The 130992-nt window shown below is 30.4% G+C and overlaps 4 protein-coding genes and 1 pseudogene across 4 annotated transcripts; 4 read left to right on the top strand and 1 right to left on the bottom strand.

Annotated features, from left to right (window-relative positions):
- The first annotated feature begins 5798 nt into the window (after nt 1-5798).
- On the top strand, nt 5799-8018 carry LOC136971481 (uncharacterized). The gene has a single exon (XM_067265939.1). The coding sequence runs from the start codon at nt 5799-5801 to the stop codon at nt 8016-8018; it is 2220 nt and encodes a 739-aa protein (XP_067122040.1).
- Nucleotides 8019-11421: 3403 nt separating this feature from the next.
- LOC136971491 (glutamate receptor-like) lies at nt 11422-12774 on the top strand. Its single transcript, XM_067265951.1, has 5 exons — nt 11422-11543; nt 11753-11911; nt 12001-12148; nt 12224-12453; nt 12517-12774. Exons 2-5 carry the CDS (start codon nt 11762-11764, stop codon nt 12772-12774), a joined length of 786 nt encoding a protein of 261 aa, XP_067122052.1. The 5' UTR covers nt 11422-11543; nt 11753-11761.
- A 6866-nt stretch (nt 12775-19640) lies between these two features.
- LOC136971492 (nucleosome assembly protein 1-like 1) lies at nt 19641-20516 on the top strand (annotated as a pseudogene).
- A 9897-nt stretch (nt 20517-30413) lies between these two features.
- Ubr3 (Ubr3 ubiquitin ligase) lies at nt 30414-103339 on the top strand. Its single transcript, XM_067265949.1, has 36 exons — nt 30414-30653; nt 53546-53759; nt 57981-58117; nt 61670-61813; nt 62436-62546; nt 64964-65097; nt 65168-65396; nt 74839-75018; nt 81286-81419; nt 82098-82190; nt 84844-84999; nt 91165-91346; nt 91428-91561; nt 91677-91822; nt 91896-92062; nt 92135-92282; nt 92358-92456; nt 92526-92772; nt 95131-95232; nt 95331-95895; nt 95976-96064; nt 96523-96672; nt 96760-96902; nt 96976-97086; nt 97157-97363; nt 97427-97557; nt 97637-97709; nt 97790-97899; nt 97978-98075; nt 101214-101338; nt 101407-101505; nt 101581-101703; nt 101827-102009; nt 102083-102292; nt 102367-102506; nt 102584-103339. Exons 1-36 carry the CDS (start codon nt 30443-30445, stop codon nt 102699-102701), a joined length of 5643 nt encoding a protein of 1880 aa, XP_067122050.1. The 5' UTR covers nt 30414-30442; the 3' UTR covers nt 102702-103339.
- Nucleotides 103340-109248: 5909 nt separating this feature from the next.
- LOC136971490 (sugar transporter SWEET1-like) lies at nt 109249-115229 on the bottom strand. Its single transcript, XM_067265950.1, has 6 exons — nt 115044-115229; nt 114904-114981; nt 114712-114835; nt 109862-110023; nt 109677-109796; nt 109249-109607 (listed from the first exon to the last, which is right to left on the bottom strand). Exons 1-6 carry the CDS (start codon nt 115121-115123, stop codon nt 109515-109517), a joined length of 657 nt encoding a protein of 218 aa, XP_067122051.1. The 5' UTR covers nt 115124-115229; the 3' UTR covers nt 109249-109514.
- Nucleotides 115230-130992: the final 15763 nt, after the last annotated feature.

Raw genomic sequence — 130992 nt, 5'->3', positions numbered from 1 at the left:
CATGGGCCTTACCACGTCGGCTAACGGCCTGTATTTTAAAAAAAAACTTTTAAAAAATTTAATTTGTATTTCTCAAGTGAAATATAATGTATATTAAAATAAAGAATGGCTACCAAGCAAACGGCCAACAGGAAAATTCCCGATTTCCGGATGGGACCGTCCACCACTGGTATTTATTCTCTATATTTATCATTTGTAGTTGTAAAGCATTGCTTAACCGATACTTTGTATTTTATAAACTTTCAATTTAATCAGTTTATTACCTTAGATACCTTATTTATTTGAATCGATGACATGTTTTCAATTTTAACGTTGCGTGTTCTTAAATTACCCCACATTGTTTATACCAAAATACTTGACCTATTTTCTATTCCTAGATAAAATAAAATACTAGAATAATTCAAACAACAATCATTCGTGATTTACGTCTAGTTTTAAATTCACTATCCAACTGTAGCGAAAAGTTGTCAATAACTTTACGTTCAATCCCATGAGCGTTAACAGACATTAAATTAATGTTTGCGTGTAGAATTTTAAATTATTTATGAAAACGTAAAACTTTCTTTAATTAAAATTAAAATATATATCAACGTATTATTAAAGAAAATTCTCTTTTACGCACAGAGATTTGAACTTATTCTGTATATTACAAGAATGACTGAACCTATTTACTTTAATTAAATGTCTTTTTTGGTACATTTAGTATGTGTATGTATATTGACACTATAATCATCATATTTTACTTTCTCCACTCTGGGGCAATTAAGGTCACGGGCATATTTCTATGCTCATCGCGGAGTCTTTATAAGAGGGACACGTGATAAAGGACAAAGCCTAAGGAATCCAAGTCATTCATCTATAAAAATTTTTGGACTCGAACGCGAATCTTTTGAGCAACGAACTAATACTTTATCGTTTTGATCATCCGGTCATTTGCAAATACATAAATGAATATCAAATTGTTCTTTCATTAATAAACTGGCAGATAGACACGGTGTTGCCCGAGTTAAAAAGCAAGTAAACTCTTAATATGGTTACACATTGGTTAATATTGACACAGTAATTTTCGTAAAATCGCCTATCGTATATTTAAAAACTAAATACCATAAAGAGACCGTCTGAATAAAGAGTCGCATTACGACGATCATTTCATATACACGAAGCTTCAACCATTTCCGACCTTTTTTGTAGGTTTCTAGAAGGATGACGTGGCTGCCTTGCCATATATGCACATCGCATAGGCCTACGTTAAGAACAAAATACTTCTCTTTTATAAAATATGTATGTCTTGCGTTGCTGTTAATATTTACATGAGTGCGTCTAATTTGCATCAGGAACGCGATTCGTCAAAGAGGAAGTATTATACAGTATACATTCAAAGCGATGATAGAAATTTCTATTCTTGATTTGAATTTAGTGAAAAGAATTTCCTAAATAAAATTAGAAAAAAACGGAAGTTGAGTTGAACTATCACATTCCTTGATTTTGACAAGGAACATATTAAAACTACTTTTTACTATAAATAACAATCAAACTCTTTTGATTATGAGTATGATTATAAGTATCAATTGGGTATGGGGAAGCACGATTTTGTTCATCCACTTGAAGTTTAATAACTCATGCCTTTTGTCAAAAATTTCCGAAGCTTTGCAGGGAGGTTTGTGCTTTAGGGGATTGATGCTATTAAATTTTGGTGGTAAAATGTCAAGAGGATAAGAAGATACAGGGTGTCGTGTGTCGTATCTGGAGCGAGGTCAGGCTTAATAAAGATTTTACTAATTATTAGCATTTTCAATCTTTTCTTTCTTTTTTTTTATAAAACTCATTCCTACTTCAATATTAAGGCTTTTGCCATTTTTGCAATAATTTATAATATAAAAAATTTTTAAATAAAATCTCATAACAGCATCACACAGTTTGACAGGAAAAGTTACGCAACTAGTTGCTGGATTTTTTTAAACTACATATCAGCGGATGAAAGCACGCATTTAAAACTAAATTCGAACACATTAAACGTTTTTAAAAAATGGATAAATAGTATTTCAAACATAGGCCTACTTTTTCGAATAAATATGTTTACGTTACTGATCCAAAAACAGTTAGACTATTTTATTTGTTTATTTGATTACTAGTCAAGCCGTACATTTATATTGATCAAACATTTGAAATAAGTTAATGTTATTCGAGCTGTACACTGAAAATAGAATTGATAGAGATAAACATTATTTAAAGATGGTTTCTCTACTTAAGTGTTTCTGTATATTTTCTAGTTTGATTATAGAAGGAAAAGGTAGGTTTGAACTGAATAATTCCTAGGGGTGTTCAATATTATAAAATCTGAAATCGGAATAAACAATAATGATATTGTTAGGTGATCAATAACGGGCAATCGATATTGTCAAAACATCGATTATTAATCGATAAAATTCTATATCAATAACAATTACAACAAATTATTTGAATAGCTTTATTTTAATATTTTAATCCGAGTTATTTTAATTCCAACTATTTTTTTTTTCTTTCATTTTCATCTCCTTTTGCGGTGTGAGTACGAAAAGGTTTGTTTTGATTATTCCCTTTGTGGGTATGGCTAGACTCACGTGAGGAACAGTAGAATGGTGAGCAACGGAACTTACGTATTCGGAACAGATAGTTCATGAAAAATTCCTGGGGAGTTCCTCGCCCGGATTCGATCCTAGGCACCCCAAAGCGGTAGGCTGATACCTTAACCGCTTCGGCCATCTAGCTAACTTATCTTAATTATCAAGGGAAGAAAAAAATATCTTCAAGTTTATTTGTAAAAAGCAGGTTTTCTTCCGTTCGTTACTTTTTCAAGTTTGTGTTTTTTCATACTGTGTTCGGAATTTATTACTCTGAAAATGGTAAATTCTATTTTAAATAGCTTGTAATTGCTAATTGAAAATATCGGTAAGTTTCAATGTAAAATAATATATAATTTCGGTAATTTTCGATGTTAGAATCATCGAACGTTGATAACTATATTAGACCCACTAATCGCCGTGTATTCGAATACAGTAGAGAACCGAAAATCGGAATTAATTGGGGACTGGGGTTGTTCAGATTAGTGATTTGTTCCGATTACCGATTATGTACGAATAAATATATTAACCTGTCCGATGTTCAAATTTTTCTCCATTGCGTGTCGCTTCGTGTTGAATTTTCGTCGATTTTAAGCCTAACAAAAATTTTTATAATAATCATCGAGGCTATCGTATCGTTAAAAATTATTTCTGCATTTTGTACAAACAAAATAAATATATTAAAGAATATAAAAAACATGAAAATTATACTTTAGAAGTAAATTTAGTATCAAAAACATTCGATTCAGCACGACACAGTCCGACTGAAAATCGTTCCACTTTCCGGCCATTCCACTTACCGACGTTCCACTCATCGACGCTCTACTGTATTAAACATGCATGTTATCAATCCACGTTTTCACTTATTATCTGAAAAATCTGGAAATCAATATTATCCTAATGAATTAACTGACATTGAGATTTCTGTAATTAGAGAAATGCATTTCATTAATATGCCTAAGCAAAATAAACCAAGGTGAAGCTCATCTTTATAGTCAGCAAGCAGAAGAATTCACTATGTGTTAACTCATTGTTTTGTTAATTCAGTAAGGATTCTATGGCAAATTGACATGATAAATGTTAATGTAAATTGTCGAAACTTACTTCCAAGCAGTAAGTAACGTCGCGTGTTTAATAATAAAATGACAAAATGATATAAAAACAATTTATTTAAACTGAGGCGTGTTTAAAATATTAAAATACACAATTTTAATATTTAATATTAAAATAATCCTTTTAAGCAAAAATAAAGTTTAATGTATCAAAAGCAAGAATATCTAATTCAATTCTTAATCGTTCAAAATTGAAGTCATCTTTTATATTGTAGTCCAAATTGGAATTCTTAAAAACTTATTAGGCTGCAATTTGAAAAAAAATTGTAGACCTATAAATTTCCACTGTCGTTGTCTACCCGGCTTTCTTTAATCTCGAGAATGGTGTTGGATAAATTAAATTCAAGACCAGATATGGAAATCTTAGGTACTGTACATGAGGCCCTAATTAACTTTATAAGAACCACTAGTTTATTCCGGAAATCATGTTTGTTAATTCAAAACTTTCCTCCAGATAACTCTATTGCTAACAGGAAAAGTATGATGTTTAGAGGCAAGACACTACTAATTTGAGGTAGAGAGCATATATTTTAAATTAAATTAATTAAAAATATAATTAAATATTGCAAATATTTGCTCGTTAGAATGATATAAAGATTTAACTTTATCTATCTAGAAACACAGTTTAAACGGTATAATAAAAACATGTTTCATTTTTCGTTTTATGTTACTTTATCTATATATATAATCGAGACGAGCTGATAATAATAATAATCAGTGCAGAGCCGAAACGGTTAGGAGTTGAAAGTTGAAATTTGGTACACAGTTAGGGTACGTCACGAGAACGCACACTAAGAAGGGATTTTTCGAAATACCTCCTCATGAGGGAGAGGGACAAGATTAAGGCTTAACACTTCCATCAACAATGGAAGTGTTAAGTAAGAATGGAAATGTCAAGTAACAATGGAAGTGTTAAGTAAGAATGGAAATGTCAAGTAACAATGGAAGTGTTAAGTAACAATGACAATGTCAACAATGGAAGTGTCAACAATGGAAGTGTTACGTAACAATGGAAGTGTCAACAATGGAAGTGTTACGTAACAATGGAATTGTTAAGAGAAAGCGACGTGCAAGACGCAGATGCAGTTTTTTTTCGTTTTTGCGGGAAATCGAACATATTTTTAGACCCATCTAAAAATTCTGTAATTAGTCTGGAAACAGGGAGGACCCAATTCTTGCATTCTGAGAAAACGGGTAAGGTTGACTGTAACGTAATAATCTTCATTTTCGCTAAAACGGTTAGGAGTTGAAAGTTGAAATTTGGTACACAGTTTGGGTACCAAATTTAAGTACCAAAGTGTTAAGTAACAATGGAAGTGTTAAGTAACAATTGAGAACAAGCGAAAGCGACGTGCAAGATTTACGGGCTCTGGAAAAAAAGAAAAAAGAAAAAAGTAATATGTAACGTAAACAAAATCTAACACCTTATCTTCGCTGAGAAAGTTTAATTAAAAACAAACGTTTTCGACCTATTCTATAGGCCATCATCAGGCTAAATAAATCGAATAGTTCCGTTCCATAAGAACGAATACAAATATTTAAATTTAAAAATTAACAACGGATTAATACAAATATTAAATTTAAAAATTAACAACGGATTAAAAGATGATACATAATAAACTAATATCGTATAAAATTAAAAAACAAAATAAAAAACAAAATAAAAATCAAAAATAAACTCAGAAAAACTTCTAAATACAAACATCAACTAAAGCTAATGTAGAACCATAAAATAAACATGTAAATTAAGAGTTCCTTGCAGAGTTTTTAACCATATACTTCCAGGCCGATGGAAGGCCCTCAGCGTCCCTCGCATTTATACACGCTCCTTCCAGTTTGCTCTTGTAAATCTCTATCTTCTCAGCGGTCCTTGCCAAGTTTTTCTGAGTTTATTTTTGATTTTTATTTTGTTTTTATTTTGTTTTTTAATTTTATACGATATTAGTTTATTATGTATCATCTTTTAATCCGTTGTTAATTTTTAAATTTAATATTTGTATTAATCCGTTGTTAATTTTTAAATTTAAATATTTGTATTCGTAAATTGGAGTTTTTAAGGGAATGTTTGAAAAATAATGTTTTTCCCATGTCAATTTATAGAATCAGCGTCCCAAAAGAATGCCTTTCACTGAAGGTGAGGTTTTGTCTAGCATGCCTTCGAAAGTCTATCAGGATAGCGAAAAACAGGAAATATGGACTTTTGCGTGAGATTATCGACTTTGAAAATAGTATATATAATGATGATCCGGAAGAGTTAATAGAAATTAACAAAGGAGTTGTTGGACTAACGGACAAGTTTCATAAGAATTTGACGAAAAAGTATATTAAGAAAATGAAATGGATTATCGCTAAGCAAGCAATAAGAAAGAATAAGAAAAATCTTGCAACATTTGTTGTGTGGGACCAGGTAGAGGTACCAGAGAAGATTAGGGAAGTTCTAGAAAAAGGCCCGAACTTCGTCCCTGAGAATCCAAGAAATTGGGAAACCTCGATTCAAGAGATTGAAAGAGGAATCGTTGGGCTAGATTCGTTAGAAAAAGATTATTTTAGGTGGAAAACGGTCATTAAAAACCAAGAACGTTGGAAGCTAGGAGAGCTTAGGAATAACGATATTCGGGTTACTAAGCGTTGGCTGGATGTAAACGATTTACTGGTAACAAGAGCGGACAAAACTAAACATTTGGTGATCATGAAAAGAGAAACTTACAAAAAGGCGATAGAAGATTACATCGAAAAAACGGAATGTGAAAAGGTTAACGTTAATATTATTGAGAGCATTGATAGACGGGTCAAGAAGCTAGAAGGGACAAAGCTTTCTACTGTTTTACCTTTTATTAAGAAGTGCCGGAACCCAAGGCCTGCTATTCCAAGGTTGTTTGCATTCGCTAAAACTCACAAGGAGGGTAAACAAATTAGGCCGATAGTAGAAAAGTGCAGAGGACCGACTTTTGTCTTAGAAAAAAGATTACACAAGTTTATCTCCTCCCAACTTGAAAGCAACGCACTAGTGGCAGAGGATCCTGGAACTGTGGTTAAGGAAATTCAACACATATCGTTAATGGAAAAGGAAGTAGGAACGGTATTAGATTATGAGAGCTTATATCCGTCCATAAGAATTCTATCATGCAAGGAAGCACTACTCGAATTATTGTTCAGCAGAATCCCTGAATTGTTACATTACAACAACGAAGTAGTAGAACTGGCTAACCTGATATGCTACGAATCTATCTTCAGCTATGATGGACAAGCATATAGACAGAAAAGAGGGGTTCCAATGGGAAGTCCGATCTCAGGAATTCTTTGTGAGTTGGTTGTGAGAAAACTGGAGAAAAGAGTTTTGTTTGACTTCCGTAAGGATATAGTATATTTTAAAAGATATGTAGACGACATCTTTATATTATGGAAGAATAACCGTAAGATTAATGAGTTCATTGAAGGCATCAATCGTAATAACGATGGCCTAAAACTGAAATTAGAACAGAAAAGTTCCGTAACAATTCATTTTTTAGACATCAACATCCAGTTCAAGAACGGGCATTTATCTACCAGTGTTTACGTTAAACCAACGCACAGTCCGCTTTATATCCCTTCGCAATCAAATGATCCGTATCATTATAAGATGGCGGCATTCCGGGCTCTAATCCGAAGGGCCTTTCTATATTGTGACAACGTTATGGACAGAGCAAAGGAAATTAACAGAATTCTACAGGTAGCCGAAACCTTAGGATACAGGAAAAGCGCAATAACAGGAATGGTTAAAAGGTACGAGAAGAACGTAGCAAGAGGCTCTAAACAACGTCCCGCTAAGATCACTAAATTCACTTATAACAGATATGCCAAAAGCATTATGAAAGAAATTGCGAACCGCAATGAGACATCAATAATTCTGAAAAGAGCCCCGAACCTTTATAAGATTTTAAGGAATGACAAGGATAGCATTAGGAAGGAAGAAAAAGCAGGTGTGTATAGGATACCATACGAGAACGCACAGCTGGGAATTAAGAAAGATTATATCGGCGTTACGACAAGGAGTTTGAGTGTAAGACTCAAGGAGCACAAGTATAACATCAGAAAAAGCTCCAACGCCACGGTACTATCCCAAATGGCTCAGACCGAAAGCTCGATAGTTAAATGGGATGAAGCGGACATTATAAAACCCGTGAGCTCCCCAACGTTGGCAAGGACCGCTGAGAAGATAGAGATTTACAAGAGCAAACTGGAAGGGGCGTGTATAAATGCGAGGGACGCTGAGGGCCTTCCATCGGCCTGGAAGTATATGGTTAAAAACTCTGCAAGGAACTCTTAATTTACATGTTTATTTTATGGTTCTACATTAGCTTTAGTTGATGTTTGTATTTAAAAGTTTTTCTGAGTTTATTTTTGATTTTTATTTTGTTTTTTATTTTGTTTTTTAATTTTATACGATATTAGTTTATTATGTATTATCTTTTAATCCGTTGTTAATTTTTAAATTTAATATTTGTATTAATCCGTTGTTAATTTTTAAATTTAAATATTTGTATTCGTTCTTATGGAACGGAACTATTCGATTTATTTAGCCTGATAATGGCCTATAGATAGGTCGAAAACGTTTGTTTTTAATTAAACTTTCTCAGCGAAGATAAGGTGTTAGATTTTGTTTATATAATTTTTTGCTGAGCACGTTCTATTTAATGTTAGAACATATTCGATTTTCAAATTTAAACAGATTAGTTCGGTTTTTCTCGACCTTTCTTCTTTAGAATATTCTATGAAAATCGAACGATATAATCAGAACACGTCGTGAAATTCGAACAATATTAGAACATTCGATTTTCAAATTCGACCTTTCTTTAGAAATACTTAGTTTGTTGATAAAATTACTGTTTTTCTTTTGTAACTAACTTAATAATCTTAATTATCGCTATCGTTACTTTTGCCCGAGCAACGCCGGGCTTACCTGCTAGTAGTAATATAAAATAGGAAATGAAATAGGTATTAATAGTGAGTATCTTCATAGTGAGTATTTCTTTTAAATATGTAATCGTTAAATTACATCCATATGTTAATCTAATATATACTTTATTTAAAAAAAAACAATTAACGTTGTCTTAATGCTACTGTCCAATTGGAATTGCCTTCATATTACTGCTAAACAGATAAAAACGATGTTAATATCCTACAGAATTCTTAACATGAGAACTGAAATGTAACTTTAATAAACGGTTTTCATAATTTCACTTTATATAATAAAAATCTACTTCAGTTAAAGTGTATAAATAATTAATCTAACTGGCACAGTACATACAAAACATTTATGATGACCCAAATAACTTCTATATATAAAAGACTGTAGAACTTGTAGTTTACATTGTATGTTTGTAATGAGAGATTACTGTTATAAAAACAATATAAAGATCATATAATAGGAAAGGTCGACATTTTACATTACATCCATTCAAACACACACATATTTGTATGTATGGGGTAAAGTGTATAATACTGTTTCACTCGGAACCGAACACTTACTTTGTTCAATACTGCATGATCGAACAGCCATATTTGAATAGAGTTGCCGTACGTCCTGATATTTGGGTTTTTTCCTTTATCCATTTACCAGAAATACACAATCGATAACAATCTGTATAACAAAACTATTAATGATTAGGCATTATAAATGACAATAAACTTATATTTCAGTCATATACAGTAGTGTCTCGTACTTCGAATTTAATTCATTCTAGGAGAAGAACTCAGAAGAGGACAAATCGAAATGTTCCGATTTGTCCACTTCTAATCGAAACATATTACGATTTATATTTTAAAAAAGTCAAATAAGAATTGTAGGCATTAGGTGTCTGCAGGTGTCGCGCATGCATGTGCCACCTGTCCTCATGGGAGAACGCCTTTAGTAATCTGTGATGCAAGCTTCGTCTTCTGTTTGCCCTGTGTAGTGCTATGCGATGGCATCGATAGTTTCGTGCATCATCGACATTGGATCAATGGTTACGAATGGCCATGCTACTTCACAATGTCCCTATTTCTTGTGTTGAACTTATAGCATCCCTACATTTGAGTAACATGTAATGTATAGCCTAGGCGCAGGAAGAGAGGGCTGGGAGCTATGACCTTACCAACCATAGTGCACTGAGAGAGACCCGACTCCGGTTTTTATAACAGGAATATGACTTATAGAGAGTATAGAATGTGTTTTTATTTAAATATGGATCATTGCTTTAATTTACTTATTTTGTCCAGTCGGATATCAGGGGTCATTTTGACCCCAGACACTTTTTAGAGTGCTATAACATTAAAAAAAATTTCCAAGTTTACCGCTTTGTGTGTTTATTTTCTTTTGCCACTTTAAAATATATACTAATAAAAAGAGACTTATTTTGCTTTATTAAAGATATTTGACGGTTTTTATACGTTTGGGGTTATTTAGTGTACATAGTATTTTGCAATATGAAACTGATTACAATTTTGCTTTGATATGACTTAGTTTTGTTTCTATCGTATGATTTTTACACTTGATGAATGGATCCACGTCAGTGTAGTGTTTTAACAGCAAGTTTATTTTCAAAAATGTAGCCTATATAAATGCTGTTTTATTCATAAAATTAAACGCTGTAAAAATTCGCGATTACTTACTTGTTTCGTACAAAAATGACAAAAAATAAAAACTAAATTCATTATCTAAATCAAAATTTATTTTTATAGTAGGCCTACTGTTTATACATTTCTTTGTTTAATCCCATATAGGTCAGTCAAGCAACACATCTAAGCAAAAATGGATAATCGCAGCTCTTGCAGTAAGCTTAAATTCTTTAAATTTCGAATGCAATTACGTTAATTATTTTGTAGAATAACATTTTTAAGTGAAATTATTTATTACAGAATGATAAATATGCAATTTTCGACGATTCAAGAACACAAATTATAGGAGGAGCATATTATCATGTTTTCCAATCAATCAAGGAAAAATTAAACTTTAAGTAAATTTTAAAGCATTTTATGCAATTATTAACTGTGTAATTAACTATAATTGTTGAAATATATACATATACATATATAATACAGATACCGTATAAAAAATTAGTCGTATCCGTCACTGACACTTACCCATCCGTCTTTCCTACTAGAAAATGTCACATAATATTGAATATTTATATTTTGACTTCATAAATTTTGCATTTTTAAGTAAGAAATTAGAATTTAAATATTTAAAAATTAAACCTTGTTTACAATATGAATGCATATACTACTTGATATATAAATATCTTAAGACGGGATAATTCTACTCTCTTTTCGACTTAAAGAATGCATCTAACTCTTGAATTAATTTTCTTGTGAATTTATTAGGTTTTTATATCTATTTATAGAATAAATAGATATAAAAAAGTTATTGTAATTATTCATTAACTAATATTAACCCTCGACTGATTTTATGATAATAAAAATATAATTGTTTTAAATCGACAATTGCATGAAAAATGAGATTTTTTACTTCTTAAAAGATGTAAATACTTCTTAAAGTAAATACTGTACATAATTTTATAATTTAAAAACACGAAGGTGCTTTTAATTTTTATAATTATACGATTTCAAATTGCTTTAGAAATTTAAAAATTATTAAAGTAAAAACTGATTTTAAACGAAAACAAAATCTAATATTATTCCTATTATTCACTTTTAATCGAAAATAATTTAATATGACATATGTTTTCTGTAAATTTTTAATATTTGATATAATTTTCTCAGTTACACCTTAGCATCTCCTATAGAAAAATGGTATGGAGGAAGATCTGAAAATGGTTCATGGAATGGTTTGATTGGTCAAGTTGGAAGCAAAGTACCTAACACTGTTTTGTATCATATTAAAATTTTTAAATACACGTCATGAGCAAGTTAACTTAAATATATCAGTTAGAATTAATAATTGTTTGTGATTACTTGTCCAACTCTATAAGAGCTAATTACTATACTATATTTGTAGAAACAGTAAGACAAAATGTTAAAAATTAAAAAAATTTATATATATATATATATATTTCAATATAGAAAGCGGACATGTCTTTTCTTCCTATATTTATAACTTATGATCGATTTCCCTATATGGATTACACCTTTCCAGTAACTTTCTTTCCGATAATATTCGTTACAAGAGCTCCAAACTATATTCCAGACTGGACGTCTCTCACAAGACCTTTTACTATACAAGTAAGTTGTTTTTAAAATGTTTTATAATTTTAAAAAACCCGTTACTTTAATACGAGTAATAACTGTTAATTGCATTAACATAAATGTAGATTTGGATTGCGATCATTTCATCGATGTTTATATTTGGACTAATTCTACATCAAATAATCCAAAAAGATTTTAGTTTTGAAAATAATGACATACGTTGGTCGAGATCAAAAATTTGTTGGTATCTGTTTGCAAGTTTTACTTATCAAGGTAATTGTAATCTTAATGTATTACTTATGAATGAAAATTATCCACAAAATTTAAGAGTTTGCAATGTTCTTTCAGGATTTGATATAAATCCTATCAGAAGATTTCCATCTAGATTATTAGTCGGAGTTTGGTGGCTGTCGATAGTTGTTTTAGTTTCCAGTTACAGTGGAACTCTAAAATCGTTCTTAACATATCCTGTAGCTGAACGTGTACCTACAAATTTTGATGAATTGAAAACAGCTGTACAGGACGGATACTATTCTTGCGGTTCAATTAAAGATGATGGAGTATCATTCTTTATTTTGGTAGGCTTTTCATTTTAGAATATTAAAAATTTATTTAAAATTTATTATGGTTAAATGTTGCAGCAATCAAAATCTGGAAATGCTAAATTTCTCGGTGATCATATGAGATCGACTAATAATTTAATATCTGTAAATCAAGTAACGGAACGATTGATGAAAGGACGTTTTGCTTTTATTTATATTGGATATCTTATAGATCAAATAATTAAAAGTAACGAACCCAACACTTTCATAACTTCATCAGATTCTCTTGAAACATTTGCATCAGCATATCCAATAAGAAAAGGATTTCTTTATAGAAAGGATATAAGTAAAATGTAAAATATACATTTTTTTTTCTTGTTTTGTATACAAATTATTCCAAGAATTGACCTTACTTCTTATTTGTACTTATAGAGTTATGCGTTTATATGAAGCTGGCATTAATGAAAAGGTTAAGAGTAATGTCATTAACTCCGTCAAGACATCAGAATATCAAGCTTTAACTTTAAACGATCTCTTCAGTCCATTCTTACTTTTAATTTTTGGTTATAGTATATCTATTATTTTCTTTTGTCTAGAAATATTTACTATGAAGAGATTGAACAGAATTACATTCAAATGAAGAAAAAAAATCTAACCTCAACGAATGGCTAATTATTTGCACATATACAAAGCACATGTTTAAATTAAATTTAGACGAATTATTCAAATTGAGTAATGCTTTATTAAACGCTCGAACACAAGTAGACGTTACTTTCCCTGCTGTTATATATAACAGAGAGAAAGTATGGCGATCGAAAATGACTCCCACCAAGATTTCTACATTTTTTGGCTCAGGACACCTGCAACGTCGAGAAATGCAAAAAATCCGGGATTTTTCTATATGTATGAATGCTTGTGTGATGTGAGTAGATTTTGTTCGTTCGCCGTTTTTAAAGCTTAACTCCTGTGCTTTTTGTCGATAATTTCTGAAATTTTGAAGCGAGATTTCTTTGTTAGGGGATTGATGCTATTAAATTTTGTGATTAAAAGTCGAGGGGTGGGAAGATAAAGAGAGTCGTTTGTATCTCCAATACAGTCGGATTTAATGACGATTTTACTCGTTATTAACATTTACAATCTTTTATAAAATCAATCCTTACTCTCAAAATTAAGTTTTTCTTCCATTTATAATAATTAATAATATAAAAAGTTTTTCAAATAAAATATAACAACATGGCCCCACCAAATGTTGCCGGGAAAGTTAAGCAACTCGTTGCTGGATAATTATTTTTTGATAATTATTAATAGAATATCCTGCGAATAATTACTACTAATAAGTAATATGATATCTTATTAATTCTGTTAGTTAGCACATTTAGCACATTAATGTTATTTGGACAGTTGCCATGCACCAAACATGTAATGGGTTTTTTTTTCTATAGGGTGTCCCACCTATAATCTACCAGATTGTAATGAGGAAACATTAGTGGTTTAAATTGTATAGGGCATTTTCGAGAAACATTAATAAAATAAGGGATTCATTTGTATCGTTTTCAGTGAGTAGGGCCGATTTTATGTGGAACACGCTGTATTTAACTTTTTGTGTTCTGTCGATACTGAGTAGATCATTTTTATGCATATCTTGAGTACAGACAGCTGGTCATCTCAATTTCTGAGCCAATCAGGAATTTTGAAGCTCTAGGTTAGTGTCTTTACCGAAATAGAATCTACCAATATGAATGAGATAAGAGAAACGGTATATCAGATATATCAAATCTGTATTATCAATGATGAATTATAAGGATTCGGGTCGGATCAAAACTAAACTACTGGAAATATTAGGCTGTAATTAGACAGTAAATAGTTCAGCTTTTTTTTCTATTATCGTAAGTTATTCTCTGTGTTTTAGAATTTACCCTCTAATTTTGCAATTTGCGTGTCGCTTAATAAATCTTTTATTTAAATTTTGAAAGTCTTGTGCTATTATGAAATGTTTCTATTATTTTTTCTAATGCATTTGTCAAACAATGACGAAAATATAATGAACAATGCATTCAATGCATTTCGATAATTTTTAATAATCTTTAAAGTTTCTAAAAGCATTTAAAAAAAAATACATAATAAAATACTATTCATAAAAGCTATCGATACACGTGAAAAATAGTCTTCAATGAAACCATTGAAGACTTTATTTTTCCTGCGTATCAATGGTAAGCGGATGTAAGGATGCTCTTTCATTTTAATATATGAAATTATATAAAAATGTCTCATTTCAGAGTAAATTTCCTTTATTTCTCTCAAGAACATACTAAGAAAGCATTTAAAATGTCGAACTTTTTATAGTTATTTGGAGAATGAATATAAAAAGTATGAAAATCTATTGGATTAGAGAACGATTGTATCGTTTGGATGAAAATTTAAGTTTCAAAAATCTCATTATTTTTATAGTTTGTCTTTTGTTAATATTTTTCAAAATATAATGTCTATTAATGAAATACGAAAAAGGAAGCTTCAGATAAACTAGTGTCTAGAGCCATTCGTCTAAAAAAATATATATTAGATTGTTAAAACGCTTTGAAAATGCTTACTTTTTTGATTCTCTTCTTAATGTATTTCTTATTAGAGATTTGTAATATAATACTCTGTTTTCTAATCATGAACATAGCTAGATCGTGATAACCACACGTCACAAACTTACAATAATAATTTTCAGGAAATTTTTACAAAATATAAATATTAAAAAATAAAAAAAAACATTTCAAATTGATAGAAATGGTAATTTTCAACCATAAACTACTTCAAATTGCTAAAAATATATAATAATATTTTAAACTTTTGAATTCAAATTTCACTTCCACTAACTCACTTTAAAAAGTTTTAAAGTCAAATTAATAATCAATGAAATATTCCGATGAGAATTTTTCAGTTTTTCCTATTTAACATTTACATCGTTATGAAAACTTTCAAATTACTCTCAATCCGATACTATTTGTATTAGGTTCTGCAAAAAAAACAAACAAAATTTTATTTTATTTTTAAATCACTTTGACAAAGTTTTTATATTTTTATTTATAATCATTCTTTATTATAGCCTATGTATAAAGATATATTTGAATTTTAAAATAATTCGAATAAATTACGTTTAAACTGTAATAATTTCTACAACTCTGTGAACGTTAACATCTATAAAAAAAGCTAATATAGTTTATTTAAATGTACCTGTGTAAAATTTAAAGCATGAGGCTACAGTATATTAAATAAATAGCACGTTAATTCGTTGCTTATTTAAAATATTTGGATTCAACTATAGAATTATAAAGCTGATTCAATAATGTGATTCCATGGGGTAAATCGATGTCAGGATTGTAATAAAAAATATATTTTTTATTTAATTCAATAATCTAGTTTTAAAAGTTAAGTGTAAGATTATAAATTGTTCTTATGCGCTGTTCACAATAGGTATTTTTTTAAATTAAAATCTGGGTTAATGTTACCTATGGTTCCAAAATGGAGGCTCGTCTCTAATTCCAGCAAATAGAAGAAAGGAAACAGTGTGGACGCACGTTTTAACCTAACATAACCTATTCTAAGAAATTACCATAATTATTACCAACAAAATTATTAGAGTAGGTTAGGTTAGGTTAGAACGTGCATCCCATTGTTTCCTTTTTTTCTATTTGCTGGAATCAGAGACGAGCCTCCATTTTGGAACCATAGGTAACATTAACCAAAATCTGTTTTAAGTGCTCAATTTATGTTAATTACTTTTAATTAGTTGATAATCAATGTTATATTAATATCGGTATTATTAAATCAAGAATGGTTCCGTATTATTAAAATCAAAACTTTTGTAAATCAGTTTACTGTACTTTAATTAGAAAATAAAAACGATAAAAGCATTTATGCAATTAGTAATTTTTTTATTTTTAATATAATTTAAGTAATAATATTGATAATGAAAAGGTTTAGTTTTATTTGATTTTTTTCTTTGAAATTATTTAAACTGTAAATTTTTCATTCATTAGCATAATTCAAAGCTTTACATTATTAACCAGAACAATTTCATTCATGTAGAGTATTATTATTATGTAATTTCAATCATCACTCCGTTTCTTACAAACTTTTTAGGTATAAACTTAATATTAAAAACACAATAGAACATAAATCGCAACATCACGAAGCCAGTGGCGCACCCACAAGGGCCAAGGGTCTGGCACACTCCAAAGAAAATCAAACAAGAAAAGATTTTTAATTACCAGAAAATTTTCCAAAATTCATTTTTTATTTATACTGTGTTGTATCTATTTCTATACTACTTAAATATAATTTTAAAGAACAAATTATCTTTAAATTACAATAAAATAAAGGTAAGATAATTGCTATAAATTATTGTATTTATTGTTTTGAAATTTAAAATTACCTTGTACGCTTGAAAAACACTATTTTAAAACATAAATTAAAGAAGACAATAGCCCTTGGCTTTCTTTCTTTCTTTTTTTTTCAATTGTTCCGCTATATCCTCAATCATTGAAGTCAGACAATTTATTATTTTCCACGATAATTTATCTCCAATAATTTTTGTTTGACATAAAGTTATAATTATTCTAAGTTGAATAATATAAGACAAAGAATTTTTTTATCATAAGAAATGCAGCTTCGGTGACCTATACTTTTTAAAAATACAGCAAGACCCCGCTTAACGCTGCCTCGATTAACGCTGATTCGATATAACGCGGACTGTTTGAAGCCTAAAAAAAAAATGCTCAAAATTTACGCCGATTTAAATTAACGCAGCATTTCATTAATTCGTATATAATACGATTATACCCGAACACGAACCAATCAGCAAAAGGTGGCAATTCGTCGTAGCGCTGTACTTTACTTAAATCTTTATTTGTTTGGTGTCATTTTGGAAAATATATAACATCATGGATGCCATAAGAAATATATCGACTTCGCTTGGCAAGAATTAACTGATAAATGCATGAACGGAGTTATGGCTGAAGGTCTATCGCTGCATCGTTAGGTTGATAAAATTGTCAACTTAATCGATGCAGGAGATGTAGACGAGCAGGATATTGGGAAGTTACTGCAGAATTCTGGTGAGAGCCTCACCAACGACGACCTTCAAGAACTAGCAGAACAAGGAATTCGTGTGGAACTGGAAAATAGAGATTCTGAAAACAAAGAATCCAAAGAACTTGCTACAGATTTCCTTAGTAAAAGTTTGCTAACGATAACCAAAATTGTTGATCAAATTGTAGCGAATGATCCAGATTTTGAAAGGAGTGCAAAAGCAAAACGAGGCGTTTTGGATGCGATCCGCTGCTATCAACATTTGCTTAAGGAAAGAAAAAGAAAGCGACCAATGAAACTACACGACTTTATCACAAAAAAATCAAGAATTTCAGAAAAGCCAGGACCTTCATTGCAAAAAATGAACTTTACATTTCTGTGTGCATATGTTTATCTGTTATATAAATGTATAACACTTCCCCCGTGGGGGGAATTTCAAAAAATCCCTTCTCAGTGTACATTCTCTTGACGTACCCTATTAAAACGCAATCAAAAACGCATCTAAAATAGTATAATAAAAGCCGAGTTCTTCACAGTAAGCCTTAATCCCGTCACTTTTCCCGGAATATCGAAAAATCCCTTTTTAGTGTATATTCTGTTGACGCAATTAAAAACGCAAAAAAACCGCATGTAAAATAGTATAATAGAAGCCGAGTTCTTCACGGAAAGCCTTAATTCCGTCCATCTCCCCCCACTGGGGGGAATTTCGACATGTATATTATATAAAAACACGTGCGTATTCGAATGCAACGTAGTGTCAAAATTTCAAAGGAATCGGTAGGAACAAACGAACGTTATATTTTATTTATATAGATAGATAGAAAATGATCTGCTTCAGTCCATTCTCACAGAAAAGCAAACTTAGGTCGTCGAAGTAGCGCCATCTGTTGGACATAAAAGCCTTAATCCATATATAAATATATTTTTGAAAGGGGGGAAATGGTTTAGGGGTATGAAAAATAGATAGTAGCCGATTCTCAGACCTACTGAATATGCATATGAAATTTGGTAGAAATCGGTAAAGCCGTTTCGGAGGAGTACGGTAACAAAAATTGTGACACGACAATTTTATATATGAGATGCAAATTAATATAAAAATAACTTAAAATTAAAGTAAAATCTGTTTATTTTTGGTCGCGTTTCCCTTTCCCTATTTACTCTGTGTTAAAAAGACCTCGTTTAACGCTGTTTCATTTAGCGCTTTGTCTTCTAGAGACGTATCCTCCCGCGTTAAGCGGGGTTTAACTGTACTTATATCAAAATAGCATTTTATTTAATTACGTTGCTTGTTTAAAAAATGCTTAGAGACTTTTGACTTATTATATATTAGAGAAAGTAGTCGAAAAGAGCGGCGTGCCAAAACGAAAAAATATTTTTAAAGTTGCGTAGCATTTAAGATAAAAATTAAATTATCATAAAAAATTGCGTTTCTGAAGATCTGTTGTATTTAAGTTTAAGATGTTCTTGATCTTTTCATCTATTAATACTTTCGACATGATCTCAAACCTGTTTATAAAACAAACTTCGGTAAAAAGTCATTATTAATTCTTTCCATTTGATTTGTTATAATTTAACGTTAACCATTATATTGTCTACTTTTAGTTTCCTTTAATATTCGAATTATTGTTATAATTTAAAAATGCCTAGTAGCCTAATAATCTAAAAAATCTCATATTAGCAGCTTCCAAATTATAACCATTTTTAGTTAGAAAATCACTAATTATGAGATTTCATTAAAATTTCTTTTCATACTATAAAAAAAGCAAAGGGTTTATTTTTATAAGATAGAAATAAGTTTTTTTTTAAACTAAGTGATATTAACGAATAAAATTTTCATTAAGTCTGACCCCCACTCAAGAAATGACAGATAACCCCTCTGTGTCGCTCCATCCCTGAATTTTGTAAGAGGTTATAGGTTATATATATATAGAAAATTTGAGTGCCAAAACATCCAGAAATAAAAAAGAAAAAAAGGAACGGATCAAAAAGTTGACGGATTACTACAGTTTTCCGTACTGTATATTCTTTTAATATAACAGAAAAGTAAAAATAAAGGCGTGATCGGGGCGCCACTAGCGGAAATAGATCGAGAAACGTTAATATATCATTATTGGATTTTTATTAATATCAAGTTTATTAAAATACAAGCCTATATATAAATAATGCATTTTATTTTAAAAGTATTTATAAACACAACTTTTTAACAATTTATTACCGAGGTTAAACGCCGGTTTCGAGATTATTTTCATTAAGGTTCGGGTACGTTTAAATTTCAAACGGCAATTCTTTTCGAAGTCGAAAGAAGCGTAGAAGAAATTTACAAGTCAACGATGAGCGAGGAAAATTGTACTCGTGTCGACGATATTTCGACGATTAGCAAGGAAATGGAGCTGGATGCCATTGCTGTACAAGCATCGGATAAGAAGGTAAAGGATAAAAGCGTTGGCGGTTATTTGTCTAACATTCTTCGGGATGCAACACCCGACGTGGAGAGTCGCATCCAGAAACTACTAGATCTGCAACTGTCATACTTAAATATTAAAGTGAATTATTATAAGGAGCTTTACCAGTTGAAGATGAAGTACGCGGATATTTATAAACCATTATTCGAAATCAGGTTCGAAATTATCAACGGACAACCGTCTTTGGACGTCAAAGAAGAAATGGGAGAAGAAAAGTTAGACATGGAATCGAACAAAAATAAAAGAGACGAACGCCAAGAAAACCTGGAAATTCCGGATTTTTGATTGACGGTGTTTCTGAATTCTAGTGTCTTGTCTCCCATGATAAACAAGCGGGACAAACTCGTTTTGAAACACCTCAAAGACGTAACCGTCAAGTACGTTTTGGACAATCGGATGGATTTCGTCTTAGAATTCCACTTCAAACCTAACGAATGTTTTAGTAATTCCGTACTGACGAAAGAATATCGCATTAAATGCGAAGTAGATCCGGAAGAACCTTTCCATTTCGTCGGACCCGAAATCGTGGAATGCAAAGGATGCGATATCGACTGGAAATAAGGGAAACAAATTGAAAAATCCAAAGAAGGCATATTTACGAACTGTCTCGGATGTTCTTTCGGTTTCGTTAAAAAGAATAACGAAACCGAAAGAACATCCGAGACAGTTCGTAAACATGCCTTCTTTGGATTTTTCAATTTGTTGAAGCAGAAAAACAATTTGAAAAGAAAAAAAATGTTGAAAGATCACTTGGAGATTGGCCGATATATTAAAGAGAAAATCATTCCTCGTGCTATATTTTATTATATCAAAGAAATCGAAGAGTGAGATTCAGACCAGGATTCAATTCTTCCGGCGGAATAATTTCAATTGTTTAATTATTTTAATAGAACAAGAAATTTTGAAAAACGAGTTTTAAGTTCAAAATATTTTTACTACATTAAAGTGAAAAAGTATATGGTACATTTGATGTATTTCATTAGTAATTTTTTTTATGTTTTGATGTTCTTCATTCAAACGTTTAATTTGTTTTAAAATGTAAAACAGTTTTAAGTTAAATAAATTATACATTTGTAAAATTATCTCTACAGAGACTTAATCACTTTACTAAAAGTTTAACTGCATTTAATCTTATATAAATTTCTGTTTAGTTGTTTTAAACATTTTAAAAATCGAAATTTGACATGGTACTGTACATTGTGAGTAATGATGCTATTAAATTTTGGTGGTTGAAGGTCAAAGAATGAAAAGATACAGGACGTCGTATGTTATATTTCGTGTGGGATTTGAACTTAATGAACATGTTATTAGTATATATATGTTACAGTCAAAACCCATTTTTAGTTAAAACGCGTTTTAACTAGTTGAAACTAGTTTATACTGGATGTCTTTGTTAAAACCAGTTTTGTCTAGTTAAAACTAGTTGTAACTCAAATTCATTTTTGACTAGCAGTAAATTCTAGTTTTAACTAGACAAAACGGGTTTTGTCTAGTTAATTTACTGCTGTACATGTTTTGATTTGAGATAAAACTAGTTTTAACTTTTAACATTAGTTAAAACTAATTTTACCTACATAAATATGTTTGGGGGAAATAAAGTTATGTATAGTGATTCGGGGGAAGATGCCTAACATTATGCTTATGAAGGAAATTATAGCGATAATTTGAGTTTTGGAGGCCTCTAACGAAAATATCATATTCTTGAGCATGTTTTTCAAATAAAACTTTGGAGTATATGAAAAATAATTGTATATTGTGTTTGCAATGACGACTTTTTTACTGTCTGACATTTTAGGCATCTCACCCTAAGTATCCGAGTGAGATGCCAAATGCCATTAGGGTAAGATAACAAATAAAATTGCATAAAATTAATTTTCGAATATCTTAACCAAATTTAATTTATTGCATATGTAGTACGAAGTACTTCATAGTAAGTATAACAGCGCAGTATAAGTATTGTTAAGTTTCCGCCCGTTCTAACGTGCACTATAGCTAGCTGGAAGCTTTTTTCAGTCCAAAACCTTTTTGAGAAGTCCTTATATAATTTCTATGCATATCCTGCAATAAAACGAGAAAACTTTATTAAATAATTTATTAAAAACTAGCAGGTAGGCCCGGCGTTGCTCGGGGAAAAGTAACGATAGCGAAGATTATGATTATTACGTTATAGTCACAGAAGAAAAAAAGTAATTTCATCAATAAACTAAATGTTTCTAAAGAAAGGTCGAATTTGAAAATCGAATATTGTAATATTGTTCGATTTTCACGACGTGTTCTGATTATATCGTTCGATTTTCATCGAATGTTCTAAAGAAGAAAGGTCGAGAAAAACCGAACTAATCTGTTTAAATTTGAAAATCGAATATGTTCTAACATATTACTCATTTTTTTTTTTTTTCCTCCAGCGCCTTGCAGTCGCTTTCTCTTGTTCTCCATTGTTACTTAACACTTCCATTGGTACTTAACACTTTGGTACTTAAATTTGATACCCTGTGTACCGAATTTCAACTCTCAACTCCTAACCGTTTTAGCGAAAATGAAGATTATTACGTTACAGTCAACCTTACCCGTTTTCACAGAATGCAAGACTTCGGACTCCTGTTTCCAGACTAATTAGAGAACTTTTAGATGGGTCTAAAAATATGTTCGATTTCCCACAAAAACGAAAAAACTGCATATGCGTCTTGCACGTCGCTTTCTCTTAACACTTCCATTGTTACTTAACACTTCCATTGTTACTTAACACTCCCATTGTTGATGGAAGTGTTAAGTAACAATGGAAGTGTTAAGACTTAATCCTGTCTCTCTTCCCGTGGAGAGGAATTTCGAAAAATCCCTTCTTAGTGTGCATTTTCGTAACGTACCCTAACTATGTACCAAATTTCAACTTTCAACTCCTAACCGTTTAGGCTCTTAACATTTCCATTGTTACGTAACACTTTCATTGTTGACTCTTCTATTCTTATCGCTTTCATTGTTGACACTTCCATTGTTACTTAACACTTTCATTGTTACTTAACTCTTACTTTGTTGATGGAAGTGTTAAGACTTAATCCTGTCCCTCTCCCCGGTGAGGAAAAATTTCGAAAAATCCATTCTTAGTGTGCGTCCTCGTGACGTACCTAACTGTGTACCAAATTTCAACTTTCGACTCTTAACCGTTTAGACACGTCTCGATAATGTACATAGAAGGTTTAATCCTGTCCCTCTCCCCCGTGGGGAGGAATTTCAAAAAATTCCTTCTTAGTGTGCATTCGCGTGACGTACCCTAACTGTGTACCAAAGTTCAACTTTCAACTCCTAACCGTTTGAGTTCTGCACTGATTATTATTATTATTATTATTATTATCAACTCGTCTCGATTATGTATATAGATAGGCATATTGAAATTCAATTAACAAAAATTAGGCATGTTACTCCATGAAAAATGTGGCATCTTCTCCATTTGTCAGGGTAAGATACCTACGTTGTACGTGTTCTAGCATGTCTGATCGGGATCGGCAGTAGCTCACAATAGAAACTTTAGAACCTTAACTACATCTCACATTAATTCCGCAATTTTTAATAAATTCTATTTTAACTTTTAGTTTTAAAATGATTCTAGAAACATTTCACAACAAAAACTTCGTTCTTATCTTGCTTTTATTCTTCTCAGATGTAGAAAATGAGGTAACGGTAGCCAACTACAGCTTTCCGCACTCAATATTGGCCCAACGATTCATCATACAAACACATGACAATATCTGACGTCACCGTTTGAAAATATCAAAAAGTAAGCATCTTCCCCCGCTTACCATCTTACCCCGAATCACTCTATATGTTACAGTCAAAACCAGTTTTTAGTTAGGATGCGTTTTCACTAGTTGAAACTAGTTTATACTGGATGTCTTTGTTAAAACCCGTTTTGTCTAGTTAAAACTGAAATTTACTGCTAGTCAAAATGAATTTGAGTTAGAACTAGTTTTAACTAGACAAAACGGGTTTTATCAAAGACATCCAGTATAAACTAGTTTCAACTAGTAAAAACGCATTCTAACTAAAAACGGGTTTTGACTGTAACATATATACGTTATTACTTGTACGTACATATGTTAGTGTTATTTACGATCTGTAATATAGCACTCCCAACTTGTATTCCTCTATGACATTCTTGTGATTGTTATTGTATTTTCTACTGATCATTTCCTTATAAAACACCGTCGCGGGACGCCCATGGATCCAACCCTTATTTCATCCCTTTCCTTTTTCACCCCACCCCTTCTTCCCCACTCCCCATAACACAAGTTGTACTGTACCAAAGAGTGATACCTGTCTTACTACTACTACCACCAAATGAAGTAAACACCGAATACGTTTTGTAAGTAGTTACAAATCATAAATAAACGAAACAACTATTTTTTCATGCATATGAATTTAATGGTTACACGCGACAATAGCCAACTACGATTATCGCTTTCTCTGCTAGATAATATGTGAACAAATAAATATAACCTCGGACGGTTTTGATAGCTCTCTCGCCTTTTCTTCATATACCGTGGTGCAGATGCGACCCCATAGGCCTAACTATATAGTACAGATATGTCGGCCTCACTACCTGGCCGCCACATTGTGGGCCTGGCTGAACTCATAATGAGTTTGCTAAAAGAGGCCCTCTTAGTGTCCACAGCGCGGAAAGAGTTTTTAAAAAAACTACCGCAGATAAGACGATAGTTGAATCATTAAAAAGGCTCTCAAAATCCGGGGTCATCTTATAGGACAGATACAAAAAAATTAGATTGAAATTTATATAAATTAAAACCATTATAAAAACGGATAAACCGTAATTATTTACTAGTAGAGAGTAGGGCGTGTCCACAAAATAGAATAACCCATACGACGTTTTTGTGAATAGTCTAGGTCAGTGTTTCTCAAACTTTTTTGTCTGGTGGCACACTGAAATTATTAAATAAAATTTACGGCACCCCTATTATTATTATTATTTGCTTTTTTACGATTAGTAAAGATATGAAGGATGAAAAGTCTTTGAAAAAAAATAATAGTTTTTTAAAGTAAGTAGGTTTTATTTCCAAACAACACAAAAATATTCAAAACAAAAGTTATTATTATAAAGGCATCTGGTGATAAAATGAGCTCTGAATTTTTGATGATTTATTAGTGCTAATTGATTCCTTAGCTTTGCTACCAGTAACCACTTCTTGATCATTAGAATCTTCACGTTTTCTTTCTTTAATGAAAAAAATTATTCATGATATTGAACGACATAATTAACTTCAATATTTTATTATAAAATTTAATTACAAGTTAATAATTTATTTGTTCTTGTTGTAAAGAAGAAAAATATTTGTATATGATGCTTTCTCGTTATTGTCTCAACATATAACAATAACAAAAACAACTACTTACTGCATTCAACGCATTTATATTGCACTTCTACTTGCTGCAGGACCAGAAGAACAGACAACTAGTAACTAGTTCATTTTTTTAAAATAGTATTTACGTATCGCCAATTACCGAGTCATTGAGACAAGTGGCGATGTAACAAGATTAGTAGAAAAAACCAATATTCATTTTTTATAATTGTTTTAATTATTTATTTAATTTAATACTTTAATTCCATTATTTTAAGTAATTTTAATTTAATTATTTAAAAATTTCGCGGTACCCTTGTGGCGTACTTGCGGCACTCTAAGGTGCCGAGGCACCCGCTTTGAGAACCACTGGTCTAGGTCATTACCCGAATGCCCGAATCAGTGCGAACGTTTGCAACAATAGCAAGACAGAAAATAAAATTTGTTCATTCAAAAAATTACGAATAGGACATAATTCCGTATACGCTATACAGTATTTATCCAGATGATGATCGCTCATCTAAACTAAATTCATAGGCCGTTGATAGTTTGGGGATCGTCTTATAGGACAGATATATGCTAAAACTATAAAACTGTGACGAAAATTTATACCTCGTTTTATCTGCGGAAATATACGGTATATAGTACACTTAAGCGACAACATTTTCCTTCTTTTAACGCTTACAGGTTGCTTTTGTTTAATGACCTCAAAGGGGTACACAGAATAAAACACAAAATAACCTATTTATAATACAGGTATACCTCGTCTTACGTCGGTAATTGGTTCCAGAAGAGGCGACGTAAGTCGAATTTACTTGTGTAGTTACGACGTAAGTCGTGGTTTCGACTTACTAAACGCCAATAATGGAGGAAACGCCAATAATGAGCACTTAAAGACCACTAAATAAGACGACAACACAGAAACACAGATGTTTTCATGTTTTGTTCTCTAGGATCTATGATGATTATATTATGTGAATTTTCTACTTACTGTTTGTTTTTTCGTGAAGTTTATCTTCAAACGTTTTTAACTGTTACTTCTGTGGTTGGTGAAAAATGGATTAAAATATAGACTTGAAAATGTGAATAATTTTCTTCATTGTCTAAACTTCGAAAATAGAAGATATCCAGAGTTATGTAACGACATGTAAATGAAATTGGAATACTCAGAACCACCACTAGAGGGCCAGACCAGTTATAAATATGTTAAGGACTTGACGGTATGGTAAGAAGATTATACTTCCGTTTTTAATGTAAAAACGTCAGATCCTCCATAGAAAGGCTGACGTTGATATCGTTTTAATCATGTGAATTTTCTACTTACTGTTTGTTTTTTCGTGAAGTTTATCTTCAAACGTTTTTAACTGTTACTTCTGTGGTTGGTGAAAAATGGATTAAAATATAGACTTGAAAATGTGAATAATTTTCTTCATTGTCTAAACTTCGAAAATGATTATATTAATTATATTTACTGTAAATGTACTGTACATATTTTAATATGATTTTATGTGCTTTCAACGCTTTTCTAGTGATATTACGACTTCAATGTTTGTGGCGGACGGATTTAAAGTCGAATAAACTGACTTAAACTTGATTTTTATTTTTCCATATCATTTTTTGACAAACGACGTATAATCGGGAACGACGTAACTCGAGGTATACCTGTACAGACAAATTCAAGTTTTACTTTTAGAACTTTCTAAAGGTTTTCCCGAATATTTTTCATCCTTGATGATTAAATCCGCGGATATGGTGGGCCAACTGTATATAAATTGTAATTTTACAGAAAAAAAAAAAAGACTATTAGCAGTCGAAAGCAAAGTAGTTGATATCTGGTGGCCAGCTTGGGAACCTTAGCAAGTGAGATAAAAGCGAGGTTGTGGCTAAAGTGTTAACACTTCGGCCTCAACCTCGCTAAAGTCGCGCTACTTTTTGCATAATTTAAATTTGTGCTCGACCAGCGCCATCTAGGAGTACTCTTAGGAACTAATGACTAAATATTAAAGGTAAGACTGGTAACTCGATTTCTTTAATTTGGATATCTCAATTACATATTTTAAACATATAATAAACATATAAAGTATAAACATAATAAAAGAATAACGGAATAACTACCACCATCTAGTCGGCGCCCGGATTTACCCTCGCAGCCGGAGACATCAGGTTCCTATCCGATTCATCCTTTCTCTCCAATCTTCAATTCGAGACTGTGCCACACGCCCCGGGGCTTCCACCGAAACGTACTGTACGTCGACGTGGGACCGAGTGAGCCTTCAACCGAACGCGGGACATTCCATCAAAAAGAAACTTTTTATTCTCTCTCAGAATTGGGTTTGTGTCCAAGCTTTGAGGAGAATTGTAAGAACGTACTATTTTTATTAAACGTTTTTTTGATGGTAACCTGTCTTAGTGAATTTTTCCACTCCCATACGACCGTTTGACCGCTCGATTGTTAATTGTTAAAAAAAGACATTATTACAGTTGTTCTATATATTTTCCTCATACGATATTCTAAATACTGCACAAATTTTAAGAAATACTATAAACAATTAGAAATATAGTAAAAACTGCTTAGGCGACCACTGCATTCGACGGGCACCTGTCAAAACGGACAAAAATTTCTGGCACGGAATAGTTTATACATAGAGTCTTCGTATAAATTACTTGTATTAAACGACAACCTGTGTAACGCTACCGCGGACATCGACTTTTGGTCCGAAATAACATACAACAACTGTAATAAGCGATCACTTCCGCGTTTATTTATTTATTTTTTTTTTAGCTCTTTCCGCCCTGTGGGCACTAAGAGGGCCTCATATAGTAGGCCCATTATGGGTTCGGCCAGACCCACAATGAAGCGACCGGGTGGTGTGGGACGGAGCCCGACATATCCGAACGGACCATCCCCCGAAAAATTCCTGGGAATTATTCGACCCGTTCGGATTCAATCCCGGTTCCCCCAGAGCGGTAGGCTGCCACCTTGACCGCTCGGCCATCCGGCCGTCCGCGTCTAACTATCGTTCGAACCCATCTCAACAACGTTTCTCCCTCCTAATATAATGAATTAGTTTAAACAGTGATTCCCAAACTTTTTCGATCCACCGCCCCCTTTGTTCCATAAAGTTATACCCAACGCCCCCTAGCTCATTTTCTCTTGTGTGAGAAAGGATTGGAAATATTCTTAGGAAAACTTTTCTATGAATCTCACACTTTGTGCCCTTACCGTACATTGTTCTCAACATCTGAAAACCATTAAACGCAATGTTTCCTCTTATCCGTTTAACAGAGGAAAGGGAACGGCTGTCGGTGACCCCAACTTTTGCCTTTGGTCACTGTTCAGTACCTTGCCTCCAGCGCCCCCTAGACTTATCATTGCCCACAAGGGGGCGTTATCGCCCACTTTGAGAAACGCTGGTCTAAACTCTTGTTCGAACCCTCCTCGGGCACATCTCCCACCCTTGAAATTAGGTGCAGGTATTAATGAATTAGTCTAGCAACAAAGGAAAGTCATTTCAGTTTGTTCGAAATTGTCCGAAAAACGAAAGGAATGCAAAGTGCTGTCGTTAAAAGTTCGGGTTAAAATTATCAGAGAAAGTGAAAATGGTTTATCACAACGGCAATTAGCCGCGAAGTTTAACTGTGGGAAAACGAAATTTATTTTACCGTAGACATATTTAGGGGTATAAAATATTGCATACATGATACAATTAATCGGCTGATCTCCTCGTTTGATGAAATTTATTTTATTTTTTTGAAGCTCATATACAGTACATGCGCAATAAATAGTTTCTGTATCAACCTATCTTATTTCCGCGATATTTTTAGAAAAAACAATATTCTAGTAATTTTCGCACGTAAACAATAATATAAACGCATTAACACAAAATCAGTTTTACAGGCAATCTTTCTTTTTCGATTCCGCTATTGTCATTGATGTAATGAAATCGTATGATGAGAAGAAATAATAGAATCGTTTTATTATTAATTAACAATTTTTTATTGTACCGAAGAAAATATTAAATATTTTAAATTACAGTATTTTTAAAGTTATAATAAGATTAAACTAACTAAAACCAAAACCGAAGTGGTGGAGAGATACCATGCGCTTTTATATCGATAACGTAATACACGTAACTGAGGAGCAAACGAAGAGAACCAACTTGAATTAATTTTCTCGGAAAAAAGAAAATGTGCATTATAATCGAGAAAATGCGAATACTGTATTAATCTTTAAAATACTGGTATTAAATCTGTCTTATAAAATCACGACGACTTCTGTTAATCGAGTTGTCGGATAAGAATAAAATACAGTACCAATATAGTTCTTTCGTTGAAAAAATTCGCTTATTTTTGCTCATCTCAAGTTTTGCTTAGTATATATGGCTTTTAGCTATATCTGTGGGCAAATTACTTACGGAAATACGATATTACAGCACCACCTGTCTAAAAGACCACTTTTTGAAGGAACCGTGGGTGGTCGCCATAGACAGATTTTACTGTATTCAAAATTATAGGCATTAAATATAATTTATCTACGACTTCTATAACATTTTATACTTTTGTATAGCACGTAAAACCCAAAAGTTGGCACACAATTTTATCTAAATTACCTGGTAGTTTTAGAAACGCTCGAATGGCCTAGGCGGGCTACCACTGTAGAGGACCAGAATCAAATCCGAGCATGCGGCCCCAGGAATTTTTCGACGTAGTCTCTCGGTTTTCCTGATATATTGGGCCTCGTTTCTCATCACCTGGCCGCTTCTACTGTGGGTCTGGCCAAACCCCCAATGGGCTTGGAAAAAGGGCTCTTTTAGTGGCAAAAAGTCGGAATGAATCGAAAATAAAAAAGAGAAAAATTACGGAAATGAAAATTTTCAACTACATTCATCGTCAAACGATAGAAATTCTACACACACACACACACACACACACACACACACACATATATATATATATATATATATATATATATATATATATATAACTAAATTAATTATAATTACGCCTTAATATATCTGTAAAACATAATTATTATCAATTTAAAAAATAAATTATGAATTATAAATTATATTTGTTTATCGAAGTCGATAAGATGCAGTGCCATCTGGTAGAGAATACAATAGAAGTTTAGTTTCAAAAATGGCTGCCGAAATGTTAAAGAATAAGGGCAAGAGAGGAGCTGCTGCTTCTGTTAAGTTGAGATGTTCTAAGGTTAATGATACAAAAGGATTAAATGAATTGTTGGATATGTTATTAGATCCTAAAAAAAGAATAGACGAATGGGATACGATTGATTGGTGCCGATGGTTGATGGCTGGGGGCAAATCACCAGATGAATTCGGACAAACAGGTTTCTCTTCGTTTTTAAATTTAAATTTTATATCTTATTTTTAAATGGATATTAGTAAATAAACATTTCCTTAAATTGCATTCGTTTCAGTTGCACCTTTAAAAATAATTCGGTAATATCTCATTTAAAAAGGAATAGAATGCAGATCTGACTCATTCTAGGATAAGTAATTTTCAACCATTTATAGTTTGATTGTTTTATTAACAGTTGAATTGTTTTTCCAAAATTTCATGGCTAATCAATAATGAATATTAAGAAAACGTAGTGACAACACTACAAATTACTGATAGATTTATCATCAGCTGATTGCTAATGATAGGAAATGTAATGCAATATGAAATGTTTGTTAACATTATTTAGGATCTTTGAATATGTTATTGGCTATTGTCATTTACAATATATTTAAATTTCATATTAACATTATGTGTTTCTTAACTGTGATGTTGCATATCGCAAATAAACAAATTGACATTTTTAATTATCATAATTTTAATACTAGCGTCGTCGTGATTAATTAGTATAATCAAATACAGATTTGCCACATAAGAAGTGAAATATCTCTATATTAATGTATACTGAAGTCGTCTTCTTGAAGTTAAAATCGTTGATTGCAATGACAATATGAAGTGTATTTTTTGTTATCATTTTTTAATAATAAAAAATTTTGTATAGTTTTTTTGATACACATTTATAATTTTATTTGGATACAATTCGTATTGTATACTCATTTACTGTAGCAGAAGTGTATAAGCTTGTGCTGTAATCAATAAATATTATTCGTACATTGCCCTTACAAAAAGTATGTGTTTTTTAAGGAATGTTTAATTTTTGTTTCATTAAGTAAAATCATTTTCTGTATTGCTGTTTTTAGTTTTTTTTAATTAAATATATTTTAAATTGCTTTCATGACATATAATTATTTTTTAAATCAGGATTTCGTTTCATTGGTGATTGGATAAAATCAGAATAAATTTGAAATAAATAGAATCCTTAAAATTTGCTTTACATATAACAATTATGATTAAATAGATGAAAGCATTAATAAATAAATATAAACTTGTTATTTGAATGTTTAAATAAATAAATATATATCTAAACTATCATCATCAAGAAACTTTCTTGTCATAAATTTCGATATTTATTATAAAATTTTCTTTTACCAGGGAAAAAACAGAATAGATGTTAAAGAAATGTTAAATTCAGATTCTAAAAGTTTTTGTAATATATGTATACAATATATATATTACTGTAAATGCTCAAACTATGGTAAATCCTAAGAGCTTCCAGTAAAACCTAAGATTTACCAACTGTTTGTGGTAAAAGTCCAAAATGTTCTGTGATCATCGTTAATTTCAAACTTTTACCAGCATTCACTCGGTATATCTTAGGTTTTACCTCAGAGACATGGTAAATGTTGAAAAAATAGTCCCCGCTACTTGCACCGCACTGCGCCGCCGCCTTCTATCGTTTGACACGTTAGAATGTGCACATTAATTGTAATCCTGCTTGAGATTTCGCTTTCTAAAAGTTATTTATGAATCAAGATGAGTGTGAAATGGTGATTTTATGAAATAATGGACGAGCTCATGGCAAGCAAGAAAGATAATAACTTTTATCTCAATAGGGAAAATACGCAAAGTATTTGTAGAAAGTAAACGCTGTTAAGAACATGAAAAAGAAACTAGCTGTTCATTATAGGTGTATAAAGCATTACGACATTTTGACTATAGGCGGCGAAGAAAAACTAATCGCGCTTATGAAAGAGAAGAATGGAGAAATAAGGTATTACATTTGTTACACGGACTTATTCAACATTCTCGAAGAAATGCATGTTGCTGTTGGTCACAGTGGAAAGACACGGATGGTTATGGAGTGTAACCTCAAGTATAAAAATGTAACTGTTGAGGCTACTATGACATATTTGAAGTTATGTCAACCTTGCCAAAAGAAACAAGACTTTGAAAAAGGGCATTGTTATCAGACCTATACTTCACAGTGAAATGAACTCATGCTGTCAGGTTGATCTAATAGATCTACAGACCACCCCAGATGGAAATTATAAATTCATTTTAGTTTACCAAGACCATCTTACCAAATTTGTGATTCTTCTTGCTCTTCAAACTAAACGCGCCGTAGAAGTTGCATATCATCTTTTGGATAATTTCACCACTTTTGGAGTGCCGGGCATCCTTTATGGATAATGGTCGAGAATTCTCTAACCATGTTACTGAGAGTTTACGCTCCATGTGGCTGGATGTAAAAATTGTACATGGAAAGGCCAGACATAGCCAAACTCAAGGATCAGTTGAGCATGGTAATCAAGACAGAAAATATGTTGAGCACGTGGATGGAAACCAATCAGTTATCAAAGTGGTCAGAGGGTTTAAGATTCATCCAGGTGATGAAAAATAGAGCATATCACGAGGGAATCAAATGTTCCCTCTACAAAGCAATGTTTGGTTGTCCAATGAAAATGGGCCTTGCAACTTCAGCAATTTCTAGTAATATGATTAGAGTTATAAGATCTGAAGAAGATTTAGAGAAGTTGTTGCATTCGCATGTCAATATGGAACAAAATAATGACGTCGAAAATGCAATCGAACAGGACAAGGAAGAACGCATTATTGAAAATGAGTCAGAAGGGGATATAGACAATAGCACTGTCAACATAAAACACAGAAGATGAAATGATTATTACTGAGATGAAGGCGAAGCAAATAACTGATGAGTCTCAGGATGTTCTTGTAACTATAGAGCCAATACCAAACAAGATAGAATCTGTAGTGACTATAAGAAACAATGCAAAATTGAGTTTGGAGAAACAAGCTGAAAAAATGAAAGCCACGTCTGTTGATAAATATCCAAATGTGAAAATTGGCCAAAATGTAAGACTGAAAGTGCCTGAAATTGACAAAGCTAAAACCGATTCCGAAAGCATTATTGCAGTTGTAGTAGATGTAAAGGACAACAAATTTTACCAACTAGGTACCAAAATTGGAGTACTAAAGAAGCTTTATAAACAAAACCAATTTATCTCATGCCCTGAAAGACTATCAAGATAGAAGTTGTTAAAGATAAAGAAGTGAGTCTTTGAGAAGTTGTCACAAAATTGTCTTTGACCAGAGGTAGCCAACGTAGGCTATTATATTATTTTTGACAAGATAATTTAATTCTTGTTGTGTTAAAAAAGTATTTTTAAACTGTTTCACTAGTTATTAATAAATAGGACTTAGTAAGTTGACTGTTTATAATAACTGCAATAAATGATTATTAAAATACTCATAGTTTTAGTTCCAAAACCAACATTTACTAACCGTCTTTAGTAAAACCTAGCATGTACCAAATTCTAATGGTAAAAGCCCGGAAAATCGTCTCACTTTATAAAAATCCTTACATTTACCAACTCATGTTGGTAAGTCCAAAGATTTACATGTAAAATATAGGATTTACCAATATATGGGCTTTTACAGTAACATGTATAATATATATGGGGTCAGTCCATAAGTTCATGTGCATTTTTATGACCTTGAGAAAAATCTTGTTTTGCTGTTAAAAATGCCAGTCTAATGTGATAATTTTTACACTGAAGTGTTAAATTGGATCTCATTCATATTCATACTGTTCAGAATTGTGAACATTTCAGTTGTTTATTTTTGTTAAAATGGAAGTAACCGATGAATATAAAAGACATGTTTTATACTTTTTATTTTTAAGTGGTGAGAATGCTACAAATGCAGCCAAAAAAATAAATACTGTACATAATCAAATTGTAATTAGTGCAAGGACTGTGCAGAAGTGGTTTGAAAGATTTAGAAACAATGATTTTAGTATGGAGGATAAGGCTCATACTGGAAGACCCGTTGACTTTGATGATGATGCTCTCTCTGCATTAGTTGAAGCAGAACCATCTTTAACAGTTAATGAAATTGTGGAATGTTTAAATTCATCCCATGGAACTGTTCATAGACACCTACAACAAATCGGAAAAGTTTCAAAGCTAGGAAAATGGATACCACATGAACTGTCAATAGCTAACCGACAACAACGTGTAAACATTTGCACGTCTCTTTTATCCCATATTGCTTTAGAACCTTTTCTTGGTAAGCTGGTTACTGGAGACTGAAAAATGGATCCTCTATAATAATGTGAGGAGAAAAAGACAATGGATGGATCGCGACAAGCAGCCAAAACCGACTGCATCCAAAAAAATTCCATTGCATCCAAAAAAAATTCTTTTGTCTGTTTGGTGGGATATGTCAGGTGTAATTCACTTTGAGCTGTTAGAACCTAATCAAACAATTACAGCTCAAATGTATTGTGAGCAATTAGAGCATTTAAATGAAAAATTGAAAAAAAATCGATTGTTGTTAGTGAACAGAAAGCAGGTTCTCTTGCAGCATAACAATGCCAGACCACACGCTGCAAAAATAACTATACAGAAACTTGAAAGCTACGACTGGGAAATTTTACCTCATCCACCATGCTCGCCAGATATTGCTCCCAGTGATTATCATCTTTTTTGCAGTTTGCAGAATTTTTTAAAAGGAAAAACTTTTGAGGATGAGAACAATGTAAAAAAGGCTATTTCTGAATATTTTGATTCAAAACCAAAATCATTTTATGAAGACGGGATTAAAAAGCTACTATCAAGATGGCAAGAAATTGTACAAAATAATGGTGAATACATTATAGATTGAAATAAAATTTAATTAAAATTTTTTGCTCCTTTTTTTGTAGATAAAAATACGCATGAACTTATGGACTGATCTGATATATATTAGACAGAAATTTTGTGTCAGAGTACAACCCATATTCCATTAATATTTGCTCTCCCTCTATATTTAAACACAAATTTTAAAATTTATTCTTCAATAAATGAGGACGTTTTATCATACTTACAAAACTGTATTTTATAATATATTAAAAATTTAAATGACTGAAACTTTTCAAATATGCTTTTATCAGATCATTTGTGTATTTCAAATGTTTTGTAGTTTGTAGTACTTCAAAATCAAATCAAAATACATTTTAAAATAGATTTATATTAATAAAACTTTGTTTTATATTCAATATATGAAATTCTATAAGGAATTATTAGTACAACTTATATTTTCATAAAATTATGATTGACTTTAACTTTTCAAGGAAAATTTTTTAAATTTCAATGATAGGCTTACCTTATAAATAAAACCAAGATTTTGAGGTATATCCCCATTTGTCTTTAGTTTTCCTTAAAATAACTGATTTGCCTCCAAATGTCCCAAGTTCCCAAATAAAGTGAAGTATATCTCAGTCATCTTAATCTTTTGTGTCACTGATCATACTGATTGATTCCATTGCATGCACATTCTAAGACTTAGACAAAGTTGTTATAATATAATTAGAATTTTTTAATTTACAAATTTTTGATTGATTTATAATATGAAAATAGATATTGATATGATAAGTACTTTTTCTATGATGTCACAAGCACAAGTGATTGTTTCCCATACTTCAAGTCTTATACTTAATATTTTGAAAATACATCTGAATGCTTTTCAGTCTTTAATCTAATAAGAGATTTTATTTTCCTGAAGATGGACTTGCTTAACTTGAAGAGAAAATGCAGGAAATGGGAATCACATGGTATCCATATAGATGAAGCCCGTCTCATTACCCAAGCATATTGTACAGTAAGTGCATATTCCATTTGAATAACAAAGAAAAGCAAGACAACAACTGACTTTAATAAAAGCTAATATGTCATGTTAATGGAGAAAATCACAGAAAACAATACAACTTTCATTAGTGACTATCATAAAACAACAAATGAATGAATTACAGACAAAAAGCATTTAATTGGTGTCTGGCAGAAACATTGATAAAGTGTAGTATCATAATAGACAAGTTGTATCATTCTGCCATAAAAGAATTTCTGAGTTTACAGAATTTGAAGCTTTCTATTGTACACCTTTAAAGCAAAACTATGTTGATCCACTCTATTTAAAACAACTCTTAGATTATTCAGTTCAAATATAAATTTATGAAACATATGACAATAATAGATAAAAAGTAGTAAATGTGCTTGCATCACCTCTTGCAGGAAACTGTTTTTCTCCCATGCGTATTCGTATGGGGTTTGTTGAATCAACAAATCATTCAAATATTAAACAGCAGTTTAAGCTAGCCATTAGTAAGATATGGTCAGCAATGCCATTTAACAAATTATATATATCAATAACAGATAAGCCCAATATATGCTGAAACTATTTAAGCAGTTAAGAAAAGGAATCTTTCCTAATTTATATCACATTACTTATATTGCTTGCAGTTCATTACAGTGCATGATAAACATCCTGAAGTTAATTATCTTTTTCACAAATATGAAGGGAACTTTAGACAAAATTAGCCTACATAAGTACATGGAAATATTTATCATGAAAGTAGAAGACTTAGGAATTCGTCAAATTCAGTTATTATTTGATGGGAAACATTTTTAGTTACATATCAGTTATGTCTTTAGTTGCATTACAATCTTTGAAAATTTTTAAAAAGCCGTCGAGTTTGTATTTCTGTGAGAGACGATTCAGTATCTACCTAGAACCTGAAGAGACAGATTTATTCTGAAGATCTTAGTAAAGAATTGGGAGGTATAACACACTACTAAAGTGATTTCTGTTAATGTGGAACACACATTTTCAATGTACAAGAATTTCCTTTCAGATCACATGAAGGTTTTGCTTTTAATACCATTGAAAAATATCTCATTATTAAAGTGAACACATCCAGTGGCATAACTATCATTTTCTGCAATTTGTGCCCAAAGTCATTAGGACCAGCATTAGCATAGTTGTTTTATTATATAAGAGAATTTTTCCTGCAGTGGTATATGATTGATTAATATTAGGAGTGGAGCCCTTAAAGGAGAGAGAGAATTGTGCCAGTAAGCAGTTCAAAGAACTTCAACAGAAAAGAAAGTGCATTTTTATTGATTGCCATAATAAAAGACACGTACAGTGCCATGTCAGATTGCAGCAGCCTCCATGTGATTGAAATAATAATAATAATAATAATTTCAATGTCAGATGTGGTAGCTGTAACTATGTAATGTGAATGAATGTCTCTTTAATCCGAATAAATAAATCTGGTAAACTTCCTCACAGCTATCAGGTTAGGTACTCCTTTATTGGAAATTACAAATGCATTTCAGGCCTATTTAGCATTTAAGCCCCTCCTCAGTGTAATGCTTTGAAGGCAGAGGAGTGCCTTTCAGATTTTTAAGATACAAACATGGGTGTGTGTCGGTTGACAATAATAATAATGATAGGGGAGAAAGCAGCTGATGTGAACTTTCATGACTTTGAATTTCTTATTTGTTTTGTTGCTGTTTTTTATAGTAAAATATAAATATTATATTTTTTTAGTAGGTACAGTACATTTATATGGAAATCATTTTTCAGTAATTTGTATATTAGTTTTGAATGATTTAATAGAAAATACTTTTTATTATAAGAGGTTTGAAAAATAATAAATGTAGTTAATTTATTGTTGAAACAAACAAAAACTGTAGATTAAAACACTCTTATTGAAAGTAAGATTTACATCAACAGTTTTATAAACAAGATTTGAAAATATTATATTTTATCAAAATATCAGATGGTTTTGATATATTCAGTTTCCAGGATATTTTTGTGTTCAATGACCAGATAGAGACTAAGTGGTTTAGCATTACTTTTTATTAAAAATTCATATGCAAGGAAACTGGACTTGTCTAAGTCAGAGGAACTTTATTTGTTGCAATTAAGTTTACTATCCAAAGTTTACTATTTTTAAAATGAACTTAACTAAATGAACTATAATAAATGAAATTTCTTATCATTTTATAATTTTATGTACAGTAGTGAACCGAAAATCAGAATCAATTGGGGACTGGGGTTGTTCAGATTAGGGATTTGTACCGATTACGGTTTATGTACGAAAAAATATATTAACCGGTCCGATGTTCAAATTTTTCTCCGTTGCGTGTCGCTTTGTGTTGAATTTTCATCGATTTTAAGCCTAACGAAAATTTTTATAATAATCGAAGCTATCGTATCGTTAAAAATTATTTCTGCATTTTGTATAAACAAAATAAATATATTGAAGAATATAAAAACATGAAAATTATATTTTAGAAGTAAATTTAGTATCAAAAACGTTCGATTCAGCACAACACAGTCCGACTGAAAATCATGCCAGATTCCGATTACCAGGGTTCCGATTTACGAGTCTCTACTGTATATTAGGTTGTCATAAAAAGAAACTACAAATAGCTCATGGGGAGCTATTTCGGAAATATTACCAATTCATATGTAGTTATGCCACTTAATATATCTTAGAGTAGTACAGAACAATTTTATACAGTAGGTGATTGGTTAACGAACAGTTCGAACTGTGAACAAATCAGACAACGAACACTTTCATGAAAGATTTCAATGTTAGGATAATGAACACTTCACGGAACAAACACAAAAAGAAGAAACATAAAATAATGAATATCGGTTAATTTTCCCTTGTCTCCAGGTAACAATTCAAAACCTTTCAGAGCGTGGGAAACATCGACATCAATGCTCAACCCAGTACCAATCGGATAGTATTCTTCTGAACTTTCAAAACTCTCCATTGTAATTCCAGCTTTCTGACAAATAATTTTTTATAGTCTTTGCGAGACTGTCAGGCACTCTTTAAGTTTTGTGTTGGTTTTTATTTTCAGAAGATGAGAATTTAATTAACTGTTATATCAGATATTCGTTAACATTTTAACACCAAAATTTCAAATTTCATTCAGGCCTCACATTTACATAATTCTTTCATGTGCTAGTTGATTTCTGTTCTCTGAATTTTTCTTAGTGCTTTTCTGAACTTTTTATTTCAAAAATAAATTGATAATATTATGGAGTCTAAAAAGAGTGGAGTGTCAAGAACCATTCTCGACATAGAAACCAAGCAAGATATAATAGCCAAGATAGAGAATGGACAGAAGCTGTCTGATGTTGCTAGGCAGTATGCTTGAACAGGTCTACAGTAGACACAGTCTTAGCTATGAAAGATATAAACAAGAAGACTCAAGCAGCTAAAGGAGTAACGAAAATCACATATGAGAAACAAAAATGTGCCATTCATGAAAAAATGGAGAGATTGTTTTTAATTTGTATAAAATAAAGGGAAATGGAAAGAGGTGTAACTAGTATGACCATCATTCAAGAGAAAACTAGAGAAATTTTTGAAGAACTGAAGAAACAAACTCCACATTCATCACATGAGGAGATAGAATTCAAAACTACCACTGGATGGTTTGCAAACTTTAGAAGGAGATCTGGCATTAAACATGTGGCAATTTATGGTGAGTCTGCTAGTGCAGATAAAGAAAGCTGAGAAGTTTTGTCTCAAATTTGAAGAATTCATAAAAGATGGATATTGTCCACAACAAATTTTTAATTGTGATGAAACTGGTTTGTTTTGGAAGCGCATGCCAAACTGTACCTACATCACAAAAGACGAAAAAATATTCCTGGGCATAAACCTATGATAAAACTAATTGATGTTACTTTTGGGAGCTAATGCTAGTGGTGATATGAAGCGTATCCCACTTCTTCTCTATCACTTCTGAGAACCCTAGAACATTCAAAAATAATATACCATAATTAAAGAAAGACTGCCAGTGATGTGGAGATCGAATAAAATGGTTACATAAGCTCTTTTCAAAGAATGGCTGTTTGAAGTTTGTGCTCCAAGCATCAAATATTACCTTCAGACCAATGAATTGCCATTGAAAGCATTGTTGCTATTTTACCAGGACACCCAAAATACGTTGAAGATAATTTGCTGGAAGACTTCCTGGCTGACAGTTCAGTTTCTGCTTCTGAATACCACTTTGTTGATTCAACCAATGGATCAAGAGGTTATTTTAGGTTTCAAGAAATTGTACATTTGAGCACTGTTTCATTGGTATTTTGAACCATGTCAACTGTCCTCAACGATGACATTAAAAACGTTTTGGAAAGAAAAATTTGATATTCTTGAAGCTGTACAGCTCATGGTCAGAAGTCACTCAACAACAGTTGAATTCTGCTTGGCAAAAGCTGTCTCTCTTGCATTCAGGGAGATGGAGATGAGTCCCTGAAATTATGGATGAAATTGTGACAACTGCTAGAGATCTGGAATTAGAAGTGAATGAAGATGATATTGAAGAGCTCATAATGGGACCCGAAACTGATCTGACGACAGAAGAACTCCAAGAACTCTTGAATGAAGAACACCGATAAACTCAGCGAGATGTATTTTCTTCTGAAAAAGAGGATTAATGCTGACATCTGCTATTAGAGATCTTTTGAAGAAGTGGGAGGATGTCAGAACAAGTCTTAGAATGGCATCTAAACCAGGTTGAGGTTAATAGGCTCGGGGATCTCTACGACGACAATGTTATTAATTATTTCCAAAAAATCCTGAAGAGAGAAAAGCAATTGACAATGGACAGATTCTTTGACATCCCACAAACAGAAAAACAACATGACTGATAAAAATGAAAGACTGTGTATATATGTTCGTGGGTTGTGGGCGTGCCTCCAGTTGATTATTTTTTAATTCACTTGGAGGCGTTGTGTCTGCAGAAACCTCTTGAGTAACCTACTTCAATCCATTTGTTGATATCTTGTTTTGGTGATTAGTTATGGCTGTTTCTGTGAAGGGATGTTTGTGGGGTTCGGTGAAAAATTGGATCCGTGGAAATGAGCGCTTTGAAGGAGCAGTGTTGTTCTGTGAAATTTGAGAAATTTTTCATGGAAATTTTTGAGTTGATTACCAAAGCTTATGGTGAGGGTGAGTGAAACATCCCCACCCCAAAAAAGCTTGACAAGTTTGCTCAAATGTTAAGGTGATGTTGATTGTTTTTTTTTTTTTTTTTGATGCAAAGGGAATTGTGCATCATGAATAACTACCTACAGGACAGACAGTCAACACAGAGTATACCTGGGGGTTATGAAACACCTAAGAAACAGAATTAGGTGAAAACAGCCTGAACTTTGGAGGAATGGTGAGTGGTTTTTTCACCTTGACAACGTGCTGGCTCATTCGTCCTTCAGAACTCTTGAGTTTTTGGCCAAAAGCAAGATCGCTGGTGCTTCCCCCACCCCCCCTACTCACCTGACCTGGCCCCATGTGACTTTTTCCTGTTCCCCAAACTAAATTGCAGTAGGTAATTTAGTTTGGGGAACAGGAATACAGGAACATTTCTAATACTGTAAGAATAGAGATTGGTATATTATTGCAGTAGGTAAAGAAGTAGGTATATTAGAATCTCTTTTTAATAAATCATAGAATACTTCTTACATAATTTTTGAAATCAAAACTTCTAGAGCAGTGGTTCTCAAAGTTCATCAATCTGTGGACCAATTGAACTGAATTACAGATGAACTGCAGACCACCTTATATTCTCATCTACTTCTTATCCTGTAAACATGACCTTGGATAAAGATAGACAAAATATTTTGGTACAAAATCTATCTGGTAATTTACCATGAGATATGTGACATATGAAAATGCTTTTTTCTTTTGCTAAACAGCATAGAATTGCAGTTTGGAAAAATGACTAGGTCATTCTGTGGACTACATGGCACATGCTCCTAAACCCACTGGTGATCTGTCATACTTTGAGAATCACTATTCTAGAGGAATGTCAATAACAATAAAAAGAAAAAATATTTTTTTTTTATTAACTTCTTCATTTTTATTGAAAAATTTTATTACTAAAATTGTTAATATAAAGAAATACAAACATTTTCACAAATCTAATTTCCCAAATATACACAATAGTTATTGAAACTAAGGGTAAGTTTGTAAAATCGAATGAGTTAAACAAGATTGACATCATCATTATTCATACTTTCGTTAGACATTTTGACTGATCCATTTATAACAAAATGGCTGTTGGTAAAATTGAAGATACAAATGTTGCCAGTGCAGTCTTATCCAAAATATTTTTTTAGATTGCTTCGGATGGACAGTTATTTCTATCGTTTCACCTTTTAATCCACAATTTAAACACTCGAGTAGAATTAGAAACAACGATATTGCCGGGTGCCATTTCCTTAACAAAGTAAACTAACTCTTTCCTTCGTGAGTTTTGTTTGAAATGTCACCAACATCAAGCCATGTGCACTGAATGGAATTTGTACTTTATGACTGACTCATTAGTAACGTGTTTAACTCGTTCGACTTTATGAATGTACTGTACCTTAAATTTCATTCATTGGTTTCTTTTACAGTATATTTGTAGACTAAGCAAGAAGTTATGAATTTTCTGTTGTTTGTTGATAATGGTATTTGGGTACCCCCTTAAATGATCTTTGGTCGGTAACAGGGATGCTAAGAGAGGTGACAAAGAGATTTTTATCCCACACCACCTACCATATAAAAGACTAGTGAAATCTGACAATAAGATAAAAATAGATACCTTTTTGAAAAACAGAAGAATTGAAAATAAGAATTATTTCAATATGAGAATACATTGTATTGAAAATATAATAAATACAACACTATTGGGCAGCAATTTGAAAAAAATTGTAGACCTATAAATTCCCACTGTTGTCCATTTGTCTGTTCATTTGTCTGTCTTTCCTTAATCTCAAGAAAGGAGTTAGATATATGAAAGATTAGACCAGATATGGAAACCTTAGCGGCAGAAGGCCCGATTAACTATATAAGAACTTCCGATGTAAACCAGAAGTCAGGTTATTTTAATTCAAAACTTATCCTTTGAAAGCTGTTAATAGATGACTGGCACAACTCTATTATTAAAGGAAAAGTATGATGTATAGGGCAGGAGACTACAGTACTAATTTGAGGTGAAGAGCATATATACTAAAAGTATGACTAAAAATTGCAGCTTGGCATTGTGACTATGTCACAATAAATAATTGCTCGTTAAGTAGTAATTTTAGTTTAAAAAGTTTTTAATAGGTAAAAATTGTGTTAAAGTATTTTCTTTATCAATGCACATTGAAAAATTTTTATTTAGTATCTTACTAATTTAAGTATCTAATTTTTGTGTTCATCAGAAAATTTTGAGTATATTTTTTTTAAATCAAAATATTGTTAAGAAGAAATTTTTCAACCAGACTGTTTTAAAAGATAAGTCTGACCTTGTAAAATGATTAAATAATAGAATAATAATAAAATTATTATAGTTAATAATAATAGCTTTATGTGGATACAGACAAGACAAACTATTGTTCAATGCTAAGTCCAAATATTTTTCTTGATGACCATGATTAGCAACATACTGTATTTATACATTATTAAAATATCATTTGACTCTAAAACATTGCATAAGCATATTGATATTATGGGGATTAAAGTCTCTTTTCAATTAATTTTTAATCTTCCAAGTATAATCAAAAATAAATTTTGAAAGTAGTACAACTTAATTTTATACCATTATATAATTACACTGTTCATTTAAGTTTAATGAGTTTAATTTTTTATTAAAATAAAATTTTTACAAATTCTAAAAATTATTGCAATTTGCTTTGTTAAATCATTAAATTGCTTAATTAGTGAGGTCATAACCCGGAATAATTTCTGAAATTTAAATTTCATAAATTTTTGACAATTAACTTCAAGATTAATAAGACATATTTAATAAATTCTAGAATTTATTAAATCTAGCATAATTTCAGCTAGTTTTGTTTCTCCAACACCTTTGATATGTACTGTTGTGCAGACTGAAGATGGTCTGGAAAGCTCAAAAGTGTTTGGATGGAATTTGTTTTAATCTTCAAAAAGCAAAGAATTGTAGATGTTAATGTAATTTAAATAAAGTTGAAATTTGTATTTATATTTGTTTAAAGAAGAAATTTATCTGTCAATTTTGAATAAAAACCTAGTACTATAATTTATTCACTAATTAAAGCTTTATTTCTTATATTTAAAGGTTTCTTACATTTATAATTCAATTTTAAAAATTTTACATTAAAGTTCTATAAGTAAATTTATAATTTCAATTTATATAGATAATTTTTTAAAATACAGTATTTGAAATTAAGTTGTTGAGAAATTATTATCTTAATAGTTGATATTGTAATATCTGTTTAAATTACACAGGTCTGCAGTGGAAAAACTGTTTGACTTTTTTTATGTGATCCTTATATGCTTTTTTATGCTGAATTCAAAAATGTTACTAGTTTTTCTCTATCATGTAAGATTTTTCTACAAAACCATTTTTATTGGATAAATAGATGCTTTCTTTGCATATTTTATGCCCATATTAGTGACACGTTTCAGTAGCTGAAATTTATTTAATTATGTTGTTAAAAAAGCAATGGCCACCTAGAAAACGATTACAACCTGGCATGAAGAATATTGTGAGGAGCAGCTTGGTGAGCTCAGAGAAAAGACTACATAGGTAAACTGGAATTAATGAAACAGTTCATAAAAGCCAAAGGATGTAGACTGTTTTTTGTATTTATGAAAAAAGTTTCCAGCCTTGTCTGAAGCAAAACTAAAAGAAGTTGTATTTACAGGACTTGATATAAAGAAATCAATATGGCTACACTGCCCTAAATATGCCTTAGCCCGCAAGGACCTAGGCAACACGATGACTCTAAACATGTCTCTGGTGCGCACGCTGATGCCTATCTACTGGCCGCCAGCCTCCATCACTCCTAGTCACCACGTGGTGGCACTGGAGCGCTACATTAGCCTCACTGGTCGTTTCGCCTAACAACTGGCAACGTCGGTCGGAGAAAGAGCCGCAAAGGCTATAATCTCCATATCAAACAAGCGAAACGAAAGGATATCAGACACAGAACTTCTTTCTGCAATGAACGGAAAGGCCTGGATTGCATTTAAGGCAATAGTTCCAAAGTTTCTAGGAAACAATACAGATTCTGATTATAAAGAAATAGTAGAGAACTTGTTAATTAAGTACCGTGAACTGGGCTGCAATATGAGCCTAAACTTTCTGAACTTGCACTTGGATTACTTTTCTGAAAATCTAGGGGCTGTAAGTGAAGAACAAGATGAAAGATTCCATCAGGACATTAAAGAGACGGAAAGAAGCTAGCAGAGACAGTAAGATGTCAGTATGATGGCAGATTACTGTTGGATGATGCATAGGGACATTCCAGATGCAGAACATAAGAGAAGGTCTGCGAAACACAGTTTTAGGGCAAACTGATAAGTACCAAAGCTAATTAGTGGTTTATGTTGTATTTTTGTACCCATACATGTTAATAATAAACTGAAATTGGTAATTTTTTTCTGCATTATAATAAATTAAAACTCTATTATTTATATTTATATAATATGCTTTTATAAATTTTTGACAAAACTTTGTAAAGCCTTTGTATCAAAATGTTTTGTGATGGAAACATTTAAGAGATCGTTTTTAGTTGTATCGATAGTTGTTAGTAAAAATCACATATCAGAATCTAAACAGTTTTTTATTAGTTGAAATTTGCAGACCTGTATTATTAGTTAATCTTAAATAATTATTTTTTAAATTTAAATTGACCAGTTTAAAATGCTTTTTTTAATTACTATAATTAATAATCTTTTTATGAAATGTACTGTACATAATTACATTTTTTTAATTTAAACATTGCATTAAGGAAAAGGTTAAATTAAAAGTGATTTCCTTAACTATAAAATTTTTTATATTCTGATTTTAATTTTAATACAGATGATAGTTTGTAGATGATATTAAAATACTTTTATAATATTTTTTAAAGTTTTGATATTCTATAATTAAGTTTCTAATAAACTTAAATTAAAACTTAAACATTTTTTACATCAGCAAATTTTTGGCATATTTATTGTTTTACGTTATTGTTTTTGATATGATAAAAGTTTAAATAATTTTGAAATTTTATAAACAATGTAAACTTTAAACTTTTCTTAATCTTCTCACAAGCTACATTTGATTATTTTTATACTTTGTGCTATTTTGTATTGTTATTATTATTTAACTTGTCTACACGAATCATTTTTATTGTTCATTCTTGTATTCTATTCAATTATGGTTACATAGTTGGAGGAAGTATCTAGCCATAATTGGCATGGATTTTTTTCTAGTTATTGCAACAGTTGTTATTTAGTAGAACTGAATATTACTCTACATGGCAAATGTAATGGTCTAAATTAAAGACATACAAATCTGAAAAATATTTATGTATAAACATGTTTTTATTTTTAAAATATATTTTGTAAGATTCGTTTATTTTTTATAATATAAATCTTATTTTACATAAACAAAATATAATTCATATAAGTAAAGTATAAAGTAATAATGTTTGTTTGTTAAAAATTGTAAAGTTTATTGACTATATAACTTTCTACATTTTAATATTTATTTTTTGTTTTAAAATCAGGGCTGTGGAGTCGGAGTCGTGGAGTTTTGGTGTTTTAGTCGGAGTTGTCAAAAAACTCCCCGACTTTGACTCCTTTTTACTTTCCCATCTTGTTATGTATATAAAACAGAAAAGTATTGGCATTGTGTCAAATTTGACCCTCCAAGTGTTTTTGCAAATTTACATGTTTGGAGACCTCCTGAACCCAAAAAATGTCAAATAAAGGAGAGAAATTTGTGTACATACGCATGTGTGTTGGAATTGAATTTGTTTAATTTCTTTATTCTCTGTTCTGAAATATTAAACAATATCTCAGGATGGGTAAAGTTTAAGAAATGAAATTGGCACTGTAGCTTGTGTATAAAGGGGCATTAATGCTATTAAATTTTGGTTCTTAATTAAAGGTCAACAGGGTGGAGACATAGAAGGGGTCATGTGTCATATTTCCAGTGTGGTCGGACTTAATGAACAGTTTACTCATTATTAGCGTTCACAGTTTTTTATAAAATGCATTTCTCCCTTCAAAATTAAGCTCTTTGTCATATTATAATAGTACAGCAAAACTTGGTTAAGTTGTTTTTGCTTGAGATGTTTCTTCTCCTAAGTCGTTCAAATTTTGCAGTATCATCATTGTGTCTATAAGCAATGGTGGCAAAAGATGTCTCTGGCCCAGGGGGAAAATGTACATGGGTCTCGGGAATGATTGAAAGAAAGTTGTGGAATGAAGTTCGGTTGCTGTGAATCTGGGGCCCGGTAAATTTTACTCCATCATCCCACTCTCTCATCAGTCCTTCCTATAAGACTCTTGTTAAAAATTCCCTCATAAGATGTTACAAAGTATTGATTTCATGAAACAATTTTTACCTGCTTAAAACGATCACGTCAGTGACCAATAGTGTTTTCCTCAGAAAATGCATGCACAGAAATCCTGTAGTCTTGATAGAAGGGCAGCGCAACGTTTGATATTACTGATATTGGGAGTTAATACCAAAATTTATGAAGTTAATTTAACAATCCAATGCTAAGAAACTTTAAAATTTCAAAATTTAGATTACAAATGAAATTCATTACGGTTGATTCCTGTATTGACAATTAAATGATTTCTAACCGACTTCCTTGAATTCCTGCCCATTTAATGTTCGGAAATTGAAATCATGTTTTTGATTGGCTGACAAATTTCAACTATAAAAGAATTTTGTATTTGAATTTGAAAATTACTGCTGACCAAAATTTTAATTTTTTTGCTATGATTGGCTAGAAAAAAAAAAGTTAGTTGACTAACAGTAGTTTTAAAAACAGTATAAATAGGCAGTCTTCGTTTGGAATCTTTACTTATCAACGACGTTCTTCCCTTTTTATCATACTGTAAGTGTATATATATATATATATATATTTATTTATTTATATTTATATATACTGTATTGGTCCAAATATTATGTGATGTTTTTCCTAGACTGTTACATGCTAATTAGAAGCTTGCACTAAAAACTAAACTAGTAGGCTACTTTAAAAAATTATACTTAATATATTTTATTGTACTTCTTCTGTAATCAAACATCTGGATTATAAAAAGTGTTTTTGTTACTCCTGCCAAAGATGTTTTTCTGCTTAACTTGTTTTTTTTTGAGCCGGTTCCTTCAAAAATGTTTTAAGAGGGTTTTACTATAATATAAAAATCTTTTAGTAAAATCTAATAAAAGATGATGCCACACACAACTTTAACTTTACCTAAAAAGTTAGGCAACTCCAGTAGCACGTTATAGCTTCATAGGACCCAGGCAAATTTGAATTAGGGTCCCCATACAATGTTGAATCCAAACATTTATTAGGAGAAACTGACGCCTGTGCCACACCAGCAATTTAGGGTCCCCAGATATGGCATCTAATTTAAATATAGATTTTCTTATTACAATAAAGAGTTTATAAAAGAGTAATTTGGTGCCTGCAGTTTGTAAGAACCTTAGGAAATTGCCATTCTGCCCATAGGATAATGTGCAACTTGTTGTTAGCTTTTATTATTATTTTGCTTTAATTTTAAATAAAAATTTTTTTCTTAAAAACTAGATGTATGTGCCCAGCTTTCTTTGAGTTTTTGAGGAATGGAGAACTGACCAGGTTGAGTTAGGGGAGGATGATAAAAACAACATTCTTAGTAACTAAAATTTATTGTCCCAAAATGAGAATACCTGAGCTGTTAGATATAGAAAACCAAGTATTTATATAGTTTGTCACTGTTTATATTATTGTTGCAGAAATTAATTGAAAACAATATTCATTTTTTTCTAAATTATATCTTTTTGTATGAATTATTAGGCTGCAATTTTCAAATTGCAGACCTTTGCATTAGTAGTGTCATCTGTTTGCCTGTCTAATTTCAAAAACGGAGAGAAATAGATGAAAATTGAGAGATATGGAAAGTTTTGGAGCTGGAGGCCTCAAATAACTATATATGAACTTTTGATAGGGACTGGCAGATCGCCCTCATGTTGAGTTGCCATAATACAACTAACCAAACCAAATCGAATGAAAGCTGAAATTATTTAACATATAAAAATTAAATCAATATTTTGGGATGGTATTACAACAATATCTTAAATAATGTTAGAGGTACAGTATGATAACATAACTGCCATGTTGCAGGCCAATCAGTCAAACGGTCTAGAAGTGAATGAACAAACAAGCATCTTTATTTATATATATTAAAAAATATATCAGATTTAAATATTTTTTCTAGTGAAAATAAAAAGTGAACACAAACCTTGTCTACGATGAATCAGAACTCAAAGAAAAAATCCTCAATTTATGAATATTTCACAATAAGTGAGGACAAATTATTTTTCGTATGTCATGTGAAGGATGATGATAGTGAAATTTGTGGTTAAAAGCTTTCTGCTTACTTGGGAAAAGGAATGCGCCAAGTAGAGTATCAAACATGAAACGACATATACAACGCCATCATCCTAATTTGCTACAGATCATCACCGACAAAGATAACAGCAGAAGTAACAGAAGTGATAGCTGTAAATTACCAGAAGAAAGAAAAGTGGCAACTATAAGTAATTATTTTGCAAGTAATAAAGTTACTGTCTATGACCGCTGAAAAATTTAGTAGCTGCATTAGTGAAATGGTTTATAAAAATTCTGTGCCTCTCACTTTTTTTCCCAGTTCAGCTTTTATTAGACTGAATGGAGAAATGACTGATAAACTTGGAGTATCATTGGAAAGAAGCAGTGTTCAGAATCTAGTACTGGAGGATGCTAATAAAGAGAAAACTATACTGAAAAATCTCTTACATGGAAAATTTATTTTTCTGAAAATAGATGCCTGTATGTGCCACCAAATAAATTACTTAGCTATTAATGTTCAATTTATAGATAATCAAAAGGATGTCATCATACACATGTTGGCAATAAAAGACACTAAATCCCAACACACGAGCAACAGTATTAAAAAACTAATGCTGGATATTTCGGAGGAATGCAATATTAAAATAGAACAAATTGTAGCAATTGTGACAGACAACGCTCATAATATGGTGAGTACTGTCGAAAAAATAAATTTTATGAAGGCAGTAGATGATATTGATAAATTGGATTATAGCAGTATTAATAATTCTTCAGAGTTTGACAATGCTACTTTTGGGCTTTTTATGGCCATAGTCTCATTAAATGTTTAAATGAGCACCATTGTATAATTTTTTAATGACAGAATTATCTTCTATAACTCAAAATATATAAAGTTATATTTGTTATTTAATTTGTATTTTGTATCATCATAAACAACAATACAAAAGGTTGATTAAATGTACAGTATTTGCAAAAAACTATTGCAGCTCTTTTTTTATTTTCTTTGGATTTTTTATATAGAAGTTTGTCTCCAATCTAGGAGTTGGGCTTATTTTAACTTACTTTTATGACTGAGGGATTTAATCATTTTCAAGTTCCTTTGTGAAAGCAATCTTACAAGTTAGATATCCTATCTATTAAAATTTGTGATGTTGCACATTTAAAATTCTGATAAACTTCTAACTTTTTATTTTATACAGATAATGAGGAGCTTGAAATAGCAGAATGTGATACACATTGCAATCAGATAATATAAATTTGAACCTAAAGATAAGCAAAATGCTTATCCACTACAGTTATATGGATCATTCTCTTGGCATTTAAATATCTTATATCATAAGTAACTAGGGTGCTGTGTAGAAAACTTTTTCACTTATTGAATATGCACTTGATGATATGTCTGCTTCTTACTACTAACTTGAATTAACTTATTTTTCTCAAATGTTTATAGTTGACTAAATGGAGAAAAAAATATATATATAAATATCTTTAAATATCACAGAAGAAAATTTTATAAATAACAAAAATTTTACTTTATATATATATATATATATATATATACTAGTTGTGTCTGTGTGAATTATTTGAACTTATATAAAACAGAATATTGAATACAAAAATAAATTATTACTGTATTTGGGAAATTATTGTGACTGGAAACTGGGACAGAGAATTGTTAGGATGGAATCTTTGAGATTAGGTTCATCATGAATATAAACTGTTTTTGTGGTTCTCACTTTTTACGAGAGTTTATTTTTATTTTTTAGTTTTTGATTAGATTGATGAAATAAGGCAACTGAAAACCTTAATAATCTATCAAGAGGATGCAATGCCTCTTGGAAGGGCTGTCAAGGAAAATGGCTCGTTTTTAAATCTTTGACACATGAAGGAAACCTGGAAAAGTTTACAGTCAACCCATTGGTCATATGGAAACTCATGACCAACAATCAGTTTTCAGTAGTTTTATCCATTTGCTTTATTTTTAATTATTAATATTTTTTATTTATTTAGCATTAATAGTTAACAATTGCTTTTCAGTAAAGTTTCTAAGAGTATATTACTATGTATGTATATATATATATATATAGCAATTGACATTATCATTTTTGCAAAACATTTTTTTGAGAAGATTTAATAAAAATTAAAGGTCAAGGCCAGAATCCTAAATTAAATGCGTTGTAGATATTTGTAAATTGTAAAGATCAGTATGGTAATTTATTAGATCCAAGGAACATTACATTACTGTATTTACATACTGTACATAATTGCTTTACTATTGTAATTATTTAGCCTCTGTATTAAATTTGTTAATATTTTCTAATGCTTAGTTTTTAGTATGTATTAGGATTATGTATGATTTGAAATTCTAATAGAAAGTAGTATTAATTTGAGATTAATCAAAATTTAAATTTTTAATCATACAAACAATTATAAATATATTCCAAATTAAAGAGTTATCTATTCAGTTTATTATATTTATTATATCTTTTGTTTATAAATTTATATTATTTCATAATTTATTGATAAAACAGTTTTATTTTTTTAATTGAGTTTCCAAAATATAAGCAATTGGAAAAGTGCAAAGCTCATCAAAAAAGTTGTATTTTCTTCTTCTTTTCTTTATCTGGCACTGCAGATGCTCCTAGAGGAAAACAACTGGGTATAGAAAACTCAAATTTTAAACTAAGTCTCTTTTGTTATCAGTGAGGTGCTCACAAAACTTTCAAATTGATAGTTCAAAGTTTACAGGGATTCCCCAAATAGTTATTTTACCTTTATCACTTAATTTTATACTTGTAAGAATAACATTGCATTGAAACAAATGATTTTTATTCAAAATGTTATTTAGAATAACAAATGCCCAAATTTATGCAAATTAAAACTTTTCATAATGATTTTACTAAATGGTATATTGAAATCATTTGGTTGGCGGTCATTGCCAAGTACCAACTAAACTGTACATCATCATCTTGGGTCATGATGTAATAACACATAAAATTTTTGGTTAATGATTGTGTTATTACATCAAAACAGTATATTTAAAACAGGAATTAGTACTATAAATATACTGTAGTGTTGTAGCATATATTTCAAAAAATAATAATTATAAAATTATTCTTGGCTATCGTTTTTAATGGTTTCCCAGAACTATTGTTTTTCCATATTTATCATTTTATTCCATTCTCAAAAAAATAACAATGCATTGAAGTTTTATTGTATTATCAATTACTGTTCCTAATTAATAAAGTAAACTAACTGGTATTTGAAATATACTATATGATATTTAATTATTCGGTTAATGTTACCTATGGTAGCGAACATGGCGGCTCATCTCTGAAACAGTGGGATGCACGTACTAACCTAACTTAACCTATTTTAATAAATTACCTCTATTCTGATAATTTGGTTGGCAATAATTATGATGATTTATTAGAATAGGTTAGGTTAGTATGTGCATCCCCACTGTTTCAGAGACGAGCTGCCATGTTCGCTACCATAGGTAACATTAACCAATTATTCTGTCAATTATCTTTATAGTAATACTAAAAAAAGAAATGAAAACTAGATATTGGTTTCATTTTTTACTCCATTAAAATATGTTTGTTTTAACATTAATTTTAGTAATTTAAAGGAATTTTTTTTTAGTAACTCCATTTAATTTTTTTTATTCATATTTAACAGTTAGAAGATATGATAATGCAACTACATGTGGTCTTGTTTGGACAGCCAATTTTGTAGCTTATCGTTGTAGAACTTGTGGAATATCACCTTGTATGTCATTGTGTGCAGAATGTTTTCAAAGAGGGAATCACAAAGGACATGATTTTAACATGTTTAGAAGCCAAGCTGGGGGTGCATGTGATTGTGGTGATACTAGTGTAATGAAAGCATCAGGGTAAGCATTTTTTATATAATTGCTTCTTATTTAATTATTTTTTATTATGATGATTAATGTTTATAAGAACTTAAATTTAAAAAGCAATCAATAATGATGAAAAAATAGAAATTATTATGTGTTTTGCTAGCCATCAGTCTAATTCAGTGTTTCCCAACCTTTTTTGTGCTATGCCCCACCTAATCCTTTCTAAAGTTCTTATGCCCCCCAACATATACGTTGAACTCTTTTGGAAGGTCTCTCGTTGTCGTGTTCGTTGAAGTTTTTCTTGCACGTAATTGCCACACTGTTTTATTGTAACCACAATAAAACCCAATCCTTTCATCAGTCTTTTGCACTTTCCAGTCATCGCCAAACGTGACCTGGAGCACCACAACTCACGTCTGCCCACCTCGAGGTCTGGGCAAAGAATGTTCTTTCTTCTCTTTCATCGGTTTCAGGGCTTTGTTCATCTATTTGTTCTCAGTGGTTCCCAGAATTGTTAATCCCACCCCAAGGGAAAAGGCTTATAACGGGAAGTTCTAGAAGGAAAGGGAAACAAAGAACAAATAAAATTAAAACTAACTTAAATCAATATTTACAATAAATATGGCATACAGGCAGCTATACAGTTAACTTAAACTCTAGATGAGTCCATTTTCGAATTGCCACTTTTAACAATCAAATTGCCCCTCTGTGGGCATGGGCCCCACATTGGGAAAGACTGGTCTAATTGGTAAAGAAGATAATCTTAATAGTTATCCTTGTTTTGGATTATTTTTTAAATTTTGATAAGCTTGTTAATAACTACAAGTTCCAAAATATGTGTGTGACTACTTTAAAATATTTAAAATGTTGTTGCATAAAAAATATTTAGTTGAAAATGGAGTGTGTTCAAGAATGATTTTTAACTAATGAAGATTCTATCAACATTTGGATCATGTTGTTATGTGACTGTAGTAATCAGTTGAATGTAGAATTTTAAATATACAGGTAGTTCTACCTTTACAAGTTAATTGGTTCCTAGAAGCTACTCGTAAAGCTGGAACAAATTTTTCATGCAAATAAATACATAATGCATAATTATGTTCCTGTGTACAATATTTTAGATAGGAAAATGTTGAAAAACAACAACAATAATAATAATATTTGGCAACAAAATTTTTAATAATAATATATTTGTTTTATAATAAAAATATAAATATTATATTTTTTAACTTTAATTTCTTTCTTCTCAAAGAAAAAATTAAACAAAATTACTTCTTTAAATATTTTTTGCCCAAATGCTCACTCTTTTCTGTAGGCAGACTAGATGCAGCAGTAGCACCTCTATTGGGAAAGTTCTCAAGATTGTACATTTTAAATTTCTTTTAAATATTTTCTTTGTTTTAAAACCATACAAATAGTAAAAGAACTTAGAGAATATTTGATGTGAAAATCATTAATGGTGCTCCCAGCTTTATAACTGCTTATAATTTTGTACTTGTTTTCTAAATTATTGATTTACATTGTTTTTTTATTATTTATAACAGTAATGGTAACATCTCTTGAAAGAATAAATGAAATATTTGAAGCACAAAAATAATAAAAAAGAACTTTTACACAGGCCAGAAACAAACAACAATACAATATCTGCTCTTAACAATGACTCATTAAAACACACATTCACTAACTCACACCTAATCAATGATTCATTAATACCATGGCTTCCCAATGCAGCAATGAGTCAGATTGTAAAACCAGGAACTCATTAAGCAGTAACTATCTGCACAGTATTAAACACAATAAAAACCTTACCTGACATGTCATATTTTTTTTATGTTAATTCAATATCATTTCTGTAATATTAAAATGTTTAAGAATACTATATTTAGTAGTATTAGGTATATTTTGTTTAAGATATGTTTAGGAATGATATGAATAAACTTATATTTAATTTACACATAAGTAATAGCACATTAATAATAACTTAAACTGAGTTTTATTATTTATGTACATGGCTACGTATACATGTCATAAGCAGTGTCTGTATGATATTAATTATTAACTAAGTTGTGAATTTTGATGACAATCCAAAATAATGAGTTATTAGCATCAGTTCTTACAAATTATTTATTTATTTATTTTTTTTTCAAAAACATATCTGAGATACATATTTATTCTCCTAATGAATTGTACATGATGATATTTCTACTAAATGATAACACTGACAACAGCAGAGAACTGAAAATCAATATTTCTGAAAAAATGCTAAATTCAAACAATGGAAATCTTTTGTTTATTTAATTCAAACTATAAATTTTTGATACAATAGCAATATAGTGCAAATTATCCATAAAATCATACATTAAATCAATATACTGTATATAGTTTTATTTAATCTATATGAAAGTAATGACTAGTGTGCAAATTTATACACTTTAAACCTTAAAATAGGCTTAATAATATGCAGCCTATTTATTTTGATTCTTTTAAATAAAATCATTCATACAGTCTAGCAATGTTTTAAATAACATTGTTTACAAAGATTATATAAATCTTTGAAAATACTATGTTCTGTTTAAACAGTGAGAAACCAAAAGTTCTATATGTTCAGGAGTAATGTTGTGCCAATTTCCATCCAAAATGAATTTGTGCTGTGAGAGAGAAATCTCTCAACATTACATGTTGCAGGTGTATATTTAGAATTGGTAACTACTGAGTAAATTCTACTGTAGGAGGAATCTGCAATTCATTTCCTGATTCAATGGCATATATCTTAAAACATCTAATCCTGGATTTTTCCAAGCAAAGATTTTAATTTTTCTTTGGCTTTCTACTGGTCTGAGCAGGGACTCCAGAAAGCAAATCTTGGACATTTCTTAGTACTTGCAATGTTTCTATCAAAGATAATCCAACTGTTTCCAATTTCTTGAAACTAAGGACTAGAAAATAAAAATGAGTAGAAATATACACTAACTGTTGAACTATATCCTAATTTTCAATCCTAATAATTGATAGTGTAGCTGAACAAATCTCTATCCAGAGACTTTGAATTAGCTCTAAAAAATATAAATACACAGGATACCTCACTTTACGACCGAGTTCCGTTCCGACGACTACGTCGTTAAGCAAATTGGTCGATAAGCGAGGAGCTTGCACCGGGAATATAAGATTGTTGTAAAATTATACAAATTACGCAACAAGCTTCAAATTTATTCATTAAAAGACTATTATAGTATGCTATTAGCCTATTATAGTACTATAACACAATTATAGTACGTGCAGGTCTATTATAGTATGCTTAGTGCGCATATCACCATTCGCCACTGATCAACACTCAAGCTGAGAAAGGGGATTCCCCGAATTGCAGGTCGAAACTCGATTGGTTGTTAAACAGATAGGTCGTAAAGTGAGGAGTACTTGTACTTACAAGATAAAAAAAAGATTGAAAACTTTGTTGGAAAATACAGATTCCAAATAGAAACTGCCTATTTATGCTGTTTTTAAAATAATAATTAATCAACTGTTTTCCTGACCAATCACACATTAATCTTTTCAAAAATTTAAAATTTTTGAAAAGATTAATTTTCAAATTCAAATTTGATATTGATTACAGTTGAAATTTATTAGTCAGTCAAAAGCATAATTTCAACTTTTGAATGCCAAATGGGCAGGAAACAATAAGTTAGAAATCATTTCACTATTGATACTAGAATCAAATGTAAAATTTAAATTGCAAACAAATGAAATTTATTGATAATTTCAAAGTTCATTAGCATTGGCATATTAAATTAATTTTGTAAATGTAATAAGTTCCAATATCAGTAATATTGAATGTTGATAATAATATTAGCCACTGTTCATTTTTCTGACTTAGCTATTGAAAAATAGCGCTTCGATTTTCAATTATTTGATAATATTGAACACACTACTCTACATCTCATAGTCACATGCTTTCAAGGTTGATGCTAACTTTATAATTGGTATATGGCATTTTAACATTTACATTTAAAAAAATTGACTATTTTTTCCCAAAATTTTAGAAATATACAGTTATCATGCAGTTTAATTTTTTGTTATTTGAATTTACTTCCTGTGGTTTGAACTGTTATTCCTGTCTCACCTTCCCAAACATCTGCAAAGTATACATGCATTTGCATATAAACCTGCACCTTAGTAATAACAAATATGTGTATTGAAAATAAATATAATTAAATTATAAAATAATTAAAAGTATATATTCTTTTCTTCTTTTTTTAGATTTTGTCATAAACATGGTCCTAACACTCAAGATGAAAAACCTTCTGTTCCTTCTGATTTATTGTGTGTTGCTGAAGCAATGATGCCTAGGATTATTCTCCGTCTCATTCAACACCTCAGAAGTCATAGCAAGCCAGGTTTAATTATTACATTATGTATTTAGATTTAAATAATTAATATTACATAAAATGCAATACAGTTTCTATAATTATCTGTATGTGGATTATCTGGTTTGCAGATTATCCATGCATGTTCATATTTTGATAAAAATATATGTCGGTTACAATTATTAGCATTAAAATAAAAACTCTGTGTTGTTAACTCTTTCTGTTTAAAATGGTATATTTAACATCAAAACTACTAGAATATCAAGGCAGAAATTAAATGGCCTAACAAGTACAGTAAGTGCACTTGATTCTTGAACAATATGGCTTTTCTTGTGTGTATACTTTTTCTCGTTGAATAAGTTGTAAAATTGAGGAAAATATTTTGAATGATTTCTTTATCAATAAATTATTAATATTGTAAAGGTAATGATGGTTTACAGTGATACAATGAATGGCACTAGTTGAATAACATTTTCTGAATAATGTGTTTATATGGAAAGTTTTATTCAACTTTGATCACACTTAAAGCTTATTAATTAATTAACATTCTCAAAATGTATTTTATTTATAATACATAAACTATTATGTTAAATTTAATATGAAATTAAAAATTAAATAAAAGAAAATCTATTAGCTTTTATTAAAATAGATTGTAGATTATCTGTGTTTCTGCATTATCCATGTCTCCATATGGATAATGCAGAATATAATGAGAAAAGTGTTTTACTTGCATGAAAACAAGATACTATGTCAAATATTTTACTCTTAAAATGAGATATTTTTATACAAATTTTACCTTTCATTTAGAGCTAGATTAATTTATGTATTTATTTTTGAAAAAAGTTGGGAAGGATTCTTGCTCAATTTTCTTGGCACCTGAACAGAGGTTTGGGGATCAAGAAGATAATTTTCAGTTATATTACAATATAAAATTTAAATAATTTAAAGAGCTTAACAAAAGTAATTTTGTTGAATTATGATAAATTTCTCTGTTTTTAAAAAACTAAGTGTAAAAAAAACTCTTATTATGGTTCAAAATTAAAATTGTGTGAATAATTACAACTTACTTGTGCCTGTGACCGGTGTGAAAACAATTCAAAACTAACAAACGTTTTCTGGACACCTTCCGTGCCCTTCTTCAGGTTAAAATCGCTGGATTCTATTTTTTAAAAATGAAACCGCCGTTCCGAATTTATACGAACGAATTCGAATGATGATAGTTCGAATGTGTGACGTTCAAGGCGCATGCGTTATAACTGTCGTGTTCCGTGTTGTATCGTACTTTTTAATCTTGGTGCTCTTTTTTATCTTGGGGTCACTTGACTTCATGTGTCATCGGACCCAAATAAATTTTTTATGCATCCTCTTGTAATAAAGCTTGCCAAGCAAGTGAAAGAGCTATCTCGTCGCGTGAATTAATGCATTTTGTTGCACTTTGCGCTTTATGTATCTCTATCGCTTCCAGCCATTTAAGGTGTTCTATCTGGGTCGTTTTGGTTATTAGCTTGGCTCCCGCGAAGTCCGCATTGATGCCCGGTTCAGAAGCGTATACTGCGAGTGACGTGGTAGCTCTGTTGTATCTTAACATTTTCAGGGCACGGAAGGTGTCCAGAAAACGTTTGTTAGTTTTGAATTGTTTTCACACTGGTCACAGGCATGAGTAAGTTGTAATTATTTACATACCCCGGTGTGTATGAAGAAGAGATGTTAAAATTGTGTGAAGTGTCTTATTATGAGATGTATTAAAAAATAATTTTTATGTAATTAATTATCATAAAGGCTTAATTTTAAGGGTAGAGATGAGCTTTTAAAAAATTTTAAATGCATGAACAAATAAAATTATTGGCTGCAATTTGAAAAAATTTAGATCTATAAATTCCCACTGTTGTTCGTTTGTCTGGTGTCTGTCTTTCCTTAATCTCAAGAATGGAGTTAGATTGATAAAAGATGAGATATGGAAACCATAGGGGCTGGAAGCCCCAATTAACTATATATGAACTTACAATGCAAACTGGAAGTCAGATTATTTCAATTCAAAACTTTTCCCTTGAAAGCAGTTAATAGGTGACTGGCATGACTCTGTTGTTAAAGGAAAAGTATGATGTACAGGGGCAAGCCACTACTAATTTGAGGTGGAGAGCATATATTTTAAATTAAATAAATGAAAAATATGATTAAAAATTGCAGCCTGGCATTGTGACTATGTCACAATAAATAATTGCTTGTTATTACTTTAAATTATATGTATTTACTGTTTATTGAAATGAGTATTGTTTAGGGTCTGGGAACAGATTAATTCACTTTCCATTATTTGTAATGGAGAAAATTAATTTGGATTTCAAAAAATTTAGAGTTTAAATGACCTTCTGAAACAAATTAAATTTGAAGTATGAGACACCATTGTACTTAAACACATATAGCTAATAGCTATGCAAAGATAATATTATCGTGACTCTGGTCTGGCATAGCATTTGGCACTGGTATGTAACCCAAATAGGATACACTCCACCAACACCATAATAGTAATGTAGCATAGCATTGATTTATGAGCATATCTCATTATGAAAAAAATAAAACGAATAGAATGGAAATGTTGCATAAGTTATTCATTACTATACATAACATAAGATAAAGCAAATATGTAAGTTATCAGACATTTCCTTATTTTAAGAAAACAAAAGTTAGTTAAGACAATAAGTAAGCAGAAAATAAATAAAGAGTAAAATAAAATTAATGAAATTGTAATCATCAATAGAAAAAAAAAGATGATTGTTTAAGAGAGCATTGGTTGTTACAATTCTTTGTTAAGATGACTAGATGACTGAGGAAGTAAAGGGATCAACCTACTGTTCTGAAATGATCCAGTGTCAAGTTCAGAACAGGAACCTCGAGAATTTTTCTGGGTGGATACATTAGATTTATTCCTTACTACATGGACCTGATAAAGCAAGTGTTAGATATGGAATAAAGGCTCTTACAATGCCTACTGGTTGGAAAGAGTGGGGAAAAAATATTCATTGGAGATGAGTGGTGATATCTATTATTCTGCAAATGGAGAAAACATGAATAACAAATTAAATGGAAACTGGGGTCTACAAGTCATGTAATTAAAGTGTTTAGGAATTTTAATCTTTACTCAAGATTAGAATATTTTATTTTTGTAAATATTAGTTATTACTTGTATCAAATATTTCATCTCATAAAGATATAAAGCAAAACAGTTCATTGTGTCAAATTCTTATAGATTGAATATTTGTAGAGGTAATAAAAAATTTTAGTCATAAAAGTTTGTTAAATATACCAAATGAACAAAATTCATTAATTCATATTTATTATGTCAGTAGAACTAATCTGCATTTAGATAAGTCAAAAGAAACTATCTTTTTGTGAATAAACACCAAAAGACAGTTTATTCTAATGTATTTATTGGAATATTTTACATATTTCAATCAACATTTTTGCATTTTTTTAAAAATCCATTTACAAATTCTTTGTATAAATAAATGCTGTATTAAAACTTGAAAATAAATAATTTTATAATTTTACAGTATTGAAGTATTGATATATATTATGCTTTTACAGATCCAGATACATATAAGTCACCACTTCAAGAAGCTGATGGTTTTCTAACAATGTTACATCATTTAAGTGAAATGGGAGGTGCAATGAGACGTGTTATGACACAGTCATTAACTAATCCAAGAGTATATCATGATTTAGCTATAGGTGAATATTCTTTAAACTTTTTTTTCATTACTATTTTAATTATAGTAACTGTTACATTTCAAAAAACTTGAATTTGGTCACTTAAAATTCAGTAATTATTTTATTGGTAAATGCTTCATTTCCATAATGATTTATTTTTATAATTATAAAATGAGTTTAGAAAAATAGAATATGATTTAAAAAATTGCTATTACTTTTATAAAATGTAATCATTTGTTATATTTATTGAGATTTCTTAAATATTGCTTTAAATTTAAATTTTCTAGAAAAACTAGGTTTTACTAGATTTTTTTTTTAAATGTTGAAATACAAATTCTAATGATAACAACATCTACCAAGATGTTTTGTCTTCTATAGGTTAATATTTTTTTACTGGAAGAATGCTATTTTATAGATAATGGCATATAAACTGCATATAAATAAACTTGATTAACAGCTATACAATAATTAATAATGCCTGTTTCAGAACTTTATTTATTCTGCCAAGAGCAAGCAAAATTATGAATTTGATGTATAATATTATATCAGAATATACATTCATTAATAATTATATATATGACTATTTCAATATTTTTATTTTAAAATAATAATATTAAATAATAAACATTATTCTATTTAATAGATTATAGTCAATATTCTGGTGAGAAAGGTGAATATCTTAAGGAAAGCCTCCAACTTTATGAAGAAGCTAAGAGAAATTTGGCAAACTGTGAGTCTCCTCCAGAGTACCAACGTAAGTTTGTATATTGTAGCTAATGAAAAGACATAAAAAAAAATTGTCAGAAAAATTAATTTAATATTTGTAAACAAATAAAATTTTAAATTTTTTATTATAAATTAACATAAACTATAAATGAACAACTATTAATATCTGGAAAAGAAAATAATATTACAAGTCTAAACATAATTGTTAGCTTTTGAACAATTAACCATATTATTATAACAAGTAAAAATATTTTTAGTGTTATCAAATAGCAAAATTTCTATAATAAGTATATGTTATTTTAATAAATATGAAAGAGATATTTTCAAAACTGTTATATCAAGATTTGTTTATTAATAATTGTTCCAATAAGTTGCTTTCCACTGCATTATCTTCCAATAATGACTGCTGTGTGCAGCTGAGTTTCATTACTCAAATATTATTACTTATAAGATATTTTTAAAATATATTATAGACATTTTAAAATTTGTAATATATATCCTGCTTACTTTATAAGAAATAAAAGTACCCTTTATTTTTTGAATACTAAGACATTGTACTATTTATGGCAAAGAAATTGAAGCATGTGTTAGCTTCAGAGCTGGAGCTAGTCTGAGCATTCATCTTTTTGCTGAAACTGGAGTCAGAGTCCAGTGTTTAAAAAATTCTTGGCTTCAGTGTAGACACGTTTTCGTTGTTTTTTTTTTTAAGTAAGAATTTCTTCAGCCATTCACTAGAAAGTTTTTGAACTTTTCACCATTCATGAAAAAATAGAGAGATTGTTTTTAATTTGGATAAAATAAAGGAAAATGAAAAGAGATGTAACTAGTATGACTATCATTCAAGAGAAAGCTAGAGAAATTTTTGAAGAACTAAAGAAACAAACTCCATAATTGTCACATGAGGAGCTAGAATTCAAGGCTACCACTGGATGATTTGCAAAGTTTAGATGATCTGGCATTAAACATGTGGTAATTCACAGTGAATCTGCTAGTTTAAATAAAGAAGAAGCTGAGAAGTTTTGTCTCAAATTTGAAGAATTCATAAAAGATGGATATTGTCCACAACAAATTTTTAATTGTGATGAAACTGGTTTATTTTGGAAACGCATGCCAAACTGTACCTACATCACAAAAGACAAAAAAAATTCCTAGGCATAAATCCATGATAAAACTAATTGATGTTACTTTTGGGAGCTTATGCTAGTGGTGATATGAAGCGTATCCCGCTTCTTCTCTATCATTCTGAGAACCCTAGAACATTAAAAATAATATACCATAATTAAAGAAAGACTGCCAGTGATGTGGAGATCGAATAAAATGGTTACATAAGCTCTTTTCAAAGAATGGCTGTTTGAAGTTTGTGCTCCAAGCATCAAATATTACCTTCAGACCAATGAATTGCCATTGAAAGCATTGTTGCTATTTTACCAGGACACCCAAAATACGTTGAAGATAATTTGCTGGAAGACTTCCTGGCTGACAGTTCAGTTTCTGCTTCTGAATACCACTTTGTTGATTCAACCAATGGATCAAGAGGTTATTTTAGGTTTCAAGAAATTGTACATTTGAGCACTGTTTCGTTGGTATTTTGAAGCATGCCAATTGTCCTCAACGATGACATTAAAAACGTTTTGGAAAGAAAAATTTGATATTCTTGAAGCTGTACAGCTCATGGTCAGAAGTCACTCAACAACAGTTGAATTCTGCTTGGCAAAAACTGTCTCTCCTGCATTCAGGGAGACAGAGATGAGTCCCTGAAATTAGGGATGAAATTGTGACAACTGCTAGAGATCTGGAATTGGAAGTGAATGAAGATGACATTGAAGAGCTCATAATGGGATCTAAAACTGATCTGACGACAGAAGAACTCCAGAACTCTTGAATGAAGAGCACTGATAAACTCAGTGAGATGTGTTTTCTTCTGAAAAAGAGGAAGAATAAAGAGGATCAATGCTGACATCTGCTATTAAAGATCTTTTGAAGAAGTGGGAGGATGTCAGAACAAGTCTTAGAATGGCATCTAAACCAGGTTGAGGTTAATAGGCTTGGAGATATCTATGACGACAATGTTATTAATCATTTCCAAAAAATCCTGAAGAGAGAAAAGCTATTGACATTGGACAGATTCTTTAACGTCCCACAAACAGAAAAACAACATGACTGATAAAAATGCAAGACTGTGTATATATGTATTTTTATTATTACATATAAATAAACATAGTAAGAAAGTATATAATTTTTTATTTATTTTTTGGGGACTCTAGAACAATTCGATCAAATAATCGGTTAACAAACCATTCATATAGCGAACAAAGTCTTGGAACAGATTATGTTTGTTAACTGATCACCCACTACATAATATAAAGTAACTTTAAAATAAAAATAATTAAATTTTGACTTTTTATTCTAATATATATTATATTATATTAATAATTTTCATTTCAGATATTAAATCTCTTCAGGCAGAATTAAAACACACTACATTTCTTGAAGAATTAGTATTTTGGACAGTTAAATTTGAATTTCCACAGAAATTAGTATGTTATCTTCTGAATATGCTACCTGATGTAAAATATAAGGTAATATAATTTTTATTTAAATTTATTTATTTATTTCTTCAAAGATTCAACTAAAATCAGTTTCTTTTAGGAATCTTTTACTGAAACTTTTGTACATCATTATAGTCGTATTAGTGTGATGTTGGCACAGTCTGGTGATTCGGACACATTGTCTAATAGAGTTGTTCATGTCAGTGTCCAGCTATTCAGTAATGAAGAATTAGCATTTCGTATGACTCGAAATTTTCAGTTACTTCATGTTATGGTAATAAGTTTGAAAGCCATGATGACTCGTATCTTAATACAAAATATGTTGCAAGGTAAGTAATATGATGATAAAATGTTTGAAAATTTTCCATTTCCAGAATAATAAAAAAGTTTATAACATCAGATTTATTTTTTGCTCCTTTTATTTTTTATTATGCCAAAGAATATGTATACAGAGAGAGAGATATCTCTATATATATTTTTTGATATATATATCAAATACAGGAAACTTCTCTAACTCAAATGACTGTAACTCAAGAAAATGAAGCACTTGGTAGGTTTTAATGGAATAGTATAGGGATTTAATGTCACCAACTTGAATTTCCTTAACTCAAATTTTCTCCAAGTCAAAGGTTTTCAGGTCCCTCACACTGATTTATGTTACTTTTAACTTTCTTGACTTGAATTTTATATTTATTCTATCCAAAGTGATCATAATTATTGGATTTTCATGAAATTTTCAGACAGCTAGTTGTATCTACTGTCCAATGCCCATTTACAGATGGTGTTTCAGTCCAAAGTGAGAAAATCTCTCGCTTCATCTGTACAAGATATATTTGCAAAACTGTTCAATTCCATTAGTTACATTGAACGGTTTGCTGAAAGGCATTAATTACATGGGTTGTTTAAAACAAAAAAGCAAAAACTATCAAAGATTGTTTATATAATGCAAGAAAGGTAAAAATACAAATTATTTAAAATGATATTTTTCACTCTATTATTCTCTAACTTGAATCATCTGTAACTCAAAGTTGCTTCCTGCCCCTTGGAGTTTTGAGTTAGAGAAGTTATACTGTATTTATATTCTTTAATTTCTCCATTGTTCTTTTGATATATTTGATTTCTTGGTTTGTTTACATTGTTTTCATTAATTTAACATCCCATAATTTAAGATTTCTCTAAATATAATACAAAGTCTCTTTTCTACATTTATTATTTATTAATCTTTAAATATTCTTATCTTACATTTACAACAAAATTAACATAAAAATTTACATAAGGTTATTTCAGAATAAAGTTTTGTCATATCTTCTTAATTTTGAATTTTTATTTTTAAACATGTTGGTGATATTACTTAAGAAATGTGTTTTTCCTGTATTTATTCTTACATTTCATATACAGTGGAACCTTGCTTAACAAGCATAATTTGTTCCAGAGTCTTACTCGTAATGCGAAACACTAGTTAAGCGAAACAATTTTTCCCATAGAAATTAATGTAAAATACGATAATGCGTTCCACACCAAAAAATTGCTCAGATGTTTTGTGTATAACATTTATTAAAAAATAATTGTACAATATACACTGTTAAGGAGTGTGAATCATCATCATTATCTTTTCTTCTAGCGTGGAATGAACCATCTTGGAGTGAGAATTCAATTTGCAGAAACAAAAAAAAATCATAGCTAATATGTTTGATAAACACACCAAACAATATGCCAAATTCTTGGGTTATGTAAAGGCAATAATTAAATATTAGAAATTAATTAATTTGACTAGAGGTAGGCAGTTATGTTTCCACCTCGTATTAAATTTAATAATTATAAATAGTTAATTTTTAATTTAGACATTTCTAAAATTTAATTTGGAATTGGTCATTAAATTTAATGACCCAGGAATTTGGCATATCGTTTGGTGTGTTTATTATATAACGGGCTATGGTTGTTGATGTTTATAAGTAATGTGTGAACACAAGTTTGGAAAAATATGTGATCACAAGCGACACTAAGATGCTAGCGGAAGGAGTGCTAAACACAGAGCATGAGGCACATGCACGATTCTCGACTTCCTCTCTCCTCGTCACTCATTATGCGAAACATCACTCGTTAAGTGAGGCAAATTTTTACAATTTGTTTTGCTCATTATGTGAAATACTCATTGTGCAAGGTGCTTGTTAAGTGAGGTTTCTCTGTATTATTATTTAATAATTAGAAGAAATGAAGGTTTTTTTTAAATATTGTAAGAAGTTAGGAATTAAATAATTTTGAATATTGTTTATATGAAAATTATTTATTTGATCAGAGAAACTATGTAAACCTGAATGTTGTATAAAACAATTTTTAGTGTAGACTTTCTGCTGAATAGAAAGTTTAGGTTTTAATATTATATTAAAGAAAAATACAAACAGAGAAGTTATATAAATAAATACAGTCAAACCTCAGTTTTTGAATATAATTCATTCCTGCAAGTTGTTTGAAAATCGATTTATTCTAATGTCAAAACAAATTTTCCCATAAGAAACAATGTAAAATGGATTAATTTATTCCCAAAAAAAAAGCCTTTTGAAAAAATCTTTTTAGCTGTATTTCATGCATAAATTCCTACAAATGCAATATAATAATATATTAATAAATTTTTGTTATTTAATTTAACTTAAGCATATTTAAATATGAATTGAATGCTATTTATACTACATGAATGTCAATTAACACAGTTTTTATTAATTTGATTTAGCTGTTGTTCATACCAAACAATGGAAATAGTATCTTTTCTGCATGCACATTGAAATCTAAATTCAAATAGCAATGATTCATGGTGTCTAATGATGCAAGGTGATCTCAGCACCACAAACTTCTGAATTGGTAGTCCTGCCATTGACTTTCTTTAACATAGGAAGTATAGGGAGTTGACTACCTGTGTCTCTCTAATTTGTGAGCGGCTCTTGTCAACTAGCTTGTTTGACAACTGGGGCAATTATGAGTTTGAAATTTTGTTCATGAACCAAATTATTCAAAAAGTGAGGAATTTGAAAACCAAGGTTTGGCTGTATACTTATTTGACTTCAAATAAATGCATGTGATAGTAGAATGACTTGTAAAATGTGATAACTAGCCAATAAAAATGATAAAATGAGAAAAAAATAAAGCAAAACTTTAAAATAACTTCAAATTTTTGCTTTAAATGCTAGAAAATTGAATCTGAATTTGATTAATATCATATTTCAAAAATGACAAATTGATAGATAACAGAAATGATTATGTTAATTAGTGTAGTAAGAGTACATACTCAATCATCACAGTATATAATATAAAATAATTTTAAAAAAATGACAAATTATTTAAAGATTTAAATAAAATGCAAGATTTAAAAGTAATTCAATGCCAAATAATGTATGTGTAATAAATGACTAAATTTAATGAATGAAATAATAATATAACTTCATTTATTTACTTCTCATATAAAATACTTAATATATGATTTATGTGGACTAGTTGAAAAATAACGAGACTGAACATTTATACAGTACACAAATTTACATTTTTAGAAAGAAATACTTAGAAAATCAAATACAACCTCTTCAACCTTCAGATTTCCGGTACAAAACGACAAAAGTTAATGAACTAACGTTTTTGATTCTCCACCGAGATCTTCGTCAGGTTCATTGACGCTTGCAAAATGGAATGCGATGAGTACAGAACGTTTTTGAAATTCAAAAAATTAAATATCTTCAGCGTGTAGTAACGATCAAAGATTTTAAAATAAATTTACTAGACAGGCGTTCATCATAATAATGACGTGGTCTATCTTCTCAGGAATAATACATAACTACCAATGCGGATGCCCCTCAGAGGTATAGCGCCACGCATATGCTAATACGTTACTATCCTTGAAATTAATGCATTTCTCCGATATGGTTGCCTTTTAAATCTCAAGGGTCTCTAAGGTCCTGATGTGGTCCGTTTTGAATGACTTTTTAATGAGGCTGGTGTTATTGAAATCTGCTCTTATATGTACCGGTAGTCATTAGTGAAGATTGTTTTTTACTTAGAAAATCTTTTTACAAAATATTTATTATTTTTGCATAGCTGGTAACCTTTATCAGGCAAATGCCTTATGCCTGCCAAAAGATAAAATGACTGACATGTAGGCAGGAGTGTCTAAACTCTCTCAGTTCAATGTAATTTATGGTATTAAAGGGCAAAAATGTAACTGAAATTTATTGTTGCATTCAACATGTGTATGGGCCAAGTTGCATGCCACATGCAAGAATGTTCAATTGAGTGAGAAAGTTCCATTCAGAATATGTTTGAGACTGAGGCATCTTGTCCAAGTTGATCAGATTCCTATAAACATTGTTGAATGGGTGTCTGGAACATCTGGCAACTTACCATCAGAAAGGAATAAACTTTTGAATTGTATTGTTACAGTTGATGAGATAATGTGAAGACATTACTGGCCAGTAGTGAAGCAGCATTCAATGGAGTGAAAACTTTCCTCATCACCAGGTAATCAGAAATCCAAATGTGATGTTGGTTCCAATTTAAAGTGTATGTTGATGTTCTTTGACCAACAAGGATCATCTCTACTGGTGCACTTAATGGAGAAAAATGAAAGGATTACTTCAGAATGCTATTCTGAGATCTGAAGACAAATTTGAGACTTGCCATGAAGAATATGAGGCCTGGGATGGCATTCAAGGCATCACTTTGATTCAGGACATAACTGTCCTGAATCAAAATGGCTACATGAGGCATCATTGTCTTAATGGCTACATGAGGCATCACTTTGATTCAGGACATAACTGTCCTGAATCAAAGTGATGCCTCATGTAGCCATTAAGACAATGGACAAGACAATGAAGTTCTTCAGCACCATATAGATTTGTTGCCTTGCAACTTTTGTGTTTGGGAAGATGAAAGTAGTCTTGGAAGATTAGATTTTCAAGTCAAATGATGAATCAAGCACTTTGAACCATTTATGAACATAAGGGATTCAAAGAACAGTCACAAAATTTCTTTGACCAAGTCATAAAAAGTTTAGTGAAGAGACCAGATACATGTCTGAATAATTCTAGAGATTATTTCAAAAAATTTTTTAACTTTTTGTTTAATAAATACATCTGTGTCATAATTTTTTTTGTCTGAACAAAGAATATAGCTTAGTAAAAAGTGATAGCAGAAGGATTACAACTAGTCATAGATAATAGAACAAAAATATCACACATGCCATGTTAAAACATGTTATAATTCTCTTCCATTCAGTTCTATTATGTTTTTCAATATTTGCTTAAGTTACCTGTTTACTCAGTATTAGTTAATTATTGTTTTCTAATGATGATTTTTGATAAAAAGTATCTTATATGGTGGCCAAGTGTTTATTTTAATATTATTCTTAGAGTAATATTTATGCAGTGAAATTATTTTCTTTTATAGGTCATCAAATTATCTTATTTTTTCATAAAACATCCAAAATCTTTAATTATTTGTATAGCAAAAACAAATGTGTTGATGATATATGATACAAACTTATTCAATAAGTGAGCTCACTAAACAAGTTTGAGTTACACAAATAATTCTCTATGAATGTCCAGATCATAACAATGAAATTCAATATTTTAAATACCTGTATGTTTTGTATATTTCATTTATGTAAATAAGTTCATTAACATTTGGAGAAGTGAGATTTTTGCAGTATCATTCTTGATGTAATATGAATATTTAGTAAGTAATCATAAATAACTTTGCATACCAAAACGAATCTTATATACATCTACTAGCAGATGAGCCCGGCATTGCTCTGGCAAAAATGACAACAAAGATTAAGATTACTAGATTATTTTGTACTTCTAACTCTTCTATTATGTTATATTATATTATTTGATTTATATAACTACAAATGTTATCTTATGTAATGGTTTATCACACCAAGTGCTCAATCTAACACATTTTAAAAATTCTTTAAATTGTGTATAGTAGAGGAATAAAGAATTTTTAAAATGTGCTAGATTGGTCACTCAGTGTGATAAACCCTTACGTAAGATAATCTTTGCAGTTATATAGATCAAATACTATATAATATTACAAACTTTGAAATGAAAACTATATAAAGAGTTTAGTCAATTTACCTTTTCATTGATCAAGTAGACACAATTGAAAATGTGATAATCTTAAATTTTTGAAAAATGATACCTTAAATTAAGGTATCATATTTTTTTCTAATGTTAATTCTAAGGAACTCTATCATTCACAGCCAAATATCAAATGGTAATCCACCAATGAATCAAATTTCATGAAAAACGGACCAAATATTTAAATTCAGCACCCTCAAAAACCAGTTAAAACATATTTTGTGCGGGCTGGTAACCTTGTATTGTGTAATTATCCTATTTGAATGCCACCATACTGCTGCTCTGATAGGAAGAAGGGAGTTAAAGTAATTTAACCAAAAGTAGTCATTGACCGCGTCCTGAACAGAGGATGGTCAACAACTACTAATTAATACTGATCTACTATTAATATTTGAAAAGTGATCCTTGTTGGTTAGGTTGTGATTGATGTTGCTAACCTTAACATTCGAAAAACTTGATATAAGACTTGTTTAAATAAAAGAAAAGTTGTAAAAATATGAGAATAATTCCTTTTATGTGATAATAAAGTGCTTAAATTTTGGCAACAGATTTTATAAACTATGTGGGAAGTATGTTCTTGTAAATACTGCATTTATAGAAAAATTATTGGGCTGCAATTTGAAAAAATTGTAGACCTATAAATTCCAACTGGCCTTTCTTAATGTCGAGAAAGGAGTTAGGTAGATGAAAGTCGAGACCAGATGTGGAAAGTTTAGGAGCAGGAGGCCCAAATTAACTATATACAAACAACTGGTTTGGAACAGAAGTCACATTACTTTGATTCAAAATTTTCCCCTGAACAGAGAGAATTAGATAGATGACCAATATGACTCTATTCTATTGCTAACAGGAAAAGTATGATGTAAAGGGGCAACCACCACTAAAAAGAATTGAGAACAGTGTGACGAAAAGTTGCTGCCCGGCATTGTGATGATGTCACAATAAATAATTGCTTGTTAGAATTAGGTTTTGTTTCACAAGCATGATAAAGTGCATTCAATCAGACACTGGGAAGCTTTTTTATCCATTATTTATTCTTTTTTAGTTGATATATGTTTTAGGCCCATGATGCCCTTTCCCAGTCAACTTCTGTTCTTTATTATTCTGTATTACACATTAGCCAATTTTGTCTGAAAAGAACACAACAGAATGAAAGGAAATGAAAAATCTGTAATCATGCAATTTTAAGAAACTATGTTAGAACATCACTCAAAATTGGCTGATGTGTAATACAGAACAGAAGTTGACTGAGGAGGAGCATCATGGTCGAAACAGTATCAACTAAAAAAGAATGAATAAAGGATAAAAATCTGCCCAGTGTCTGATTGAATGCATCAAATACTTTCTTATAACTACAAATGTTATCTTACATAATGGTTTCAAATTAGTAAAGAATTAGATTTGTTTATTTGGTTATGGCAAAGCAACACACAAATGATCTGCCAAGGGGATGCATCAGGAAGACTTTTATGGGAAGCTGGATCCTATTTAGGTGTTACTGATGTGAAGAAAACCCGGAAAACTCCACATGGCCAGTTCGTTGGCCATGCCCAAACTCATAACTGACTACTGGTGTTCGGTGGTTTTATTCACTTGACTATTGGATTGGAGGACACTTTTTAGAATTAAGAAAGTACTGTTCAGAAATGAATAAAACCCGAATTGTTGAATATGGAAAATTAAATACTTAGAGACTTTTCACGGGTAACACTTTCCATTCCATGCAGGTAAGCGCTATGTGCTGCCTGTTATACTAATGATATAGTGTGTCTACTTCATGCTATATCATTGTCACAGTAATTAAGTGAATATAATATAATATTTTTAAAATCATATTTTTTTTTTATAAGGATTATATTTAGTTTATTATTTTGATAATTTTTGCTGATAGATGGCGATACACGTAAATCAAAATGAATGTAGATAGAAATGAATTGATTTGCAGAAATCCAATAGATATTTTGGGGTGGGGATGTATGACATTATCTAAGTTAGAAGATTGTGAATTGTAAGTGCCAAGTTTTGTAGCAAATGGTCAAATGGCCTAGGAATGTATAGCAAACAAACAAACATCCTCATTTATATATAGATTATATGTTTTTGTTTGGAGCAGTTTTATTAAATTATTGTTTTTGTTATAATGCAGAATGAGTTTAGAATGAAATTTAAGAGCAGAGATATTCTGTATTGACTGATCATTGAAAATATTTAGGATTATGTTGAGCAGCCAAAAAAAGCAGCTTATTAATGACATCTTAAGACATCGAATGTGCATTAAATGTTCAGGAAAATCTTTAAAATAATAATCTTTGAATTTAATTTAAAATTATCATGATTTAAACACCATTCAAAAGATACTAAAACATTAGAATTTTGCAAGACAGTGTTTTTACTAACTATATAATTCTTAATTCTAATGTTGCTGTACTATAGCAATTTCTATAATGTACATAAAGTATAGTAAATAGTATAGAGAATTAAAAATAAAATGACTTTTTTATTATGGTCTGTAATAATGTGGAATTTTATTCATTTTAATACTTTTACAATAATATATTTAACTTTTTGAGCTCTTGATATTATTTTCATTTTCATTTTTATTTCTTCATGAATTTTATTTTAGATTATATAATTTAAGACAAACAATATCCATAAAAATTTAATATTTGCTAGATTAAAAAACATTTATTTCATTATAATTATTATTAGAAGGATAAATATTCCATATTTGTATTTCAAAACAAAATAGAAGATATGAATTGTAAATATATTATATGAATAGTTATGGAAAAATTTATTTGTCAAACTAAATCTTTTAGTATTTAATTATATAGATTTGTAATTGATCTTGATCGTTTTTTTAATTTATTGTTATTATTAAGGATTTTTAATTTGTCTGGTTGTTTTCTTGTTTATATTATAAAAGATTAATTAATTGAGTGTTTTTTCTTTTGTAGAAGTTAAAGACCAGATCTGGTTCTTAAGTTAGATAAATAAAGTTTTGTATTTTTTGACTCTGGTTCAAGGTAATTTATTGTTCCTTCATGTAATATGAGATTTCACACTGTAAAATGATATACTACAGTTATTGTGCATGTTACATGCATATTTTTACAAATTAATTCTGGAATTTTGATAAAAATAACTAGGAACAATTAAATATCTGAATGATATTCTGTATATTAACTTTTTCTTTTTATTTTGATACATCTCATATTGGCAGATCTGGTTGGCTGTTAATAGTATTTAGAAACACATTGAACAGTTTTCTCTTATAGGAATCTGATTATTTATAGTTATGCACATAGCTTCAACAAATAGTTTGATTTCTGTACAGCAGGCTGTTCACTGTGTTTTTTAATAAAAAATAGAATTAAGAGGCAAATTTAACAGAGTTTTGATGTAATATTATCATCATAAAGCAATCTAAAATAAAAAATACTTTATGAAATAATTAATAATAATGTAGGAAGTGAAAAATTGAATAAAAGTTATTTTTTAACATATATTATACATTTTTAAGATATAGAATAAAACATTCAAATTATTTCATTCAGTTTTAATAATTTTTAAACAAACTTCTTTAAAATTTATAACATTCTTTCCTTTGATCTTAATAATGTGCATTATGATTAAATCTTTTTTATAGATGCAGAGAAAAACTTTCATTATGTTGTTAACTGTGGTCATACAGTTATGAAAAATCACTGTTATTGGCCTCTAGTCAGTGATTTAAATAATGTACTTACCCATCGTCCAGTGGCACTTGAATTTTTGAGTGATCCAGGATTGTTAGATATGTGGCTTTCACTTCTTTGTATGTTTCAAGGTAAATATAAATATTAAGTTTTTTAATATTTTTAAAAATTAAATTATCAATTTATCTTTGAAAAAATTCTAATTGATATTTATAGTATGTCAAGATTCACATGTGAAATATATTTACATCAACTTCAAAAATATTTGTAATAAATCGTAGAAGTTACTTTGTTTAAAACATACAATTTTCTAAGTCATAACAAAATCAAAATGGTATAAGTTTTGTGATACAAGTGAATATTACATTTTGCAATAGCAAAATGTAATATTCACTTTGTTCACCTCCTGTTCACCAACCATTATCCATTTTTAAAAGTTTTTCAGATATCAATGAGAAAATCATGACAATATGGTCATATTAATGTTAGATTGTTTTTCATTCATAATGATACTGTCTATTTAGTATTAATATATAAATTCTTAATAAATTCTTTTATCGTAAATCCTCACCTGTGAGCAATTGGGTGAAGCATCACTGTTTTGAATGTAATTTTTATTTGAAAATGTTTTACTTAATTAGGACTGATGTTATAAGAATAATTAGGAGAGGTAAATATTTTTTTAGATGCATACATATGTATGTGGTATTTTGTTATATACTTTCTAATAGATGGACATTTAAGAATGGTACAGGCAAATTATACCACTATGAAACATTGCTATTTTAGTTTTATAACTATGGTACTATCTGCTATTTACAGATTGAGATAGGACTAGTGATTGCATTACCGGCAACCGGTTTACCGATATACCGGTAAAATAGGAAAATTATACCCCGGTAAATTTACCGGTAATTAATTTTTTTTACCGGTATTTCGGTAAAAAAACCATCTTAATTAATCCAATATTTATTTTCTAAAATTCCCACGGATATTTCCCGTGGGAAGATTTCTTTTTTCTCTCACCCCATACCATAGCGAGAAAACAGTGCAGGTTTTTTTTTTTTTTTAGCTCTTTCTGCCCTGTGGGCACTAAGAGGGCCTCTTTTAGTAGGCCCATTATGGGTTCGGCTAGGCCCACAATGGGGCGACCGGCTGGTGAGGGATGGGGCCCGACATATCCGAACGGACCACCCCCCAAAAAATTACAGTGCAGGTTGTAATGGGTCATTCCATTTGTAATTTAAGGTTACTAAAAGCAATTTTCTAGTCTGTTTATAACTTGATTCCCTATATTATACTCCAAAACGGGTCTTGTTTTTGTTTTCAAAATAGCTGAGATGCAAAAGGAAACTTTTTACAAAGTCTTGATAGTTCATAAATACGTGCTGACTGAAAACATGACTTACAGAGTAAGTAATATTCTTGTTTATTGGTTTGTGCCTTATGAAGCTTGTGGCAGTATGCCATATTATATATATATATATAATATATATAATAATATATATAATATAATATATATAGTATATAGCTCCATTTATTTCTGTTTTGTTTCATTGTTCTATCCGTTCTAGAATGTTCCTACTTAAAACAATCAAAGCAGTCGGAGGAAGTACTAGTGGGCTGCATAATCACCTCGTGACGTCATGATATAAACTTACTGAAAAGAAAATCTGAGGAGACAGCTGGAAAAAGTGCACAAAATGAATATAATTAAAAAAATAACTACGTTTTTCAAGAAAGAAAATGACGAGTCTTTGCCTATAGTATTATCTCATATGGCTTCAGTTTACGGTCTGCCATTCTCCAAATTTTGCACGTCGAAAGACCTAAGACGACTTTTCTCTGCAAGCAAATATGTGAATCTTCCTAAATCTCCTCATTCGATTAAAAAAATGATCACTGAATTTGGAAAAAAATTCAGGATGAGATTATTAAAGATATATCGGAACGAAAAGTTGAAAGAGAATCTTTCAGTATATCTTGTGACGAATGGACATCACTTAACAACCGTCAATACATGAATGTCAATCTTTACGCAAGTAACAAATTTTGGAATCTTGGTCTGATTCGCGCACGTGGATCTGTGTGTGCTAAAAAATGCGTTGAAATTTTAAATGTCAGATTAAAAGTATTCAATGTTGATTATAACAACCTAATTTCAATTGTCACGGACGGAGCTGCAGTGATGAAAAAAGTGTCAAGATTAATCAATGTAAACAGCCAAGTGTGCTTTGCTCACGGCTTACACTTAGCAGTAGTGAAAGTTCTATACAAAAAAGGCCATGTTAAAGAAAACAGTACTGAACCCATACATTCGAAACTGGATGAGAAAAATTCCGAAACCTCAGACAATGAATCTGATGATGGAGGATTTGAAGTAATACAGGAAAGCCTTGATGACACTATGTTTCGCAAGGATGTTTTTCAAAATGAAACTTTAAATCTTTTAATTAAGAAAATACAAAATGTAGTTAAAACGTTTCGAAAATCACCACTCAAAAATGACATTCTTCAGAAGCATATTAAAGTTGAATTAGAAAAAGAATTATCTCTACTATTAGACTCAAAAACACGTTGGAGCAGTATGTTGACCATGCTGGAACGTTTTTCAGAGGTCCGAAATTCTGTCAGGAAAGTCTAATTGATATTCGTTCAGATATAATCTTTTCTGAAGATGAACTTGAATTGCTGTCTAATACAATACACTCATTACAACCTATAAAAGTAGCAGTCGAATCATTGTGTTGCGAATACACAAATTTGTACGTTGCAGATCTAACGTTAGAATTTCTGATAGAAGAACTATCAAAGCAGGATTTCTTTTTGTGTAACGAACTAAAGAAAGAAATTATTTTTCATGTGAAAGGGAGACGAACCATTTACTCTGATATTTTAATGTATCTACATAACCCAGAAAAATTAAACAAACATAAGTCACACGAAATATTCAATGATGTTAACAAAAATACAATTTTAAATGGAATTGTACAGATAATTAAGCACTTATCAGAAAATGAAAACGAATCAAGACCTGTCGATGTCGCTGAAATTAGTTCAGACTCAGATGCTGGTGAGAGGTGTTCATTGCTTACCATGCCATCAACTTCTCACGTCGACACGAGAACAAAATCTACAATAAAGAACTCAAATTTAACAATGAAAGGGAAATTGGATTTATTCATTAAACATCAAACGAGCGTAGACACTGATAACAGTAATATTAGTAAATTTAAAAGTGTAAGAGATATAGTTAAGAAAGAAATGAATTATTTCGTAGAGCAAAAAATACAAGGTACGCATCTTAAAAAGGTTTTCAATGCTCTAATGACAGTAAGTCCAACTAGTATTGATTCCGAGAGAGCTTTCTCTAATGCAGCTGCCATTTGTACGAAAATTAGATCTAGATTAGATGACGAGAGCCTAAATGTATTATGTTTTTAAGAGCCTACTTTCAAAATAAAGAAAAACATGATTAATAATTAACATTATTTCAATGTCTGTTATGTCATAATAATTACTATTATAAGAATATTGTTTGTGTAAACCAGCGGTTCCCAACCTTTTTTTGACCAGGGATCACTTTGATTTCATTGTTGTTAGCAGGGACCACAAGGTTTAAGAAAAATAAACTGTGTCAATCTAAAAATAAACTTTAATCAAAACTTTTAACATAAGTAATCGTTAAACTCGAGAGTAACATGCTTTAACAGTACAGTACTATTATAATAGAAAACAACGTTTTTAGTAAAAATTAAATTCAGTTTGTATCAATGTGGGAATAATAATTTAAAATGAATAAAAGTTTTAAATTTTTCGCGGACCACTGGTTGGGAACCGCTGGTCTAAACTGATAGAAAACTTAAAAATAAATGGTTGTTCAATAATTCTGTCAGTAATTCAGTTTCATTTTAAATCATTTCTTAATACGATTTTACCGGTAAATTACCGATAAACCGGTAATTCCGAATATAATTACCGAATTACCGGTAACGTAATATCCGGTAAATTTGCAATCACTAGATAGGACTATATGACCAAAGTGAATGTCATCTTGAGAGACTTCACACTTGAACAGAAAATTTTTCAGTGTTTAAAAGTATAAATTTACTTTACTTGATTTTATGTTTGGTTTCAACAGAAATTTCAGAAAATATTATTTTGCATTTTTGTCCACATCTATATTGTAATTTGAATGTGTGTTTCTGACATAAATCAATTTGGTTTTAAAATGATGGAAGATTGCTTTGCTCTTCTAATACGTTGATGTTTTTAAAAAGAATATACTATTGATAATGCTCTGTATTGTTTATACTATTAATATATAACAAATACTAATGAATGAAAAAATTCCATCAATGTGCTGACAATAGATGGAAATTGCAGGAAACATTTTCACCACTGATGACTAAGACAAATGCATACAGTTTGAGTGTACATAAAATCTTAAATTTATGCAAGTAAGCTACTCAAGAAGGTACAATATCTAAACGTTTACATTTTGAATTAGAAAATACAAAGATGTTTCACTTAAAATGTATTTGCTTGGTACACCACACACACATGCACACACTTTTTTCCTATTTTAACTTGCTTTTATTATCCATATATTTTAATGGAAATCTAAAGAATAATTAGTTTTTTCAACATTAGTAATTTTGTACAATGCAATTGTTTTGAAAAAGCATTATATTCTTGGTATCTCCCAAGAATAGTAGAATAAAATACAAGCATTCCTCGTGTAATGTCAGTAATCTGTTTCTGAAAGTTAGATGTTCTGTGGAAAAACTTTAACTGGGAGAATATTTCCACTTAAAATAATTCATTACAATGTCAACCAAAACTTCTAACTGCTTTTCTCAAAACATAGCTAAAACATTATAAAATGCTTATACATAAGTAATAAACTATCATATTAGGATGTAAATAACATACAGCAATAAAGAGATTTGTTTAAAAAAATGCAGACAAAAAAATTAACAGTAAAATATTGCAAGGAATATATTGCAACACACTTTTAAAAAATTCTATCTGACACTTCTAAAAATTATAGAATTAATTGAGTATTGTTAGTGGTATCACAAATACCACTAACAGTAGTCAATTAATTTACTTTTGAGCAACCAAGCCCATTTATCTTCTGATAAATGGGGTAGGTTGCTTGAAAGTATTTGAGAAAAAGTGTTATTAAAGTGAACTTCAATAAAACAGATTATTGTTATAGTTATAGTTATATTTTTAAATAACTTGGAATTGTTTTACATTATAAATAATTGTCTTACATTAATCAAGGCATTACTAGTTATCCAGATTTTCATGAAAGAATTAAAATATTCTGATTCTATTTTAATGTTTTTAATAGACTTCTGCCACTAGATAATATTTGTCTTTGAGTTCATACCCATGTTATGCTTATATTTAATCACTTGAGACTTAAATACTTCTATTTAAAATCATTCTATTTTTAAACCTTTATTTCCTTATGCCCTATTGAAGACAGATTCCATCTGAATTCTTCTCATTTTAAATTAATATATAAAAAGATAATAATTTTCTTATTTTTAAGCAATTTTAAAGTTATATCTTGCTTTTGTTGGATTATTACTTCATTTTATTGTTGGAGTGAGTTAATTACTTGCCTTAAGACATTATTTAATTAAAAATAAATAAATAGATTATTATTATTAAGTTGGGTTTACTCTGTTGACACTGGTTGCTGTGTACTATGCCAGATTAAATAAATGTGTCAGTGTGTGTATCTGTATTCAGGAATTTTCTAACAATATGACATGTATTCAATATTGTGGCCTTCTATAGTGTGATGTATGTGTTTCTATTCAACTGTAATGTTTCCAAGCTTTTGTGTAATGTATGTGGTATGACATTTGTAGAGGAGAGAATGACAGGTACAATAAGCATCCTATCAATCCTCCACGGATGCCTTATTTCCTGGGCGAGTTCTGTGTACTTGCTGATTTTTTCAGTGCATGTGTTTTGTATATTGTGAGTGTTTGGAATGGATATGTCTACAATGTATGTGATTTTATTGTGTTTGTCAATGAGTGTGATATCTGGTCTGTTGTGGTAAATTGTTTTATCTGTGATTATGACTCTATAGTAGTATATTTTGTGAGTGTTTTTTTCCATACTGTCTGTGGAATTTGTAGTGGTTGGTGGATGTCTAATAATTTGTTTGTTTGCAAGCTCTTTGTGTATTATATTTGCTACTTGATTATTATTATTATTATATATTTCTTTTGATGCTGGTCTACAAACAACAAAAGTTTAACTGAATAAAAAGATGCATGTATAAATTATTCAACATTTGATAAATGAGCTCATCGCATTTTCCATCTAGTTACAAAAATTCTGAATTTTAAAAATATTTACTTTGTTAGGTATGAATGTTAATCAGAGAGAATTATCGCAACATGTAGAATTTGAGCCAAATACGTATTATGCTGCTTTTTCTGCTGAATTAGAGGGATCAGCTACTCCCATGTGGGCTTTGATATCTCATTTAAAATCTCCTGTAAGTATTTAAATAAAATTAGTTTATGTTATAGATTAATTAATGTGTTTGATCTAGCATTTATATATTTATAATCATAAATGGTTATAATGGTTATAATTTTTTGTTAAATATATTTTTAGATAATATATTAAAAAGCTTCTTGCTTGTATTATTTAATTACAAAAACCACTTAGTTACATATGACTAATCAACAAGCTTATTACACTCCCAGTTTATTTAATTAACTTATCCCAAAATGTATTTTGGCCTTACTGACTCTTATCAATTGAGTGACATACAAAACAGAGTCTGTTGTGACAATTTTCCAACATTACATTACACATTAACAGTACAATTATTACAAGTTATTACATACACATTATTATTAAAAGGATTCTAAAATTATCACTAGGACAGTAACTTACTATACAGACAATGAGGCATTTGAGCCTCATTAATTTGGACTAGGTTTATCCCCAATTAGTCCAAATTAGTGTGGGTCTACTGTATTTTTGATTACTTTTGTTAAATTATTAGAGAAAGTAAAATGAAATTGAATTATAAATTTTTCAATCATTAATAATAAGATTAATTATAAAAGTTTCATAAATTTTAAGTGAATGTAAAATAAAATTTCGTAGAGTTAAATTTTTTAAATTTTTAGTTGTTATTTCTAAATTGAAATGTTTTCTGTAGGAACAACTCGGATTGACAAAAGAAGTAATTTCTCATTGTTTAATAGCCTTAGAAGATTGGTTTGATGCTATTGGTTTTTCTACTTCTGATAAAGTAAGTTATCTGTTATATTTGGCACACATAATTGTATGTGCACCAAATTATTAATTATATTAGAAAATAATAATAAAATTTTAATATATTTAATTATAATTTAAAGAGTTTGTTATATATTAATAAAATCATTATATTTTATTCTTGTCTGATAAAATTGTGTGTCTTATAAAAGATGTTTTCTATAATAAATTAAAAAAAAAATACAGATCAATAAAAATTTCAAATGAAATATTTTTAATGGTTTGTTAGTTGCTCTTAACTATTTGAGATATACAGGCTGCTACACATAATGTGTTACATGCTAATATTTCCAAAACTATATAATATAATCAAAATATTTTGTTATATTTCATGTATCAAAAGAGTCTCTTGATTTAAAATAAAATTAAGCTTCTCTTTTCATGTTAAGTGGAAATTTTGACAAGTTTAAGAGCACAAAGAAATTCTGCAAACAATAGCATCAAAGATGAGCATAGTATTTTTTAAACAATATTTATGAGAAACATAAACCATTGTGCTGTTTACTGTACACTTTACAGAAGTTTTGGAGAGTAGGAAGGGTAGGAAATTTTTGTCTGTTGTTTGCAGATGTTAGTGTCTGATTAATCAAGATAAAAACATATCAATAGTTTTTATTACTATGTTGGGATTGGACTTTTGTCTATGAAGTTCAGGTATGTGGTAAACCATTATCACAGGTTATCAAAACTCATAAGATTAACTTTATCCATTAAGTCAATTGCTTTCTGATTTAAAATCCAATTTCAATAATTTTTTATTTTTAAAACCGAGTAATAAGCAAAATGAAATGGAACGACTAGATACAAATAATGTTTTCGTTTTTTCTAGAAACAAATTAAACAGATAAAATAGTTTAACTTTAACAATCATTTCTTTTACTATAGTATCTTTTATGATAAAGTTTATATATGTGTGTGTTTGTGTATGTATTAAAAAAAAATTTATAACTTTATATATAAAAAGATTTTTTTTTAAAAGAATACATATTTCCCATTATTCCATTTGTTCATTTACACAGAGCATTTACACAGATCATGTTTATATATGAATTATATGATAATGGATATTTTAATAATTTTTGCATGATATCTAAGTCAGTGTTTTTCAACTGCCAGTCCATGAAAAATTTCACCAATCCAAAGAAAAATATTTGACTATATTGAAGCTGGCACAATCTGAACAACAGGTGACATTTAAATAGTAATCTAGAGTTACTGTACATATTTAATTAGTTACAGTAATTCTATATAAGCATATACAAAGAGAGTCAAATATTAAAGGTACACGCCAAAATTACACTAACATTTATAAATAAAGAAAATATTTAATACATTCCACAAAAACTACATACTTTTGTTTATTTCTAGACATGATTGCCATAAATGTAGAGACATTTATCCCAGCAAGACACTAGTTTGAACATTTCCCTTCATGTTACTGTTGCTAGTCAAGTTGCTTGAAGTAGTCCATAACAGTATCTTCCAATTCCTCCTGATCTGCAAAGCAATTCTCCGCCAAAAATTTCTTTAAAGGTCCAAATAAATGAAAATTTGAGAGGGCTATACTCCACATGTCAAATCAAACCAAACTGGCTGGCACAGCAGAATTGGGTGGTCCTGCAACATCCTTCATATAGTCCAAATTTATCTCCATGTCAGATTTTTATTTATTTGGACCTTTAAAGAAATTTTTGGTAGGGAAACACTTTCCAGATCAGGAAGAATTGGAAGACTTTGTTCTGGACTACTTCAAGCAACTTGAGAAGCAACAGTTCCGTGAAAGGATGTTCAAACTAGTGTCATGCTGGGATAAATGTCTCTACATTTATGGCAATCATGTCTAGAAATAAACAAAAGTATGTAGTTTTTGTGGAATGTATTAAATATTTTCTTTATTTATAAATGTTAGTGTAATTTTGGCCTGTATCTTTAATATCGGACTCCCTACATATAAGATTAATAAATAAGCATAATTCATAGTTGCATATAATTACTTAGTCCACATAAAATTTTACTCGTCCACAATGAAAAAAAAGTTTAAAAACACTAATCTAAGTGAAACTGATTTAAATTTTATTATAAACTATTTGTTGTACTAGCTGTAATTTTTTAATGTACATTCTTTGTTTAACTGTCTATTTCAATTAAATTTAGTTAAATAAAAATGATTATTATTAATATTTAATATCTTATCATGCAAATTTCTTAATTTACAAATTTTTTTCTGCGGAATGAAAAATTTATTAATCAAGAAAAATGAAAAAAGTACAAATTTTTAGTATTTTAATCATATGTAAAAATTTTTCTTATTGTTCAAATGTTTATTTCTGTATTATTTCTATATAGTTTATTTCTGTGTATTTTTGAATATGTTTTTAATGATATATCATGTAGTCTTCTCTATTCCCTATAAACATGTCTTAAATCATGCTTAAGACATGTTTATAGGGGGAATTTTAATTAGTAACTTTTCAAAATGACTGAAAGGATGAAGTAACTATATAAAATTTACATTAATATATTCAAACTTTTATAATATGTAATAGTTTATCTAATAGATTTTTATTTTTTATAAAATACTTTCAAATGAAAAAAATCAATAATATTTTTTAATGTATTTAAATTAACAGCCAAATCCTTATCAAGTATCATTTCATCTTCCTCTCCATCGTTATTTATCAGTTTTTCTTTGCCAAGCCGTCCGATACCAGAATGCCCGACTAATAGATTTACTACCTTCTACAGAAGTTCTTCAGCAACTGATGATGCATCCTTTGCAAGCTCAGGTAACTGCTATTAAAAAATTGATATCCATAAAAAATAAAAAGTTCTTTTTTATAAAAAATTTTTTATCAGCAATATTTATCACTTCTTTAAATTTTCAAATGATACTGAAAAACTTAAAAATTATATATATATACAAGGGGTATTTTTTTAAATAAGGTCCATTTTTTAATAAAAAGAAAAATACTGTAAATATCATTAAAATATTGGGTTGTTCGGAAAGTTTGTAGCGATTTTTAAGAGAAATAAAAGAAATTGTTTTAAAACTAAAAATATACTTTTATTTCATTATGTATGTGCCATTGTTTTTAATGACGTGTTGCCATCTATGGGGCAGCTTCATGATACCCTCTTCGTAGAACTTTCCAGTTTTTTCCGCGAAAAACTGATCCATGTGGTTTTTGCAAGCTTCCAAAGTATCAAAGTTTTTATCATGAAGGGAATTTTGTAGAGAACGGAACAAATGGTAGTCCGACGGGGCAAGGTCGGGTGAGTAAGTGGGGTGGGGTAAAACATCCCAGCCTAGTTCCAATAATTTTTGGCGTGTTCCTAAAGACGTGTGAGGTCTGGCATTATCTTGGTGAAACACAATGCCTTTTCTATTGGCCAGTTCCGGACGTTTTTCTTTAATTGCCATGTTCAGCTTATCTAATTGGGAACAATACTTATTAGAATCAGTTGTTTGATTCTGTGGAAGCAGCTCGTAGTACAGGATTCCTTTCCAATCCCACCAGACAGTGAGCATGACCTTCTTTGGATGAAGACTGGCCTTTGGAGTTTTTAATGGGAATTCATTTTTCTTACCCCATGATCGTTTTTGGCTGATGATGTTATAAATGATCCACTTTTCATCACCTGTCACTAAACGCTTCAGAAAAGGGTCATTTTCATTTCGTCTTTCAAGAGAATCACAAACGGAGATGCAATCCAGTAAGTTTTTTTCCGTTAAGTCGTGAGGTATCCAAATGTCATAACGATTCACATATCCGAGCTTCTTTAGATGTTGAAATACAGTACTGTTTGATGACTTCACTATGTCTGCAATCTCTCGAGTTGTGTAATGAGGGTTTTCATCCAATAATGCTTTGATCTGGTCCTCTTCAATAACAGGAGGTCTTCCTGAGCGAGGAGCATCTTCAAGGCTGAAATTACCCGTTTTAAATTTTGCAAACCACTTTCGAACAGTTGATTGATACAGCACTCCCACCATAAACATCACATATCTTTTTTGCTGTTTGTACGGCATTTTTGCCTTTACGAAAAAAGAAAAGAAACGTGCTGATAATGCACGTTGTTCGCATCCATTTTTTGCAATGAGACAAATTAAACGCTATTTGAATAATCTTAACGGTTTTTTTGTAACGGACGCGTCTCAAGGTCATTTATTGTAATATTTATTGGTTTGTACAATTCTAATCATTTTTGCGTCAATCGGTGTCTCAACTGTTGGCTATCAAAAATCGCTACGAACTTTCCGAACAACCCAATACATTTTTCCCATATTCTGCATACTTTTATCTACTTTTCTACATAACATTTTTGTTCAAACATTCGTCATACTGCTCAAAAATTCTTTTAATTCCAACTTCAAAGAAATCTGCCACCTGTGAAGAAGCCCAATCCATGACTGCAGTTTTCACTTCTCTGTCATTGAACTGTTGACCACCAAGGAATTCCTTTAAGTACTGAAACAAGTGAAAATCACTGGGTGCAAGGTCTGGACTGTAAGGTGGATGATCCAGTTATTTCCATCCAAAAGAACTGATTAGACCTTGTATTTGTGCAGAAACATGTGGCCATGCATTGTCATGGAGCAACATCACACCAGAAGACAGTAGGCCATACTGCTTGTTTTGTATGGCATGCTGGAGTTTTCTCAAGGTCACACAATACGCATCAGAATTGAACATTCTCATCCACTTTTGAACTTTTCTGTCACTCATAGCATTATCACCGTAAACTTCACAAATCCGACGGTGAATTTCCACTGCTGCCAAGTTTGTGAGTTTAATTGAAACACCAACTGAAGAGGGACTATTTTATAGTCTGAAATGCATTTTGGGTGTATTTATATATTTTATACATACTAGTTTTAATTATTGTAAAATCGTTTTGTATTGAAAACTTAAATACATATTAAATTTAAGAAATGTTTGTGTTCATATTCACTGGTGTGGTAAGCTCTAGCATACATAACTGGTTTAAGTTAGTAGAAACGTTTAATAGAATTAAGGGCAAAAAGCAAAAATAATACATTAGATTTACAAAGTTAATAAATTAAATATAGCTACAATAATAAATGTATCACATAAGTTAACATAACAGTAAATATAAAATACATTAAGGATATACATATGTATTGCACAAGATATAATTTAGTAACCCAAGAGTCATTCTTAATGGTTATGGAACCTCACACATTGATTTCTATGCTTTGGTTATAATTTCTTTATTGTTATAGTTTATGCATCTGTTAGCTTTAGAGAATAAATATAGTTTTGAAGTTTTTTCAAAGTTTTTAATTCTGATAGGTTACACGTTGGTCAAATCACTGTGGCTGTCTATAAGTCTGCGCTGAATTATTTTTTACATTTCTATATTTACACATATACAAATACACAACCAAACATTTATATTATGTTTAAAAAATAAATCATAGTGCTTTAATATAATTTTTAATTTTTCTGTTTTTTTTTTTTTTATAAATTCAATAACAAAAGATATTTTATTTTGAGGAAAGTTGTATATTTTTGATTAACATTTTTGAAGCGGTGTTAATAAAGTCTCTTCTATGTGGTGTACAGAATTGTGTTTGTTCTCAAAATTTGATTAGTCAGTTTTGATTAAACTTTGCCATTTTCTATTAATTGCGATGAGCAATTCAAAAATGTAATAAAAAATGGGAGTCTGTGACTCAAAAATGGGAATTGATTTTTGAGATTTAGCAGGATTATAGTAACAATGTCCATGCTTCCTGGCACAATTGAGTGCACCTACAAAATTTACAGGGCAAAAATATAAAAAACAAAACAATATTGTGCACATTAATGGAAAATGGGTGCCAAAAGTGAACAGAACAATCAAAGTCAAACAAATATAAGGATCACTTCTTTTGAACCTAGCAGCTACAAATTGCTTCTCTGGCCAACAAATGTAAGGAATGCCTTTTTGTATGATCAGCAACTGTTCTTTCTTATCACACACACACACACGCTTTTTCTCTCATTTTCATGTGCACACCCTTATATTCACATTCGAATGTGTGTCAGTGTTCAGGTTAGATGGAGCAAAAGATAATTTATTTGTACTAATACTAATTTTTAAAAAAGTTTAAATTACAAATTGTTCTATTCTATTGCGATACAATAAATTCATATGGTGTCCTACATAAGTTCTATTTGGATTTATACAGTATGCGTATGAGCAATTATTTATTGTGACATCATCACAATGCCTGGCTGTAGTTTTTAATCATATTTTTTTTAATTTATTTAATTTAAAATACCGTATATCTCGGCAGATAAGACGATAGTTGAATCATAAAAAAAAAGGCCCCCCAAAATCCGGGGTTGTCTTATAGGACAGGTACAAAAAATTAGATTGAAATTTATGTAAATTAAAACCATTATAAAAAACGGACAAACAGTAATTATTTACTAGTAGAGAGTAGGGTATGTGCACAAAATAGAATAGCCCATACGATGTTTTTGTGTAAGTCAAGGTCATTATCCAAATGCCGAATCAGTGCGAATGCTTGCAACAATCACAAGGCAGTGCTGCCAGATGCAAGAAAATAAATTTGTTCATTTGAAAAATTACAAATAGGACATAATTCCATATATGTTATACAGTAATATTATTCAGATGATGATCACTGATCTAAACTAAATTCATAGGCAGTTGGGGGTTGTCTTATAAGACAGCTATAAGCTAAAACTATAAAACTACGACAAAAATTTATACCTAGTCTTATCTGAAGGTCGTCTTATCTGCCAAGATATACGCTATATGCTCTCCACCTTGAATTAGTAGTGTCTTGTCCCTGTACATAATACTTTTCCTGTTAGCAACAGAGTCATACTGTCATCTATTTTAACTTCTTACAGGGGAAAATATTTCAATTGAAATAATGTGGGTTCTAGGTTAACCCAATGGGTAGAAGTGCCTAGCAGTTGGCCTAGCAGTTGGGGTACAACTCTGTCCCTCTCTCCCTCCACATTGAAAATGAAATTGACTTTGAAAGTGGTGATCTGACCGTCAACACTTCTACATTGTTTATGTCCATGTATCCTGCAGCCTAGTCCCCTGGTGCAAGGGTGCTTTTACTCTGCTTTGTATATAAACTGATACTGCTGTTATTTGCTTTGCAACTGTCAATTTGTACATATTCATTGTTAATGCTTTACATTGCGATCGGGATAAGCTCTCCCGACTACCATATAATGTAAACTGTGTCCTGCTTCCAACCATTAATTTCCATGTGTTTATTGAATATTGGTATTAATCAGAAAAGCTTTATGAACAGGATAAGTCCTCCTGTATACTGATATACACTTTATCTCATTGTATTCGCACTTACTAATTGTATTCATTAAGAGTTAAGACTGCAAAACCGATATGTGGACGGGGAAGTGCCCCGTAGCATGCTCGGCAACACTGTACATAATGTTCTCATTTGTCCCGTGGGGGCCCCCGGTAGCTTCTTTTCACACTTTCCTATCTCCCCGTGTTTCCTCTTCTACCTAACTTCTTACTTTCCTAATTTCTTTTTTCTGTTTCCTATAGGGTTAAGTCTGTGTTATAACGGATAGCCCTTCTTATCTTTAACATCAAATCAAATTGAAATAATGTGAGTTCTGGTTTGCATTGGAAGTTCATATATAGTTAATTGGGGTCTCCTGCCCTTAAGCTTTCCATATCTGGTCACAGCTTTCATCTATCTAACTTTGTTATCAAGATTAAGGAAAGACAGATAGACGAACAACGGTGTGGATTTATAGGTCTACAATTTTTTCAAATTACAGCCCATTAAAGCTGAATTTAAATAATTCAAAAAAAGTTTGAAAATATATAATTTGTGTGAAGTAATGCATGATTTCAAACAACATATATGGATGGATATTTTTATTATTTTAATACATAACAAATAATAGTTTAAAATGTAGTTGTTTATGAAACAAAACATGCTTTAAAAGGAAATAAGTTATCTGTTAATTGTAAAAATTTTTCTCTGTTCAAAATGTAAAAGTAATAATTGGTTGTTAGATGATGTACTGTACACCTTATAGAATTTGACATGTGTTCTTTTAGGTGGTACACGTTTTGAATTTTTTTCTGGTACACTGTAGACCTCAAGTGCCCCTACAAGTGCAAAAATCAGGAGGGTTAAGGTCTGGGGACCTAGGAGAGTGCTCCAAGGAAATGTGACAATTAATTCATGAACTTGGAAACAAATGATCCAATTTTTTGATGTATCATGACTTATGGAACATTCTTTATTTTAAATTTTATACATATGTTAATTTACAATATACAAATATTTTATATTAATTAGAATTTAAAAAGTAAATAAAATTATTCAAAATGGTAATGATGTCATCCTTAGTTCCAGTTTCATTAGCAAAATGGCAAAGTAATGCTTTTATGTGTGAACAAGGTGAAACATTGACAGTCAAGCTAGGGCTGTTGTTTTAAATGTATATGATATTATTTTAGTGATTGAAATTCATTTTATAGTGATGTTAAGAGCCTGACAGTTATACACCTTAACTAGCAATTCATTATGTTCTAGTAATACCTGTTTTTTTTTTTTTTATATGTTTTAATTTATATTTTTATTATTTGTGTTTTTTATGTAATTTTAAAGGAATGTTATATTGTTAATCAGGAAGAGTACATCTTGCCTATGGCATTACTTTTATAATCAATAAATAAATAGGATTGAGTAAACAATCATCAAAAATCATTTTGAAAAAAGTCATTTTTCATAAGACAGATTATATTAAGTGCACAATTAAAAATCAAATAATTAATGATTATTATGTGGTTTGGAATATGTAAACGATTGTAAATTTATTATATTTTATCATATTTTACTATAAGCAACTTAAGAATGATTAATATTTTAATTATAAAAATATTTTTTCTAAAAAAAAATTATACCTTAGGTAGCATTTCATGAAATATTAAGTAATATGTGGGTACGCAATGGATTACAAATCAAAGGACAAGCAATGACTTACATTCAGTGCCATTTCTGTAATTCAATGGTAGATGCAGATATAGTTTTGCTACAGATATGTGCTACTCATTTAGATCCTGATTGGTTTTTGAAAACAGTAATGCAAAGGTAATTCCATAATTTATAATTACATGCTTTTTATATGAAGCTAGAAATAATTTTTACAAGATAATTTTGTATTTTATTTAGATTTCATGTATGGGAATGGCTTTCCTTTCATCCATCTAGAACTAATACTTTTCTAGATGCTGAACAAGTAATGCCTATGTTAGAAGGAGCATTAACACTTCTAACTATGTTGATGTCAATTCGGACAAATATTGGTAAATATTTTAAAAAATATGCAGTTTCCAAAATTTTTGCTAAGAAATTTTTTACAAAGATAAATTAATAGAGTAAAATTTTAGAATAACCTCAGATTTCTGTTATTTTGAATAGGAATGAGTGAAGAAGAAGTTACAAGGCAGGAAATGGTTTCATTGTTATGTATGAGTGATAGGACTCACTCTCAACTTATGGATCTCTTGCCAGAAAATTCTGGCATGACATCGCAAAATAGAGATTTTGAGAGTATATTAAATAAGGTTTACTCATTTTCATCTTAATTTTTTTTATAATTTAAAATATTTTATCTAAAAGATATGGTAATGCTTTCAGGTTGCTGATTATAAGGCACCAAATTTTGAAGCAGGAGGCACAATGCTTCAAGGAATGTATATGCCAAAGCCTGAAATATGGAAAAATGAATATGACCCTATACATGTTTTGCTTAGAGCTGTACATAGAAGAGATTACCAGTCATCTTTGGATAGATATTCACAATTGTAAATGAATTTTTATTTTGAAATTTTTGAAATTTTATAATATGCTTAAAAATAATTCTTAAATTTTTTCAGTGCTCGACAAAATGGAAAGTATGTTTCCCTTGAATCTCCCTGGCCTCCATTTAGAATACCATCAAATACTCATAAAGAATTTTTAGATCCTGTTAAGTTCTTACAATCAAAAACAATGCATGCCATTATTTTTACTATTCTTTATAGAGTATGTATATATATTTATAAGAATAAAATTTTTGTTTATAAATCATTTTTATTTAAAATAAAAATTATTTCATAGGCATGTCATGATCCTGATATTCCAGATCAAGTTATTGCTCTAACAGTATATCTTTTAGAAGCAGCAATTCATTTTTCATCTCCAGTTTATTCTAAAAAAGTAAAATGTTTTCAAATTATTATTTTTTACTTTTTACAATAATTTAACTTTTAATACTTCTTTTAAAAGGAATCACTGTCGTCATTAATACAAATGCATGAAGAAGTACCTGATTTAAATTATAAAGAATGGTTTCCGTACAACTGTATTATTGATAACATTTCACTAAATATACAGTCGGTGATAGCTGCAGATAAACCCGAACTTTCAGTGAGAATAGTAGAAGTAATGGAAGTAGATGAAGATGAAGAAGAAATTATGGAATTAACAGATGAAAATGCAACGTATCATGTACAGAGTCCCATCAATGAAGAAGGTTAAGATATTATCATCAAATAGTAGATAAAGAATAAATAATAGTGATGATGTAATTTCATAACTAATTTTGGTATATAATAACATACAGTGGAATCTGGTTAACTCAAGCCAGGATAACTCAATGTCACTTTACTCTGTCATTTTCTTTCTGTGATTGTCTAGTATAGGGGTTTACATGTTAAATTAAACTAGTGAACTTGAATTTGTCGAATTGTTTAATTCAAATGGGTGTTTTTATACAGTATTTTCATAAACTCTCCAGAATTTTAATTTACTTAAATAATCAATGTCCAACTATTAAATAAACTAATCAGAAACTTTCTATAAAATGTGAGAACTATGTATGACTAAAAATAAACATTGTATCATGTTAACAGTGGGCACTGGGTAGCTTACATAGTGTATGTGTGACCTAGATATTGTAACTGCCATTTAAATATGCATTTTTTCAAAACATTTTTTTTTTATTTGGTTACTGACAGATTTCTCCAACTAGCTGACATAATAAATAAATGGGTTTTTGATAAATTAATTTTGAAAACAATTATAATTCAACTCTATGTAAAAATGTTAACCTTTATGAGAAAATTTCAAAAATATAACTATCATAAAAAGTGATATGTTTGTGATAAAAAAATAAAAAAAAATGATTTTAGATACAAAATATTACAATTTAAAAAGTTCTTACTAGGAGTGAATGGATCAGGAAGGTGCTTCTCGGTACCTTATTTAACCATTCAGTTAACTGTTTTCAAGTTGGACAACACCAAGAGGTTATTATAGATGCAATGATTCTACATAATACTCAGAAATTTGTGGATAGTTTATTATGAGTTACCAATAAACTGGTGCACAAAATCTTGATTTTTTAACCAGATAATAATTCAAGATTTTTTAACTCTAAATCCAAATTTTTTCCCCCAACCATTTTGAGTTTACCAGGTTCCACTATATCTATTGATTCCTTTAACTCTAAACACAAAATTGGCTTAATCGGTTTGAGACAAAATCATCTGAAGAGCTAATTGTTTGACTAGTTTAGCCATACAAATTATGCTGAAGTCTGAAGAGAAAAACATAGAAAGAAGAAATTTTCAGAGCTTAGAGTTAATCAATACCATTTTAATTCTCATTTACATTAATTAATACATAACACGAAAGAGAATGATTACATATTTATATATTATAAAAGTGTATATAAAAAATTTTTCATGAATTTAAAATAATTCAGTTTTAAATTGATCTGTTTATTTCTTAAACATTTTCAATGAAAACTTTACATCTTCAAAAAAAATCCAATTACATTTCATAAAATAAAATACAGTAGAGTATCGATTATCCGACTTAATTGGGGACTGGGGTTGGTCGGATAACTGAAAAGTCAGATAACCGAAAAGTATGAAAAAATACATTATTAGTATAGTGTATTAGGCCTGGTTTAAATACTAGCCTCCCTTTCATGGTCGAGCCAGTGCTGCCAGCTAAAACATGTAAAAATTTAACAAAAATAATATTAAAGTAGCCAAGACATAACCAAACATTGTAGCGCCACATCACTAGCGGACATTTGAATTTGCCGACTGAACGCGGTCGGATAATCGATGCTCTACTGTATTGATAGTTTTAATTGTTTTATAATAGATATTAGTTTTAAGTTTACACACACAATAAAAAGTTGAATTATTTGTTTTGATATACAACAATTATATAAGTGTTGATAATTTATTTTTATGGTTTGTGTATATTTTCAATTATATTTTGAATTGAGTAAAGTTAAGTGAGTGTTAGAGATAAAATTTATTTAAATTTTTGAAACCTTTATTCATTCTTTCTGTTTTAATTTTGGAATGTGAATTGTTCTGAAGATTAATTAGTTTCTTTGGAAGTTAAAATATATGAATACATAATTTATAAAGTCAGTATATTTAGCATTTTGATTAAATTAAAAAAATGAGCTTTATTAAGACAAAAATTGATGATTTTAAATATTCAGCAAAATTGTAACATAAGTATCATTAATTATATATGAAAATTGCACAAAGTTTAATTTAAATAATTTTTAATAGTCAATAATTAATATCTATTACAGTATTGATTTTATTTAAGTTTGATAACCTATTTATTAACAGAAACATTAAGATGACTTATAAAAATAAATCTATATTTTCATAATTAATAGTAATTTTTAAAACAATAATCATTAATCATACATCCATTAATGTTAGAATGCACATTTTTTACAATATTAAAGAAACTAAATGAAGGTAATTTTAGGTAACCAAATAATATTCAGTAGTGACTAACTATTATTTGATTTGATATCTTTATATCTGATATATAATTAATTGCATTTTAGAAGGTGGAGAAAATATGATTCAACATCCACAACTTCCATCTAGCAATGTACCATTAGCACTGCCTCCATCGTCAGTTCCAGGTACTCTTGTACCAGTTTCAAGTAAGATATTTTATAATAATTATAATATTTTAAAAGAAAATTTTAATTTACAAATGTAATGTTTGATAATTAAAAACATTGTCATATTTTAATTTTAGATAATGCTACAACAAGCAACACAGTTATGTTAAGAACAACAGTGCCTGTAACAGCACAGATGATGATTGCACCAGCACTGCCATCCATAACTAGTGAAGCTAATAATGATAACATGGCCATAGTACCAACAGCAATAAGGCCACAGTGCATCAAACTCAAGCGGTTTTTTGGTAGAAGTAATGGTCTGAACAGTCAAGGAAGTTCTGATCATCAAAATTATCCTGATGGTTCGTTAAAAGCCTTGCCATCAGCTGGATATAATAAGATAGAAGTGAATGAGAGTATTTTATCTTTGTTGCTCAAATTACATTCAAAATTATCCCGAAAAGCTGATTCTTATATACCTCTATCTAAAAGGACTGCAAATATGATAGACCCTAATGATAAAGAATCTCGGATAGGAGATGGTCCATTCTTTATAGGTAAAGTTTTAGATAGGCTTACTGAATTAAACTCTCAAATAGAAACAAATATCCAACAAATATGTCAGAGACTTTGGCCAAAGAAAGAAAAACTTGAAGATCCTAGTAAATCACCAAAAGAAATACAAGATAAAGAAGATAGGTAAAATATTTTTTATTTTGCAAAATGGAAATTTGGATAATCTGATGCATATACTGAAAGAGAATTAATTTGTATTTTAGGCGTAGAAGAGCAAAAGAAAGGCAACAGAAACTTATGGCTGAATTTGCTTCACGCCAGAAAGCATTTATGCAGAAAACAATGGAAACAGGTAGTTTTATAAAATAATAAATTTTTTAGTATTTCTCAACAAAAATTCTTTTAGCTTTTGGATAGCAGTGTTCTAACACTGCTACAGCATAGATTTCAAACATTTCACAGTAGTGTTCAGTGTTATGTGCAGTGATAGTGTACTGTACATGACACTGCTATAACATACCTGTACTGTACATAACATTTCATAGCAGTATTCTAACACTGCTATGAAATGTTTGAAATCTTTTAAAGATTTATTTTTATATTGTTGTAGTTTTGAAATATCTAACTCTTGAAGATAAATCAACAAACTTGACACTATTCAGATTTAGTATTTTTGTATTCATTAATGCAAAATTCAATCATTTCTGCAGTTACTTTTGGAAATTATTTAAATGTGAAAATAAATTGATTTTTAAAATTGATTCCAGTCCATTATTTAAATTTGCCAATTGAATTTTTGTAACTTTTTAGAATCTGAAGGTGCAAACTCTAAAGAAAAGGAAAAACAAGAAACAATCTTAACCATTGAAAGAGAATATGAATGTGTAATATGTGGGCAAACAACACCGTCTGAAGAGGAACGACCAGTTGGAATGGTTGTGTTGTTACAAGCTACCAGTGGTTAGTCTGGAATCATAATAATTTAAGTTTTCTTAACAAATATTACTGATTATTATACTGATAAATTACTGATTGTTTTCAACTTAGTGTTAGGACACATGCAACAGGAAGATATTATGTTACGTAATTTACCTTGTAATGATGAAGAAAGACTTCAGTTAAAAAAAGAAGGAAGTTTAGCCCTGTACATGGAACAGTTAATTGAAGAATTTAACAAACATTTTGATAATGTAAGAGTTTTCATAATAAATCTTTTATTTGTAATCTGAAAACTTTTATTTGATCTCTCTGATTAAATTTTAGACTTTGTGGCAAATGTCATTAAATATTGGATGGGAAGGAGGAGTTCATGTCCAATCTTGTGGTCATTATTTACACTTAGATTGCCATAAATCGTACATGCAGTCTCTTAAGGTACTTAAAATATATAATTTAATATAATGAATCATTTATATCTTGTCTTAAATTTTATAACTTTTTATAGTCTCAGAGCCAGCAAACTCAGAGGCATCAGAATCTAGCTGTTGACAGAGGAGAATATTCTTGTCCTTTATGTCGCCAGCTTGCCAATTCGGTTCTTCCCATAAATCCACAGATGGGAGAGATGGCTGCAGTAGTACGATGTTACCCAAATACTTTAAAGGCAGTAGCAGCAGAGTTGTCACAAGTGTTATCAGTTATACCTACACCTGTAAGTTAAATAAGTCTAAATAATAAAATTTATTATTATTTTTAATAACCATTTTCTCTACAGATACCCAGTATCTTGAAATCAATGGCTGGTATACTAGAAGATCTCTCTAATAGTACTTATCCCCAATTTCGTTCAGTTGGTTCAGCACCTAATCCTCAATATTTGTTGTTATTTGTATGTTCTATAGCTAGGTACTGAAGAAACTTTGTTTTTTGTTTTTTTAATTTCAAAAATACATTTTAACTAATAATAATTTTTTTCTGCTCTTAGAACAAATTTAGAAATCGAATTACTACAAAGGGTTGGGAATTTTTCTTCTCTTGCCATTAAAAAGTCCTGTTTTTGGTAAAAATACCATTGTTCTAATTTTTTTTTAATATTATGATTTATAAAATCATTTGACAATTTTTTTTTCTCCTTCAAGTACCTTTATTTCATGTATTGGCTCTCTACACAAAAGTCCTTGTGCAAACACCTTATGCACAACTTTGGTCACAGTTAACTGGAATGTCATTAGATGGCCAAAATTCAAGGTGAAAATGTACTTATCTTTATTTCCTTGTAGTTTAATAATAATACTAATATTTTCTGCATTTCTAATTTCTTTACAGTTTAGCTCATATAGAAAGAGAAGTTCCATTATTCCTCAGAGATGTTGTTGCTTTATTATTACAAATTACATTAACCCTACCTTTAAATTTAGATAAAGGTAAGAGTTCACTTAGAATGATAATTATTTAAATTCTTTCAGAATAATGGCTTTAGAAATTTGAGCTTTTAAAAATCGTCATAATACAGTAGAGCATCGTTTATCCAAATCAATTGGGGACTAGGGTTTATGTACAAAAAAATATATTAATCTATCCCATGTTGAAATTTTTCTCCGTTGTGTGTCACTACGCATTGAATTCTCGTCGATGTTAAGCCTAATGTAAATTTAAAAAAAAATAATAGTCGTGACTATTAATCTTATCGTGAACTTATCTTTAAAAATTATAATGAACTTAATCTTGTCATGAACTTATCGTTAAAAATTATATTTTGGAAGTTAATGTAGTATCAAAAATGTTCGATTCAGCACGACACAGTCCAACTGGAACGTTTTCTGTTAATCGACGTTTCGGTTGATTGGTTTTCGGATAAACGACACTCTACTGTATATACAAATATGCACCTTATCCACATAAGGTGAGTCTGTCAGATTCTTTTCAACATATTAATTTCATATTTCTTATTTGATTTAAGATTACTACTTGATGCTTCATGTATTTGTCAGTTTATGTTTACAAAACTTTATTCTAGAATAATAATGAATTTTGTGTACATTGACCTAAAATATAAATTTAAAAAAATCTCTTCAAATGGATAACACTGTATCAGATGTATATTTTTTTTTTGTTGAAATGGGCAGAAAGCATTGTTCAGATTTCAATTGTTGTTGTCTGTTGTTGTTTCAAGTTACTTGCTGCATAATTATGTAAGTATTTGCAGCAAGTAACTTGAAATGTATTTTGTTTGAGGTAACAGCCATCTCCATTGTTAAAACACGATGGCAAGACATTTTATCTGATGATGAACCAACTGTATTTGACAATGTTGAGGAGGAAAATTATGAAGAGTCTGACATGAATCAAAGTTATCAGATGTTTCAGAAAGGATGATCAAGATTTGGGTACAATGGTAGACCCACATCATCTTTCATTCCAACTTGGCAAAAGTAATCTCAGTTACATAATATTATAAAAAGTGCTTTACCCATACCAGCTAGTCATTCTTCAGTCTGGAAAAAAGTTGTCAATATACTTGACAGTTTTCACTTATTTGTAATTTCTGATATACTTCTACAAATTGTTTGGTTTACAAACCAGGAAAAGATAATGATTACTGTATACTCATATACAAGACCAATGAAAATTATCTGATATAATACAAATCCAACCATTTTTGGACTTCTTACTGCAAGACAACTGAAACTCAATAAAACAAGTTACAAGATTTTGTGGTGTTCTCTTTAGAGTTCTGCTAATTTCAGAGCTACTATGGAACACTGATCATTCGAGTCTTTTGTGGTGCATTAGATTTGATGATAAAATTTAAGACAAACGCCATAAGAAAGACAAGTTAGATCCAATATGTAGTTCTAGTGAAGATGAACCACAAAAGAAAAAACAATGCTTCGTGTGCCCTATGAACAAGTCTTAAATTCAAAAACAACATTTTGATATATGCAGCGATACTGTATGCAGTCAACATTCAGTAAAGACTTACATGCCATACATATAAAAATAAGTTCAACGGCAGATTCAGAAATAAATACCAATTCACTATAGACTGTGTTGTGATATATTAAAATTATCAATAAATAAAAACATATAATTAATACTAAACCTGCAAGAGCTATGCATTCCTGTAGCCATGCAAGTAATTGAATTAGTGAGGGGGGGTCTGTGAGAATTGATGTGGGGATGTTTTAGGAGTCTGCAACACTAGAAATGTTGAAAATAAGTGCTCTAGATGATGTGAATATATTCATTTAAATTAATAAAAGCTATTTTCTGTTTAAGTTTACAGGACGTTTCCTGCAATATGAATAAAATTTTGGAGTGAAATGGCCTTTATAGATGAATATCATTTTGATATCTAAGTTTATCGAAGCATTTGTTCATTTTCTAAGAAATTTTTTAGATACTAATTAAAATATTCACTGACTTTGTCCTAAAACATTAGACTCCACAACGCCGGTTGTAACTGTTGGATTGTGAAAAATATTTTTAACCCTTTTGCCCGTTTGCCCCGCCCCTTGTTTATGTTTATTTTGAAAAACGACCGAGGGCAATATAGGTCAGTCAAGGTCAGTCAGGCAATATTTATTTAAAAATTCACCAAATATCAAATTATCATTATATTCATACAAAAAAAATTATGTACATTTACTAATATCTTTAGTTTTAAATACGATATTTTTCAATAAATTTTATTAAAGAAATTTATGAGAAAAAAAAATTATTATTTATATAATTAACTTTAAATTTAAAAATTATATTATTTATATATCATAACTGACATTCAAACTTGAAAATTTGTTACTTTTTGTCAAAATTAACATTGTCTGGTTACTTCATTCTTATTGGCACTGAGCCAGAATGGCATAGAATATTGTTCTGTACAATTTGATATAACATTTATGCATGTACGTTTGAAATTATCACACATTATATCAAACATTTGTTTGAAATCTAAACTTTATTCTGCTTTCAACTAATATAATGAACTAATATACTTTATTCACTTCTTCATATCAAACAAGATTATGTATTTTTGTAATAAACATATGATTACCAGTAGCAATAGATGTAACATTTGCTGATATTTTCAATTAAAATAAAAATTAAAAAAATATATAAAATATCAGAACTGAAGGTCATAACTTGAATATTTATAATGCATTAACATATTATAGCAATATTATTGCATGAATATGCTAAAAATGAAATAAAAAATTATCAGAAAATGAAAAATTAAGAAAAAAACCGATAATTAAAATTTTTTAAGTCAACAAAACACCACCTGGACAAAAATATGTGAAACAGATGATAAACAAGATGCTGCCGTCAAGTGCTGACATCTGTTGTCGATAAATTTTATAAAAATCGATTGTTAACAGGGTAATGATCAATCGGTACCCTGGCCTTTTTGCTTAACAATTAGGCTTACGATAGATCGGGGCCCCAGTTGCAAAAGGGTTAAAATTGAAAAAAGTTACTACAAGTTTCATTTTTCATAAAATATTAATTTAATGTTTACATATGTAATATATTGTAAAATATATGCATTTGTTTGTTTGCAGCATTTTATACCTGCGTTGTTCAAATACTGTATAATCTTGCATTTATTCAAGCAATTGCTCAAATCAGTTATAATACAACACAGAATCAAAGAATGGGTTGGAAACTGTATGCTAGTGATGCACAAGTAAGTTTTTCTTACCTCATAACACACTTCTATGAAAAATACATATGTAATTAACTTCTTGATTTCAGGGACAGATGAAAAATATAGGGGTTATATTTGGTATGGCAATCGATTATTTAGAACACAGTGGTCTATATCTGAATGATGATGATTTGGATTCATCTGTAGTATGTATATGTAGATTGCAATAATAATTTTTATTTCTTTTATGTTTTCTGTTTAATGCATTCATTTTATAATAGAAATCAAAAGAATGGACTATAGAAGATTTAAATGTTTCTGTGCAAAATATGTGTTTACCATTTCTACGTATTGCTGCACTTCTCCAGAGTCATTTATATAATAAAGAATCGTTACATATTCAGGTAATTTTTAAATTGCAATGAGTAAAATTTGCAAAATTGGATTTTGTTTCATTTTGCTTAATGTTTTATTGTTATAATTATATAACTTGTAAATAAAATGTACAAATCTGCTTTTTTTTACAGGATGAACAAGAAGAATTCTACAAACTTTGCAGGTATTTAAATTTGATATCACCATCCTGCAGTGCAGCAGAATTCTCTCCTTCACAATGTCTAAATTGGGCTACAGAAAAGCCAGAAGACCTCATCAAAACCTGGTGTCAAGATTTTATTAATTTTGTCAACAAATCTGTTATTGCAGCAAGAGTAAGTTTCATTTTCTGTAATCTTTTTTGTTTTTTGTCATGATTATGTTATCTTTTATTTTCATTTCTTTCAGAATATGCTGCAACGTCCAACAGTCTGGTATCCACCAAGTCTTCTGCAGCTTCCAGAGAATTATGATCAGATATTTCAATATTATCATCGGAGACCATGTACTGTGTGTCATAGTGTGCCAAAAGATCCTTCGGTCTGTCTAGTTTGCGGGACAATAGTTTGCCTTAGGGATAATTGTTGTCATAAGCAGTCAGTATATGAAGCAGTTAGTGTAAGTGGGATCCATCTTCTATAAATTGACATTATAAAAGGAATTAGCCTAACTAATAGAAATAAAAATTTCAGCATTCTGTTGTTTGTGGTGCTGGTACTGCCATGTTTCTAGCAGTCAACTCGTCTACTATAATCGTTATCCGGGGAAAGCGTGCATGTCTATGGGGTTCTGTGTATCTAGACAGTTTTGGAGAAGAAGACAGAGATTTAAAGTGAGTAAATTTTTTAAAATTATTTTTTAGATCATGATAAACATTTCTAATTATTATTGGAAACTTCTTTCTTACAGGCGTGGAAAACCACTCTTTTTAAGTAAAGAACGGTATAGTCTTTTACAACAACAGTGGATAAATCACAGTTTTGACCATACGAATAAACGTTGGGTGTGGCATAAAGATAATTTATAAAATAGTTTATAAATAATTTTGTCATTAAACTTCCACCTGGGTTTGAAAGAAAGTATAAAAGATAAGTCAAAAAGCAAATATGGCTTAACAATCTTGTACAGATTTAAATTGTTGCCATATTGTAAAGTTGCACATAATGTACATTTATGATCAGTTTGTATTTTTGGTATTTGTTTGTACATTGCTAATTTTCACCACATTAGAGATATGTAATATCTAATTTCTTCCAGTGTTAAAAAAGAAACCATATAAATATTTGTTCCACCAAAGTTATTTGATTTTATGAATATATAGTAGTAGTTTTTTAAAAAATGTAACATATGGATTTTATAATTTTAATAACATTTGACAGTATAATAACTATATATAAAAGATTTCTAGTAAAATTTGCATGTTACGGTTTTCTATTTTTAGTAAAATTCCCTTTCCTCTTCTCCCATTTCAAACCAACACATGGTGCACTCAAATATGGTATGATACCTGTAATTTATTATGGGATGTTAAATTGCTAGAGAACTTTTTGAAATATCTGACTTGAGTCAACATATTGACTTTCTCATTGTGAATAATAAATTATATTAATATAGGAATGATGTAAAATATTCTGTAAAATAAAAATTATCAAACAATACTTTAAATATTTTTGGTAGTAAAAGTTACTGTCTATAGTATTATCAATGCATTTTAATTTGTTGTTAGAAAATAATGTATCTAAACAAAGGAATTGCAAATACTACCACTTGAGACACACAAATTGGGGTCACACTGTAATTCAATCAAGTACTTATTAAAAGTTGCTTTATTTTCCTCATTTACAAGACAAAACATTTGATATAATGAACATTGTCCAAGATTGAAACTTGTGCATTCCAATTCGAGGACTCGTAGGTTTTAGTCTCTGTTTTCTTTGTTTTATTCACTCAGTACTATCCTTAGCAAATGTAGAAAATTTGTTCTAGTGTGGTTTGACAATTCAGTAAACTTTCTCTACATAACAAACCCTTCTATTGGTGATAACAGTTTTATTTTACTGTATATTACTTAGTTATGATAACAGTTAAATTATCAGATATTTGTTTTTTTTTCTGTAAGTATTTGCTTTTCTCCTTTTGTATCTGTTTATCAGTGGACAACCTAACTGTTTTATTTTATTTATGTAACATTAGTGTTTCAATACACCTATTTATAAATGTTATTTGGATAAGGTAATTGACAAGTGAGTAACACTGAAATGAAGTACATATTTCAGTCATGGGTTATGCTTATAAATCAGGATTACACTAAAATTTTCAAAGTAATATAGCAATGCTGTGTAATTCAATTACAAGAATACAAATATTGTATTCTTACACATAAATATAACACTTTACGTAAAAACAGGTAAAAATTTTTGGCTTAAATATGCTAAAATATCATATTTAAAGTACCCTTTTCAATGCTCAAAAGAAATATTTAGCAGTCCAAATGCAACCAAATCTGGCATGGTAACATTTCTGAACCATTTATATTTCCATAAAAAAAGAATCAGTACCAAAATTTACCACTATGTCATTTTTGGTTCTACAAAGAACAAAAATTTTAAAGCATAAGCATCTTATACAAATACAGACCTTAACAATACAATAGGTACTGCACTGTCCCCATTTCAAAGGTGTAAAACCAGATTGTCTTATGGTTTTACACTTTTGGAATGGGGAACACACTTTACTTCTTGTTCAACAGTCAACTTTATTCACAGAGAATCATTTAATATTATCACACTGTCAGAAACATTTTTCAAAGCTGTCAAATTTGCAACATATTGATAAACCATACTTTTTACATGTCTCCAAAGCCAAAAATCGCATGGATTAAAATTCAGAAAATGAGGTAGCTAGGCAATAGCAAACACATCCCTCTTATCCGTGAAATGTAGCAGATATCTGCCATATGCATCATCTGATATGTGGAGCATCCTCCACATATCAGATGACGCACCTTGCATAAAAGTTATTAACCCAAACTATTGTCACTGTTGCAATGCTAGTGTGGGTACTACAAGTGTTAAAGCATCTCTGGGTGGTCACAGGTCCATTGGGACTAGCTTCTTCAAAGAACAATGGTTCAAACATAAATGTAGTAGTGAATCTAACCAGACTAATTTTAAGCAAGTGTAATGGAATCTGAAGGAAATATGCATGCATTTAGATAACAACATTTTTGTTACCTAAATGCAATAGCTACAGGTGTTCCTGTGTCCTCATCGCTCCAAGGAATTTTCTTGGCCACAACACATCAACTTCCATTCTGGCAAGGAAGGTCAGTCAGGTTTCCGTTGACAGAAGCAATTGCTGATTGTAGCTGATCTTATAACAATGTATCACCTTTCTCAATATCTTTCACACTACCGTAGGATACATTCAACTGTCATGGCACTGGATCTTGTAGAACAGTCAATGAATAATGTTACAATAGCTATGTGACATCTTCGATGACTTGTGAAGTGATATAGTAGTTCAACCCAGTTGAGGGCACAAACCTATATCCAGTTTCCTTGAATTAAACAATCATTCTTCTGATAGTTTGTGAAGTCGGTCATAAGTGTAAATTCTTATGATGGTGAAATTACTGAATTGCAGCTGAAGCATGGCCATTGTAGCTGATAAGGGTGGCATTCAACGGTTGTTAAAACAATGGCCATTGCTTTGCCAGAACACATGTTTCTTAGGGGCTGTCCATAAATTACATAAGGGAGATTTTGGCCATTTTAGACCCCCACCCACACCTGTGTAAGAAACCATAATATTTTCTTTGATCCCCTTCCCTACCTTACATAATATTTAGGCATAATTTTATAGAAAGATTTTAACAAAAATAAATTTTTTTCATGAAACCCTAAAAACCTTAGGTCCAAAATATATAATTAGAACAAAGTAATTAGTTAATTAATATGACAAATAATAACAAATTTAAAAATTTAATAAATTTGAATGAACAATTTATTTTAAGAACTTTATTTTTTAATTATTAACAATCTTTTTATCATCATCATTAATTAACATCATAATATTCATTTTTATATTAATTTTAATTTTCACAAAAGGCCGTTCGACAGATCGACCAGCTAGTGCACGTGCAGAAACTTCATACAAAATTTTCAATTTCAAACATTCCATTGCCATATTGGTTATATTGGAAAATAAACTACATGCTGCTAAAATGTGCTAGGTGCACTGAGGGACTAAATCGTAAAGCTTATAAAACTCTATATAATGGGGCAATACAACCAATGCTACTTTACGCAGCCTCTAGTTGGGCTCATGTAACTAGTAAAAATTCAGTAGCAAGTAAATTACTCTCTCTTCAAAGACAGTTTGCCATCAGAATTTCAAAGTGCTGCAGAACTGTTTCTACTAATGCCTCTGATTCTAGCAGAGTTCCTTCCTTTGATGTATTGTAGGAAAGGTTCTGAACTACTACATCAGAACTACAAATATCAAGGCTCAACAACAGTCTCTACTCCTATCTACAGCTGTTCAAATGCTACCATATTGCAATTGCCCTATCTCTGATCATCATCACCCTGTAAACAAGGTTACCCCCAGGATACTGTACATTTGGTGTCATCTGCTTCCCCATGGATAACCATGCAGACATTAATATCTACACAGATGGGTCCAAAAGCCCCCGTCATGTCTGCTCAAGTATCTGTATCTTCCTCTAAACTGACATATTTTGCCCAAAATATGTTAGAAGGTACAGATACCCCCACACATCAAGCTGAAGAAGATGCTGTCTACCAAGCTGTTCAGTGGGCCACTTCACTACCAAACAAAACTCTGTCTATCAACATTTACAGTGATTCTTAGTCTGTCCTAAAAGGTCTATTAAATCCCAATTGCAATAGCAATAAAATCACATATATCCAGCACCATATTATAAAAGTTATCTTATTTACAAGATTTTTGTTTGTTTGTGGCCATACTGACATACTAGGAAATGAAAAAGCCAACTTTGAGGCTAAGTCAGCTGCAAAGGACACTGACTTGGACTACACTTACATCCCTCTCTCACACAGCAGCCTTAAAAATTATATTTATGACAATGCTATGCAAAAGTGGAATCAACAATAGTTGAGCAGTAAAACTAGTAGAATAACAAGACTATTTTCTAGTGTTGAATGTAGGTTCTCTTCACCACTTAGAGATTTAACCAGGCAGAAACTGCCTCTTGCTTTTGCTCTACAGAAAACCTAGATACTGTCGACCATATGATCCATCATTGTCCAATTTACGATCAAGATAGACTTATTCTGAAAATAAAAATCTTTACGCTTGATTGCAGATGGCCATATCCACTCGATAAGGTTGTTCAGAAGCCACTGTTTGATGCTTTTTACAATTATGTTCAAAAAATATGGAAGATAAGACTATTTATAATTTCTAGTTTTACATTTTGGTTTTCACTAAAAACTGAATACTAATTTTATGTTTACTTTGTATCGTGTATTTTGGTTTATGTATTCTTAGTGTTATACACCCGTAGGAGTGGTGCACTTAGTTTTTTATCTAAAGCTGTTCATGCTGGGATATAAAAAAAGGTTTTTAGTGTTTTGATTTATCCTTCCCAGGGATTGTGTGAGAAGTTGGTTGCACTTATTCTAATATAAAAAAGAGAAAGAAACCACTACATGGCCTTTCTCCCATGATAAAAAATGTGCCTGCTAGCATTATTATTCTATCATATCACACTTGATAACATTAGTACAACGAGCGTTCTTAATAGAAACCGCCAAATTCAAAACTCAACGAGATCAAAAAATAAGAATATTACATAAAACGAGATCTATTACCCCCTACCTGAGTAAGAAATCGTAAGAAATCCTTGACCCCCCCACCAACCCCAAAATACCTTATGTAATTTATGGACTGCCCCTTATAAAGAAAATGGTTTCACAAGAATGGGGGTTCTGTCAAGCTGATAGCAATTGTAGCCAATAATAGTGGCATTCAATGATTGTTACTACTTTTATATCCAGAACTTTGGCTTCGATATGCAAAATACTTAAGTACCATAAATAGTGAATTTTGGTACTTTTTATCAAAATGTCTTGGTCAAGTCCTGAAATGTCATCATACCAGATTTATATAATTATGATCACTTTAATTTTAAATAATAATCAGCTTTACTTAGCTGTATAAATACGGTACAGTAAGACCCCACTTAATGCTGCCTTCATAACGCTGATTTGATATAACGCGGTCTGCTCAAAGCCTTAAAAAAAGCTCAAAATGTATGCCAATTTTAATTATCGTGGCATTTCATTGATTCATACATAATACAATTATTTATGAACACGAAGCAATCAGTAAAAGGTGGCAAAAAGGTGTCCTTTCTTTAAATCTCCATTTGTTTGGTGCAATTTTGGAAAAAATATAACATCATGGATGCCGTAGACAATATTGGCTTGGCTTGACAAGAATTAACTGATAAATGCGTGAACAGAGTGTGGAAGGAGTTATGGCTGAAGGTATCCAAGAATTCTCAACGAGAAGAGCCTATTGCTGTATCGTTAGGTTGACCAAATTGTCAATCTAATATATACAGCAGGATATTGAAGAGTTACTGCAGGTTTCTGGTGAGAGCCTTACTAACAACAGCCTTCAAGAACTGGCAAAACAGGGAATTCATGTAGAACTGGAAAATAGATTCTGAAAATGAAGAACCCAAAAAATTTCTCTACAGATTTCCTTAGTAAAAGTTTGGTAACGATAACTGAAAGTGTTGATCAAATTGTAGCAAATGATCCAAATTTTGAAAGGAATGCAAAAGCAAAATGAGTTAACTCTGTTTTGCTTAGCACTTTGTCGTCTAGGAACACATCTCCACATTAAGCGGGGTCTTACTGTACTTTGCAAGTTAGCAATAAGACAAAAAATTTGTAACACAAAATATGAATTTTTTTGCAAGAATGCAAACTGACAAAAATTTAATTATGAATTAAAAGCACATTAGATTCTTTGTGAAAATAAAAAATAATAATGTAACATAGAAAGAAAGAGCAATTTGAGGCTCTAATTGTTTGTTTGATCTTACTGTCATTGATAGTAATGACTTGAAAGAAAGCTGATGGGGTGTGCATATAATTTTACACTAGAAAATTGAAATTATCTGGTATTTTCATTAGCATATGATCCATATGTCTATATTAAATTGAATTATTTCAGCTAATGTTTCTGTACATAAAAATAATAAATTATTATTTGTTGGCATATAGTTTATTTTTCATGTTAAGGATTTTCATAACCTTAAAAATAATAAATTATTATTTAAGGTTATGAAAATCCTTAACATGAAAAATAAACTATATGCCAACAACACTATTGCATACCCTCTCTCAAGCATCCCAAAAACAAAACATTATCTAGCTCAGCTATTTGAAAGTTTCATTGTTATCAATAATATGTAAATTATAGACTGATTTAATTATCATCAGTAACACAACAGATCAAGTAGACTCAATAAATTCTTGTACTTCCATACGTATCAGTAATTCAGTTACTCTGAATTGTGGCAAAAAAAACTTTAATTCCATTTTTTGATATATTACATATAAAGAAAAGATCACAATATCAAACAGGTGTTCTTTTATCAAAAGTACATGCAAGGGAGAACAATGATTAGAAATATATCATTTTGAGGCACCTATCTTGGTCCATTAAAAATAGTGATAATAAAATATTAGTGTTGCTTTCTTTATTTTGTGTCTGTCTAGTGGAAGACAAGTTATCACAGTTCTTACATTTAACTGTTCCTCAAAGAACTAGGCGTATTTTACATGGTCGACATTTCGTGCTTTCGTGAAGGATAAATAACAAACAGCAATAACTGAAAACCAGATATGATACATCCAAGAAGATTTGGAATCTGTCAAAGTTTAATTATCATTTTAGTCATGTAAGACAGCCAGACATTAACAGAATATACTGAACTTACTTGGATGAAGCTATCATGTAGTAATAGTCCATAAATGAACCACAGTGAGGTTACAAAGAAGGAGAAAAGGATTAGTAAAAATGGCAAACTTTCAACAGTCTTAGTTCTTCGTACTTCCGCCTAAAAATAGAATTCTAATTTTAATTCACTGAAATTTATTTTAAAGTGCGGCATTTAATATTTACCAAAGATGCCAGAGGTGAAGCGCAGAATATTAAACCCGCACAACAAGCAGTCAGTCCGGAGACTAGAGTTGCCGTTTCCCTATCCTCGATGACGGCATTCAAGTAACCATAATAGGCAACCAGAGCAATGCATGTAGAAAATATTTGTCTATTTAATATTACCTGAAAATAGACTTTTCTATAAAGTACTTAAATTTTTATATAAAAATTATTAAGTAAAATGCCTTAATCTTAATAAATATACCAAAAACACTTCTAATTTTATATTCATTATTATATTGAATGCTGAAAAGAGATTGAAAGTTTCATGTCATATATAATTCTTGTCTGTTAATTTTTACTTAATCTCATCTTCTGATTCATCTAATGTATTTAATTACTAACAAGTAAGTTGGAAAAATGAAATTGTAGTTATGTCTTGCAACTGCAAATTTACTAAACTAACAAAATATTAAATTTGATGTGGCATAGTTATAGGTCCAAGACAGACAATAATCATTCCCATCCTCAATATCTTCATCATTCGTCTTAATGTTATTTAGACAGAACTGAATACAATTATTTTATTATTGAATTTTGTAATATATGTTCTAGGTTTAAATGTTTTTTATTTGCAGAGTTATATACACAGGGTAATTCTCTTGTTAGGAAACCCTAATATTCCTCAGTAACTTTTATATTGCTTTTATGGCTTTTTATAGAGCCATTTTCAACATTGCTTTAGGAAGATCTTGCATTTACCTTACATCTTGCAAAACATGTAAATTTTTATAGGAAACCATAAAATAATAAAAAGTGTAATTGAGGAATGTTTGGATTTCAAGACACTCACCCTCTATATATATGTGTATGAGGGTCATTTAATAAAAATCAGTCTATAACCTATCTCAGACACTAAGAGATTTTTACAAGAAGCAAGCAGAGCAATTATTTATTGTGACATCATCACAATGCTGGGATGCAATTTTTAATCATATTTTTAATTAATTTAATTTATGCTTTCCATCTCAAATTAGTACTGTAGTGTCTTGCCCCTGTACATCATACTTTTCTGTTAGCAATGGAGTTGTGCTGGTCATTAACTTCCTTCAGGGGAAATTTTTTAATTGAAATAATGTAATTTCCAGTTTGCATTGGAGGTTCATATATAGTTAATTGGGGTCTCCTACCCCTAAGGTTTCCCTATCCGGTCTTATCTTTCATTTATCTAACTCTATTCTTGAGATTAAGGAAGGAAAGACAGAAAGATGACAGTGGGAATTTATAGGTCTACAATTTTTTCAAATTGCAGCCCAAAAACAAATATGTAAACTAAATTGTATTACAGAATTTTTAAAACAAATTCAAAACGGAACCATGCAATAATAATGTCATCAATTGATGCATTTTATGAGAAGCATCTGAATTTTGTGATAATGTCATCTCATTGGAGCAGTGAAGCTACATAATAAATGTTTAACAGCAGTTTTTAACTCCAAATGAGTATCATCAGGAACTAGAAGCTGAAGACTAATGCTCTCCCATATCAAATCATTGCACTGTGTTCAAAGTACTCTGAGTGGAAGATATGAAACAGCAGACAAACATAAAAGTTATCCACTAACAAAAATGAACAATTTGTCAATTGCAGCCATTGTGCATTACATTGCAATTGATTAGCAACAAAACTCGGTTAAGATTCATCTCTACTGCTAAATTAACTAAATCTACCGTTTGCTCTCAATGGGTACTTCATGTCTTAATGATGTGTAGGAATGGAAACTTGCCACAATCATCTGGAATGTTACAATAATGAAGGAGATGATTTTCTGCACCAAACTGTTATGGGGATGAAACCTAGTCATGTGCTTACAAACCAGAATTGAAATGGCAATCCAAAGAATGGAGTCATCCCCATCACCAATACAAACAGAAGTTTGACAAAATCCTTCACATGTGATACATTACTAAGCAGCAGTCTTTTATGATCATAAGCAACAATGGCCAAAACTTTCTCAAGAGCTTTCCATCAATGCAGCTTATTACTGTTCATTCCTACAGAATCATCTCCATCTAAGTAGTTTTAAAAAAGCATCCTCATGTGTATCCACATAACAATGCACAATCATGCATCAACTTCACATATTGCTGAACCTGTACAATTGTGCAAACATAAATGGGGTTGGGGATCTTGGAGTATCCTTCCTATTCACAGGACCTCATTTCAAATATGACATGATTGCAAAATCAGAGGTTTGCTACAGAGAAGATATGTTAAACAGAGCACAGCCAAATCACCATATCAACCAGAAAATCGACTCAAGGAATTATGGCGATATCATTTTGCTGGAGAAAATGTGGAATACATGGGAGAGTATTTTGAAGGATTTTATATATATATAAGGTAAGTTGTCATTTTATCATGTCATAATCCAAAAACAAAAAGTTTGGCTTAATTTTCTCATTTTCTTTCACGATCTTTACAGCTTTCTCATTTCCAGCCGAGTGTCTATGCATCACCAACTTCACATCGCCACCATGACAAGTCTAGTGTAGCTACAGTTTACAAACTGTAGACACAGATTTGACAATGTAGTGATCATTAAACTCTCGTTTTCAACTTCAGAAATCTCTCATGTTTTTGGAGAAAATATGTAGTTTCCATGACTTATCAAATGGCTCTCGTATATATACGATTAAATACAAAAATGCCAGATTAACCTTATTATTCACCAATGACTTCTTTCTTCAATTTATTGTTTATTATTATTAATAATAATAAAAGCAATCAAAAAGTCTGGCAAGAATTCATATTGAATAAAATTTTTACCTTCTTAAAGTAAATAAGGTATATTTTAGCATCTTATCAACTCCAGAACATTACATTATAGTTGAAAATTAAAATGTAGGTAGAGATAAAAACAAATATTTTCAAAATTGGTACAATATTAAAACAAACGGGATACTGATTGGATCTTATTACATGTAAAATTACACAATAATTTATATATTTGAAAAAGAATAAACTATTTTTTAAGGCAATTATTAAAAGCAATCTAAAATTATTGATTTTCTAAGAACCTATGTAATTCTGCTTATTATTCAGAATACATGCAATAAAAATTTATTATAATATAAAGCAGGAACTCAGCAGTTATATAATTCTCAAAATAACATTCAGCTTTTATATACTTTATTATAAAATTAAACTTATAAAAAATCACTTTTATCAAATTTTCACTAAAATAAAATGAATTATCACATCAAGAATTTGTAATTTAATATGAGAACATAAATAAAAAATGATTTGAAAATATATATATTTTAATCTGTAACTCTACTTAGTGTGATGAAATTAAAATATATCAAAGAGTCAGAAAATTTTATATTTTAAGAAACATGAATATCTAACACACTGAATAATAAAATTTCATAATATAATTGGTATATTCTCTTAGCACTTAATTACACAGTGGAGAAAAAACTTAAATTCTATTAATTTATTCATTTTTTTTCTATAAAATTCTTTGAAAAATCAATAATACGTAGCCTTTCTCAAATCGAAAATGTTTTGTGTGTTTAATATAAAATTCAATATAAAAACAATAAGAAAAGTATATTTTTGTTATTAGCTTAATCTGATATATACTTTAAGGTATTTATTATGTTTATTAGAACTACTTTCTTTAATAAATCTATTCAAATTTTAAGCAAGTTTTGTTTCCTAGTTACATTAAAAATTTTTACTCATCGGTGTCTTCTGATATTTTAATAAAATTCTTTAACAATCATTGATATATGATTAAATTTTATCTAGTCGCTTTATTTTACTTGTTTACTTTCTGTTTTACTTAGTGAAAAGCAGAATCGCTACTATTCTACTTGAAAGCCGCACCAATTCTAGCATCGTCAGTTTTTTGTTGCTTTGTAGATGAAATATGTAAATGTAAATCTAGAGATCATTTAGCATAATAATTTGAAAATATTTATTCTCCTGAGAGAATTTTTTTCGTGTGTGTTTAAAAATCAATAATAATCAATAAACAAAGTCAATAAATTTTGGTAAAAAATTTGATTTTTACTGAAACTTATTGATTTGTCAAACAAATTGACAAAAACTTAAATTATTAATACAAAAAAAATACAATATTCACAACATTCTTTCTAATTGCTTTTTATATAAATTTTAATAAAAGTTAATTTACATATATTTAATATGACAAAACTTGTCAAATATGCTTCGATTGTCACTGTCTATTAGAGGATAATAGAGACAAACCGAAGATGATAAAATGCCTTTATTTAAAATTATTTTCTTAAGTTAATCCTCCTTTATAGAACTTTAGGCAAAAACAATTACACTAATGCAGATTCCACGTATCTATAGCTAGTGTGACAGTTATGATATCCAAGACTATTACTATAAACCTTTTGTAAGTATTGTTTATACTTTGTTTAAAAATGTCACCTAAATAGTACTAAATTAATTTGTAAATTATTTTAGAACAGAAGAGGGCTTAAAGTAAATGAAGCCAAAATGCATGGATAATTTATAAAGAAAATAATTTTAAATAAAGGCATTTTATCATCTTCGGTTTGTCTCTATTATCCTCGAATAGACAGTGACAATCGAAGCATATTTGACAAGTTTTGTCATATTAAATATACGTAAATTAACTTTTATAACATTTAGTAACCACTGTATAGATACTGTATCATTAATTTTCATCTTTTCGATTAAAAGATACATATATACAAATTAGTTTACCAATGACATGTGGACGGGTTTTAACAGAAGGCTAAACAAACAGCAATTGATACTTTAAAATTGATTAATGTAACAAAGTTGTCGGAAGATGAATTGAACTTACCCTAACTGGTGTAAAAATATAATAGCAAAATACGTAACAGAGTTGAAGTATGACACCAATGCTATTGACCATGATTATCACAGCATCGTGAACGAACAAACCGTACTGCAACCAAAGGGATGCGCTGGAAAGGGCAACGAATCGTTACTGGCAAATATCACATTGGCAATTCTTACAAATGCAAAAGTTTACCTGACCAGACCGGCAATGAATGGGAAGAAAGCTATATCTGTACTGGAACCTTGTCTCCAGATTTTTACACAGATCTGCCTGGGAACATAAGCAAGATATGAATATAATCGACAAGACTACATATATTTAAAGCTACTTACACGCCCGTCAGGAACATTATTATGGTAAAAACCGTGGCCAGATGGCCCACCATAACCTGAAAATTTGTAAATTCTTCCATTTTAAAAATGATTATTTACATCAGTTTCATACACGTCATGTTATAAGGCAAGACGAGTATAAAGATCGCACGCACGGGAATCGCCGAAACCTCCGATAGGCGGCGCAGGCGTATCTGCGAATTAACGACATTAGTCGCTATGGTCAAAAACAATTTTAAAAAATTTTTTATGATATTGAAGATTCGACGCTTAATAATATTTTTAATTGTATACATTTATTCATTTGTCTGAATAAAATGTTTTTAAACATTTACTTATTAGAAAACCCTAATAACAATTTCTTATGTCAGCCGATTTCAAAATCGTTATTCATGTTCCTTTCTGAATAATGATTACGTGACCCTCTCAAATACGAGAATCAGATACCGGTATTTGTTTTTAATTGCGGACTTGTGAACAGAATGATAAAAATAAAATGTAATAAATCTGTATATTTGCTGCTTGGTAAAACGTCCTTTGAATAACAATATCCATTTGAAACGGGCGCAAATTTAAAGAACTATGAGACGTGACTTTCACAGTTAACACAGATTGTCCCCAAGGTCCTAGATCATATAAACTTTGAATTGTCCTGTCCAAAATGTTGATCGCGAAATCTTAGCATTAGCCAGACCGCGATTACTAGAATATAAAGTGGGAAAAGTGTCTAGAGACAAACTTTCCCACTTGGGCGCACTGCCAGCAAGTTAGGCTTAGAGAGCCTAAAATGAAAGAGTGACCATTGGCAGTTTGTGATCACGTGACTTTAAGCTGCCATTCTTCCAAACGACGTGTTAGCGAGATTGCAACGAAGCTTCGTGGGTAAATTCTATCTGCAAACAAATTAAAATTAATGAAAGGTTAGTGATATTAAAAATATATAGACAAATGACGATATACTGTTTATTTGTATTAATCTTAAGTTTTTGAGTTTTATGCTAGTTGTTACATACTGATACTTCGTAGTTATGTAAGAAGTTATCTGATGATTTTCTCACAATGAAGTGTAATATAAATGACACAAGGCTTTCTTTACGTCTGTTTAATTCTGTTTATCCATTTGCCGAGACGCGTTTCGAGTGTTTGCCGATCTTCTGTCGGCAACAAACAATCAAAAAATGTAATGATTTACAACGTAACATTTAAAATAACAGTTGCTTAACAAAGAACGTACTGTACCTTTTCCCATTAAGGTGCTATACATTTCGTTTTTCGAAAAGTATAATAGTATGGCCTTCGCTAAGATACATATAAAAACTTGGGTTCTTAAACGGCACTTAGTTCCAATTTTTCAGTTCAAAGTTTGTAGCCGACAGAAATATGGGCAAAGACCCGAAACGCGTCTCGGCAAATGGAAAAACAGAATTAAACAGATGTAAAGAAAGCCTTGTGTCATTATATTACACTCCATTGTGAGAAATAATCAAATAAGATTGACACGGTTTCATATAAAGAAAGAAAAATGAGTTATTGTTTAGTTTAACTTATTTTACACTTTAATAACTCTTAGAATATGACTGGATGTGCTACTTTCGGCTGCACAAATCGCAGCCAGAAAGCATTTTTGATGAAAGTTTTTCCGAAAGATCCTGCATGTCGTAAACTTTGGGGAAAAAAAGTGAAAGAAAACTGGAAAGCTACCGACTGTAACTATTTATATGTGAGGTAAGTGAAATATTAATAATCATCTATGTATTTAAAATTTTTATTTTATATTCGGATGATATATTCATTCATAAAACAGTCCAAATTGCTTAAAATTTAAATATAAAAAAATCAGTGTACATAAATTAATATGAGTATTGATATAGTTTAATATTTATAATGTGTGATATACAATATCTGCTATGAGTCCTTAATTATATAACTCTATTTAAGAAAAAGTATTGTAAATTACAGTATATTTGTAATTTAGAATATCTACTATATAAAGCTGAAAAAATAGGCAGACTTTCTTTGTCTCGGTATGCCAAAAACGGCCACTAGGGGCGCCCCTAGCTATTATTTAAATTAACAATATAAATTATTTTATAATTTTACAGTATAACATTCCGTATATTATTATTTTTATTTGTAATTTACTACGTCCCGATGCCTGCATCGGGCCTTTCGACTTGTAAAATATACTGTATAAAGTAGAATTTGATATTGAAATAATTGATTAATAATAAATTATTATTTTAGTTTAATAAATAACAACAATAATACGTATATAAGTGTTGTGTATGGTGCAGGAATTAAGTTGTTTTATAAATACACCTCACGGTAGAATACATTTAATATTCTATAAACATATATATATATATATATTATTTATTTAATTGCATGGAACTTATGAAATAATTATTCAATTACAAACCGTAAGTAACATATATAAGTAAAAATTATCTTATAAGTAAAGCATATATAAGTTGTTAGTATATATAATTTATACAGGTTAATATTATGATATCGTAGCAATTATTTTTTAGTAGTAATTTATGTATATTACTGATATGAGATTCTTTACTTATATAAGTAAAAATTATTTTATAACAATGTTACTTATGTTGTAATTGCGTAATTATAAGTTTCATGCAATTAAATAAGTAATAACATAGCACATTTTAATTTAAACAATTTTTCTTAATTTATGAACCAGCAACAGATCTTTGGAGAATGTTATTTTGATGAAGAAACAAAACTGTAAGGATTTAATTTAAATTAAAATTCATTTTAAAGAATGTCACAACATTAAAAGAAAAATGATAAATCGTTTTATAACATTTTAACTGGAACTTTTAGGTTTAAAAAAGAAAATAATGTAAAGTACAGTTTAAAAAATGCTCTTTCGAGTAAAAGTGTAACAATGAGTATATTATCTAAAAATGTGAAATAATACCATTTTTCCACAATACAATTTGTTTTTTTAATAATTACTGTAATGATATAACTATATACTGCAGATATTTTATACATTTTTGAAGTTTATAAAATGAAATCAAATTTTTATTTGTTCGAAACTTATCATTTATATTTCTACACAAATAAAAATTATATAAAAGGTAATGAATTAAATGAAACAATAATGTCTTTTATAATTTAAAAAATAAATGTTATTAGTTTATCTGGTAAATAGGCGGGACGACGTCATACTTTTGTTCTCAAAGACGTTTCGTATCATTTCGATACGTTTATCTATATATAAATGAGAATGTTTGTTTGTTCCTTCCTATACACTCCTAGGCCGTTTGACCAATTTTTACGAAACTCGGTAGTTACGTTCAAATACTTCTTACTTAGATAACGTCGTACATCCAACCCCAAAATATCTATTGGATTTCTGTAAATCAATTAATGTCTATTTACATTCGATTTTCTGAGTTACACGTAGCGCCATCTATTGGCAAAAATGTTAAGAAAATAATTAACTGAATATAATTCTTACAAAAAAGGGTATAATTTAAAAATATATATATTATATTCACTGAATTTACTGCGACAGGTAGCACCTAACACTTGCCTGCGTGGATTGCAGTAGTGTTTTGCCCCTGTACATCATACTTTTGCTGTTAGCAGTAGTGGTGCCGGTTATGTATCCAACTCCAATCTGGGGAAAATTTTTGTATTGAAGTAACGTGACTCGCGGTACAAATTGGGAGTTCATATATTGGTAATCTGGTCTTTTTCTCTTTCGATTTCCACGTCTGGTCTCAACTTTCATCTATCTAATTTCGTTCTGGGGATTAAGGGAGAACAGAGACGGACAGACGACTGGGAATTTATAGCTTTACAGTTTTTTTCAAATTGCAGCACAATAAGTATACTCCAGTAACCAAGTGGATAAAACCATCGAACACCGTTAGTCGGTCGTGGGTTCGCGCATGGCCAATGGACTAGCCAAGTGGAGTTTTCTGGGTTTTCTTCGCGTTAGTAACACTTCAGTTGGAGCTAACTTTACATAAACGTCTTTCCGGGATGCATCCTCCTCGGCAGATAGCTTACGTGCTGCGTTGCCGTGACCAAATAAACCAAACTAATTCTAACGAGCGATTATTTATTGTGACATCATCATAATGCAACTTTTAACTCACAATGTTCTCAATTCTTTTAGTGGTGGTCTTGCCCCCGTATGTCATACTTTTTTCTGTTAGCAATAAAGTCGTATCGGGCATATATCTAACTCCGTTTGGGGAAATGTTTGAATCAAAATAACATTACTTTCGTTCTAAACCGGAAGTTCGAATATAGTTAATCTGGGCCTCCTGTCCTAAGCTTTCCATGTCTTAACTTTCATCTACGTAACTTCTTTCTCGAAATTAAGGAAGGACAGATAGATAAAGGAAGAAAATAATGCTTTCAAATAGGAAAATTACATAATCTAACGTTACCGGCTCCGTTTTTTTTCCGAAATTTGATTTGTTGGCAGATTACCGTTTGATATTCGGCTGTGAATGGTACAGTTTCTTAGAGTTAACATTAGAAAATGTTATGATATTTGAAAAATTTAAGATATACTTTCAATTCCTGTCTACTTGACCATTGAATTTGTAGCATTTCGTACCATCCGAGTATCGCGATAAACGTCACATTGGTAGGCTGAAATAACGAAACTCTTTATATGGTTTTCGTTTTAATGTTTGTTATATTATAGTATTTGATTTATATAACTATAAAGGTTATCTTATGCAAGGGTTTATCACACTGAGTGATCAATCTAACACATTTTAAAAATTCTTTATTCATCTATTGTACACAATTTAAAGAATTTTTAAAATGTGTTAGAGTTGGCACTCGATGTGATAAATCCTTACGTGATATAACCTTTGTAAATATAAATCAAATACTATAATATAATAAAGGGTCAGAAGTACGAAATAACCCTAACGTTTGTTTTTATTTTTTGCCCGGGCAACGTCGAACGTACTGCTAGTTTAACCTATTTTTAGAACATAACATAAATCAACTTTAATTATTAACATTCAGGATATTAGAAAAATGGCTCGTCATTCATCACGTCGGGTAAATGTTCATATACAAATTTCAAAAATTATTAACCTTGAGTCAAGCGCGCCAGGGCACTCTCGCGGAGTTGGGCGCGTAGGGGTAGTTTTGTTAGCCAGTTTCAAAAACCAATTTTGTAAAAATCAGTTTTTTTTCGTGGTTTTCTGATGAAAGGTGTTTATGGGAATGTGTTTTTGAAGTCTTAATCAACAAAACTACTCAAAATATATCATTTTTATTTATTTATAACGAAAACAAAAAGTATTACGTTTTAGGAATTTTTCAGGAAAAAATCGTCAACTTTAGAAGCGTTTTTTTACAAACTGTAAACAAATCTGTTGCTATCTAAGCTCTGATTCGCTTTCTTGTATGTCTCTTTTAACTGTTTCAACCAATAAATATTTAGTTACCATCCCGGGCCATAAATATTTCAGTATTTCCAAAAATACACCATCTAAAATTCTACAGCAACTAGAGGAAAAAAGGCAGATTATTGGCAGATAACATCGATAGTAAACTTCTTTTACACTGTAATTGGTTAATTTCTTTGTCTGTTATTAGATCCACCTATAAAAACAATTGCCGGAAAAATTCCAAAGAAATGCCACGCCCCCGCAGACTACCGCTTCGAATTATGTAAACAATCGCTATAAAATCGCGTTTTAATCGTTTTTTTTCACTTATAGTTTGCTGATGAAAAAATGTTTGACAGTAGTTAGACGAATAAACATGTTTTCTAAACTGTTTAGCAATAAATATTCTCGGGAAACTCCACCTTTCAAACTTTCAATGCTAAGTCTATGGGAGACCTTTTTGCCGTTAATTGGCTTTGAAAATCCTGTTTATACGCCTTCTATGCTCTAATTGGTCATTTCTATCATGATTGACCCGATATCAAGCAATGAGCGTTCTTTCAGAACCCCTAACTCGGTTTCACCCCCTCGGTTAGTCGCGCTAATTAAACTTTCTCCGTTAGATGCGCGGGGTACCACGGTTACCCCCTGAACTTCGGTGTGGCTTCCTGTAAAAATTTTTTTCGCATAAATTTGAAATTTTTCAGTGCCATCTTTAGTGCTTTGAAGGAAGGTACTGAGGACATTATTTTTCAGCATTTAATAGATTAAAAAATACACGCATTTAAAAATGGCTGGGGTACACCTGTACCCCGTGCGCCTAATGCAGGGTTTTAAATAGTATATTAAATAAACAAATAACAGTAAAAATTAATTCAAAAAATCAAAAACGACATTTTATTTTTTTCTGTTCGAATTTTCATTTAAATAAAGTACTAGATTATTTTCATTTTTCCAACTAAGTATATTATGTAGCTGCGGCTAAATAAGCAGTTTGGAAGACATGGCGACAGCTACCCCACACTCATTATAAGCTCTCTAGGCCTAAGTAGAGTACCTAGATATCAGAGTAGCGACACACGAGTCATCGCCGCCATGTTCTGTTGACTGTCATCACGTGGTCTATGGGTTTACATTAAGAAATGACGATTTTTTTTTTAGTTTAATAAAGCATTTTTACGAATAAAATGCTTTATTAAACTAAAAAAATCGTCATTTATCTACTCTGATATCTAGGTACTCTAGGCCTAAGTTGTTGATAGCGCCGCCCTGGTGGCAGAGCTTGTTCCTAGATAGGTTTTCCGTTTGCAGTTCTCATCCATTATTTTTTGATCATATGCAGGAACTTTAAATAATCTAACATTCAAAGATTTACTTTTACAATTTGGTGCCACACACTAATCCATTTTTTCACTTTTTGAGCACTTAAATATAGCCGACTCACACAGGACCTCGTGTAGAGTATAATTTCCAAACTGACCGTTGCCACAAAGGAATACGTGATCGCGTCAGGACCTATTTATATAGACCTTGCTCCAAATTAGTCCCAAATACTGTCGCTATGTTTTGTCTTTGTTGATTAATCTTTTTATGTAGTAAATTTTTATTTTTATTTTTAACGATCTAGCAAACGCAAGCAAATGAAAATATCAGATTTTATGAAAAAGGTAGAGAAAAATCAAAATGTTGCCGATACTCCAGATTAAGGTCAAACAGGAAAGCTCAGATGACATTTTGCCAAAAAGAAAACGTCCTCGGTTAGCAGTTAGCATGAAGAAAAAAATCATAATAATGTGCAATACTTTTGTGTTTTTTTTTTTTTTTTTTGTAACTCTTTCCGCCCAGTGGGCACTAAGAGGGCCTCTTATAGCAAGCCCATTATGGGTTCGGCCAGGCCCACAATGGGGCGGCCGGGTGGTGAGGGACGGGGACCGACATATCCGGACGGACCACCCCCCCGAAAAATTCCTGGGGATTTTTCGACCCGTCCGGATTCGATCCCGGATCCCCCAGGGCGGCAGGCTGCTAACCTTGACCGCTCGGCCATCCTTTTGTGATTATAAAGCAATCAGTAATTAACTAACAAACATTTCTCTTAATCACGAAAAGAGAATAGTATACTTTTGCTAACTTTGAAACCTAACCCTAGGTTTTGTATTAATTCTCGTATAGCACGGATTGGCCTAACACGGCACTTTTTCGGAATCTAAGTACCGTGATATACATTAATATTACATATGTTTATATGTTACTGTATGTTAATACAAACATTCACAATTATTAGCTCGTGTCGCATGGAGGAAAGTTAAATGACAGAATAGATCGCTCCCAGTAATCACGTAGTTTAAAAATGTACAAATGCAATTTAGTACCATCACAAACCGAATTCGTTCACAAGTACGCGGTATGAAATCTGTTAAGCCTACAATATGGTAATGCGGCTGATCCAGTAAGAAGTTAGCTTTTAAATACGTACGATGTTAAGCTGCAAAATTATTATTGGGATTGGTCGAATTCAAAGGCATTTGATTTGTTTTTGCCTATGAAGACACCAAACGGGCAGTCAGCCGAGAATAGTTTACAAAACTTCGGTAGGAACTGCGGTCAGGTGACCATCATGAGAATTTTATTGAACCGGCCAGGAGGCTGCATCATAAAATGCAAGGGAGAGAAGGGCTGACATCCTCGTGCTTACATGTCTGAAATACGAGTTCTGGAGAGATTCGCCCAGAGTTGCCTTGTGGTTCATAGAGAAAGAAGTGGACCGCAGCTTCTGAGGACCCAGAATGAATCCCATCGCAAGTAAGCGAAATTATTAATAGAATTTGTAATTATCAATAGAAGCAGCGGTTGACAATGCTGGAAGATATGAACGGATGAAAAAATGAAGCAGAGGCGATGTGAAAAAAGATGACAACGGCAGCAAATAGTAGAAAGGAAGGATATGCGAACGCGGCAACGTAAATAACGGGTTCGAGCTGTTTAAGTTTTGCTGCAAAACGTTTCCTCGCACAGCCATGAGAAAACGGGCGTCAATTTCTGAGATGACGTCACGTGCCCGAAAGTGATGTCACAAAAAATTTGGCGGCGAATATCTCACGAACGATCATGCCAGCCAATCCTTAGAGACAACATTAATGCTTGGCAGGGTCAGGGTCAGCGGATCAGGAGGATGCCAAAGAACTCGCTGGTTGGACACAATCATGATTTACACAAATATGCAAAGAAAAAAACTAGTGACCGGAAGCAGGCTTCGATTGAGCGGTTAATTCATCATCAAGGGCTCATTTAGAGCTAAAATTTTACCAGGAAATCTGCGATTGCCATTACGAAATACAGGCTTTGAAAAATGAAATAAAGATAAATCGCATCCTTTCTTCTTTCAATGATGGACGAGGACAGTTTAGCTAAATAAATGATTATCCTTTGAAATAAAAGACGTCTGGCAACCTACCTCAACTGACAACAGAAATGAAATAATACATTTCGACTTTGAGGGGAAACCCCGACTTCGTTTCGTTCATAATAAATTATTTTGTTTAGTTCAGGGTGAATTCTTCAACATACCCTACCGTAAATCAAAACTCAAAAACATCTCACCATTTTCAATCTGTCTCCCTGGAGAAAGCAATTAGCCACGTGATTAGTGTTGCCACCTTTTCAAAATTACTGACTCGGACGGAAGGTCAGGTTTGTTTGAACAGAAGTCCCTGACGCATGCAATGTTATTTTACCATGCGAAGAATAACGTGCACGCCGGTTCTAAACCAGTTAGGGACTTGTGTAGTAGGAGCATCTTAAATTAAGAAATGAAATAACTTGAAATGAAGCAAAACAAGGGGGTTGCGACGTATACTCGGCATAAGATGGCGAATTAACTTTCGGTGAGTGTGTGAAGTCTTTCGCTGTTAAAATAAAATAAATTTATAAAAATATTTGCTAGTACTTTGTTTCATCATAATTTTACAATTTCTACGAAATTCCGGACAAAATTAATAGTTAACTCGGACAATGAATTTAAAACGGGTCTGTCCGGGTGAAAACCGGACGGGTGGCAACATACACGTGATCATTAAAACAAGAACGACGCCAGCCAATGGGTAAGGGGGGCAAGATGATGTAAATTGATAGAGGATATGAATTGTATGTAGGTAAAATAAAAACGATTCATAAAGTTTTAATCATTTACTATGTACCGGAAAAGAAATAACTCAAATAAAACATTTTCTTTAACTTACAAGAAGCCTAAGAAGATTATTTTAATTAAAACTTAGCATTTAAATAACTTTTTCGAATTTCTAGGAGAGGGCAGCTGCCCCTCTGCCCCTCCCCCTGGTGACGCCCTTGTCATTAAACATATGGAATAGCTAAGAATCTCAGAAAATTCAAAAGTACCATCTTATTCGTCGATAACTTAACTTTAAACAATTTGTAATATTTAGAATTACTGACGGCAAGGAAAGCAAGCAAATCACGAATATACGGTATGTAAATGAGTTAGGTGGCGGTTGTGACGTCACTACATCGGTAAATTATCTATAGAGAGGTTTCAAGGTCGCATGTCACGTGATAAAACACACGTTTGCTCCGCCCATTCGCCATTTTTGTGGTAGTTTTCGCTCGCTTAGCTTGCACGTGGTCTGTTATTCGACGTCGTTTTTTAGTTTAAACGTACAAAAATACTGCAGTTCTATTATCATGGATTAAGTTAAAAAAGATTCTTTTCTTGTGGGCTATTCTAGCGGTCTAACAGGACGAGATGCAGCTCTGTACGAAGAGAAAATTTCGTTATTTCAAGGCAATCCATACGAAGCCAGTTTATCAGACTTCGTCGTAGATCAAAAGTTGTGGCCGAAAGTAAAATTTGGTGACATTATAAACTATTTGGTTTTGACAACAAATTTCTACACCCTGTCACAAATGAAAGCTTATAAATCTTTAGAGGCCCATAACTATTTAACAAGTGGCTGGGTTTCTCCTGATATAAAAGTAAAAGTAATGAATAACAGCGAAGTAATATTGCCTGGAAAGATATGTTTTCTTTTGTTTGTTTAAACTCGTGTTTTTACGTATTTCTTAACTAAGAATTTTTGTCTGAAAGTAAAAGTCTAATTAAAAACAGCTGTGGAAATTTTTTAATTCAAATTGTTCAGTACCTTTATTTTCTAGTTGAAACTAGCATATAATAAGCCTACTTGCTTTTAGTTTTAACGTGTAATGTTTATAAGTTTGCACTAGCTAAATCCTGAAATTACATTAGTTATTCGTTTATAAATGCACTATACCTAACTAAATTAATATAAGCAAATCAGTAAACTCTTTTAGGTTTTAAAATATAACTTAGTGTTTATTAACGTAAATATTGAAATGAAATGTTTCTGACAAACTCTTGTATTGATATTCACTTTATTCGTAACGAAATTTTTCCGGTTAATTCTCGAGAGCCATGCAGTTTGCCTTCGTCGTGAAAGCTCCTCAGTTTGGGATCCTTGATGACAAATAATGCCGGGAATTTTAAAAAAAATGATGTTCCTTTGTTCTTGAGTGAACTAGCATTACACCCAATTACACAACAAATCACCATAGTGATATTCGCGACGAAAAAAAACAACACAAGAACTCCAGTTAAAGCGCACGCGAACATACACAAAACGTAAACAAGTCACAAACAGTCACAAAGATGGCGCTAAACAATTGCGCATGCTCATGACGTCACTCGTGATGTCCACATGAAACCTCTCTATAAATTTAAAATTTTGACTTCAAATGAGAAAGTTAGCGCACTACTGATTGTTTCGTTGCGAACTCGCGGGTGAGATGACAACTAAACAATATTTAGTGCTCTATGACAATTTATTTATTTATTTTTTTCTATTTTGAAAAGCAAAGTTCGCCGCCTGAAAAATAGATCATGATGTAGCTTTTAGCTGCCATGGCGAACGTTGGCGTTCAAATAAATGCATTCCATTTTGTCAACTAAAAGTCATTATTGTTCTGTAAAGTCCAGGTGTTACGATTTAAGAAAAATTGCTGAACTGTGCAGCTTAATGCTGTAATATGATACTAAGTTTAGCTTGACACTTGATTTTACCCTAATTTCAAGGCGAAGAAACTGTGGCGCTAAATTGAAGTTTCGCGGTATATATGCTGTATACATCCACTTACAATAGATCTGTATTTTAATAGTAAACGTTCTTCGGGAAAAAAATTGAGAATGACACGGATTGCATATACGTGCAAGATTTGACATGTCTTCGTTTACAAGAAACATACCGTATGTATATCGTTTGATAACAAAACATTTTAATTTTAAAATTTCCTTATCAAATTTACTTTTGTATTCATGTAAACATATTTTAATAAGTATTAAACGTTTCTCTAATAATTTTCTTATTAAAATTATCAATCAATCAATCAATTCTTTATTGTACTAAGGAAAAAATCCTTGTTACGGAAGGGTTATTTAAACATGAAAGAAACCGGTAATATCTTATTGTACATCATATGTTAGTTATTACACATAAATTGAATAAAAAAAAAAAAGATAAATATATTTATACATATAAGAAGTTATTGTTGATTATCATTCTCTGAGTTATGATTACTAACATCGTTATTAAATATATCGATAATTTGGGTAAAAAAATTATTTAGTTTATACATTTTATTCTTTGATAAGTCTCCAACTCTTTATTTATAATTTGTTTTGGGTCATGCCAAGTATTTCTATTATTTGGTATTTTTGACGATGTTTTTTAATAACTGTACAGTCATTTAAAAACAATAATCTCTAAAAAATTGTAAAATTTCTTAAAAATAAACGAGTTTCAAAAATTAACTCTTTTTTATCCGATTTCGAAAGAGCTAAGAACTGAGATGGACACCGTGAAATTAATAAATATTCCTTACTTTATTATTCATTATCCATACGTTATTATTCAAATTATCCAAATGCATTTCACAAATTCTTTTGCCTCTTCAGTGGATATTACACCTTTACAACAGTGTTACATTTATATTCTATCAAGTTTTCCCAGCATGCATCTACAGATAACCCGGTATTCAGATTGATGACATTTGCATAATTTTTGATACAATAATGTTCCGCGATGCGTCTTGTTACAATATTTTCAAATTTATACAATATTTTGATATTATTTCTATTTATGATACAATTATTATTTTTACAATGTTGATACCATGGAGATTCACTTCGTTTTAGACGAATTGCCGCCTCATGCTCTTTAACACGTTGTTCAAGTTGTCTTCCTGTTTCGCCAACATAGATCTTACTTTCTGGACATGTACATATTAGTTTGTAGACGACTCCTGCTGTTTTCAAAGGGTCATGTGAATGTCCTACTATTCCTCTGTTCACCACATAAATACTTTTGCTTAATCTATTTTTCTGTTCACCCACTAAGTTGACAGAACAATTATTAAAGTTATTTTTATATTTTTCATAAAACTTTTTAATATATGGTATTTTAATGTATAGATTATTACTTTTTTCTTCCTTTACATTATATCTACTTATTGTATAACTATTATACCACTTACGTATTACTTGTTGAGGGTAATCGTTAAGCAAATATTTTTTAAACAGATTTTCAGTTTCAAGTTCTATATGCTTCTGCAATGTCGTTCTGTTGAAAATTTTTCTTAGTTCCATTATAAAAACGTTTCTCTTTATACCTAAAGGACAGTATGATTTATAGTTGATTACTTTATTATTATTACAGATCTTTGTATACTTACGAAATAGTAGTGTTTTTTCGTTTCGTGTGATTGTAACATCTAAATAGTTAATTTCGTTATTTTTCTCTTCTTCGTAGGTGAATCTAATATCATTGTTTAAACTGTTTGCATAAGTTTCGATGTTTTGGGCTGTGGTAATATTGGAATCATACAGGATTAATATGTCGTCTACATACCTGGCATAGAAGGAAATACCTTGGAACTGGAAAATCTTTTGATCTAATGATGTCATGCATATATCTGCAATCTTCGGGCCTATAACGGACCCCATTGCTATCCCATCTTTTTGTCGATAAAAGTCTGTAGAAACCGAAAAATAGTTGTTTTTAAAAGCAAATTGTATAAATTCTAAAATGTAATTAGGTAAAACATAGTCAAGATAGAAAGATCAATCATAAAGTCTGTCATAAAGAAAAAAGGTAAACAGATGTATTTATTATCTAAAAAAATTAAATTAATGAAGAAAACTGATAACAGTAAAAATGACAATAACAGAAATAAATACTAATGATCAGTATAAAGTAAAGAAGAGTATTAAACTAACACAAAAATTTGATTACCCTTCAACAGCAGATAAGGAAGAATGGCTAAATAAATTAATTATAAATTTGACAAACGTTGATGTCCCGAATGATTACTTACGACTATTGTCGTATGGAGATAATATGAACTTCCCCATTTTTTCAAAGTCAATTGAAGTTGTAGCAGAAATTGAGAGTGCTATTCGGCGAATCTCGGGAAAATCAAAAGAAAAAGAACAGTTGAGAATACACTTAAGTAAAGATCTTCAAAAGTTCAAAGGTAAAGGTGCGTATAACCAATATATAGTAGACAAAAAAGCAATTAATATAACTAATAAGATGAATAGATTAACGAAATACTTTAAACATAAACAATTATCTATCATAAAAGCAGATAAATCTCATGCACTCATAATTATTACGAATTCAGATCTACAATCAAAGAAAAAAGAAATAGTATCTACTGATGAATATGAACAACTGCATAATAATCCAACCGAAGATATCAAAAAAGGATTAATAAAGTTGATGAAGACATATAAAAAAGAATTTGCAAATCAAGAATATAAAAAGATAATAGATTTTAACAAGATACGTATACCGCAACTTAATATCAGACTTAAAACCCATAAAGTAGGAAATGTTTATAGACCTCTTGTGGATTTTAAATATTCTATATTATATAATTTAGAACATTATATAAAAAATTATTTACAGTGTATACCAGATTCTAGCTACAGTATAAAAAATACAGACCAACTAATTTCGCATCTGTTATATGGTCAAAATAAGGAATCCTTTAGACTTATGAGTCTGGATGTAAAATCAATGTACCCATCAATTAAGTGGAACTTTATTTTAGAATGTTTAAGTAATTATAGTTTACCTAATTACATTTTAGAATTTATACAATTTGCTTTTAAAAACAACTATTTTTCGGTTTCTACAGACTTTTATCGACAAAAAGATGGGATAGCAATGGGGTCCGTTATAGGCCCGAAGATTGCAGATATATGCATGACATCATTAGATCAAAAGATTTTCCAGTTCCAAGGTATTTCCTTCTATGCCAGGTATGTAGACGACATATTAATCCTGTATGATTCCAATATTACCACAGCCCAAAACATCGAAACTTATGCAAACAGTTTAAACAATGATATTAGATTCACCTACGAAGAAGAGAAAAATAACGAAATTAACTATTTAGATGTTACAATCACACGAAACGAAAAAACACTACTATTTCGTAAGTATACAAAGATCTGTAATAATAATAAAGTAATCAACTATAAATCATACTGTCCTTTAGGTATAAAGAGAAACGTTTTTATAATGGAACTAAGAAAAATTTTCAACAGAACGACATTGCAGAAGCATATAGAATTTGAAACTGAAAATCTGTTTAAAAAATATTTGCTTAACGATTACCCTCAACAAGTAATACGTAAGTGGTATAATAGTTATACAATAAGTAGATATAATGTAAAGGAAGAAAAAAGTAATAATCTATACATTAAAATACCATATATTAAAAAGTTTTATGAAAAATATAAAAATAACTTTAATAATTGTTCTATCAACTTAGTGGGTGAACAGAAAAATAGATTAAGCAAAAGTATTCATGTGGTGAACAGAGGAATAGTAGGACATTCACATGACCCTTTGAAAACAGCAGGAGTCGTCTACAAACTAATATGTACATGTCCAGAAAGTAAGATCTATGTTGGCGAAACAGGAAGACAACTTGAACAACGTGTTAAGGAGCATGAGGCGGCGATTCGTCTAAAACGAAGTGAATCTCCATGGTATCAACATTGTAAAAATAATAATTGTATCATAAATAGAAATAATATCAAAATATTGTATAAAATTGAAAATATTGTAACAAGACGCATCGCGGAACATTATTGTATCAAAAATTATGCAAATGTCATCAATCTGAATACCGGGTTATCGGTAGATGCATGCTGGGAAAACTTGATCGAATATAAATGTAACACTGTTGTAAAGGTGTAATATCCACTGAAGAGGCAAAAGAATTTGTGAAATGCATTTGGATAATTTGAATAACAACGTATGGATAATGAATAATAAAGTAAGGAATATTTATTAATTTCACGGTGTCCATCTCAGTTCTTAGCTCTTTCGAAATCGGATAAAAAAGAGTTAATTTTTGAAACTCGTTTATTTTTAAGAAATTTTACAATTTTTTAGAGATTATTGTTTTTTAAATATACAATAACCGATCCCATTGCTTGATATTTGTTTAAC

This window comes from Centruroides vittatus, unplaced genomic scaffold (assembly GCF_030686945.1).
Source record: "Centruroides vittatus isolate TY-2023 unplaced genomic scaffold, ASM3068694v2 contig_2568, whole genome shotgun sequence".
Lineage (NCBI taxonomy): Eukaryota > Metazoa > Arthropoda > Arachnida > Scorpiones > Buthidae > Centruroides > Centruroides vittatus.
This window is presented reverse-complemented; position numbering and strand designations above follow the sequence as displayed.

Excerpts from the sequence above, each read along its gene's own strand:
- Ubr3 (XM_067265949.1), top strand. The coding sequence starts at position 30,443 with ATGGCTGCCGAAATGTTAAAGAATAAGGGCAAGAGAGGAGCTGCTGCT. Across the intron at positions 91,823-91,895 it reads TTGAGAGTATATTAAATAAG|GTTGCTGATTATAAGGCACC; the intron begins GTTTACTCATTT and ends TAATGCTTTCAG. Across the intron at positions 92,457-92,525 it reads CTCCAGTTTATTCTAAAAAA|GAATCACTGTCGTCATTAAT; the intron begins GTAAAATGTTTT and ends TTCTTTTAAAAG.
- LOC136971481 (XM_067265939.1), top strand. The coding sequence starts at position 5,799 with ATGTCAATTTATAGAATCAGCGTCCCAAAAGAATGCCTTTCACTGAAG.
- LOC136971491 (XM_067265951.1), top strand. The coding sequence starts at position 11,762 with ATGTCTTTTCTTCCTATATTTATAACTTATGATCGATTTCCCTATATG. Across the intron at positions 12,149-12,223 it reads TGCAAGTTTTACTTATCAAG|GATTTGATATAAATCCTATC; the intron begins GTAATTGTAATC and ends ATGTTCTTTCAG. Across the intron at positions 12,454-12,516 it reads GAGTATCATTCTTTATTTTG|CAATCAAAATCTGGAAATGC; the intron begins GTAGGCTTTTCA and ends TAAATGTTGCAG.
- LOC136971490 (XM_067265950.1), bottom strand. The coding sequence starts at position 115,123 with ATGGAAGAATTTACAAATTTTCAGGTTATGGTGGGCCATCTGGCCACG. Across the intron at positions 109,797-109,861 it reads CTTCACCTCTGGCATCTTTG|GCGGAAGTACGAAGAACTAA; the intron begins GTAAATATTAAA and ends TTCTATTTTTAG. Across the intron at positions 109,608-109,676 it reads TACATGATAGCTTCATCCAA|ATTCCAAATCTTCTTGGATG; the intron begins GTAAGTTCAGTA and ends AAACTTTGACAG.